Consider the following 112,380-nt stretch of genomic DNA (forward strand, 5'->3'; position numbering starts at 1 on the left):
ATGTATCGATAACTACGTAGTTTGTTTTTGTTTTTTTGTATCGCTCACGATTCACTTATCATCAAAAATCTGTAAAAAAATTTTCGCTGGAATAATGATTGGTCAAGCGACAACACTTCAACAATTTCATTAAATCATAGGTACATATCTTAAATTCTAAATTGGCAATATGGCCAATAACTAGCTCAAGACGCGTCCAAACTGGTCCGTCGACTCATTTCAATATCAATTAGATGTAAGTCTTAAGACTAGGTACTCGGAGCATGTAGAAATTTCATGGCTTGATAAACACTGCGAAGAAAAATTTGTAAAATTTCATAATCGTACTGTGTAACTCATTTTGCATATTTTTTACCCCCATTAGAATGAATATTTTTGTAAACTACTCTACCGAAATTCTTCGAAATTCTATTCGTATTCTATCAAAGATTGTAAAAGTAATTTTGAACAGCTGAGAAACTGACTTTTCGAAACAATAAATTGATACCTAATTTCCCTTTTTTTGTCAATAAAATATATCTGCGCGATATATTATTAACCCTAGTCATTTACATCTATGGAAACTTCCACACTAGTTACACGGGGGGTTACACAAATCCCAGTCAACTATGGAATGTTATTACTGTACGCAACATTACGTTACGACTTGAACAAAATTCTGAGAGTAACAATTCAGAAATAGAGTCCAATCTTAGTTTCAGCAAAAAACGATAAAGGATGTGGGAGAAATTTTGAAAGCAAAAAAGTAAAAAAATATGCAACACATGCGTGGGGTCTTTGAGACCCAAAATTTTTTTCAACCGTTCTTCATTTTACTTGCGCAAGCAACCCCGATTCAAGCACGCTGACTTTAAAATTGTACGTAAAAGTCGGTTCTGGGGTTAACTGGACTCCAAGCCAGTGACTAAGGTTAAATATCAACTTTTCAAGCCTCAGTTAATGAATTACGAACATTTAAGGCTAAGCTATAAGGTTGTTTTCAGTAAGTGAGAAATACGCGATCGAGTCCAAAAAATCGTTGATCTGTGACTCGCGAATTTAGTAAGCTGTAGTATTCAGAATCACAATTCGGTCATTATTTTATCTTCCATATATGTACTTTATTAAGGGGGTATATTATACGAGTAGTTGGCTGAAAAGTGAGTGAATTCTGAGAATTTATTTCTTAATGAGCAATAATTCAATGCCATTGATTTTTTTTTTGTTCAAAAGTATGCAAATTGAGTTTGGTTTCCCATTTTTTTTTTTTTTTTGTTTCTGCAATCTATTAATAGGAAGTATTGTTATTGACAATAACGTTAACCATTCCACTTACCGACATATTTTCTGATATCCAAGGTATCTCAAGAGCGACTCAAACGATTTACTTGGAATTACGGAACGGTACGTTGAAATAGCTAACCCTTTTTAATGCCCACATTACGTTCTTTTTTATTGCCAAAATGGTGATAGTTGGATGTTGAAATTCGATTTTCAGTCCAAAATTTACGATTTTTTTACTCGATTAATAGAAAAAATGTGATGATAAAAACAAATGGGCCGTAAAAAAAAGGATAAGCCATCCAAGAATACTGTCTTTAAAGAAGTAAATTGGTTCAGCGATTTTCGAGATATCGTGGGCATTGCCAAACATATCTAGGTTGGCGAAAGGGTTGAGGTCATAGTCAATATCAATGTTGCCTGTTTATTGATTTTACTCGGAAAAATTTCTAAGCGAAGCTTGGTCTAATAACTTTTGAATAAATCAAACCCCAATCCAATTGAACCGTTGCTTGTCGAGATATAAATGCCCAAAACTCTACCACTTTTTTCTTTCAAGTGTTGATGCATAATTTTCGACGCTGTTCTTGTTAGACGAACTTTCAATGCTTCATAACTTGGCATGAGATTTTTCAAATCTTGACTCATGATTTTAAAATTCCCGTTTTTGGCAACGTGGCGCTGCCGGCATTTCAAAAAGCACGCTTAATACGTGCGAGTGAAAATTTCTAACACACTAGGTTCAATCTAGCGTGTTAGTCGCCTATTTCACATAGTTTCTTGACTATTCACCGACTGACAGCTGCGTGATGTTTTCCTGCTAATTGGCTCTAAGTAGGCTGCTGGCGCCCAGCCTTCTAAGCCAGTGCTGATTAGCTTGACAAACCACCATCCTGCGCAACCGACCTTAAGCAGTTCCAAACTATCCCCTTCATGCATCGTCACCTCTGATTCACCAACCGCGCAGTAATCGGCTAGAGCTATGTATCTACCTCCCTAGAACAATTTTGAAACAGAAAATAATGAACCAATAAATAATGTCAAATAATGTTGAAAATCACCTATTTTATTTCAGAGCAGTTACTCAATACTCAATTATCCGCTGATAGCTTTTCACCGTTGTCACATAACATGAGGTGATATCTTTGTTTTTATCGACATTCTAAAAAAAAATTTTCATTGATTAATTTCAATTGTAACGAACAATTCATGTCGAAGTTTCATGAATTTTGGGAATTAGTTCGTTTACGAGTAAATTGAATACAAAACTCGCCGCAGTCCAAAAAGCTCCTCCATTATAAACATACATGTGGTATTCGAAAGATTCGTAACTTTGGCATAAGATTTTACAATACTCGTTACACATGCTGTGATATTCTCGAAAATTTTATCACCATTTTTAAGTCATTAATTTTTTTTGTCAGCCTGTTGGTTGAACAAGTTTTTTCGACTGTAAAATGATTTAACTTTTTGGTTAAAATCATTTCCTGTTGTGCTCAGATTGAATTTTACTGTTGAATCGTCCGAATTATAAAAGTAAATGTATTGCACAATGATATGAACCTTGTTAAAACGCATTGCTCTTGAATCCTTGAAATCTATATCTCATTCCTGTTTTGTCATTTATATATCGCTAATTCACAGAGACATTCTTAAGATGATAACTGTCTAAAATTAAACTCTGTAAAATGTAAAATTTAGCAATATAAACAGTTTCGCAACTCTTAACAACTCGTAGATTCAAACAAACAAATATTGTCTAGAGGAAAAAAAGGTAAAATGTTTCCCTGTCGAAACTATCCAACAATAAGTAATCTATTTGATTGTAGCTCACTTCCGTTCAACGGATTCGTAACAGGTTTGCTTAGAATTTTGATCGCAGACTGAATGTTGTAGTAATTTATAACTATCCTGCAAATGAACTGTTGAGAATCCGAAGTATTTCAATAGCAAATTGTTATATTAGAGGGCAATCTACTTACCGGAGTAAGCCCAGGATTTTCACTAAAAGTGTCTTCGTCATCCGTGTTACTGTTTTCTGAACTCCAACCGACATCGTCATCTGTGTTTTGGGGCAAATCCATCGGATGTGTAATCACGCTGTTGCCGTCGACTGACAATGTACGCAATGATCCAGACACGCTGCTTTGAGCTTCCCATGATATAGTTTGACGCAAAGGTCTAAATTATGGAATAACAGTGATTGAAACTATCGCACTCGCATAATGCCTTAAAATAGACTATATTTTCAGAAAAGGAAAACCAGAGCATCATCTGCGCATGATATAAAGTGGATTTTCCAAATCTCTGAGACAGGAATCGTTAAATTAAGAATTACCAAAAATAATCGATTTTCGATTAAATCGAATATTTTTTCCCGACTAATGGAGTATAATCGATTATTTTTCAAAATCGATTAATAGAACGACTCGATCATTTTTTCTCACAATCGGTTTTTGTTTTTTGTTCCCAATAATAATGCAATACAATATAAATTTATGCGATTAAAGTATCAATTATTATCATTTTCTTACTTACTAAGTATCTATTTGATATAATAAGTGAAAGATAAACAAATATTTTCACCCGAAATTGAAAAATACTTGCAATGAAACTATAAATTATCCAAAATCTTTTCTGCTATTAAGACTACATACTGAAATTTACGAAATTTTAGTTTGCCATGCTCCGTTTTAAAAAAAATACGAAATAATTTATTCATTTCTACCGATTCAATCGAGTCATCTTTGATTATTTTTTTGGACTTCATTAATGGATGAATCAATTATTTTTATCTTCATGGCCATTCCTATGTTGAATTATTGACTGAAAAATTAACTCTGTTCTAATCTAGAGTATTTCTTCATAAATCTATTCAAGCTATTTCCCATGTGACTTGCCAGAAATTTTTTTTTTTTGCCTTTAAATTCGAAAACATATTTTACAGACAACAAGGATATCAACGAGACCTGTTTTTTAGTGACTTTAAGCTAACTTATCATCAGACATTTTGTTACGTTTAACATGATTTCTATTTCCATTTTTTTATTGCAATAAAATTTTTTTCACTAAATTGAAAACTTTACGTAGCATCGAGAGCTATTCTTATTAGAAAATTGAATACTCACTTGTGATTGGATTTGCCAAGTGCTGTATTCTGCTTCCCCTTCAATTCTGCGAGTTGTGACATCAGGACGCCTTTTATCTGTCTCACCCAAGCTTGTTTGACATCGATACTTGGGGCTTGAATGGTGTGCACTTCGGCACGGCCTTGTAGCCAGATTTCAAACCTTCTCGCATCGCCTTTCACCGATTCTGTCAGACCGATCTGTGACATCTACGTTTTGAAGGACGAAAATAAATGAATCAAGCGTATAGATATCGCTGCAGCAAAATATTTAAGAACTTATGGGTCGTGTGAACCAAAACTGAGGAAAAGAGAAAAAACCGTTTTAATAATTTTCAGCAGTCTTATTTGCGCTAATGATAGTGAATACAAATAAAACAAGATCCTCCTTACCATGTGATAGAATTGAATCTTATTGTTAGCAAATTTAATGACCACAGGCTAAGAAATGCACATTGAAAAAAAAAATGCAGTTTTCTAAGTAGTGTTCAAAACGCTTCAACTTTGATGTTTTTAATATGATTTCAATAATTTCGAGCTCTTTTTTTTCGGTGACCAGATCTCCAGTAATTGTAGGAACACTTCTGAAGAAATGTAACATAATGTTGTGTGTTAACACATAACACATAATCTGTACAGTTTCAACGTGCAAATGTAATTGTTGACGAACATCTGTTGTGCCGTACTTACGCACAACTTTTTTTTTTTTCTTTCTTAAGCCATCAGGTATAGGTCTGAATGACCATGTCCCAAACACAGCTATTTTTACGCACTCTGGAAGTTATGTTTGTTACATTTTTTACATACAACCTCTAAAAGTCTCTGTGCTGAACATGATGAGCCCAAAGACCTTAAAATCGGATGACAAACACCAGAGTTTGATCATTTTAAACGTTCTAATTATAAAAGCGTTTCTAAAATTCCTAATATTTTACCTTGTGTTATTTAAACTTACTCAGATCCATTTTTGTAACGTATATTGAAGATGTTGTTTTACTTGTATTCACTATCGTACACGCACAAATTACATATAGTCCAAAATAGGGAACTTGCATGTTTTTTAATTTTAATTTTATTCGAAAGTAGAATGAAAAATAATGAATTCCCCAAGACTGTATTTTTTTACGAACCATATTAACGCCAGAAAATAATTTTTCTCTATATTCCTCTATTGGACTCGAAAGTAGGATGAAAAATAATAAATTTCCCAAGACAGTTTCTTTTTTCGAGCAACATTAACGCTGCAATAATTTTTTCTTTTACACTAATTTTTCTCGGCAAATTTGAATCGGCAGCCATTTTGCTGGACCCCTCTATCAGCGCCGCCAGGTGTCACCTTCGGGAACTATGCTCGGCTGTAAACACTGTCTTCTTCGAGCAAGCCGGTTCAAATTTACCAAGAAAAATTAGTGTAAAAGAAAAAATTATTGCAGCGTTAATGTTGCTCGAAAAAAGAAACTGTCTTCGGAAATTCATTATTTTTCATCCTACTTTCGAGTCCAATAGAGGAATATAGAGATTTCAGATGCTTGCAGGTTCCCTATCCTTCAGACAATTTTTTCCTTTTTTCCTAACTTTTTGATTAACAGTATGACCACTCATTCAAGCTCAGATAAGAAACCACTGTTAAAAAATACGAATTTGCAATAACTACCTTGAGATATCTTTTGAAGTGATATGTTGCCTTATTGTGGGCCTGAGGTTTACTGTGTTTGCAAAATATGAAAGCTTTTTCGTACAGAAAAATGTGCCTTTGAGAAGGTTTTAATCGGAGGAGTCGTTCTCTTTTGCTGCTACTCCACACGCTGAACGAACCTTGCATCAAAAGTTCACCCTGCACGCCCAAATCTCCCTGAAAAAATCAAGCCGTCAGACATACTCTAAGGCACACATTTTCAAGTCCTTGGTGTTTTGACGCCATTTGTCGCTTCACCATGGCTCACGAAAAGTAGTTAAAAAATTGTGATACACAGTTTGTACGTTTTTTTTATTTTTTTTGATATGTTCATTTGTTATGAAAGTTATTATTCTCCAACCCAAATATCACTGGTGATTTAATCATCTGATCATAAACTAGGATAGTAAATATGTTTTCAAGAGTTATACTTCCAAAATATCGAACTCAATCTTTTCCTCGTCAACATCGCTCTCAAAGAATACAATAATAAGAACAAAAAAACACTAGTAAAATTTTTCAACTATGGCATTACTTTTGGATTCACTTTTGTACCATTTGACTTGCAATTCAAAAACAGTTTCATACGGTAAACACCGTCCAAGAAAGTGGTTTTAAAATGATTTTAGCATATATGAATATCATTTTCTGGAGGTAGAAACATAACTGATACATCTGCTGAAGATAAAATTGTCTGAGAGATGATTGTGTAAGAAATTACTCAAAGTAAGTCGATTTGTTGATACGTACTCCAAACCCGGTGATTGCTATTTGGTGCATGCTATCATTGACGCATTTTAGAACAACGAGCATACAATCCAGAGCTTCTTGAAGTTGGGTGGAGCAGGATTGATCCTCTGTGTACTTCAGCAAATCCTTCAAAAGCAGTTGATATTTGGTAATGCGCTGAACAGGCTTGAGCAAGTACGCAGCCAAGGGTAGCTTGTGACCAAGTCTCTGTTGACAGGCGGCCAAAAATTGTGGCTCGCTTTGAATTTGTTCTCTTAGCCTCTCCGATCGGGGAATATTTTGGCAATAGTAGCTGTAGAGTCTGAAGAATATCTCACGCTGAACGGAAATAAATATGAATTGGCAAAAGAAAGTTCTGACTTAGAGACATAATTATCTAATAATGAAAAAATCTGCAGTTGAAATGATCATAGTATTTGAAAATTAAGTTTACTTTGAGATGAAACGGTTGGACAATCTAAATTAAAAGGTAGAAATAGATAAAATACTGTTTCAAAAATATCAAGTCACTTTGGTTGCACGAATGATAGTGAACACAAATGAAATGACACCCATGATATGGATGAAAAACGAATTTAAGCAAACTTTAATGACACAAGCTGAGATATCGATCATTTGAAAAAGTTTGTTTTACAATTATTACGTTAAAAATTATTAAACTCTGGGATTTAAAATCCAATTCTAAAGTTTCTAGCTTTATTTTGTTCTCCACAAACACCCCTAGAAGTTGCCAAAAACAAATTTCACAAACAGTTATCCCCAAAGTGGATACAAAACAGATTTGAGTATGAACCGTACAACAAATGCTCATCAACAATGACATTTACACTGCATAACTGCACTGCAATGTGAAATTTCTTGAAGATGATTCACACAATTTTTGAGGACCCTGTGATGGCGTGATTCGAGTACAAAATATTAAAACTAGAGAAGAAGAGTAGAATTCAATCATTTTGAACGTTCTAATTATGAAATCTTATCTCAAATTGTTGATATTTTACCTTGTGTTAATCAAATTTGCCTGGATTCACATCTGTTATACAGTAACGAACTTGTTTTACTTCTATTCACTGTCGTTTGCGTAAATAAAATTGTTGAATTTTTTATTTTCCGAACTGTTAATTCAGATTTCCCAACCAACTTATCCGTCAAGATAATTCCCAATCAGTATATCTGCCTTGCAGCTACTTAATTCAACTACATTCAACAATATCTTTACATCACACAGAAGAGTAACTGACCCTCTGCACAAAACAAAGTGCGACGAGTTCTGTGTTCGAAATACAGTTTTCGAGATCCTTGAGGAAAGTTTCTCCGTGAAAAAGGTAAATGTCTTCCAAATTTCCGAACAACACATCAGCTTTTCCAACCAGAGCGGCGGGGACCAGATGCTCCATTAATTCATTTGTCATTTCTATCTTGTATCCTTTAATTATCGAGCCAAGTTCCGCCACGTAAATGCGTTCCGTCTCGATTAGCTCGGCCAAAACGTGGCCTCGTTTCAATCGCAGAGCTTCAAAGTCACGGGGTTCCCCGTCCGGTGACACAGCTTCTCCTTCGATCGGGCTCATTTCCATCTGCGAAGACAATTATTACACACAATATGATCGTTTCTCTGTGAAATCGGTTACACAAATCTATTTGTCATACTTTCGGCATGGTGTTCGCTTTTTTCAGAACCCTGCTCGGCTTCACCATTTGAGGAGGAGGCTGAATTGGTCTAGCTGGCTCAGGCGTCACAGTTTGAATAGGTCTGGTCGGTTTTACGAGCTGTTGTTTCAGCGCGACAATCCTTTTATCGCACATCAACTGAACGTCGTCTATTCTTTGCAATACCTATAAATATTACAGTTCTCATATATTTTTATTTATGTTCATAAATCTTTATTATCGCTGATATAGAAAGTTAACTTGACTTTTATTTCTTTTAATTTCTTTCTTTCTACAATATCCTCCAAGATGCTGTCACTTCATGTTTGTCACTTCATGTGTTCGAGTTTTCCAATCAATGTTGTTTATCAAACTAATTTTTGCTACATATTCACATTTTATGTTTTATGTAGAACATAATAGTACAAAATGAATGTCGAAAACGATGGCTGTGTTCAATAAAAAAATTACTACAAATTAGTTTTTGGCAAAGTATCGCCAAAAAAGTCGACAATAAATTCAATATGATTAATCTTTGCAGAATAAAATGTATGCGCTAACTTTTTTGTATGATAATCATACGATTTCAACGTGTAAATATGTAAAAAAGAATTCTAGAAATATTCCTTTATTCCATCACGATCCTTTCTTGCACATTGCTTGAATGCAATTAAAATTTTCAGGAAGTAGAAACGTATTGAATCCTTTTTTGTGTAAACGGAATGAAACATATTCTCAATTTGTCGACCGCATTATAAACGACGAGTTGTGGTAGAATAATAAGAGCGAGTCTGTGTAAAATTATCGTTTATGTGAGACAAAAAACGGTAATATCAGTTTTTTACGCAACAAGGCATTTTCAGGAAATTCTAAAGATAGTGGTATTCTAATTCAAAACTTTTCTCACGTCTCTGGTCGGTTTTAAATTTTGTTATTCTATAAATACTCTGCATAGAACGGTGAATTTTTTTCGCTTTGCTCACTAACAATCAACCTTCTTCAGAAAAATATATCATTCACAATAATAGATGGGTATAAATGACATGACATAAGTCTAAAGAGGGGTTGCACTCTAAAATTGGCCCTACTTCATATTGGGCGTAGAAAGCTATCGATTTACTTTCTGGTTATGTTCTTTGATAGAAAGGACCACCTGAAACTGGTAATTAATTCGATCATATCTAGGCTGTTTGCAAAATGTGTATTTTTTCAAAAATAAAGACATCGAAAATGTAATGCGATTGATTGTTCGAAACCGTCTCTAAACATGTGAAATAATCTGTTACTCTTAATCTTCAAAATTGTAGGAGACGAATTGTTGAAGAATTTTTTTTTTTTTTGGAAAAAACTTCTTTCGGCCAACATAGCCAGAAAATAAATCTACAGTTCTCTAGAATCGTTATTGTATAGTATCAGTTTTAGTGTGCAGCCCCTTCAGAGATAAGTTCAGTTTTTCAAATCAACAGACGTGCGAACAACATCTTGACGTCATTTGAGGTGATGAAATCAAAAAAAAAAAAAAACCAACCTGTGTTACAAGTGCTTTGGTTTCCGGGGTTATAGAATCCTGAAATATGCATCGGGGATGTTGAAATTCTGCTGCTGAATCGATAAGCTGCTGTAGATTTTGTAGAGCCTCTTCGGGTGCAGTTGTTGCGTTGGTTTGAGACGCCAATAATTCTATGCCACGAGTGCACCATGTATTTGCCTGTCCAAGAAAATCAACTCATGCTTGGTATAAACTTATTTCACTGTAAGATACAGTAATTCATTTTTCAATTTCGGTCTTATTTTTCAGAATTCCGGGAATTTATATTTCGACAATCAATCATTCAATTCGATTATTGTCGGTTTTTTTTTAAGGTGTGTAGATCGAGATCCATTGCCAATTATATCCATTAGTATAAATAAATAGGAAATATTGTTATTAACAATAACATGAACAATTTTTATTCGGTGAAGTGTTTTGCAGTCTTCACGACATCTCAGAAATAACTGAACTAAGTCACCCCAAACTGCTAAACAGTGTCGATGGATATCCTATCCTATTTGCCAAAATTCAAGATTCTTTTTTTCCATTTCTAATCAAAATAGCGACCGTTACAAGTTAAATTACGATTTTTCGTCCAAGACTCGTTTTAAGCAGCGAAAAAATACGATAATTAATTAACTGGTACGAGTTTTTCCAGTTTTCGTGCCAAAATTGGTAGCCACAAACAACCGACCTAATTACACCAAAATTAGTGACCAGGGTTTTTTTGGGTACCTGATTGCATTTAAGAACTTATTTTTTGAATTTGCCACCTCCTAGGGATGCAAATAGGGGTGAGTCGGGATAAATTTTAATTCTTTTTTTTTTATGAATTTTCTGATTATATTCAAATTTGAAACTTGGTGTACCTGTAAAGGTTTTTGGGGTCGCCTATTCCATTGCGACAGGCATTTTTTAAATCTGCCACCACCTGAGGGTGAATAATGATCCTCAGCGTATCAAGACTGATCACATATTTACTGTACTCTTTATTTTATTTTGATATCAGGTTGGCATTGATGAGATAAGGCTGGTTAGTTAGCTAGTTTCATTGTTAGTTTTAATTATGGCCTTGGGTATCCAGTTTTATTTAGATTATAGCTGAGTTTTTATCAAGTTCTTCTCATTTTTCTTTTCTTTTATTCTCCAATCTTGGATTCGTAGTCAGCGACCCAAAAAATTCATATGTGATGATTTTCAGATTAACTACCTAATTTTACAAAAATTTCAACCATTGCCGTTCTTGGATCCTTCATTTTGCAATTCTTCAATTCTGATAATGGATTCGTTATCAAAAGCTCCGAAAACCCCCGAATGATTATTTCGAGATTAAATGCTTAGTTTTACAAAAATTTCAAGTATTGCCAGCGCCATTTGAATCCTCCATTTTGCAATTGTTCAATTCTGATAATGGATTCGTCATCACCGACCCTAAAAACCCCAGAGTAGACAAGTTTCAAAGGACTTATTCCACTTCTTGAGGTTTTGGTACAGTCATACTGAGGCCTAGTTGTAATTACCGATTATTCAAAGCTACCATTTTGAATCTCTTATATTGAATTTTTCAACTTTGCTTTCAAATTTGGATTTAGTGAGCCCCAAAACGGTAGTGTACGAATTTTTGTCCAAATTCAACGAAAGTTATCAGAAATATTAAAAAATGTACATATATGATCCATTACCAGTTGGGTACTTTTTTTCTGTACATATATGATCCATTACTGGTTGAATGAAAAACGAGATAGTCGTATGTAAAGTATCGTATGAAGTCGAATTGAATAATTGGTTGTCGAGATCCAATTCCCAAAATTTACATTGCAACATACCTTGTCTATCCTCTCCATAAGTTCCCTGCATTTTGTCAAAGTGTGCAACCTCCTTTCCAGTCTTTGACTAAGAATTGTACAAATCCTTTGAAGCTCTGCACATTTTGGCTCGACCACTTCGGCAGGGCATTGGTGCCGACCGGAAAGAAGTTGTTGACCTGCTGATATTACTTCTTCGGCGCGATCTATGTCTCCCTACAAAACAGAGGCTTGCAAGTTTCTTTTTGTTTCAAGAGATTTTGGTACAAAGATTATACTGACATTGACCGTATTTCTTCTTCGAAGTTCCCTAATTTGCAGATACTCTGCAAATTTTACACTCTTATTAGACACGAGTTGAACACTTCCTAAAGAAGAAACACGGTTTGTCGAGACGATACATTTTATTTTTTTTTCTCTATCGGTTCATGCAGTAGCAATACTGTGCAAAACAAATATCAATTGCATTCACGCTATTAACATGCTATTTGACAGGCCTCACGGTATTCAAGACAAGTATAAGCAAATAAATTACAGTGACGCAGAAAAATTTGAAGGGCTCAGTTTAACGCTAAAGAACTTTCATGTAATTGTACCGAATTTGCGGATAAACAATGCGGAAGTCGTAGGAATAATGAAAATACGTCCTCGTTAAGAAGTATAGAACACTCATTAATCGTCCGACAGATAAGAAAGTGGCAATATACATATAGTTTATATAGTTTACCAGACAAAATTTATTAATTGAATTCAAGAAGTTAGAGTGCAAAAAATTACAATGAGTATGCGGTATTTGGTTTTGTTATCAAACTCCCTTACATCGATTTGTTATATCATACTCGGAAGAATAATCATTACGTGTGTTAATTTTGTTAAAACTCTCTTTCGCACATGAATTCAGTAAAATACAGTAAAAGTTACACATTTTGGTCGGCAGACTAATTGTGCGCATCCCTCATGGAGATGTCACCCCCCCTACGATACTCAAGTTTCTCAAAAAAGGAAATAAAATAAAGGAAAGTAACAATCTGTTGAAAATAGGTTCACTTTCGGAGCAAAACATTTGATTTTCATGTTCTCTCGGGGTTAAGAAAATGAATGTAGGGTGCTTCTACGGAAACAGAAGGATCACCGTGAGGCCTGTTATAATTTATCGTGAATCGTTACATGATGAACAGAATTTTGTCATTATGTGCATAGATGCAACACAAAACTTTATCGTGTGCACCGTTCGGAATTTTTAATATTAATTACGGGAGGATCCTACTTCGATATGGAAGTAATCAATATTTCCTTTATCTTTCATCAATATTTTAATACTTTCGAAGCAAGACAAGTTCATGCAAATTCTTTACGCAAATTGAGAATTCATGGGTTATATTTTTACTTTCAGATACGCGTGTTTCTGAGAAATGTTTATATAATTTGATCTGATATAATTTACACGAGTCACATTTTGTCCTTCGGAGACAAACATCATGTATTCACCTTTGACTTTGGACTTAAACTTATATATCTGTAACAGCGATTGTATAAAAAACAAATATCTACTGTCTTGACCATGCACTTATTATTGACGAAGAATCTTTGATTCAAAATGTTGGAAGCTTGTTTAAAAATTTGAACGATTCCCGGGGATTTGTTTACTTTTTTTTACTGTTTATCATAAGTATCCCGAAGCAGAATCCCCTTGTTTTAGTAATAATTGAACTTTGAACAGAGTTGAAAATGATTTGTGCGATAAATTCTAAATGTGTGGATGATGAAGTTAAACTCGGGTAATGACAAGAAAAGGTAGAAGTATTTTTTTGGATAAAAGAGTTCGAAATACGTATTATATATTATATCCCTGTTCGAAAAATTTCGAAGCAAAACCGTTGAAATGCGCTGGACCAAATTATTTCTTACCGAACTACTCCATGTAAAACTGTCCATATTTACGTTAAGAAAATATACAGAACTACGCGAAAATAGTATATTAATTCTTTTAGTTGCAAAGTTATGTAAAATAAAGTCCATTAAGCTCTCCGTTAGAGGCCAGATTTCTACAGTTTTGTAACTAAAGGTATCATTAACACAGCCAGTTTGAGTACTTCAACATTTTTTTGCATTAATATCCAGAATTCTATGTTGTTTAATAGTAGCCTCCATAACCAGCTAATTTTGCATAGCACTTTCCAATAGTTTTACACGGAAATTTTTCCACCAGGATTTTACAAATAGTAGGAAATTATATTGACGGAAGAAAATCGCCCACGGACAGACAACCTGATATTCATTTTTATTTGGCTATCGCAGATCATCGATACGTAGTACAGTATCTATTTAATGGATCTATGAAAGTCTTCATATGATTTCAGGATATTTGCTTTCGATACTATGCCACAAACCACGAGAGATGCCTAAAAAGTTCAAGTTACTAAGTTAAGACTTATATTGCAAGAAGCGAAGAGTCTAAAGTCTGTAAAAACACTTTTAGGTTTTGTTCATATTTCATATCGTAAACGCTGTTATTTCAAGAAATTATTAGATGTATTGAAATCTAGAGTCTCAAACTATGAATCTGTCTGGTGAAAGGTGCATTGAACTGACAGGAATGAAATAAACAAAGTGCGTACTTATTGCAAACCTGGTAAGTAAGAGAATATTAAACGCGAATTCAATTCAGGGAAGAAAAAAATAAGTGTAGCGAATTGCTTTAAAACTTTGAAAATTTGGTACGTTGAATCGATTTGATTTTGTGACGTATCATTTCATCCAGGAGAATTTTTTACAATTATACTATGACCATATTTTTTCAACATGTTGATGGCGTTGGATACTCAATTTTTCGAGATTGCACTGATATTGATTTTAATCAGCAAATAGCAATATTGCATTGACTATTGATAGAAAAAAACGAAATCGACAAAACAGTTTTTAAACAAAATAAGCCATCTTTGCGTGAAATTCCATTAGACTCCTGAAGTTTCCATAGTTCTATTTGCAGCAGTTTGCTGTTTTTCGTAATTTCAGACTCTTTTTTTTTAATTTCCAGCAGCACAATCGTCACTTACAAATGTAATGATTTTATAAACACTCAACATGCGATCGTCTCGTAATGAAGTTACAAAGAAGGCAATCATTTTCAACTGTGCAACTTTCTTAAGTTAGTTTGAATCACCTCGTAACTCAAACGGATATGTGAATTATATTATTGTTCAGAAACTCTTACATTATTGGTTTTTTCTAGTTCCTGAAATTTCATTATCGTTGACTTAAATAAATACAAATTCACCTTGTGACAGATAAATCCATAGTTTGAGCTGTTAATCTCATTTCAAACCATCAGACAAAACTAAAGCAACTGTCTAATAGTTACAGAAAAAATGTAAATTTCCTAAACGTTGGGTTGCCCATTAGCGAGCAAATTTTTTCCTTCGGCTATAATTTCCCTGAACACAAGTAGATTTAATTTACATATTTAATTGTTATCTTTCAAACAGTATATATGAAGATTATATATTATGTATAAATTTTGTCAAGTGGATTGCTTACCAAGACCCAAATCCACATGGTATGCAACAAATAGGACTATCGACAAAATCAGGAAAGCGGTGCAACTTAACATCTGTGCATCTTGTGCAGATTATCCTGTGCAAGGTATCCAAATCAGCTATACTTAATTGAAACTTCAGCCACAAGTTGGATTTGTAAAATTTTCCCAACTCGATAATTGCCTTATTTACAATATTAAGCTCGAATGTTTGGACTATAATTTTTTCACAGTATTAACAATATCTAAACTGCTGATTTGGATTGTGCATTATGGTGCATTTATCAAGTTTGATTTCTATTACGCATTAAATTAAGTTGTATCAAGCGTTAGAACCATTTTTGTATTTCTTTATTCACCGACAGGCTCGCTGTTGATCGTGTAAGATATTATTCGTAATAATGAAAATATCACTCACTGTCTGGTATTTCTTTTTGAAAGAAAATAATATACTGAGTTCAATTTTTCTGCAATCCTTCACTTTCTTTCTTACGATCAATGGAATAAACCAAAGCACAGTTAAGTATAATACAAATTTAAGGCTATTCATTGATTGTAGAATGGCTCGGAAATCGTTCTCATACACATACCAAAATCACTTATACAAATATCATGTTTAAGACCTGTAAACCCATTAATTATTTAAGAAATTCATAATTGATGATAATAATCATAACAACTTACACAGCGAGCCTGTTGAGGAAGGGTATTCGAATAGTCAGTGTCATTTTACGTATGAATAATGGTTATAACGTTTCACATGATTATATGATTCATATCAAAGACACATTATGGCCAATTAAATATTTGTAAGATTGATGTGCTCTAGCTAATTGAAATGAAACCAAATCAATCTGTCCAAGTGAGAATAAAATTGAATAAACCGAGATGTATAATTGTTGTATCCTGGTCAACAATAGTTTTCATTAGACTTTGGCTTTACTTTTTCTTTGTCAATTTATCGTCGTAAAATTGATCAAAACCACAAGGAATAGGTCAAAAGTTTCCAGAATTGAGAAATTTGAATGAACTAATACGAAAATCTCTAAACTCTACGGGCATCTTCAAATTATCCTAAGTATAAAATATTTCCTGAAATGAAGTCTCGCAATCAAAGCCAAAATATACACAAGCCTGAATTACACTTGACAAAATGAAGTAGTTCGAATCTTGCGATTTTGTTACACCACTGAATTATTTAAAATTATTTCTGGACTGTGGAACTTTGAAAATGAACCCAAAACTACCAAATATTTTTAATTTTACAATAACAGAGTGTAAATATCTGTCAAATCGGCGGAGCTAAATCCAAAAAATTGACTATCTTCAACTAGACGCAATTGCTTATCTTTGAGAATAAAAATTCTTACGCAATTCTTCATCTCGCTTGGGAAAAAAGTCTATTTCCAATTTTACGTGATTGGGCTGATCATAGTTTACGCAAATCTCAATGGCTAGAGATACGAAAAAAATTACCAAATTTTTTGTGTGCCAACATAAATCGCTATTTCATAATTTGAGCATATGATTGAAAAAGCATCTTTGACGCATTTGATTGATTACATGTCGTATGTAGCGTAGAAAATTGATGAAAACTGAAACCATCATAGCTGCAAGTGTCGTGAAGTCTGAATATGAATCAACAATCATAAATCAAGAGTCAAGCAATCAAAGAGTACTACTTACTCTGCATATCCTCTGAAAAGTGGACGTATCGCGCAGTAGTTGGTTTACTCTCGACTGGGTCTCGCCAACCTCCGTCATGTCTCCGACTGTTTTCATGTGCTGATCCAAGTTCGCTTGAAGCTCCCTGAAATCCTGTTCGAATTGACGCAAGGCTAGGCAATGCCTCAGCCGGGAGCTGTGGTGGGACCAAAACAGATCAAATGTTCTTTCCGTTTCCTCTAACTGTACCAGTAACCTGCCAAAAACGTAAAGCAATTATTGTTGTTGGATATTCTGAAATAGAAATTATTTGACCTCATGAAATACGAACAGGGTTTGAATCCAAAGTTAAATAAAGTCAAAAAAATGTTCAATATATCTGTAGCGTCGTTATTTGCACCAATGAACAAATTCCAATGATACAAGCCAAGATATCAACGATTTGAGAAAAGATTTTGTAACGGAAATGTTCAAGACGATTAAAATCTGGATTTTTTGATAATTCTAACGTTTTTGGGCTTATTTAATAAAAGTATTCACAGATCTCCTAAGAACGAATTTCAAAAACAGTTATCTTCAGAGTGGATAGAAATAAATTTGTGAAAGATCTGGTCAGAGATGATGTGACCTCGAAAACATTAGAATTGGTTTATAAACACCAGAACTTACGCATTTCGAATACTTGAATTTAACCCATTTACAAGATTCTCAATCGTTCAGCGAAATAATTAAACTTTGGTGTTTTTGGTTCAATTCTAGTGCTTCTGGACTCATTTTCTTTACTGACCAGATCCCCACGAATTGTCCAAAAAACATTCAATAAATCTAATGATATAGCATGGTTGCAACGTGCAAAATTAATTATTGAACATTTGCTGTACCGTGCTTCCGCAAATCTATTTGTATCCACTCTGGAAATAACTAATTGCAAAATTTGTTACAAACGATCTCAGAAAATTTCTACGGTGAACAAAATAGTCCCAAAGACTTAACAATCGGATCAAAAACAACAGAGTTTAATCATTATGCACAATATGATTAAAAAACCTTTTCTTAAATTGACGATATTTCAATTTGTGACGTTCAAATTTGGTGAGATTCATTTGCATCAAACAGTCGAGACGTTGTTGTATTCGTGTTCACGATGATTGGCAGAATGAACATTGCCGGGAATTTTTTAAACTGTTTTCACTTTTTTCCTAACTTCTGATTCATTCTTGAACGACACTATAAAATAATGTACCTTTCTACAGCAGAAACGTTTCCCAACCGGTCAGCAGTGCTTTTACCAGTCAATTGTCGAACGCTATCCAACAGGGTTTCACCGTGTTTGGCTGCGCTGAGTATTTCTTCCTTGAGTTCGTTGTATTCTGTCTGCTGTTGATTCAGCAATGTCGTGGTCGCAATAGTGTTATTTGGAAACTCAACTTCGGCTAAACGTCGAGTGAAGGAATCCAGAGCGAGAGATACCTCCTGTGTTATTGAGGAGAATTTCTCCAGACTCTAGAAAAACAGTGATATGTCATTAATTTACAGATATTCATAAAGTAAATATGTAAGCAACAAAATCACTCAGTTTTTCTGTATCAATTTCCGAGTTTTTCCTGTTAAAGAGGACATAATTTGGTCACTTTTACAAATGTTGCAATATCCTATTTTTTTTTTTCACGTTTCACAAATAGTATCACTATTGCCTTTGTTGCGTAATCAGATGAGGTGCTCTACCTTATTTTCAAATTCTCATTTCTTTCCGTACTTTCTTAATCATGTTCGAATGTACTCACAATTCTATTTTGTATCCAGGTGTGATGACAGTAGGGCAAATCACCTCCCAGTTGCTCGGTGAGTTGATCTTTTTCAACGAAATCGGTCAACTCGAGAACGTTGGCCAAAACTATGACCCTGAATTTGAACTCTTCGCGAAACAATTTGTTCGAGACTTCAGAGATGGCTTTTTGAAGAAAACCGGCTGGACGAAGAACGTACGCTACGTGTACCAAACCGGGAAAGAATGCCTGAAAATATGTTCAAACGTGTGTAAGAAGAGCATAATATACATTTACGGAAACCGTTGTACTTTTTAATAATTTCATTACGAGATAGCGTTTATCTAATTAATATAGTCGCAGGCTACAACACTTGGTCTGAAATAAAAAATATAAAACTAGTGGAATTATCTTTTTAGAAGTCCAGATATCAATGTTTTAATGTGAATTGCTACAGAACGATGGGAATCCAATGGAATCCTTCAGTTTTACTCTACAACGGCTCCTTTTATTCAGAAGATTATTTGTTTATACAATCTTACCGAAACACTTTTTTTTATCGTGTTTGTATTTTTAAGTACTTACTTTTTAAATACTGCAACAAAATTGATTGCTATCATCAAGTGGTAGTATTCAATTGACCAATGAAAATAAAAAGATTATCCATTCTCAGAATGACTTTGAAGAAAATACTCTTTTGAATAAAACGAGCTCGCACAGAGTGAAATCGAACTAATTTACTAAACATTCAACAATCTTGAAGAGATTTTAAATGATGTATCGATATTTAAGCTTCCATTTATGATTCCTATGTTTACTGTTTGTGTATTTTTAAAGAGAACTTCATAGCTTACGAACACAACAATCTGATAAACGCTCAATATGCGACTGTTCTGTAACGAAGTCGATAAAACCTCGTTACAAATGCGCTCAAGTCCTCATTTTAAACTTACGGATATCTTGAGCAGCACGTTCTTCACAGAGTTCCATTTATCATTCCTGCGATCAATTATCAGATGAAATCCTAGATCAGCCTCTTGTAATCTGCAACAAGGTGAAAGTTTTCATCAATTCCAATAAAATACTTGCACTATTTTCCTTCTTTACACACTTTTTGCCAGAATTGAATTTCACTTCAAATTCATATTATTGCTAAATCAATAATTTCTTGAGTATTGATATTGGGAGAATTCTTTGGAGCTGCCCTTTCAAGCTATTCATTTGTCCGCTTACTCGTGTAAATTAATAGTCAATAATTACTGTGAATACGAGAGGTTTGCTCCAAGAGATCCTTATCATGTGTTTGAAAACTGTGCTCTTTGAAAATTTTATGAAGAGTAACTCTAACATGGCAGGAAAAATTGAAGCGAATTATTAGAACCATGATTTACTTACGTCGGAACTGAGGTGAGATATAGCATGAGCCGCTGATAATCCAAGTCACTCAAATTTAGAAAATTTCCGTTATCTGGGAATGTGATTATCGGACATCCTTCTCTTGTTTTTCCACCTAAGTTTGAATATCAGTTTGCAACATCAACACGAGCGTAATAGATTTAAATCGCTCTTTACATTGAGAATTGTTTCGAAATGATTGAAACTCTAATGGATTCGTTTGATTTCACACTACGATATCTAATGTTATTCAAGCAACTATTTTCGAAAAAATTACTCAAATTGATTACTTTTTTTTAACACGTCAAGTCAAAATATTGCACTGAATGAAGATGCGGCAGATACGCCGTGCAGATAAATCCACAAAAGCAAATTTCAAGGATGTTCTCTGTCGTATTTTCTGTTTCTACCTGTAATGATAGCGTACTGCGGTTGGAGAAGATCTGCGACGTCTTGTACTGCTAAGTCTCCGTTCTCAATCTCACCGGTCATACTCTCGACATCGTCTGCAACAAATATCAGATTTGAATGACCGAGTAAAATTGGCCCTCTGATAAGAAGCTAAATTATCCTTTTTTGTTCGTCAAAGTTGTCGGCACAATAAATGTGCAGATTTTGAATCAACATTGTACGAAGCATGGCGAACAGCAGGAATCTCACTCCGAGTCTTATTTGGCTCGTTTAATGTATTAACTTGACAACAATTTGACACACATCGTTTAGCGCATTACTTTTTTTATCCTTTTTTCATCACCAGACCGACGCTAGACGTTTGATTCAATAAATATCGGAACAAGTTGCCTGACACTGCACTAATATGACCTTATTGCTGATACAGACTGTCCGCCGCAGTTCTCTGTCTTACCATCGAGCCCTCAGCTGACGGCTGTAACTGTATATCAAGAGGCTCTCAATCCCGTCGCTTGGAAATCATCTTTCTCTACATTGTTGCCTATTTATTTTCTCTCTTCAAGCATGATGCTTTCGATTGAATAATAGACCATAAATAGATATAACAAAATCATTCTATCGATCGACTCATTATTTCTGCGTAACAAACTTTAGGACATAATTTTGATACGATGCAACAGATCGGGTAAGAATTTAACTACTTTTAAAAATTGCTACGGTTCTTTAAATTCAATCACGATTTCCAAGTCAAGGTATCGAATATATTCATATTTTATTTCATTACTTCAATTTAATTTGTCCATTTATTCGCTAGCGAATTCATCGTTTATCATATCTGCTTTGTATTTCTATTACACAATTTTCAATTTTAGTACAGTAAAATTCAAAGAGGATTCAATTTCTCGAAAATAATATACCGTTTAATTTCTGAACAAACTCTTCCTTGCCAAATATTTTTCAAATTTCAACAAAACTATCATATCAGTAAGATTGACAACTATCATGCGAACTTTAGTAATCTAATTATTGTACATCTGATTATTCACTAGATAGAATATTGAACAATAAATAATACCATAAATCTGTAATTTTCAAACATAAAATTATAGTAAGCTCATTTTATACGAAGATAGTGAAATTCGTTTGTCACCACGTTTTACCTTCAAATTTCTCTACCATCTTCTTCAGGTTTTCAATATAAATTTTTACAGAATAGTAAATTTAATTCAACAGTGTGAATCCATTGTTTCGGAAGAATTTTGTATAAATATAACATTTGTATTGCAAAATTTCCAAGTTTTTTAAATTCTGATCTTTCAAATGAATTTCATGTCATTATTTGAACCTGAAAAGTGTTTTATACTCCAGAATGCTTATATTTCCGCGACATTTAAATAAAAATAGTCACATTCTTAATCAATGTTTATGCACCCCAAGACATAAATGTAACAGTATATTCGTAATATTTTCAAAGAACAGGGCAGAGAGTTTGAGAACCTCTGTCGGCCAGTCAGGCGCGGGGATTGCATACCTTGGTTATAAGAATTTTAAAAATACAAGAAATCCCATGACTTTTTATAACTTGACCCCGACCTTTCTCTTTCCAGTTACGTATCATAATCAAGCCAAATACGTATGTGTATAAAGATGTGCACACACGTGTATAAGTTTCGTCGGATCAAAATGTTAATCTGCGGGTAGAGATGAGGAGGGAAAAAAAAAAAAGACAAAGAAAAAAAAGACCATGCTGCTTATATATATATATAATTAAGACGCCGTTAATCAAGAATTATTACGCGTCCCGGTATTTCGCTTCACGATTCTATAGAGAAGTTCATCAGACTAAATAAAAAACAACGAACGAATCGAAAAAACGAAAACAACAAAAAAAAAAAAAGAATCACGCGTCTACATATTCACGAGACCGTTTTTTAATCTATTTACGTGAATGCAAACTGTGTCAATGTGTGGGGTTTTACAGTTTTACATTTTATATTCATTGAAAACCTAGTACGGAATAATTCAGCAGATGTGTTGAGAAAAAAAAAAAAAAAAAATCGACTACAACTGTAACGTATACGATGTACGGTTTTTCAATCGAAATTCGAACGTCGTTACGTTTTTCGGGTCAATGATAATGACCCGTGGACTAAAAGCCGATGTCCGATAGAGTTGAAAACGAGGAATATTAGGTAACTGTTTATACTTGACTTGAGTCCATTTTTAAATCCATAAATGAATGCGTCGACTTTTTTTTACCGTTGTTATAGTAATCCCGCTGATACAACATTTAATTTTTTCAAGTTTGAACACACTCTACATTCCAACGAAAACAAATTAATCGGTAATTTTTATATCTAAGAATGCGTATTTTTGTTTCCTATTGTATTGAAATACAAATAAGCTTTAGCGGTGTTTCGGGTTTCCTTCAATTTCTTTTACGTTCGAGTTACAGCACAAGTTGTAAAAAGTTCTCCTTATTCGTATACTTAATACACAATGTATGATTTAATTACGCGTTGGTGAAAATTTCACTTATATTACTTTAGTTTCGTTCGAACTCTGTAATCATTTTAATCTCTCGTGTATCTTTAAGTAACACACGCTGTTGGATTTTTACAATTGCCGTACCGCACGGTAAATTTGGTTCAATATGTAACGAAGAATTTCAGATGTTTTTCGTTTTCTTTTTCTACCCCTGTTCGCTGATTATTCACAACTGATTGCAAATTCTGCAGTGAATACATATGTAAATTTGATAGGCATCGAATTATTTCGTAACGGGTTATGTGATCAGGGAAAATGGCCTAACGAAAATATTCAAGTACATACCGTGCTAATGAGTTGAAAGAAAGTGTTGAAAATTGTGTCATTCGAATTTACATAATCATGGTTTACATTTCGTTGTAATCGTTACTTACTCATAGTATAATAGAAACAGATTCAATTATAGTTGGCCGAAACGATTATTTAAAATTTTTATTTTGGGCTCGAAAAAACGAATGCAAGATTGAAAAGGTTGTTGGTAATTCTACCCGAACGCGATTTGATCCCAATTTCTGACGGAACTGAAATAATTACGATCTTTTTCAGAAAGGATAATACCAAACGGCGTTCAAGAATTTTTTTTTCACCAATAATATCAGGTCGAAAGTGACAGTATTCCGAATACATAGCGTACAATCCTGAATTATACCCCAGATCAATATGTTTGGATTAAGGATATTTCACCCAGACGACACTCGTTTGTGAATTCAACGCACACCGCGTGTTGTTACTTGTCACAATAGCATCCTTCAAAAAGATTATTCTATATTCTCGGATATTACCTACACGGACATGTTAACGAGGGATTCTCCGTCAACTCGGCCACTTTTTTTCGACCATCTTAGATCTGCCCCATAATTGGTTATATCAAAGTACTACTAAAAGGTACTCTATGTGAATTTTTTCAGATTTTTTGATTCATTATTTGAGAAATTGGCGTTTTTTTTTCAAATGAATATATCTCGGAAACTTGAAGTAACTGAAAAAAAATGACTCTACAGAAAAATTGTAGTTTGTTGTTAGCTTTCGAGAGGAATTTTTTAAAAAATTTTTACGTTCCGGTAACGCTGATTTTTTACCAAAAAAGGAAGAAATAATTTTTTTCATTCAAAAAGGACTCTTTTTTTTGCTGGAAAAGTTACAGAGTCTTCCAATATGTGTGACAATATTGCCAAAAAATCGCCAGAGTGGCACGGATCGAGGTTCTAGGGTAAAAAAAATCAAGCCACACAGATTAATTTTTTTATACCGGAACTTCGACCGAATTTGTGTGGTTTCATTTTTTTTTACCCTAGAACCTCAATTCGTGCCACTCTGGCGATTTTTTGGCGATATTGTCACACATATTGGAAGACTCTGTAATTTTTTCAGCAAAAAGGGTCCATCTCGAATAAAAAAAATAACTTCTTCCTTTTTTGGTAAAAAATCAGCGTTACCGCAACGTAAAGATTTTTTCAAAAATTCCTCTCAAAAGCTAACAAAAAACTACAACTTTTATGTAGAGTCATTTTTTTTCAGTTACTTCAACTTTCCGAGATATATTTATTTGAAAAAAAAACGGCAATTTCTCAAATAATGAATTAAAAAATCTGAAAAAATTCACATAGAGTACCTTTTAGTAGTACTTTGATTTAACCAATTATGGGGCAGATCTGAGATGGTCGAAAGAAAAGTGGCCGAGTTGACGGAGAATCCCTCAAATACAAGTATATATTTCATACATCTCTAGACTCGAACGTGATTCTTGAAATATTACAAAATATTCTTGCGTGGTAAAGAAAAACGACTCAATTAATATACCGTAAGGATCTCTGGAAGCAGGTGTTCCGAACCACTCGAGTAATGCCTGAGATGACTCTGTGTTTTATGAATTGATCTTTGTCATTTCGAGAGAGCAAAAATCGGCGATAGTGTTTTTTTGCCTGGCAAATCGGTAGAATTTATATATCGTAATCAATTAATTCTGCTTAAAAAATTGGATCTTTCGATTAATCGGTTGGTCGATAAAATAAATCAGCCGTTAGAGTTAATCGTTTAGTCGAACAACTGTTTTCTGCAGTTAATCGTTTTTAAAAATAATCGATTAATCGCACAGCTCCCATTTATAGGGACATTTTTTACTTGGACGGACTTACATACATACATGCCTTCAACTACACGGAATAATTTTTACGTTTGAAAATATTCAAAATGGCGACAATGGCGGGTGGTTAAATAAAAAGTAGTTTTCTTTTGGCATCGGACGGTTTTCTGGCGAAATGTGTGATCAGAAAAAACCGAACAAAAACATTAAATGTGATTTTAAAGCCAATAGATGCATCATAAAACTAGAACTTGACTAACGATAAGACACATTTTTAATACATTTCTAGAAGTAGAAACTTAAACAAAAGTGCTAAAAAGTGATAATCTTCAGCTTTTTCTGATTCAACGATAACTGTTTTTTCACTTCTGATTAAAAATTCGAATATGTACTCGATCCAAGATCTAGTTTCGTATCTTATCTTGAAATCTACTTTTATTTTTCTTTTTCGGACCAGCCATTTCGGGCTAAAGTTACGCAACGTGAAAAGAGGCCATTTTTTAAACCGACTTCTATGGCCGCCATTTTTATTATTTTAGAACGGAAAAATTATCCCGCATACTTGAATGTATACATTATTTTTCAATGAAAAAGGAAACGAGCGTGTAAATACAACAAATTTACCACACAAGAATTCCTTCAAGATACCCTTGAATGTAAAACAAACAGAATGACCTGCTCCAGGTGTTGACTGAGTACATAATGAAATTTGTTTGAATTGTTAATTACGAATCAACGTGTCCATGCATTACAAAGGTAGGACTCGATGTGAGAAATCTTGTATGCGTAATCACTTCATAATTATTATGTGTTCGACGACACGTTTCGTATTTAATTAATCCGGAATACACGCAGATTATTTCTAATAAATTTCAAAGTGGTTAATGCCTGAAGCAATTTATGGTCATCCATATTTAAATATGAATCGGCCGGACCGTCTGAGTCAAAAGTTGGGGTAGGAGAAAAAACCGTTTAAGAATGTCTCCACTAACGTTATTTGGGCCAATGATACTCACAGGTAAAAACACATTTCCAGTATGAGATGTAAATGAATGCGAGCAAATTCGACTAGCACTAAGCTATGACGTCAACAATTCTAGAAAAAGGTTTTGTAATTGGAACGGTCAAAATGACTGAATCTGCTGTATTTGGTCCGATTTGAACGCTTTTGTGCTCATCCTGTTTTTGAAACTGAGCAGTATTCTTGAAATATCATAAATTAATATCGTATTACATTAATCCGACGTTTTTGCATGTATTGTGTGCACGGAAAATAAAATTTGTTGATTTTACAAAAATGTGATCGTAGAAATGTGGTTTCACTTGATAGAATTCGTTCCTTTTAACCACTTTTTTGTTGAATCAAGTAACATTTCTTACGCAATGTTTGATCACCGTATTTGGTAAATTCAACAAATCCTTTCTCTGTGCAAATATAATATATTATAGTTTCGAACGGCTTCGAATGGTGTTGACGTAAGAGAAAAAAAGTCGTTGAACTTAGCAAACGTGGCGACCAAATACGACGAAAGAAATGTTTTGGTGATTCAAGTTATACGTAGATATAAATGTGGTTTCATTCGACAGCAAAAAATTATTGTACTGATCAATTTTTTCTTCAATTAAATTACATTTCTTTTGAATCCGATAAACATGTATTTTCGAGCTTCAATGTTTGGTAAATTGAAAAAATTCTTTCTCTGTGTTTAGATAAACAGTGTCTTATTATCAATTTGTACCAACTTCGTAAGTGCAAAATTTCAAGATTTTGTTTTATTCTTTAATATATTTCACAGTTACAGTTACAAGTTATTAAACGCCTCGCAACCGCTACACGGTAATGTTTAAATTCAGCTGATGTGCTTAAATGGTAGTAATATTATTCCATACAGCACGGAACATATCAATTAATAACCATTTTAATTGGAATATTTCAGAAAAAAATAATACTCGTGAATATTTTCTGATAATTCGGTATAAATACTTCTAGAAAACATTTTTTGTAATATTTCTAAAATAGGAATTTATGCTGTTTGAAAAATACTGAAACAATGCTCAAAGATGACCGATCCGTAGTAACGTACAGATATTGATTCAAACAAATTTCCAATAGATTCAGATCCAATGTAAAAATACGAGAGTAATGAAACCATTCTAAGAGACAGGTTCAGAACTTTGTATTATGGTTAAATTTTCGTTTGAACGATCATTAAATAATATTATACATTATGTATATAATATTCGGATGATTAACATATCTTTTTAAAGTTCGACTCCCGATTCTCTGAATCCGACAGCTCCAAATGTCAAAGGATTAGACTAGAGTACAAATATACAGATCAGTCACTCATTGACCAATAAGAGTTTACTTTTAATTTAAATAACTTATAATGAATTATATATTTAGATTCGAACTGATAATTCGTGTTTATTATTCAGCACCTAGCTGCATTGTGATAATAGATAAATAGTGGTTATATATATTATACATATTTATAATAGCGCTTAAAATTTGATCACAGTTAAAAAATAGAATAACTGGAATTATGTGCTAGATTGTTTGGGTGTTAAAATTGACTTGAGAATTAAGCTTCTTTGAAAAGAAAACACAATTTTCTGGACACAAATAAACAGCATACGACTTGAAGGATATGTTCGTAGAGTTCATATTGTCACATTCATAAAATTGATGAAATTAGAGTATCTTTAGTTAGCTCGAGTTTCAATCAAATCAAGATGCTTTTGAATTTTGATCCACCATATGGGATTTACTACTCACAATTCTGAAAATCTGACACCGAATTCCCCTTTCCCGAAAAAAGTTCATACACAGTTTTCCCTTGAATGCAGGGGATTTTGGATTTCATGCATTAGCATGATGAAAATTGAGCGAAACAGACAAATATGAACAATTACAGAGCACTTTTAGTTGACATTTTTCCACATATTCCAATAATGAATTTTTAATACAGGCAAACAAATGAAATATATGGTTCGTAATTTGCAATCTTAACATTACACAAGTTAGTTTGGTACGTCTTATATCTCTTATCATCAATAACTATTTTGTACAAATAGTAGGACTGCACGATCAACCAATAAATCGGCTTTAATTAACCAATTAAATCGGCTCTTCCAAATTATCAGTTTTCCAATAAATCGTCTTTAATTAATCAATTAAATCGGCTCTTCCAAATGATCAGTTTTCCAATAAATCGGCTTGGATTAATCAATTAAATCGGCTCTTCCAAATTATCAGTTTTCCAATTAATCGATCAATCGACCCTTTCGATTTATCGTTATTTCGATTAATTGGTTAACCAGCCCTCAATTTATCTATGTTTTAATTAATCGGTTATGCCCAATCTACGTGCTATGATTATGGTATGATTATGTTTACGTATACTTCCATATTGTTTCAGCTACACGTGCGTATTATCATTGATTGACATAATCATACCAACATAATCGTAGCGTGAAGACCAGGCGTGAAAGTTGAACACCCTTGCAATTTTATAATACATACCTAAGTGTTATCAAAGGCTGGGAATAAAATGTCTGAGTGTCTACTAAAATGTGAAATCATAATTCCTCTCTGAGAATTCCATGTTTTTAGAAGTTTAGCAAGTGCATCGCAGACATCACCTTAAAATGTGAATTTTCAAAACAGTTAAAAACAGTGTTCTGAAGATTTTGTATTTTGTTTAGAATTATCGAAACTAATGTAAATGTCGGATACGCGGCGTTCGTGTGGAGACGAAAAAAAAAATTAAGTGGAAAAACAAATTTTTTGCTGTCTTAAATTCGTTATTTCAAGAGTTGCATAAAAAAAAGTTTCCTGATTATTTCAATAATTTATTGAGAGCTCCATGTTTTCCATGATTTTCCAGAAAGTGATTACTCTGAATTTAATAGGCTGCTGAATAAATCTTCGAAGTCTATCACTCAGGACAACGATTATTGGCTACAGTAAATTGCGCGGCTGAACTCTTGACCAAAAATCCATCTGAAGTGAGCTGATAGCTGACTCCTTCTTGCAGTTTATTGACAGGAGTTAAAAGATATGCGCCATTTTGCTCAACTGTAGCATCAGCAATGACCAGCGGAAGAAGGTCGTTTTTCCCCACAGACTTATCCTTATTGTCTCTTTCCTCTGCGCCGCCTTTCGCGGAATTTTGATTGTGACTGACTTGTCCCTTGACTACAAATTCAACCTTGGCAAATTTCACTTGTGGAAACTGAACCTTCATGAATCTCCTGAACGTTGAATATCCCATAACTTTTATGCTGGGTGACAACTTTCTGCAGTACTTGCTGTACAAGTCATGGACCGTCTTCCGCGTCATGTCGGAGGCGAGGTGAAGCGGTCCTTGCTTTGCGCTGGCTTTCTGCTTCGCCTCCTGCTTCGCCTCCTGCTTGCTTATAAAGCTCTTCAGGAACTCCGTCGCTATTTTGTATATATCAAGCGAGAAAGTGTTGTGTGGAACTTTTCCATGGTTCCCGTGAACCCGAGGCGTCACTCCATGGGTGACAAGGTGCTTTCTGATCCTCTTTATCTGGTAGTGAGTGCAGTTTTCCAGGTACAAAAAGGCATCCAAACATACTCGGCGACCCTGATAAACATACTGCGCCCTCAGCCTTCGTCTTTCCGTGTGTCTCGCTGTCAGCGACGGGTTCGTTAGGCAGGCCATCGTCACTCCCATCAAGTACATGTCGTGCTCAGCTTTAGTCAGCTCCGCGATGTTCAATCTGTGACGGTAAACAAATTCTGGATTCAGTCCCTTGAAGCACTGGTCATCTTGGCACTCACAGCCGCGTTTAAACCGCTCCAATACTTGAACCGCGTTGTCCTCAAGGCGTGTCGGTTCGAAGCTAGGCTCCCCTTCCGATTTAACTCGTTTTTGTTTTCTCTTAGTCCCACACTTCTTCTTTGGGATTGTTTTTCTATGCTTTTCTGCTTCGTCACACGTCAACTGTAAATTTTTATAGCATATAAATATAATGTACAATATAACAATGATCAAGGAAAATTTACGGATTAAATTGCTTTTTTATTTTAAGGAGGTATAAACGGATAGACGGACAAAAGATGCGTGAATTTTTGAAATTTATATCTCAACAAACAATTTTGCAATTTGCTTGCGGTTAGACCACTACTGTCTATAATATTCTTGAAGGCAATTGTTAATGCGTTCAATATTCTATTATTTAAAAAGTTGGTTTCTTTCTTGGTTTCAATAATAAATCTCGAAGGTGTTTCAAAGCCTAGAATAAGCATGAGTTGTTTTCCAAATACCTCGTGCTCTTGTTCTGAGCTGTTGATAACAAGTGCATCATCAGCATTTAAATTCATTATCTCATCTGCTTCTTCATTTTTTAATGCAAAAGGTGGGTCCTCAATCGTTTTACCGGGCTCCTTTTGAGATTTGGTATTACTTTTTTTCAAGGTGTTGGAAGATTTCTTAACAATCCGATGTTGTTTCTTCTGGATTGTACTAGGAGACTGAAACAAAGAAATTACAATGGTTTGTTCAATGCAGACTTCATTCACATTCACCTGTAATTATAATATATGATGTACAATAAATTTTTGTTACAATATCGAACTTTGTATGTTATAATATAAATTGAGCAGTTGAACAATAAGTACATGCTAATTAACTACGTAAAATTATATTGATTCAACATCACTGTGTAGATAATTTAAAAATGAAACATTCGTAGCGTTTCCGACGAACTCCCCAGTAACGATACTTACGGCATTATCTTCCGTCTTTGAAGTTTCCTCGATACTTTTACCAGCATCTTTGATGCGTTCGACAGACAACAATGTATAGAGGACCTCGCTAGCCTCCGTCTCGCGATCGGTTGGAGAAATACCTGCCATCTGGTATCTAATATATTATTAGACTACAATTTGAGTACAAAATAAAATTATATTTTTTTATATATCTGTTTATTTTACTCTTAGTGAGCAGAAAATGGTCAAACAGATATATAACAATAATACAAATAGCAACTATAGTTTAAAAATTTTACTGCAGTTATTCTTGAGAAATTGAAATAAACATAAGCAGTTTTGAAAACAAGTGCGTTTTATGTGTAAAAGGTTTTCGAAAATTAAAGAACATGTAAAGCCACGTTATTGGTCAATATTGAAAGTCAACCAATCGACGGGTTTCACTCTCTTTTCGACAACCGGTAAATAAAACGCACTTAACGTGTACAAACGTATTCGAGTTAATGGTCGAGAATCGCTGGCACGCATCGCGAGACGCACAATTCTCGTCTCTATGGTCACAGATTGATCGGTCTTTGACTTACCTCTATTTTACCTTCAGAAGCGGATTTTTGGCCATTAAAACAAACGTGATCAATAACAAGCATTCAGTCCTTGCTTATACGCCTCGAACGCACTTGAACAAGCCCGGAAACGCGATTATTTTCATTAAATTCTGGATCCACAACTTGTTCGGAAATGGCGAACGCGATGCTCGCTGAGCTTGGCCGCCTCGATCGAAGTGGGGGGAATGTATCAGGGCCGTATGAAAATAAGGCGCAGAACGGGCGACACTGAGGTATCCAGTTACTTCATTTTTCCGCTTTTACTTGTTCTTATTCAAGAGTTACAAATTGTCACTGGCAGTTCATTGAAGTTCGTGAAACTTGAGGTGTAAAATATGTCTTAATACGTGAGTAATATAACGCGTAATACATGTAAAAGTTTTTATTAATCGTACATCACGCATTCTAGGATGGCAGCTGTCCGTGAAAATTCAAATCTTTCTTTTCGATGTTCAATAGTTTTTACACTTGAATATTTTAATCAATAACTTGATACTACAATATTGGAGCGAGGAAATTAATAAAGGGAATAACATAATTGACATGTTTTAATATTTTATAGTTTTACTGATATTTTTACGCGCATTGGCTGAAGAATATAACAATCCGAAACAATCCAGTGCTGAAATTTACAATAATTTGTTACTCAATTATTTAAATAATAATGTATGAGTCAAGTCAGTTCGTTTTAGAATAGATTCTATCACGTATGCATTTAATTACGTTGGCGGATTTTAGTGAAAAGGGCAAACGGGTTTGTAAAATGTAAACAACTTTTGTACTATCTGGTGATTGTAGAATTGTAGAGTTGCACACTGCTTGCAGATGCCATAGTTTTCAGCCAAAGGAAAGTCAGGGGAACTAGTAAAATTACACTCACAGCGCGCTCATTCTATAAGTCGAACTGCTATAAGAAGACAGTAGTATATAATATCGTCCAACAATAATGTAAACAAATTATATGATATCTCATTTATAGTCATTTTAATATTGCATTATGTAGTCACTAAAAAAAGTTCGGGAAATTACTGAAGAAATCATAATAAAAAAGAAAAAATATTGGAGTTAATTGGACAGTTAGTCGTGAGTAAGAACTTTGAGCTGCAAATATATTTATTGTTAGAGTGTTTTTATAAATTTTCCGAACTTTTCGTAATAACCACACAACCACAATAGAAATTCTATCTTTTTCCACAAGTTTGAAATCAATTCATTGCTCAGGTGATGATAGCAACCCAGCATGAAAGTTTGAAATACGATTTGGTTACTCCGTCGGTAACAATGTGCAGTATCTAACGGTTGCCAAATAAAAAATCATTGGTTCATAAGATTTCGGTGCGCAACTGGAGATACGTTTTGAATCAGCTATCAGTGCTATCAGCAATTTTGCATCTCTTGCACTGTCGAGTTGTCGACTATCTCTGTCGTTAAACTGCAAGAATTGTTCATCGCGCTGACATCTGGTTTCGAGCTATACGAAGCATATTACGTTTTCCTTACACTGAAGGAATTAGCATATGGTATATAGATTTAAAGCAGTATGGAAAGAAGAATCTCACGATGCTTGCATAGATGGGATTTTCAATTAATTGTGTTTCACGCCCTGTTCCTAATATTCCATGCAGAATAAAAGAATATGGAGTGATAATAGAAGAACGTACACTTAAGCTTACTACCTGAAAATAAGAGAAGAGAATAGAAGCCACTTGGGGCATGTTAAAACATAATCCAACGTATGTAGTGCAGTTTTAATCGACAGCGTTTTCAACTAGCTGCATTTTCAATGAATAGAACCAACGAAAGACTGATGTGCTAAGAAAATTGCAACCGTTGTCAGTGTGCACCGAATGCGGCCACTTAAATCTCATATTCCTACGTTTTTCACTTACTGCACTGAGTGATAAAAAATTACACTTGGATGAAAAAAATTATCATTTGCGTTTTCAAATAACTGTGCTCAATGCAATTTCGCAAATTTTCCACCTACGGCAAGCAAAATACTAGAGAAAACGCGCTCAGTGCGCACTGAAAGCATCGAGTTAAGAACAAGTTCATCTCACAAGGTTGAATTACTAGCAGTAAAATTAACGTAATGAAATGTTGGAAAAATTCACTAAATTGTAACTTTACAGATACTTCAAAGGTGTTCTGTTTTCAGAATGTGGGAGATATGTTTTGCTTTGTTAGGGTTCACTGAATTTTAGATCATCCAAAAATGGCAAAATCAGAATTTTTCCTAAAAAAGCATGATTAAATTAAAATTTAGAACTTCAATAAACATTTCACTTCAATATTCTCGCAATATTGATATGAAATAAAATATGGCGATCTTAATGTTACACATGTCAGATAAAAATCAAATGGTAAGCGCGCTATCTTCAGGAGCATTATTCAAACATGAAGAATTAGTAAACCTAAATTGTGGTAGACTTTGGTTTATTAACGTGTACTGTAGTGTAAAGTAGGGCTGTGCCATGTTTCGGTAAACCGAAATTTTTTGACAATCTTGTTTAAAAATATTTCGTCATAAAGATCGGTTTTCAATACCGACACCGAAATATCGATATCATCATTCCGAAAGTTGCAACTACCGATACCAAAATACCAAAATTCCGTAATACCGAATCACCTAAGTATCGAAATACCGCAACTCTCAATTATCGCGATCATAATATCGAAATGCAAATTCAAAAAAATCGCATATTACATGGTTTCACGGCACTATCCATGTTCCATTGCTTACTACGGACAATCGTCGTATAATGTTGTATTTTCAAATAATTCTACCACCTTCTTAAATTATAGACCGCGGAAGAGTTTGCGTTCTAAACAATGCACTTGGATGGGTCAGTGACACGAACATTCAGCTACTTGCTGCAATTAGATGCAACAGTTTGTAATTTTATACGCTCTTCAATCTTCACTTATTCGGTATTTCGTCTTTAGTTCAATATTTTATCGGTAATTTAGTATTTTGTTGGTTATGCACTATTTTGTCGGTACTTTAGTATTTCGATACTTACCGGCAGAGCAGTATTTCGGTAAACCGAATATACCGTGTACAAAATCGATACAGGAAATCGGTATAAAATTTTCGATTCCGCACAGCCCTAGTGTAGATCACTCTAGAAGCGTACAACCACGGTGAAGCGATAACATCACGTGTCATGTATTATCGATCACAGTGTTGATCACGGACATACTTTCGAAAAAACCTCAATGCCCGTCGAAAAATCTCTCGAAGCAATAAAAATTACGAATTGATAAAATAAAAGATACATAAGTAATTTCTAACCTGAAGACCTGGTACTACAGTGCTGATGACAGGGGCAGTTACAGCTGTGCGACGATTTCCCATGTAGAATCATTGTGACCCTAAGGTTTTCAGCTCCGCACTTATCGCACTGCATACATGCGTATGATGCGCGTAGGTGTGCGTATTTATTAGAATCCACACGAGCACTCTGCTAACATCTTCCCTATACTTCCGGTATGTCGTTTGTCTTTTTTCTATTCCGGCACTGATTTGTAGTTGCATAAGACAATCTGGTGGAGGTAGTTAATGTTGTCACGGCATAACATCGTACCTAACCTTTTTCTTCTTGGTCCTTTCTTGTATATATCCCCAACGGGTAAGTACCAATGTAGTCTAGCGATTTATATGACTCGATTTGATTATTACTTACGGCTGGTAATCGAATTCGTTATTAGTTCGTGTATGCGAATACTCACGAGTCAGCGATATTCTTTGATCGAATATATGATTTAAGCGAAATATATTTATTCATCAGTTTGTCGGTTTATTTGGGGCAGTATTTTATTCGACATCGTATATAATCTTGAAGTTTGCAGGATGATGGTAATAGGAAATACACGAAAACTTCACAAAACACAGGTTAGGCACACCTTCACCTGGAAGCACACTGTAATAATAAAATATCAGAGATTGATTACCCTGATGCTAAAATTTTCAAATACTAGTTTCGTTTTTCAGACCAAATTCACAAATAATTAATGCTACTTTAAGGGATTTAGAAACGATAATGTTAAGCGTGCTTTCGCCCATTCACAATATTACCTTTGGTAGAAAAGGAGATCAAGTCTTGTCGTAAGACGTGAGATCAAGTCATTACCGCGTAATGTGTTCAATAGTCTGAACGTTATTATCACAATCGTACATATTATCCATAATTAGTCTAATTCTATGAAGATGGGATTTGGTCAAACTGTGATTATATGCCATTCCATTTACTGAATAGCTAAATTCGCAGTCTTTACCTATCAACTCTCCTTTTTCCAGAATAAATCTATTCGTTTCAACTATAATTTTGTGGTTATATACATGTGTTGATAAGATCTTTCCGGACTGCCTTAAAACTTCCCCTTAGAACAATACTTCCTGTGCTAATTTGTCAGTCTTTTTATTCCCTCAAATGCCAATAAGTGCTGGAGTCTAAATAAATTTTAAGATCAGACCTTATTCGGCACACGCAAATATCTTGTGTTCGATATCGAAAATAACCGGATGCGTGTTTGGATTAAAGCTGCATCCTGATAACGCAGTGATCAAACTGAAAGGAATCTGAACGAATTAATAGTTCCATCCGTTTGAATTGAGTAAAGAATAGAACTATTTTGAGAATCGCTTCTGCTGCAAAAATCAAAGCATTATCATTGATTCTCATTGTATGTGAGATGCTAAATTTAGGAATAAATAACGCTGTGCCTGTTCTTTTTGCAATATTTAATTTAGATCCACCTGTAAAAGCTATTACAAAATCTTTCTAATATTTCTGTTATGAATGTTCAAAAAATTCTTTATCTGTTAAATACAGAAGCGCAATTGCATTATTTCTAAAGAAGATGTCAATTAAGGACATGCAACATCATAGAACATGGAATCCAAATGCAGTATAACTCTTATCAAGCCCTTATACATCATAAGCATGGTAACTTCTGCAATGGCTCTCAATATACTAACGAGCTTATTCGATTTAATTTTAATACTATTTATTTAATGTTTCCATAATAGCTTGGAGTCTAAAAACACTCCTGAAAACCTAACCGATCGTTGATTGTGAATAATTGTATCCTTGAATTTTATCGTCGCCGGGTTCAGATTCACATTTTTTTTTTTTTATAAAAATATGTAACTGTGTTCTTGTTTCTGGTACTTTTCAGCCTTTTAATCGCACCCAATTACCCAAGTTCTCTAAAGCTTCTTCCAACAGCAATAACGACGTCTCATTATCTAAATTGATATCGTAAATAACCACGTCATTTGCAAATGTTAAAGTTTGAATCTTATTGTCAGTAAAGTTGCCTATCCATATTATATAAATATTGCACAAAATAGGACTCAGGTTTGATCCCTGAGGAAGACCCATACGTCCATCTTTTTTTCATCAACTCTCGTCCAAAAGAGGTATAAAGGATAACGATGGAAGGAATGTCATTGACACATTCCCCTGGAAAACTGTGAAACAAGCAGCTGGCAACTTTTTTTTAGAGAATTTTAAAACATATATTCTGAACAGTTTGATTAGAAATCAAATCTAATCCCACAGAAGCTTTGATTTTTGATGTTCGACTAAAAAGTTTAATTTTATCGAGCACAAAGTGATACTTCTAAATCTTCGTAATAATAGAGAGAGACTCTTGAACCATAAGTGGAGAAATTGTATTGAACGCTTCTTGCACTTAAGGGAGGTGTCCCATTTTTCTGCTAAAGTGAGGGTTTTTGCAGGATTTAATAAAAACGAAACTATGCAATGAATTACTCTCAAATACATATTTAGCGTATTTCTATTGATATTCCAGGTGCTCAAAAACAAGAAATGGTCAGTCATTTTTATGAAAAATTCTGTATGCTGACCTTCCTTATTCGTGACTCCGTGCAAAGTTCCGCGACCGCGGGTGTGCAAGATTTATTCACTTCCGGTAGTCTGAATATCAAAAAAACGAAATGGCATTTTGGTTCGTACACATGTAACCATCATTCAATGAACAAGCACGAAAAAAAAAATTTTGGGACGGAATAGTCACGTGGCAAACTCAAATGGTCGGTTTTACACTAAAAATTGACTGAGTTTAATTTTTGTATAAAAAAAATATATATATATATATATATATATATATCAAAGGTATCGCTTTTTCCAGTCATTCAACGATAAGAAGATGTTTACTCTGTATGCTGGTATAACTTGAAGTCGGTTCTCTGGTTTTTCAAATATCGCGCACTCCCGTTGCAAAAAAGCTGTTTCGAGAAAAACGCGTTTAAACTTTCAAGTAAATTTTACAGGGATCTGGAGTACTTGCGGTGTTAACTAATTTTAAGTCAATTTTGCGAAGTTTTGCGATGAAATTTGGCACACATATTCTTAACACTTTGAAGAATGAAATAAGGCAAAAAAAGAAGTGGAACACCCCTCTCAAGGATCATCTTTAGAATATATCTGATTTATTATATATTGCCTTAAGAGATTCATTTCTATTTTGAAAGCTTTTTTTGACAGCTTCGTTTTAGGGCTAAGGGATATATAACATTTTTTAAACCCTCTAAATTTTTCGTTTTTGAAAGCTTATCGCATTCTTCACTGATATTTATGAATCTTTAATATATTTGGTTAGGTGAATTATCGCGATATAATTTAAAGGTTATTCTACGCTATCCAAGATATCTCGATTTTCTACTGTTTTGAATTGAAACTGTTTCTTAATAAAGATCGTGACTCTTCCTCCCATCAAATCACCTCCTCTGTCCTTTCTAATAACGTTGAAATTTTCATAATCAATTTTTTTTATTTTCTTCTAACCAAGTTTCCAGCAAGCAGATAATGTCACATTGTATTAAGAAATTTTGAAAACCACACCATCTGCTAAATATACTTCTACTACTCCATTCTTCCATTTTGACCTCTTTATTCATTAATTACTTTTTCTCCGAGTTTTGGAGTTTCACCTTAGCCTGCTCCAGAATTTTAACTCGTTTGAGAACTGTATCCGATTGCGAATCCAAAACCGGAATAAGTTTATCCATCACTAAATTAACGAAATGATCGAAACTTCGGACCATTGGTTTTATAATGAGATCTCTCTCTTCGATCCGCGGTATTCACCATTGTCTTGATCCGCTACCATAATATTATCAATATTACTCTCTTGAAAAGCACGACGACTTCTACCCTGAAATATCTGGTTAATGGGAGTGTTCAAAAGTTGTTCAGTGAATACAGAGCCATTATCAAATGAAATCTTTGTTTCGAGTATTTCTTTTCTCTCGCTTTAGGAACATTTACCTTGTGAGTTCTGAACACCCAACATTCTTTATCAATGGCAAAATGATTGTTCGAAAAATGAACACATTTGCAATCTCGGGCCTTATCTTTCACTAAGCATTCACCGTAGTCATTTCTTCCAGTACATCTCGCACATTTCCGTTTACCCTACATTGCGATGTAATATCAACGAATCCAACGCATTTTGTAGCATCGTTCAATTTATGAGATTCATTGTAATAAACAGAAATGTTTCGAACTAAGTATTAGATAACCACGTTTTTGAAATGAAATCCGTTCTGAAAAATATTTCAATCCTAGAAGAGTTAGTTTACGTGATAGCATTGTTTTGATCTGTATTTTTCCATGGTATTCTCTCCACATGCGAAAAAATTTCCAAAGTATTACCCAAGATTTGATTTCTTCTTCTAATTCCTCTGTTAACATATTTGTATCCACATCTTTGATTGAGTTCCTAATCTTACACAAACATCCATCAGGGATTAATGCTCCCCACTCTTTGTTGCTGTCCTCTACAGCAGATTCAACCGATCGGTTGGCACCTTTATAATTGTTAAACGCAATTTTCGCAAAATTAGAATCTGATGGTTTGATATACTTTATACCAGAATGGTATTTTCTAAATTTTCTACCAAAAGCCATATTGTGAATATTTTCCAAATTACTCCCCTTTTTATCATATAATCGTACAAGAAACGGACCTGAGTCCCTTTCTTCGTAAGTATTTATTAATATTCTCCAAGATGGAGAATTTCCGTGTCTAATAATTTTGAGACCTTCTCATCATTCCGTCTTTTCATAAACCCCACTGGGAGAAACGGACATATTAAAATGAATAATTGAAATGTCAACAGAAAAACACTTACGAAAGGATGCAAGCCATCAGACCCGAGCCAAGTCTCTACAGGATTGAAGGGTCTTCCAAGATTTTGATCTCCTTTTTCATTCGCTCTGTTTTGTTTCGTCAACCACAATTCACAGATCCTCCCCTTCGTTTCTCTGCGTATTGAGCACGTCTCGAAGTCGCTTCACCAGCAATAATAATAAAAAAGAAAAAAAAAAGGAACAACTTCACGTTGTAATTTTATTCGATCTTTAACCAAAGATCAATGTATTTGAATAAAACTAACAAAGATTTAACACACTGCAGATTTTATTCATAACTTAAACGGTTAGGTGGCAGAGAGACACCCGTCAGCAGCAACGTCTAGCTTTCGAATCGTGCCTAACCTTAGGGTAGGTTCAGATGGACGCGAACCACGAACGGGCATCGACCAATTGGAATTTGGCCCACTCGCAATTTCGAGGATTCTCATTGGCCGATGGTACTCGGAGCTCGGCGTCACTGTCTCCCTCTGAACCTACCCTTAATCAATAAATTTCGGTGTACCCTGTACGTACGCATATATGCCGTGCCAAAACGTGATACCCGGAGCATACTTCTTCCCGCTGCTGGTCACCGGCTGTTTGACAACGGCCATTGACCCCACCACAAGGGTCAAAAGCTGCGGGAGTGGTGGTATGTCGTTCGGAGTGGGGCAAGGCGCAGACCAATTAGAATACATTGCGCGACGCCGCAAGCCGGGGAAACATGTGACCGTCAAATTGCGCGCGGGTGTAGCCTTGTGGCTTGTCGAAAATCGCGCCACTCGTTTTTGATGCTCCCACGAGTCGTCTCGAACGTTTGAACGAGGACCCATTCGCTTGGAAATCGAAATGGAAATGATTTCAATCCATTGACATTCATTTACCTTGACTTCCAGTGATTTTCCAGTGTTTCAATCAATTTTTAGTGACTTCCGGATTGAATAGAAGAAGTAATCGCAACTAATCACCCAGAACGTTGGAAAGTAGTTGAAAATCAATGGAAATTACTCGATTCACTGGTGATCAAATAAATGATTTCAAATCACTAACATTGATTTTCATCTTGTCATATGATTTACATTGATTCCTAGTGTACCAACTGATTACCATTGGTTCCCAATGATTTTATATCCTACTGGGCGATTTCCAGTGATTTCCGGATTAGATCGAGTCACAGTTAATCATTGCAAAACGCCAGTAATCGACTGTCTAGAACATCACTGAGCATCGTTTGGTAAATTGCAAATCAACGAAAAGAAACAAACCAAGAGAAACCGCTTAATATCGGTGTTAAGATCAAGCGAAATCATTTTCCATTTACCGCAAGACTTAAACAGTGATTTCCATGATCTCCAATGCTCGTCCCGCGATTTCTTCAGCATTATCACGTAATGTCAAGTATAATTCTCAACTATTCTCACAATAAATGATTTGACCTTCTCACAATTGATTTCTCATCATTTCAAAAAAAGAAAAAAAATTCATTCGGGTCCTGTAATCTCCAACTCTATTGTCAACTTTTGAATTTATGACTGCTTTGAGCGGATGGCACCTCGCCCCGAGGTGCTTGCGAGAAATTGCATCAATTAATGCTTCGGCACTCGAATCGACCCAACTTTACCGCTGTAACTGAAGTGGGGATAATCGATTACCGCGGTTTGGCGTCGAGTAGTGGAAGCTTGAACAGTTTGATTTCAGTCAACGCTATTGTGGTCTACATTATATTATGGTCAGTCGCTTCTGCACATCTTATATTCGCCAATATCATGACCTGACCAATATCATGAACTGCAATGTTGCCGATGCGACCGTCCTGTAGATGCCATTCAAGAGGAACGACTGGACCGTTCGTCCAGAACTCGACAACAGCTTTTTCGAGCATAACGAACTCGGCCAGCCACTGATGCGGAAATAATTTATTTGCTGTTCGTCAGCCAGACGAAAGGCCAAAATGTTTCTGCGCAAAATATTGGATTGAGTACCCAGGGCATAGAATGGTAGAACATGTTACACTGAGTACATACAGTAACAATGGCTCAAGGTGATAATTAAATGTCATGTCCATTCGTCGTTGCGTAATCTACGCTCTTGTATTGTAACAATACACTGAATACACTGCATGCTAAACTGCTTATAGTCCGTTTATTCGGTTCAGGCCATTGGCGTATGCATTGAAAATTGGTGTAAAAAATTCTGGGATGAAAACATTGGGCTGTTTTTGGATTAAAGGAATCTCTTCGTTGGTTGAGCAAAACGGACGGTTGAATTCGAAATCCCGTGATGTCTTCTTTATGAATAATTAGTGCCAGGTGAATGAATATTTAATCGAGAAACAGTTGAGACATTGATTGTAACTACGTACAATCTGTATAATTTACAACGTGTCTACAAGGACACAATGAAAAGAAGAGGGTGACACCCTTGCTGAATAACTCGGCGCACAGCGCAACGAGCATGCGCGTTGATGCAGCTCGCATCAATTTTTAATAGTTCATACGGCATCAATTGTTATACTTCGCTTGACGAACTTGAAATATCCACATCACCTACAGCTAATGCATTATCCCTGTTTCAGAGAGTAGAGATAATTTAATGTTCAAACCCTAACACGAGTATCATGTATTTTCTAAGGCAATTCTTACCAGCCTCAAGAATTTCCAGATCGAAGTTCTCGATACTGCTGGCATTGTTGTTGCTCCGAACTGATCTGTCCTCCATTGCACGAGTAGCACTTCTTTTAAACTGTTCCAAGAAACTGTCAATTTGATTCTCAATGCTGGCTGCTGGTGAACTGGCCATTTTATAAATATATATATTATTATTAACGATGGTATTTCATCAAGTTTTATTCAAATTTGACGCGGTTTATGTTTGTCTATCGTGTCTGATAAGTGGGTGTACACATGTGTACATAATATGCATTTCCACTTTTTTGACGAACATACATGTATAATACATATGTATATATGCGGTGGATAGGCGCGTGTTGACTACATTTTAGCGTTACTGGATAATGTTGATGTTAACGAGTCACTCCATGATATTACTGCCGCCGCGTAACATCGGTTCATCGCACTGCATGGCCCCGGTACAATGTTACAAATATGTTTATATTTGAATGTCAAAAATTCTATACAACTGGCAGACCAGTTGCCAATTGTTCCACGACTTCCATGCGGCAGGTGTCGCGGCAGGTTCGCATTCCCTCGCTGGTACGCATGATTTGATAAAGATGGCGGCACAAGGAAGGAAATTCAACCTAGCACGGCTCACCAACCGAGCAAACCGCGGATCGTGGATACTTGTTCATGGCAAACAAACACACTTCTCGCCGAAGGCCCATTCGCCTAAGAAAGTCATAAATTCGACGTTGGGAAAACAAATTGTAAATCAAAGGAACTTGAACTCAACATTCACTCATATGCTTGTAATAGTTTTAAGATCACGAGGAAGCAATCGAGATATTTCACTGAAGCTGACTTGCAAGTCTTGTTGTAAAGGATAAATTGTTTCGATCGATCATCAATATCAATTTCTAGCGTTTTCCATTGGTTTCTATCTTATCATGGGATTTTGTCGATTGCCAGTTTACCAATTACCGATTTTCATTTATCTTGAACGATTTTACAACCTTTCAGCTGGATTTCCGTGGTTCTATTCAATCTAAAACTCGGTGGAGATCACCTAAAGCGTTGTATAATTATTTGGAATTAATAGAAATCATTTGATACATTGGGAACCAACGAAAATCACATGATAAAGTAGAATTCAGTCTATAAATCATTTGAAATGAATGTCAATGAATTGAAATCGTTCTATGATTTTCTATCGAATGACCCCTCGATTTTTTCTCTCGAAACAAAAAATACCTTTACAACTTTTGGACTCTAACGAAGCCCTTTGTTCTCCTCAAAAAATACTAATTTGACCACAAACCGTGGAATATGTTGTTACGATTTCACACTGACACGAGTCAAGAATTCATTCAGATGCTAAATGTGAAGCTTAATTTGTCCTTTTATCTTCCGTCATTCTTTAGTTCGCGGTACCAACTAAAATCACTCGGTCACAGATGGATAATTTTCAGCTGTTCTATTTCAAAGTAAGGAACGGAAAAAATTGTTGATCATTTATAACAGATTTTTTATGTTACTTTACAGTATAAAAATGTAAGTATCCCTCGACACAATGGAAAACTATGAGAATACCTTATAACGGCTTCAATTATATTTTTTCTCCAAATGACAACTCGATATGAACATTTGTAAAACAATTCTCAAGTATCCATTCATGCATATTTTTTACTTGGCTTTAATGTAATTGCATCGTTTTCGGAACCATAGAAAAGTGGATCATTCGTCTGATTTTGTCGAATAATTGATCGTTTTGTTCACGAATAACTCTACAAATTTTAAACATTCATTTTTTCTTGAGCTCGGCATTCAATAAAATAATCTGGTCTATACCTAAAATCGGTAAGAGTTTATATACATGATGACCTTGTAATTAAACAAAAAATAGATTATTGCCATCAACATTTATGGTTTCCAGACGTTTTCTTTACAAATAATCCACTTTGGACAAAGCTTTTTTGTCGAACAATTGAGTTCTCGTTAACCAAAATCATTTCAAAAAGCTTTACATTTCCAAAAATTTGTGGAACAATTTGATCTATATTCATGTAAATTTTGATAGTATGGTCCTTGCACTGATATTCATCGAATCATATTTTTTCCGTCAAAGCGACATTGTTTAAATCAAATTAAATGTATTCAACTTTATCGGTAATATGTTTTGACCTTGAGGAATTACAGGCGTGTGGGTGGAAATCGTTCTAGGTTAATAAAAATTATACAATTTATTCTTTCATTTATTTTGAACACTTGTGTAAAATTTGGAAACGGTTGTCTGAACCATACCGGAGTTATTGTACTTTCAATTTTTCACGAGTTTACATTGATCCTTATTGGAAACTGTCAGGCTTCATATAAAATCATATACAATCATGAAAAATGAAAAGCAAAGTAAATCCGTTATGATTGAGACAATCGCTTTCAAAATTTATGCAGGTCTTTAAAATCAAAGTACGAACAATTCGTGTAATTCTCATTAATCTAGCGCGATTTGAATACATCCTCAAGATTCACTAAAAAATTAAGTTCACTCGATGATGCGAGGATATTTTCTTTAAAATGTATATTCGCGTGAATTTTGAGCGAAAGAGATAATTGAAAAATTCGCCAATTCCATTCTCCTTGGGTTCATTTTTAAATCTTGCACTCGAAGCCGGATTGGCAGTGTCGGCGAGTTGGTCGGTCGGTAAGGCTTGCACACTTGCACGAGACTCGGTCGATAATGTAGAACATCACATCACGTCGCGGTTCGTCACTCGTGTCGTGGCGCTGACAGAGAGAACACTTCTGTCAGTTACACGGGGTCTCTCTGAGTCGTGGGTGTGTTCTGAGATAGATACTGGAAAGAATTTAAAATCGTTTGATTAACAAGACCAGCAACAATGGGCGGTAAGCTTCATATCGTACTAATTATCACCAGCCAACCGAGTCCGTCTGACATTATCGATTTCATTCACCACTTCCCTAACCAACTTTCGGAGAGGACCCGGCTAGTTTCGGTCACGGTCATGGACATGATTGGGGTTAGACCGATTCCCGCTGCGACCGAATGACCTTCAAACCGAGACGATTATTAGTGTCGACGCTCACAAACCCCGCCGGTCCCATGCTTGATTAAATAACGATTAGCAGACGGTTCCTCTATTTTATTTTATCAACAGCGTTTTTTTCCTTCATACTATGTACTCGCATTTCAGCTCGTGGTTTGATACATGCCTGGCTATGTTGCTCGGATCACACGTTATGATAATTATTCCTGATTAGCTGATCGCGTGGTGTTGCTTAGCGATTTTGGCATAATCGTGTCGCGTAAACTATAAAACATAGTTTATAAATCGAATTCTGCACTGCATACTTATTTTGTCTAACTTGTTGAGGAATTTGGATATATTAAGCACCCTCTCGAGCTATTTTTAACAATTGACACGAGATTGTCATCTACATGATTTATGCAACATAAGGCGGACGGTGAAATTATGCCATAAACAACCGACTGACGGGTACCGGTAAAACATATTCTACGTTCATGTTTGTAGGTTAATAGTATCTTTATAGGCCGATAATCTGTTAGGGGGGAAAAGGAAGAACATTAGTACGTGTATCGCGTATTTAGCATATGTATGCGTTATTATTTGTATGAATAAAATGGATACATAATTAATGATGGGAAATGTCGTACGTAAAGAGGTGATAGCATAACGGATTTCTATCAAGCAAATCATTATTTCGCAGTTATAGGATTTTATGAAATTCAATGAGCCGTAACAAAGTTAAATATTCACTCATAATATTCGACAAATTCAACTTGTTCGAAGTCATGCTAAACTTGCAAATTAATGAACGTTCTTCAATTTTTTATGAATTTAAAAGTACAGAAGAAAGATTTTGTTCGAGCAAAGTTTTATACCTCGAAAACAATCGAAACAAAACATTTGTCGATTAATTGTTATTGTTGTACGTAATATCTTCGTTCATCTCGTCTATGATAATGAATGAGGGAGAGTGTAAGAACAAAACTGAACATACGGTAACTTCAATATTTTTGTATTATTGTTTTAATAATAATAATCAAAATTCAACTGGAGATACAAGAAAATTTTGGATCTACAACGAATGCGAGTTTGATCTGTTCAAACACTGAAAATCTGTGTGCACGTTTTATACACATCGTTAAAGACGTCTCGAGGATCTCGTGAGGCCGTTGAATTAAGACATGGTCCTCTTAAAATCGTCTTAAAATCCTTAATTTTGCATTTTTATTACAGCTAAATGTGATTATCGAGACTGACAACAGACCCCATCCTTCGTTTCTAGTACGTGATCGAAATTGAAAAGCAATTATACCAAAGTAGCGAAAACATAAAATTACTGATACTAAATGATGTTGAATATAAAATCTTGGAAACGTCATTCTTATTTCAAATTGAAAAATACAACATACGTCTCACGAGAATTAAAATAGAAAAACCGAGAACGAATCAATCAGAAAAAAAACAAGACAGCTCCTATTACATATCATCTGCTGTGATTTATCTATCGCGTTAATTATCGTCTCGAATTAGTGCGGTGCTTCAGCTTGCAGTATGTTCCAATTTTATTCCTGGGAAGAGAGAAGCTCGCATTTCTTCCGATCTTAAGCCGGCAAGCGATGAACGTCGAGAAGTAGTAGATTTGACTCCAGGGTTTATTCCTGGCGTTCGCAGTGAAACGGCCCCCTGCCAAATGCCGGATATTTCGTTGTTGGGATATCTCGTATTTTTAAATGTTGTCTTCCCGTATTTTTTATCTTCTATCAGGCCAAAAACACCGCTGACGTATATTTCTTACGCGCGAATTAAGGGGGGAGCCTGCTTTAGAGGCTTCATAAAATCTATTTTTTTTTTTTGCATAAATGTCTTCCCAAACTATCCAAGAATGCGTCCCTAAAATTTCAGACGCAAATTCGAAATATTTTCGGAGTTACAGAAGAAATAGTGAGCAAGTGTCGAGCAGGTATACGAGCGGTTTTTTAAAGTTTTTTGAAGAGTCTGAACCAGTTTTTTGAAGTTTTGAACCAGTTTTTTGAAGAGTCTGAAGGGCAACTCTATGGACCAGGAATCGCTGATTAGCATATTAATGCGGTAAGTTCAAGAAAATTACGATTTTTTATGTACGAAAACTTTGACGCACGATTTCTCCGTTTTTCTATTTTTACGCTTTTTCCTAAATGGCGGGAAAGATAGAGAAAAAACTAAACGTCCTATCGAAACGAGACAAATTGCATTGTACTCGGGATGAAATTCTCTTCTAGTTGAACCTAAAAAACCTTAAGAAAGTTAAGATTAACCCACTTTTTAAACAATCTAAAGTGAATTCTTTTCCCAAGAAAAATGAATTTTTTTTTTAATTTGCGAAAAATTGTTGAATTTTTCACTTTTTGTGGAATTTTCTTGTTTTAGCTAGAAGCTATACTATTGAGAAGTAAAAATTTTTTTGATTTCTTTGTTTCAGATGGAAATTGCGACCTGCATCTTTCCCGCCGCACGACAAATGCATACTCGAGACGCCTCGGTGAAATGCTTGTACCGGGTATAATATGACATGTATCCTAATGAAAAAAATCGAGAAGACTGTTGAAATACATAACAATAAACCCTGAAAGTTTCGTTTTAAACGGATATTTCTTTCCTTCCCGAAAAAATCCTCGAAAAAACCGATTTTTTGAAGCCTCTAAAGCAGGCTCCCCCCTTAACACGTTCAACTATTATAAAAAAAAAAAAAAACGTGTCTGCTTTACGAGAATAAATTGATAATTCCAGCTGGTTTGCTGTGGCAGTTATAGAGAAAATCCAAACTGTATAAAACGAAATGCATGTCATGCGTGCGATATGTTCATTACATATTAATTTTCCTGCCTGTAACCTCATTTCTTTTTTTATATTTGTGTCATTTTCTGTGGGTAATTAGTAATTCTATTCTGGTGTCGAGTCCAATAATTTCCGGTTACAGCTATGCCGTTGCAGAGGTGTGGAAAATGTTTCACAGTATGAAATTCTACTTTTAGAAAAAACTTGAAAAATCTCGAGCGAAAGTTGACAATGTTTTGTTACGAGACAGCAAACTAATGTAAATTAATTCAGTTTTCTTTATCGACGAACTTTTTGAATGTGTGCAAAGAAAAGAAGTGAAGGGGCGAAAAAGTTTAAATAACATTTCATGATGCCCAAGGAGTAGGTCAAAACAGCGTGGAATAAACCATATGTTTGTTGAAAAATGACGTATATACATTTTGCTCTGAAATAGCTTCATCCTTTGGCAACTGAACAAATCAGAGTAGGTGTATAACCCATTCGAATTTTATTTTAACCTCTACGATCTAGTTTCTCACATTACATACCGTATGGATTTTCAACAACTGTCTTCAAATCAGATTTCTTAATCCCGAAATGGAAAAACAAAATTTTGGTCCAATTATCGGTGTTTTCGGTTTCTGTTTATCGTGTGTTCGATACAGAATCACTGTTTTTCTCGAAATTACTCAGATTTTTACAAAGAGAAAAGTAAGGCGAACGATAACATAACTGAATAGAAAGTACACGTCCAGCGATGCTCGAAAATTTCTGAACGAAAGTTCGATTTATGGGGAAGATAGTGAGAGCTAATTCTTTCATTGAAATTCGATCATAAACGATGAAAAAATAAACTTTATTATATTCTTATGCCTTCGTCACAAGCTAAAAATATATCGATGAGGTTTAAGGGAAAACCGTTTGTTGAGTTGACTACATGGGTGTGAATGAAGAATGAAGAAGAAAAGAATTTCGTCATCTGTTTATGCAACGTGAAACTTTATACAACTGAGCCAACCTTGCAGATATAAACAATTGTTTATGGTCGACGGATTGAACTGCCAAATAAGAAATGTTTATTATAAAAAAAAGTCTTAAATACCTCTTCTACGAATACTTGCTGGAATTCGAAACAATGCATACAGAGATAATTAATTTCATTGAAGCAAATGGAAAAATTATATCTTGAGTCGGTTATGAAAGTCTTTCGTCTATGAAAATTCCTGTGCCATCTCTCTTATAAAAATCCAAAAGTGTATTCTAGAAACTAGAAAAAGTGCCAGGTCTTTTTTTTCATAGTGTTTTCGAAAAACTTGTGATATCAATTTATTTCACCTATTTTTTCTTTACCGGGCTCAATTTTTTCACGGTTCGATAGATATCGTTTGAACTTAATTGAAACAATCTTTACAAATTTTTAGGCAATTCAATTCTCTATAAAAATGTCTGTAGAGCAAAGTCTCTACTTTCGCAGTCTACAAAATATTAGTCTTTGACATCAATATTCTGTAGAAATGCAGTTTCAATCGTCTTTAGTGGCTAAACCATTCACTTCGTAACATATACGCGCAAAGTAAAAATGCGTAGGCAATTCGATTCTCTCTAAAAATTTCTATGAAGCAGTCTGTGGCTTCAACGGTTTACCGATTATGCATCTTGAAAATCGTTTTTTCGTAATACTTTACCTTCAAACGTCTTTAGTGGCCAAACTGTTAATTTGACAGCAAAATTTCAAATTACGTTTTTGCAGAGAATTGTATTTTCTAAAAAATCGCTTTCAGAATCAAGCCCATATCGTTAAATGCGACTGAGCAGTGACAGTTTGAAGAAAAAAATTTATCCTCCCCCCCAAATGTTATTTAGGTTTATTCTTTTTTTTTCGTATGTACAATTTTCTCAGACGAGGGCGATAAAAAATGGCTGCTTCGGAACAAAACACTGAACAAAATCACTCGTTGCTAAAAATGGCCAATTTACAATTAAGCGCAGCTTGACCCAAGGCAAGGGATGCACTGCAAGCGAACGCGTACATAAATAAGTATATAAAGCGAATAAACGCGATGCATCGTCGCGCCTATTTTCTCGCAAATGCATATACGGCGCATCTATTATGGGCCCAAAGTCGTTGCGTGTAAATATAAACTGAGTCTATATATAATATACATACCCGGTCGTTGGGCACTGTCTAGTGTCTCTACGTCTCCCTGTATCAGGTTTCACCACGGGTATCATGTATAAAGTACCTTGCCTATCTACGACACGCGTTTTTACAGTCTCTCTTTTCACGTCAAGTACAGACTGCAGGTTCTGGCTCTTGGCTGCACGATGCACTTTCAGAGAATGGACGGCGAGTTGATTAATTATTATCAAGTCTCTCGGCATCTATACGGAGCTTTTATGTTGATTCTTTTTTTTCAATTTGTAATCTGAACTCTTTATCGGTCAGGCTTGATCGCAATTTCAAAATGTAACACTGATTGATAATAATTTTCTAAAATTAGCCAAAGGTGGCGAAGTTATTGCTTTAACCCTTTGACTCGTAGTGGTAAGTATTCTGACCACCTATTTTGTAATCATTTTTTATTTTTATTTTGTGTTCAGAAAACTTTTGAACATATTTCTTTCCGATTCTTTGCTATTTCTGACAGTACACTGATAGGTTTTCAACACTCGAGAGTAATTATTGAAATATAATGTAAATTATTATTATTGGAAACAAATTGATTGACAAAAATCGTGAAAATTGAAGCAATAATTCGGTTCAGAGAAAGTTACCCTTTTATATGTATGACATATTTTACATAAGTTACGTGATAAATTATAAATTTTTGCGATCGCTGGTTACGAATCTGAAATCGGATTTGAAAAATTCAAGATGGCGGGTCTAATCAGTGACCCTGCAAATTCGTGCGTAGAGTTTTTTAACCACATTCGATCAAATTTCAAATTTTCGTCCACCATGTTGGATCCACCGTCTTCAATTTTTGAAACCTGCTTTCAGATTCGTATTCAGCGACCCCAGAAATCGTGGAATACTATTTTGTTATAAAATTTGACTCAGCGCAATAATTTACGTATGACTCAAAGCGTTGAAAAATTGAGTGGAAGCTTTTTGCTTATTTTCTGCGAATATTTCATCGGTAACTTGAAGTGATCAAGCCTGATTGAAATCTAATTCCTATGATGAACATTTTTTATAATAATTTTGACGAATGAAACTTGAGTATGAATTATTGGAGAGTACAGAATTATTCAAATTACAGCTAAACTTCTTGAACTTTTCTCTATAAATTTTGTTAGATTCAATCTTCAGGTACATACATTTTTAATATTCTAACGTTGATAAAACCTAACGAGAATATCGATAGATAATTACAAGACATATTCGTATATCGTTACCTTTGTCAGGAAAAAAAATTTGTCAACTGTACTGAAACGTGTTTCAATTTTTTCACTTTGAAAGTATTTTCACATGCTATTTACGGTCGATTTTCATAAATCGGCTGATAATCATAATCAATTTGAATGAAACTTCCCAATAAACTTTGTGCAAAAATTTAATATACGTGTAACAATAAGTATAGATAAATATTACTTCTGGTATTTTCAACGTATAATTACGTAGAGATATATTCAATATATTTTGTACGTATATCAACGATGACATGCCGCATATTTAATTTATGTATTTATCCTAAGTATAACATCAAACATCTGGTTATGTATAAACGACTGCAACTGTGCAATGTGGAAGAGCAATGAGGGAGAAAGAGAGACAGTGGACTGACAACTTTTGCAAATACGAATCACTGCACTGTGTGCTTTGATATTTTTTTTCGCGTAACGTAATTACATTCATTCGCGCGTTGGTTCATTGATTAGTTTTATTGCTGGCGATATTGATTGTATAATTAATTATACAGTCCACTACAATGAGGCCAGTTATACATAGTATGATAATTTATCACTGCGATGTGCGTAATACAATGGATATATATATATTATATTGCTGCTGGTTTTTTTTCTTATCTCTGTATAAATTATTTATTTATTCAGACTTGGAAATCTTAGATATTAAGTTGGAAAATGAAATCTTAGAAGTGATAATTTGGAATTTTAATCTCGTCCCTGAAATTTATCAAGTTTTTTCAATTTTATGCTCCGATAAAATATTTGTGGGTAGTCAGAATTCATCGTTCAAAAGATGCAATGAATCAATTATTTGAAAAAGACACGGATAAAGTTTAAAAACGAACTTTTCATTCGAGTAATACTCGTACTTTATGGACAGAAAAGATTGGAATCATTCGATCTTCGCGTGAAGAATTGCTGTGATAAATGCGTATGATAAGCAGTGAAAGCTGAATCAATTTGGCCATAATTTTCCTTTATTTAGTTGAACAAAAATTGAATAGCAAAAACAACAGATTAAAAATCACGATTACAATTCCATACAAAATATTTTCATCACGAAGTTGACATTTTCAAATCCAACCACAAGTCATAAAAATTTAAGAAACACCGAAATATCCCTCACGTTATTTAAGTAAAAAAAAGTCGGATCTCGAGAGCAATTTATTAAAATTTGGTTTAACAGATACCCTTTTACAGCAAATTTTTCAAAGAGGAGTGAAAAAAAATGGTTCCTTCCAAGCTATAACGTATGAATCTTTGCATTCAATTAACGTGCGCCATGCGTCGAAAGAGTTTCGTCGTCGAGTCGAAGTTTCTTCTTTGTATAAAATATGAATGGCTACATAACTTCGTTTAGTTTATGTATGTAATGCGTCCGCAACGAGTTTCACAATGCCGAAGAAAAGGCAGAAATTCCAGGTAGGTATATAGAGTGGTCGAATGTCTGAATAGGTATATTTAGATTTGGACTAAAGCCAATTGCGTTCTCATGTATCACTTTTTTCTATCGAAGACTTCGTTTCTTATATATATATATATAATTATATGTGCGTAATTCACCTCGATTTTCTTACCTCCCCAGCTTAAATTCTTCGCAACGGTTTCGCATTCGGAAACATAATCACTCATACGCATCCTCAGAGTGATTATCTGTCGAAAGAATGTCCTTTCGTCTGCTGTAATGCGCATGCGTTAAAATTAAAGAGCAGTTGTTTGCCAGGGCGACCAATCGTCATGAACGTAACCTCAAAAACAACCGTCAGTTGCGTTCAACACCCGACAGCTGTCAAAATTTTTGAGGTTACGTACACGACGGTTGGTCACCCTGGCAAACAACTGATCCCTGATTGTAGCGCTTGCGCATTACACCACGGCAGACGATGGACCAATCTGTCGATGAATAATTAATCTGTACGCATATGTATTAGGGTGTTTCGGAAAAAAATAAATTGCGACTTTACAATGTGGCAACCCCAAATAGGTTTGTTTAGGTTAAAGGAAAGATTCTGGGAAGACATGAGCGTCTTGCGGAAGAGACCCTCTTCGTTTCATTTTTTTCTTTTTATTACATTTTTTTGAATTTATGAATAAAGGAATAGAAGTGATTAAAAAACATTGTTATTTCAATCGAAATATCATGTAACGTCGTATAGAAGACCCACGGTTGTAATACCAAGTCTCCAATTGATTATCGAATTATAAAAAAAAGTAATGTAAAATAAAAAGAGAGAAGTAAAATGAGCAAGTTGAAATATGTTGTAGCCCTTCAATTATTATTTCTTGCACAAATTTATACCCAAAAATCCAACCTAAAGATCACGATTGTAATATAAATATATATCGAACGGGAATTTGATTTTCCTAGGTTAAAAATTTATATTAAATTATAGCAATTTTATGAGTTAATTGAATTAATAATGAAAAACTCATGAGATACCTACAATTCTGAAACATCAATTGGAGACCTAATATCAAAAGTGTGGGTCTCCTTTACAACGTAAATTGATATTTTAATTAATATAAGAAACAAAAAAAAAAAATTATTTCATATTACTGATCATAAATTCGAAAAACTGTAAAACAAAAAATAAAAAATCAAATTCGGCCGATCTTCCACTTAACGTCAAATGCTTATCATTTCCTAGAATCTTTTCTTTGGCCTAAAAAATCGTTTTACGGATTGCCACGTTAGAAATTCGTAATTGTTTTTTCTGTAACACTCTAATATATACACGTATATTCGCTCATTTGTATAATCGTATAATTATCGTGATTACTATCAACATTGAGACATCATTGTTACGTTTGTCGTTATTTTTTGTTAAAGAGTTGATTATAATTCAGGCGTACAGACTAGGTCGAACTTCTCTTATCACTAATTCGACGAGCCTTGAACTCTGAATACCATTGGCATAACTTGAACAGTTCTAATCTTGCAAAGGTTGAGTATTATTTAAGTTGCACTGCAATATTTTACACATACAGCCGATTATACTTTATTCGATGTCGAATAACTCCGGATTTCGATAGGTGATTTACACATGTGAATATGTATATAACCTTAGGCACACTCGTATATATTGTATAAACGCGAATTCGAACGCTACACATCCGGTAAATTTTTGGCCTACCTCCAATCGTCACGGGCAATTTAATTGCGGAATCTATAAATTACCTGTCGTCTTTATCGGCAGGAAATGCCTTCGCCTGTCTGAACACGTGTCATTTATTGGTACACCGTAAAAACTTTTAAATCAACTGTTATATGTATGCGTTGAATATTAGACTAGGCCAAAAAAATTGACTATTTTTTTTTTTTGAAAAATATATTGAGAATATCATTCAGTATGGCAAAAAAAAAATTTCATGAAATTTTAAGCCCTTAATATTAACTTTAAGAGGTCTATCATCGCTATTTTTGATTTTTAGTAATAATTTGATGTTTTACGTCAGAACTGTCGAAATATTGAAGTGAAAAAATTTATGTTCACTTATCCCTTTATAGAATTAAATTCCCTACAAAAAAGGTCTGATTATAGATTTTTGTCAGACAAGCCGTTTCCGAGTAATTAAGCTTAATAAATTGATATAATTTCTCGATTAATTCTCGATTAATTCTCGATTAATTCTCGAGAAATTATATCAATTTATTAAGCTTAATTACTCGGAAACGGTTTGTCTGACAAAAATCTATAATCAGACCTTTTTTGTAAGGAATTTAATTTTATAAAGAGATAAGTGAACATAAATTTTTTCACTTCAATATTTCGACAGTTCTGACGTAAAACATCAAATTATTACTAAAAATCAAAAATAGCGATGATAGACCTCTTAAAGTTAATATTAAGGGCTTAAAATTTCATGAATTTTTTTTTTTTGCCATACTGAATGATATTCTCAATATATTTTTCGAAAAAAAAAATAGTCAATTTTTTTGGCCCAGTCTATTGAATATATGTACATACGGTGTATCCACATGCCCACCCGTATCTATATCAATACGTGAGGCAGAAAAATCGCAATTGCAATTTTTTGATTAATGTCTGTTAATATATAACTAATAATATATTACTATTAACAACCTCAAAGAAATCACATTATTGTATTCATTTTTTTTTTCTACCGTCAAATCCGTACAGTTCGTCTGATTGTAATGAAAAAGAGTTCGTTTTATTCATGAATGAATTCCCTACGAACTGTCTTACACAGATTTTTATCTTGAGCATATCGGGAGATGTGAAAAAAAAATTAGTTTTACAATCGTTACAACTATTATGTATGAAAAACTTATGATTCGCCAAGAAATATGATAATTGATGGTCAAAATTGACATAAAAATGTAATATAAGTGAAAAATTCACCTACAAATAAAATAAGTTTATTGTTTATCAGAATCGGTTGAACAACATGTTTTTTTGACTTAAATAAATAGTTATAAAACCAATCGTAAATTGTATAATGGGTTGTTTGCATGTAGAATTCAGCGTTTTTCAATTTTCTTATTGGTATTGCAGGGACTTTTTCTAATTGGATGTAAAGAGATTAGCTTCATTCAATCGTACGTTATATTGATTATACAAACGAAAGCAGAATGTGATGAAGCATGAACCTGAAAGTCAAAAAAATTTTATTTAAGCTCGCGATGCATTGAATTGGCTATTTTTCTATTTCTTCCAGCACTTTGGTATATTTCATCAATTACAATGTAGCTTAGCCTACACGACTTTTCCACAGTTACGGAAAAATAATTTCGAAACATCGACTTTCTCTTGTTTTCACGTAACTTGAACATATTTTTTTATAAATTAAAATTTGTTAAATAATGTTCGTAATGTTTTGAAAACGTTGAGGAATTTTTTTCTTTGAACAAAAATTTTCAAAATACCGAAATAACTAATAGAAAAAATATCTATGCATCATCGGACCAATCTTAAAATGATGGCTACCAAAAACCTAATTATTTGTAATTTTTTGAGAATTATCAAAAGCGTGGAACCTGAAGCAGGTTCAATTATTTAATAATTGAAAAGTGATCAAAAACCTTTTGTCACAAAATCCATAAATATATTGGTGGTTTTAGAGATGCCACCATCACCTACAAAAGTTTCCACAGATTTGGCATAGAACAGCCCATATAATTTTCACTCATTTGGCCGCTGTGATCAAATCTATTTTTTACTTGGCGGTCATTTTTGACACTTACAATGTTTTCCCCCTTTTACGCAACACAACGCGTCATAGAATTATTACAGCGTTTGAAATACGTCTTCAAGACGTAGCTATGGTATAATTTATATAGGTATACGTACTTATTGTTGACGTCCTTTTTAGATCAGTATTTTGGACACATATTTCCACGGTCTCGTGTTTATGCTATTTTAAAATAACTCCAAAGACTGTCATTTTCTCTCTCAGACTTTCGACCCTGCAGATTCATCTCTTTTCTATTTCCCTAGCAATATTAGAGGTATAGGTATACTATAAAAAATACCTTGCCAAATGTAATAAATATATGGCAACAGCAAAGTTGGCTCAATTCAAATAACTTATTCGGTTTCATTTGACAACCTAAACTATCCTTCTATGAACACTGTTTTGTTCAATCAAACGACAAGTTTTTTCAACCATAAGCGAAAATAAAAAAAATTTCACCCGCCATATTTGGTAAATCCCTAAAATCATTTTGTATGTATACGACTATCGAATTTCAAACGTGTGAAACAAACTCAATAATTGCTTGCACATTTTCGATTGTTCGATAATATTGTATTAAATCGTTTATTCTTTGCCACGTTTTTTCAGGTTTCGCATGGGTGACGTTGGCCACAAACGATTCTTACTCACTTGGAGCTTTGGTTTTGGCGCATTCTCTGCGCCGGGCCGGTACCAAGCATGATTTGGCAATTCTTATAACCCCGGGTGTCACTCAGGTTATGAGGTAAGTTTTACACTTGCATTTCTATGGGATCAATTTGGTGCACAAGTATTGTTTCTATAAGTAAAATCACATGGTTATCACCAATTCTGTGTGAAAATTGTAATTGAAAAGATCTCCAATTAATTACCTTTGTAATGCGTGAACTGAAAAAAATGCTGTTACAAATTACTCTTGCGATTCACGTTTTCTCAATTTTTGTATTACCATTATAATTGTAATATTAATTTATTCTGACAACAGGACTCCGACATTTATAATTATTGACGTTGAATGTCAATAACTATTCAGGAAAAAGCTCGCCGCTCGCGCTTGTCAATTTCAGATTTTTGCAACATCGACAAATATATGAACAATCAATTCGAAAAATAATTTTCGCGATACAATCACGTCAATTCTGAATAACAGTTCAACTGTACAGTCGACTGAAATGGAACTTTATCTGACACACCAATGTGCAAAATTTATTCGATGGGGATACAAGTAGATATAACGTTGTAAATTAATTTTCCTAATCAAGTATTTCGGTAATTATGATGCTAAAGTTAGTTTCCGTTTAAATACTAGATACATTAACTTTAACGACGAAGCCTTTTTTTTGATGACAAAAAGCATTTTTCTCAATCAAAATGTTTGAGAAATTACACTTTTTACAAATAGAGTTTCTCAATTTTCATGCCTAAATAGAAAGTTTTTCAAATTAAATTATCTAGTGAAAACTTTCTTTAGAGTGCGTTAGTATTTTTCAAATTATTTCAGGAATTTTAAATTGAAATTGAAGAAGATGTTCAAATAAATAGCTAATAATAATAAATAGCTGTCAAAGGGTTAATTCAACCACTTAATTTTCTCAGGCGATGTGTACTAGCTTTGATCATTCCTATCTATCACTTTGATCCGTAGTGGTGACAAAATTTAACGTATATGGAGAATTCCATGCCAATGAGACTAGGTTTGGAATCACCATTTTCCATTTGGTTTGAAACTTTTTCAGCTGATAGTATAAGCACTTTTCAAGTTCGATTTTCATTTATTTTTCTATATAAACGTGAATACTTAAAAACCTTTTCATAGTCCGAACTTTTTTAAAATTAGTTTATAATGAAGTCATTCATTTTCATTCTTTTTTTTTAGAAAATATTGGATTCGTAAAAATGGATGTTTGAAATTTTTGAGAAAAATTCTCTGCTGTCTTTCAATCTGTAAAAAACATGAATAATACTAAAGTTACTTACATATATAGAAGGTTAAATTAATTTGGTGACTGTATTTTATCGTGCTAGGTTCTTTTTGAAAATTACAGTGAATACATTATACTAACAATTAATACATCGCAAAGGTATTGATTCATTAATATTCAGTGAGACGAAGCTTGATTTGTACGTCATAGTGAATGCGGTCAATGATCATTGGCACCGATCCTATGTATTTAATTGTAAACACGGTTGGCTTAATTGTTTACAAACAAGTTCATTTGTCAACCACGTCTCGCTACAATTCTCTGGCGTTCTGCCCGTCTTGCACTGACGATGAAATCTGATTGTGTGACAATAGATGTAATGTATACAAGAGTGCATCCTATGACACTATACTTATAATAAAGCAAATAAATCGCAGTCCGCGTCATTTTAATTTTTAATCCCTGCCATTGTACGCTCATTTTGTATTCCAGAAATTTTATTTTTGATGTTATATTGGTACTTTTCTCATTTTGTTATTACGGGTAATGATGAACTGGAAAATACTGAAGTTTTATACGAGTAAAAACTACGGAAGTATATTTCATGTGTGCTAACTCGACCAAATTTGCACCTCGCACAATTTTTAATGTGCAGTAGGAATTTTTTCAGGTGATTTTAGCACCTGTTAAACCTGTATCATTTTTTTTTGCATTATTTATTTCGTTATGCTAAAATTTTCCAGTTATGAATATTTGAACATTTTTTTCTTTATAAAGCTCGGAAGAATAAATTCTCAAAAGTTAGCGTTCGTTGATTCCGAAATCATTGTGTAATGTAAAATTCCGGACTGTTTCATTTTCCCATTTGGTAAATGTTTGTCACGAATTCTCGAATCGCGATGAACGAACTTACAGTTTTTGGTTTGTGGAATCTTGAGAATCTGTAAACTGAGCAATTTACTATAACTGTTTTAATTCATTCTCGATATTCGTACGAATCTAGTACTTATCTGACATTATGAACGTTATTTTTTCAAATTTTACAGGGAAAAATTGGCCTCGGTATATTCTCTTGTCCAGGAAGTAAACGTCCTGGATTCAAAGGATGAGGCCAATCTCGCGCTCCTTGCACGACCCGAACTCGGAATCACATTCACCAAATTACACTGCTGGCGGTTGACTCAGTACGAAAAATGTGTTTTCGTGGATGCCGATGCTCTCGTAAGTTACCCAACAATTATTAAGAATTTTGGTTGACCGAAAGTCAATACTTTCTGTTACTTTTTATTACGAAAGTTTATTTACCAAAACGTCATATTCATAAGCTATGAAGATATCTTTGAAAAAATAAAAATAAACAAGTATTCGAATTGTGAAGAGAAGCTTAGATATCGACGCTTCATTTCGCATTGCTTCTAAATTGTTAATAATTTGGCAGATTACTTCGATTTTACTTCACAATGGCTCATTTTATTCAAAATACTATTTTTCACGAAGTCACTGAAATGGAATTTCTTTCTTTTCAACAGTTAATGCAATATTGCCATTTCTTGATCATAATCGATATCATGAAATCGAATCTATTCACTACACTTTTACCGACTAAACGATATGACATTAAAGCATCCATATTTACAGCGATTAGCTGACGGTTGAATGACCTAACGCGCATGCGCAAAATTTCTAGAGCAATAGCATTTGTTTCGTCAGGTCGACCAACCGTCATAAGTTCAGATGACAGGTCACCGCGATGTATGTAACCTTAAAAACGTTGGGAGTTGTGGACAGTTGAGGTTACGTACATCGCGGCGATCTGTCAACTGAACTTGGACGGTTGGTCAACCTGATAAAACAACTGATGGTGCTCTAGATTTTTAGCGCAAGCGCGTTAGAGCATTCGACTGTTGGCTAACGACTCTCTATAAGCTTTCGTTCATAATACTAGTTCTGTATCTTTAAAAAGATCTTCACATCTTACCAATACAAAAATTTGATGAATACTCAATGTACGACTGAATCGTAATAAAATCAATAAAAAGTATCGATTTTTGGTTTATCAACCTCCCTAAAGATACCTAAAGATAATTGATCCCTGTGAATTTCATAAGTAATTCTTCATCGATTTTACAATACATGGATTTATTTTTCATCCTTTTTCTTCTCGCTGTCCTATATATAACCTGACGTTCTCGCACATTTAACAGGTTGTCAGGAATTGCGACGAACTGTTTGAACGAGAAGAATTGACAGCAGCACCCGACGTCGGATGGCCGGACTGCTTCAACTCGGGAGTTTTCGTATTCAAGCCGTCGCAGCAGACCTTCGCCTCGATCACTTCATTCGCGGCGGAAAAAGGTTCGTTCGACGGTGGTGACCAAGGTCTCCTCAATTCGTACTTCAGTGATTGGGCCCACAAGGACATCTCCAAGCATCTACCGTTCATCTACAACATGTGCTCAACGGCAACTTACTCGTATCTGCCCGCCTACAAACAGTAAGACGCTCGCATTTATTTCAAGTGCAGTTATTTCATGCCTGGTTCCCACACCGTCACGTCATACTTACATGCGTTAAAAAGGCGATGCGAAACTCAGCAGGCTGAGTTATTGACTTCGCTTGCGCAAAATGCAAACCGATGATTGGTCAGCGATATTCTCGCCTACAAGACAGGGGAGCCAACTTACAGCTCGTTTAGTTATTTGGTTTAGTCATGGCTTACACCACGAAATGTGAGATTGTATCGAAAATGAATCCCTATCTACAAACATTGATCTTTGCTGCTTATTTGAATATGTATCGTAACTTATGAGTTATTTTAAAATAATGAGTTCTCCGATAAATAAAACAAGTGCAGCAAAACGCGGAAAATATAGAGCAAATTGTGTATTTTAGAAAGACGTGTTGTCGTATCAAAGTCTTGAGATTGACTGTTTTACAATAGTAGTGGTTGGCGCGGTAACCCAGTAATTCATCTATTTATGACTTGCATTCATCTTGAAATCCTTGATTTAATATACAGGGTGAGAAGATGTGCCAATGAATGTAAGATTTTTCGACCAATGCTACAAACTATGATTGAATAAGTTGGACAAAATTATTGCGATACTTTCATATCGTCTCTAGGTCCGCCATTTTTATCTTTAAGCACTTCTTACTTATAATTTCAGTTTTAAGAATCAGATTTAAGATCAAGATCCCAAATCGCACTGCACCATCTTTCAAAATTTTGTCTCCGAGTTAGTTTAACGTTTAAGTTTCCGAGAGAACAAAACTTGCTGTTTTATATGCCGGAAGCCGAAACAACAACCAAAAACAGCCCAAATTTCGTGGTTGAACATTTAGAAATTTTCGCTTATCTTGCAGATTTGGGGAAAATGTTCGTATTATACATTTCATCGGCGCCACAAAACCTTGGCTGCAATATTTCGACACTGAAACTTCAACCGTCCATCCGCCGTCAGGATGCAATCATTTGCAGCCACTTTTGCAACTCTGGTGGAACATTTTCTGCGAAAACGTTTACCCTAAGCTATCACCAGTGATGGTGAGTTTAATCTCTTGATACATGTGTTATTCTTGTTTCTTTTCCCCTTTTTTCCATTACATTACGTGAATATACGAGTAGATCCGCGTTTACTCTGAACAAAGTCAAATGTTTTTTATCATTCTAATTTATCCGCAGATCCAGAAAATTCAAATTGCATCATCTTAGCATCAGTTGTCCGCTTATTGATTGGACTATATTTTGATATATTATATGTATAACATTCTTGCAATTTCATATTACCCAAAGAGTTTTACTATAAATGAATCTCAATTTTCGGTTAGAAAGTGTCACTAGTTTGCTAGATCAGGCTTTGAAAAATGTCATTATCTTATGATTGGAGAGATATTCTTGAGATAAGAGTTCAAAAAATTTTGTATGTGCGTTTTGGCCACAGTTGAGAAAAAAATCCATCTCTGAGATATTGAGAAAACTTTTGAACTTTTCGAAACTTTCCGCAATTATTATGACACACATAATTTTCGATTTTTTATGTTTTTCTTTTCGTAAAGATTCAATTGAACCGTGAAAAGTTGATCTATAAAAACTGATGCAACGATTTAAAGCTTAACTAACAACCCTGTCTATGAATTGTACATACTTTGCTCGTGGGTTACATCCAGTTTGAGAAACTAAGATAAATAGTACAAATAAAAATTCTTCTATTGATTTTACAAGCCAAACAATGAGTACAGGAATACCGAGCCGTTTGTCGATCAGGTAAGGTGATAATTAATCGATTTTGAATGACATGTGACCATTTATGACTATGTGTATGCTATAACTATTTCTTCTATTCATTTTTAATTATCCTTATCACAATGTTATTATACATTTGGTTTGGTTTTTTTTTATAGGAGTATAGTTTCGACACCGTTATATTGACATCTTTGTTTCGATTTTTTTTTCTCTTACCAAATTACCAAAAAAGTTAGCCTTTATTCACACACGCACGCAGCTGGCTGTTACATCGAATTATCTATCACACCCACGGATTTGTATTATTAGAGACGTTATGTCGGGATTTCTCAGGCGCTCGCATTTACAAATAAATCAATCTAGGGGCCGGGTATTTCTGTCTCTATTCCAGATTCAATGTTCAACTCGATATCGAATTCTGCTTGAATTTGCAACTTGTTTTCATACAAGAGAATGAAATTATTTTTAAAAAAATTGAAAAATGTTGATTTTCCACCTGCTTAAATTTTTTGAAATACTAAATACAAAGTTCCGCTCACATTAATTAATTTGTTCATTCAGAAAGTAGTGTATTTTTTTCATTATTTTTATTCGCCTGTGCGCAAGATATTAAATACGATTGATAGTAATGCAATATTCACAGGTCCAATTTTTATATAATATCAGTATTGTTTCGAATTTTCAATTTCTAGGTATGAACTCTAAAATTGAATTTGCATTTATTAAAATATATATCTATAGGAATGTTGAAAAATTTGTTGGAATACTTCAAAAAACTCATTGAAAAAACATCTGATCTGTAATTCAATTTGGAGCTACAAATTTTGAATAATTTTTTCTGATTGATTGTATTATTTCATACTCGAAGACAAAAATTAAAAATGGAAGAGGGACCTAACATTTGATTCAAGTATCTGATGCAGTGCGTGTCACGTATGTAAATTGAAATCTGAGCCTAGGTATGCTTGGGGACAATGAATCTGAGACGGCGAATTTTTTCGATTAGACAGTTATGTTGGTAACACAGAGAAACCTACAGCGCCATAGTCGGCCGAGTGCGAAACTAACTCAATCTCAATAAACATAACATAACCCATGACCGTCGAATCTAACCTTAGAATACTGCGGGGATAATGACTTGTTGGATGGACACGTCAATTCTAAGGTTAAATTCGACGGTCATGGGTTATGTTACGTTTATTGAGATTGAGTTTGTTTCGCACTCGGCCGACTGTGGCGCTGTAGGTGTCTCTGTGTTGCCAACATAACTGTCTAGTGGAAAAAATTAGTCATCTCAAATTCATTGTCCTTAAGTGTACCTTTCATCCAAAAAAGGGTATAACGGCCCCATTTACATCCAGTCCCGAATAGGTAGATCACAAAACCTGTGCATTTCTCGTTGAAATGAACGAATGTGCACATGTTTTGGAATCTTCTTATGCGTCACTGAATGTAGAATGGGGCATTTATGCCCTTTTTTGGATGAAACGTGCATAGGTTCAGATTTTAATTGACATAAGTAACACGCCCGCATTTTACAATTCACATGGCGTGAAATTTTCTCGATTTTAAGTGACTTTATGCTTTCATCGGAATCTATTCCTCAAGAAACATTCAAAGCTGCGGTGAAACACGATTTGGATGCACCCTTTAGGAAATATTCGACAAAATTCAAGGGACGTGTGATTTCGAGCAGGGTATACCCGTAATTGATTAGGGCCTTTTCGAGTTTTATTTAATATGATATTCAATTGGAAAGGCGTTTTTATTTTGGTTTAGGAATGATTTTTTACCGTAAATATAGTGATTTAATAAACACCCGCGAAGTTATTTTCATTTCGTTTGATTTTTTCCTAATATTCATTGTGTCATATTATATTGTTTTCTAATCTAAAAATACATTGTAATTTTACCTTGTTCATTCACAGATTTAGGCTTAACGATTTAAGCTTCAGACTGTAGAATGTACTTTGAACCCTTGTCACGTCCTTGAAGTTTCCAATTTGGTTGAAAATTTAGTCGTGAATGTTGATATTGGGTCTCTAACTTATTTGCGCTTAACATCAGTCGTTGCATGGGGTTCAAGGTATATTTTTCTTTTGTTTTACCTAATCACACTATTTGTATAATTATACGTACAGCGTGAGTTCTTTTCGGAGTTCGAGGTTCAGTCAATCAAAGTAGTATATTCTGTTACAAGTGCAGAAAGTGGTTGATTTCCGACGAATGTGAAGTTTGGAGCATGAGCCAAGCGAGTGCTTTAAACCCACGAGCCAGATATCACCCATTCGCATGTGTGACACCCTATTTTTTCCAACACCTGCGACGGAAAGTTTGATTTGAGAAGCAAATCAAGATATCCGGAGACACGGCCTGACTTCATAAAACCTAATCTGAACACACCAATTTCAGGATGAACTTAGCCGAATGACGTAACCGGTAGTGCTTAAAGTCCGTGCATAAAATTAAGCTATCGGAAAGTGTGTATACGCTAAAACAGCCATAGTCTGTAAAACTGAGAATTCCAGTCAAGCATATGCGCCAGTGTCATTTTACCGCACTGTTCAGAAATGGGGCACTTTATGCACGCCCCACAGGCTTCGAAAATCTAACTTTCCAAGCATGTGTTGGAAACATAATATTTCCCAATCCACGACTATTGTTTATTCTTACATACGAGTAGATAGCTGAAGAGTGGATGAATTTCGGGAATTTATATCTCTACAAAACAATAGCTCAATTCAATTGGGATACGCTTTATTCGAACTCATGTAGATCGAGCTTCATTTAAAGATTTTTTTGAAATCAAGTGACACAAGCATTGTTATTGAAAATAATGTCAAATATTTCGCACGGCGACATGTTTTGCAGTTCCGACAATATCTCAAAAACGGCTTGACCGATTTACTTCGGATTTAATTATAGTATTCTTCGATAGTTTATCGAATATCCGCTGAAAAAAACTCAATCTGTACATGGATAATACAATTGTATTCTGTTCAACGGTATTAAAAGCTGTATTAAAAACTATTTTTATTTGTCCTTCGTCATATAATAATTATAATTATGAACATTATTTATCGTTTTCTTTTTTCTGTCTATATTTGTCATTTTTGTTGTATTGACCAAAATTACTCAATTTGTGTCAATGTTGTTCACGTACCGGGACAATCTTTTGAAACTTGAAAATCGACTGCGCATGCGCCAAATAAATCAATCTCATTGGTCGGCGAAATCTTCCCGCAGCGATATTCTTGTCTGCTATGCAGGCGAGCCAACGTACACAAAATGTGTACGTTTGAATTTTCAAAGAGCATAAGCATTAAATTCCGACTGTTCTTTGAAGAATCAACTTTCCGGCCCAATTAAAAATGCTTCCTAAATCTTTCCGAGTCAAATCTCAATTATTTGAGATTTCAATCTCGAAAATTCGTATCAATTACATCGCCGCCAGAAACAATTTGACAGCTGAAACTCGGGATGGCCAGCCTGCACGAAGAGCCGATAAAACTGGCGCATGCGCAGTTGGTTTTAAACTTTCAAGAGATTGTTCCGTTATAGAACATTCGTTGATATCTTACACCGCGATGTTTCAAATCTAATTAAAGAATTTTTATTCGAAAGTGCTTGAAAAACAAAGTCTCAGTATCGGGTTCAAAGAAGCAAACGGCAGTGAATATTTTCAGATCATATTCATAATGATATCAGGTAAACAGAGTTCAAAAAATCTAATAAAGATTAGGGGCTTACTTTTCGACAATTAATTTGACATAAAAAGTTTTATAACCAATCACAAATCATCTCAATGCACTTAATCATGGAATATCATAATTTCCGATCATCTATATAATTCACTCTGATATCGTATATTTTTAGAAAAATTATGTAAAAAGAAGAAAGATTATAAATATTGATGAATTTCGACTCACAGTCTCCACAAATTAATTTCTTCCAAATGACTAATTGCAAATAACATAGACCAGGGGCCTTTCAAATATCACAACAGACTATTGTTCGTTACTGCAAATACAGAATTATTGTTTTTCATATATCCGTTGAAAATTATCATTCGACGTGAATGCAGAAAAGAATTGCAGAAATATTTAAATATGTAAATCCAGAATATTTGATTTCCGGTCCACTTTTACTTTCATTTAAGTTCTTTTCTTTGCCAGTTTTGATCCATTAGTGTTTGGCTTCTTGACCTGTTTAATATTGTTAATTGACAAATGTAGATACTCGTTTGAAATTTGGCTTGTGGAAATTTTTCCAATGGCGTGACAAAATCAATGATAGATTCCTAAATCGTATTATTTTTTTCAATACAGCTTTTAGTATGAGTATTTAGATAATCAATACTGATAATCATTTTTTAGTTCGTTGCCAGTGTCTATTTTTAGGTGTGCGTCTTTCATTTCTTATTATTAATGCACAAGTGTGTCAAATATAATATACGAAATATTTTATGTTAATTATAGCATAACTGGTTTTTGAACTACCTGAATTTTGCCGATATTCTTTGCACGCCCAGCGTTGCATGAATTTTTTCTTACTCTTACTTTTGTATCCTGCTTGAATTTTTTTCTCTATGTATCACTTTAATGTCACCAATTTATCAAAATATTAATTTTAGTAGGATTTTTCATTACACGTGAAATTTTTCCAAGTTTGCACAATTTTAGTAAAAATATTAAAGTTCTGTACTAGACGATTGAACAAATAGTTTCGCACTGTTGTCTTCTTTGTTACATGTTTTATCACGTAAAGTAATGCTGCCGTAGACTAAAAAAAAAAATAAAAAATACTCACAAGAACGCAAAGCGGCAATTACAGTTAATCGTAAGAGATTTGCCAGACAATCTATAAAGTTTTTTATACTTATTCTATCTCTTCGACATTATGTTACAAATATACTTGTGCATGATTTACGTGCAAAGTAATGTACCAGAACTTCTTATAAGTTTGTGACACCAATGATATAAATTTTGGAATGTTCAACGCTAAGGAAGAACTTATATTATCATAAAATTTGAGACTCCAGTAGTTTTTACGCAGTAGTATAAAGTTGAAACAGTTTCATGGCAGACCAAGCAAAACCATAAGGTCAATTAGTTACGTAGTATAACTATTACTTATTGTTAGTATTCCATATTATGGTATATGTTTGGACATTACAAGCTGTTTATGGAAGCTGGACCCTAATAATAGCCTTTACCTTCCAATTAACCTCTGTTTAAAAGCTATTAGATTCTCGGTTTATTTTCTGACAGAAAAATTCCTTGGGATTTTTAACAAGACAAAAACCAGGTCTGCGCGATTGATCGATCGATTGTAGACTTCGATTAATCTTGAAACAATTCATTGAACGGTACGTTTAATCGATCAATCTAGAAGATGATTAATTGAAGGGACCGATTGATCGACCAATGGAAAAGGTGACTATTTGAACGGACAGAGTAACCTGTTAATCGATAAAACGATTAATTTAGAGGGCCGATTATTCATTTAATCGGAAAAATCTTGAATCGAGAGTATCGATTCATCTATTAATTGCAAAAACTATGGTTTGAACGGGTCAATTAGTCGGTTAATTGAAAAAATTGTAAATTGAACGGGACGATAATTCGATTAATCGAAAAAATCTCGAATTAACCTATGAATCGGACGGGGGGAGGGGGTGAGTGATCGATTGATCGGTTAATAGAATAAACGATTAATTGCGACGTTTGCTTAGTCGATTAACCGGAATTCCTGATCAATCGATTAATCGAAGTATACGATAGATCGATTAATCGCACAGCCACAATTGAACTTGAATGCAATAGATCGACGAAGAGTCTGGTACAGTACTGCTCGAAAATGGACACTGCATTTTATAGTGGACGACTAACAAGCTGAGTGTGTATTTTTTCTGTTTTGGCATGACATGACGCTTGCGTAGGCCAGGAGCACATTGGCATCAATTTGGCACAGATTCACTCCTCCTTTGCCCAGCACGTCCGTTCCTTGGTATCCAATCCTTAACGAATCGAATCAAAGTCACTCGTACAGATCAGAGTCACGAAAATCCAATTACAACTATGAAGACGACATCGCGAAACCGGCAGATTTTTCCGAATTCAACGACCCGTGGGAACAGTATATACCGAATTACACTCCGCCGGAAAATCTGGACTATCATCATCAAAGAGATCACACTCTGCAGTATTATAATACCGGTCCGCACGAGTTTAATGACAGTCAGAGTTCCCAGCAATTTCAAAATTACGCATTCGATAATCCTCCGCAGCAACTTGAGCTTCACGACAGACTATCGGTCGATAATCCCCAGCAACCGACTCCGTCGGTAAACCTTAACGCGTACAGTTTAACGTCGCAACATCGCGACTTTGACGAAAATCTGAACGAGAACCGGAATCAAAATTACCATAATCCTTGGCAGAGTGAGAATGATTATCAGCATGTTCAAAAACAATCGACAGAGGCGTATCACAGTCTTATCTTATGTAGGGAAACATTTGTTGATAATACCGGGGATTTTAGAGTACCGAAAAATTTTGAAGCCGTTAACAATGAAATATGGCGGGAGAGTCAGACTGAACATTCTGAGCATTTCAAAGAGCAAACAAGCCGCGAAAATATCGACGATCGGTTGCACGGAGATCATTATTTCAGGCACGATCCTGAAGAGCCAAATGACTCGATTAGGGAAGAGCAAACAAATGATAGGCTTGACGATTTTCACTCTGTACGAGAAGTTGAATCTATCCGATCTATCGATGCCACTCCACATTCCCAATCCGAATTTCCCTCTAATCATGAGCCTTGTACAGATCCTCCGCACAATGTAGCCCAGCACTATGAACAATCCGTAGACAATCAGGGGCAACCAGCGGTCGATGACGTAAGTAATTATTGTCATATAAAATGTTTTTCTATTACGTATGCCTACATGTTAGGGGGTTGCGTTTAGTAGGAAATTTTTATTTTTTGCTCTCACCCGATCAATCTTGTACTTAGCGAAAAAGAATCTTTAAGGAAGGATACCTCTGAAATTCAATTTCGAAAGGACACTTCCGGAATATGAAGACCGCTCAGTCTAATTTTTTCGATAATTACATTCTCTACAAAAGTTTCTATTAAGTACAATCCGTAACCCACGATCGGACAGTTCGAAAGTTATCATCGTCTTTGTTAGTTATTTATAGTTATTATCATCCTTGCCTCAAAAGTCAAATAATTATATGTAAAAAAATTAAAGATAAAGTTTATATCATTAAACGCGGCGGACAATGAGTGGTGAGAATTAAAAAAATGACATCTCTACCATGTTATCTTAATGAAGAAACTTTAGATTCTTATAGCTACCTTTCAAATCTAGAATTCAAAGATGACTTTTATACTATGTACAAGGTTTTTTTGGTAAAATGCAAAAGAATTTTGCTTCCAAACAAAACAATCTAATGTTTCGTAAGTATAATGTATCATTTACTGTAATTAGTATGACGAAACGACCTGTTGATATTAGGCATTTTGCGTATTTTTAGCACGAAAAATTCATTGATATCTCTGTTGAAAAAAAGCAGTAACTGGCAGAGTTTTGATCAGTTTAATTGGTCCTGAACTAGTAGTCAATGAAAACTGTTGACAAAGCTGTAGACGTCGGAGTCTCGCGTGCTACATCCGAATAATCTTACCACGTGTATTTTGTACGATAAACTATCATATTTTAAGTTTGAATCATAAATTGCATGAAAGAAATTGACTATAGCATGCTGTTCGTGAGAAATTCTTGTATGTGCAACATGCTACCGAATTTACGTTACAGTTATAATTGATATATTTCTTTCAACACTTTACATCAATAATATATTATCATATTCCTGTCTATGTATACGCAAATGAGCGTGAAAATCGAAATCATTTCTTGAGTTTAAATTTCCCACCTTGTAGAAAATGATGCCGTCTTATAAACAGATTCGGAGCAAATTGTGAGAACATTAGTGACCAAAATGGCTGACCAAAGACCAAAGACCGATGGTTTTGGTTTAATATTGAGAACTTCCAATCATCCATGATTCTGCTTAATTTTAACGAGCATGCTCCATCTGAATCGAAAATCTACAATGTAACATCAACATTTTGGTATTTATACCCTTCAGCCACCATTTGGGGATTCGTATTTCCCATTTTTCCTGCAAGATTGTTAATTTAAGAATACGTCTGCATTTGTGATCTTCTCTAGGCTGGAATTGCCGGAGCCTTGGCAAAGATGACTTTGGGAGAACCGAGGAGCGCCGAACAAGTGGCACTTGAGGAACACATGAGAAGGCAAGGTTGGGAACAGGGTCAAATCGATTATATGGGGCGTGACAGTTTCGACAACATCTGGAAGAAGATTCTCAGTACTATAAGTCAACCTCCGGAACACCATCCATCGCCCTCTATGGTATGCTGGCGGATATTAATTACTGCATTATGCCAAACCGTGAACATACTGTCTAAATTGCAATTCCATTTCAGCGCCACCTCCGTCAACTAATCTTCTAACACTTTCTAGTTTTTATGAGAACTAGTGCTTAAAAGTTGACATCAAAGTGATTTTAAAAGTTGACTTTTAAGCACTAGTGATTATAAAAACTAGTTAATATTCTCATTTTTTACAAGGGCTAGCGCAGAAAACAGGATTCCTGGCATGTGCGCATGTAGGGACTTTACACTCGTCAAGAAATCCCTATTCTATGCGCACTTGCCAGGAAAATAACTATTGTGGCTTATTATCGAGTATTCCAGCATTTTCATAACCCTAAAAGTTGGGAAAAGAGAAAAACCCGCTTGAATAATCTTGAAATGTTATTTACGCTAATGCTGGTGAGCACGGATAAGAGACCGTTCTTACTATGTCATAGGAATGAATTTGAGCAAATTCGAATGACAAGATAAGATATCGACAACTTCAGAAAGGTGTCATGATTAGTATGGTTAAAATTATTGAACTCTAGTGCTTTTATCTATTCTGATTCTGATGCTTTTGGGCTTATTTTGTTCGGCTCAAATATTTTCAGAGATCGCCTGAATGAAATTTTACAAATAGTCATCTCTAGAGGAGATAATAATAAATTTTGTGGAAGTACGATATAACAGATATTTAGCAATAATTACATTTTCACTTCACTACTGTATTATAACGTAAATTTTCTTTCGACACTTTGGGAACATCAGGTCAGTGGATGAAAAAAAAAAAACACTAGAGTTCAATCACTTTGAACATCTTAATTATAAAGCCTTTTCTCAAATTGTTGACATCCTAGCTTCAAGTGTTTGGATCTTCTCAGAATCATTTCTATTACACATCAGAGAACATTCATCATTACTTTTATAACATTCTTTGACGTTGCAAATTAAAATTTCATAAAAGTATGTCGAAAAATGTGCCTATGCAAAAGTTTTTGAATGCGGTTGAAGCTGTTCAAATATACAGTGGCTATGAAAGATGAAATTCTGAAAAATACAGGAATTTCGGACAAGTTTTAACCGGATAGAATGAAAATGAAAGGTTGAAGGAAATTTGGATGCGGTTTTGGAGCTTTTGAAAAAACGCACTGATAAATGTCATCGAGTGAACAAAACTCACCAAGCTTTGCCTGATTCATTTTTCTACTGTTTTAGGAGACACAAAATGTTGAAATCAGTTCTCCTGTTGTTCCATCCTCGCCTCTGGCAGCTACATCAAGTTCAATAGCCGGTAAGTCCAATTAGAGTGTTACAGATTCATGAAAGGAGAATTCATAATGAATGATGATGCAATCCTAAAAAACGCGTCAAGATTCAGTTCGTTACGATAAATCACTCATTTTTGTTCAATGCGGATTTAAGGGGATTCCAGATTGGCCCCGATCGCAATTTCGTTTGTACAGACTATTTAAAATTCTGTCGTTTCCGAAATTTTGTAGCGATCTTGTTATTCGGCAGGGACGAAAAGTGTGAAATATCGTTTGCTGTATTTTCGGCAAGCCAGTAGAGCTTGCTTCTGCTCTCTTTAAACGGTATTTACATTTTATAGGGATGAATGATTACCAGAAAACCATACCTGCAGGTATAAAATGATAGCGAAAATCGGATTGTGCTCAAGTATTCTCATAAGCTATATAATTAGTAACAAGGTTTTTTTTTCTTTTATATACAACTTGTTTATTATCTTGACTATTTATTTTCTAGTTTTTCCTGCGTTTCACAAGCTTATCGCATAATGTTTCGTGGAAAAGTTTTTTTATTGTTTATTCTGGTTGGTCTTTCATGCTGACATGGAGAATGCACGGCGTGTTTTCCTACAGATATATCAGAAATTGCAACCGCTTGTTTGTGGCCTGGTTGTGTGTTGAATGACAGTATAATTTCCTGACAATTCGCGTCTATTCTCATGACGCAAAGGCAAAAACACGCAAGCAGCTGCAATTGGTCCATTTTTGGGATTTTGGTTGGTTCTTCTGGTAGAATGTTAATACCTCAAGTTCCAGATCATTTCAACACTGACTTTGATGAAATTTATACAGTAATTTCTTTGCAAAAAGTTCAAATTTAAGTTGCACGGTATAGTGGTTGAAAAGATAGAAACTGTAGAAGCTCGGAAAATTTCCTGAATTATCTTCACCCAATACTTAATTTCTCTCCCGATTTTTAACCAAATCGATGAGACCGGTTTCCTGAAATTTAGGATACAGCATTTTCTGAGTACACTCAACGGAAAATGCTATAATTTTCTTGTCCAAGCAGCGTTCGACAAGAAACGAAAAGCCACTGATAAATGAAATCGAAAATCGTATAAAGCTTCATGGCCAAGTCGAAATGGTTTGGAACGTCTCCGTATATTTAAGTACAATACTACCGAATATAATACTAACAATAAGTGATGTGATATCCGCCATTGTTTGGTATTTATGATATTACTTTTATAATAACTTGAGTGTTTGACACAGGAGCAGAGGAGAGCAACTAACAGGCCGCGCCGCCATGCACTGCTGCGTCTTGTATTGTCGTTTTGCTTTGATGGGGTAAATATTTAAAGAAGACCAGACACTCACGACTCACACCAGACACTCGTATTCTAATTGGACCCAAATTATCGAGAATCGCAGGGCTGGTAGCGAGTCACTTTTTCTCTTATCGTTCCAGCCATTTTCAATTTTGATGCTGCTTAAAAATTCGACTGTCGTAGGGTTTACTGTTAAGAACATCGTCAAGTTTTCCCTCAAATTTAAACATTCTAATGTCTTTATGTAAAGCAATCAAACTGAAATTCATCAGCCACGTAATTTAACATTGCCACTAATTTTGAAATCAAAAATCGTTAAAAAGTCAGTCTTTAATTAAAATTAACATTAAAGTTAACCTATACTAAGTGGTAAAGTTGATGGGAAACAAAATATTTGGTTCCACAGTCCTGTGAACTGCATCTTAGAATCAACCTCTGCAAGGTCATTTCTGGATATAAAAAATGAATCATCAGATTTGTGAACCCTTCTGTTAGTATCGAAAGAAAATGATATTTAAGTTTTAGTTAATTGCCGGATTTTTCATCAGTGGACAAAAGAGTAAATGACTTATTTTTTTTTTTAAATTAAATATTCGCAGCTTCAAGACTGATTCATTTGAAACTACTTCCATTTATACTTGGATATCATTCTGGAAAGAAATTAGCGAAAATATATTTTGGTTGTCATCAACAAAGCATTGTATATAATTCGAAAAGTTGAAAAAAAGTTAGCAGTGTGGCGAATAAAATCAGCCATCACAAACACAGAATTTTATTCTTGAATGGCAGGTTAATCTATGCATGATTTACTTGAATGTACCACATGTCGATGAAGTTGGTCGGTATTAAAAGTCATCTTTTTAATATGCATCTATACGGTTAAAAAGATTCAAAACTATAGTAATACATTTTTTTTATAGCTCGTATGTTACAGCATAATTGTCAACTTTTATGACTTATGGAAAAAATAGTTACTACTCTTTATTCCGTTTTTATAGACGTAAACACCCAGAAAATACGATTTGTACCCCAGGTTCCAATAAAAACCCAATTTTCTGACCAGTGTAATTCAATAGCCGTCAACGCAAAATTTGTTATTGAGTGGCTGGTCTTGATTGACTGCTACCAGCACTGCTATTATCATTAAACCTGTTTACACTTCTGTTCTATGGCCAAAAAAAGTTTTTACAGGGTTCGGGTACTTCTGCTTCTAACTGGGATAAGTTCTTCGATAAAGTATTAGTTATCAAGAAAAAAAAAAAAAAAAATTCCGTATACACTGAAACTATCCTTAGATGCAGAAGACCTTAAATTCAACACTAACGTTTTGGCTCACTCTACATGTATTAACCTATTCATATTATAGTTAAAAAAATCACTGCAATGGGTCAAAGGTTCAGATTTTGAACCCTTGAATTGGTGGTCCTTTCAAGGGATCGTTTATTGTTATTGAACAGGCTTTCAGAATTGGAAAGACTGTCTGTTAATGTACTAATTGCTGATTATTCGCTGTGTGTATTGGAAAAAATTAGTGATTGGTAGTAATTGGAGGCAAGGAGCCAACGAGTCCTGGCTCTAGATTTGACATTTTTTCAATCTGGCACCAAATTGAACAAACTTATAGTTTATCGTCCGCCGTCAAGAATTGATTGAGAAAAGTAGATAAAACAAAGAATCGATGGTAGAGTGCTCAATAATCTGACTAAGTGTCGAAAACCAGAAATACTTGATGATGAAATACTGGCCTTCCTCAAGTTTATGGCAATAATAATTACAGAAAATTATTGTGGTCATCCAGATGAGTTTTATTCAATGCCACATAGCGAATAACAGCTCGATAGTTATAGCATGAGACTACATGCGGAATGTGGATATATCTATGGTCATAGGAATGTTTTTCTTTAACAACCATCAATTATTCATGCATAGATCGCTTGATTAACAATTTTCGAAGTATACAGTACAGCTGCAATTCAGCTATGTAGGTTTGAGAAATTCTGCTAACATACTGCTTTTAATGCTGATTGTCGATCCGGACCACAATTTTATATTTCTATTGCAAAAACTGTATTCCCATAGATACTGACTCTGATGCATACACAGATGTGGTTTGGTAACGTCAGAATAACACAGGAAATTTCTTTGCAATTTGTGATAGTTTAAAAAATTAATAAAGAAGTGAATGCTAATTACATGTGTATTTGGACTACACGGATTAAATGACCTGCACTTGTATTTAGAAAAACGAATTGAGGACTGTACGAAATTCTTCAACAACTCGGCTAGTTTTTTTCCAACATTCCTTACAATTAGGTGTATTATATACAGGGTGAGGAAAATGTATGAAAATACCTAAATAATTCACTATGGGTGCCAAAAAGAAAAATAACCGAGATCAAGTCATGTGTAATTTTCAACAAGGAACTCAATGATGACCTTGGATTCGACTTTGAGACACAATAGTCATTTCAAGGTCCACTTGTTTTATTTTTTATTGGAAAACATTTTAATTCTAGAATTAGAAAGATCGTACAATTTTATGTGCAGGTGTGTACCTCTGCTATGGATCTAAATAACCCCTAGGGGTTCCCATTCTGAGGTCAATAATAGGGGTTTCCATTTAAAAAAAAAATTGAGTTGACCTTGAAATGACCTTGAATTGTGCCTCAAAGTTAAATCCATTGTCATCGTTGAGTTTCTTGTTAAAAATTACACAAGACTTGACCTTGGTAATTTTTTTTTTTGCTACCCATTGCGAATTATGTAGGTAGTTCCCCATCCTGTATACTGCCAGTTTTTCTAATAAAACGTGAGAAAACATTCTGTGAGCATGTCACGGAGTAGTAGGAAAGAGACAACACTCAAACAGCGCTCGGCTCATAAGTTGGTCCAGTTTTTAGAGGCAACGTAAGAGGAATTGTCAAGATGCGATTTAAGCGCCTCTTGCGGTGTAAGCCGGTAAGCGCTCTCCTCCCTTCCCTCATGATCTTACGATTCGCCGTTTGCCACCTTTTCTTCATAATCAATGTCGATTGAGGTTGGAAAAGCAATCACTCAGTTTTGACTCGCGTCAAAAGCGTATTTCACGAGTTTACGGTGCATGTTTATAGCACGGTTAATAGGTTACGATAGCCGCCCTTTTTGGAACGAAGTTCCTTATCGCTCGTTCACCGTAGGGGCTAGGCGGAAAAAAACGACACCAAAAAACCGACACTTTTTGGCTATAGTGCTCGTTTGCTATAGTTCGCGCGATCTCCCTCTCTCTCTCTCTCTCTCTATTCCAGCGTGTGCGCGCGCTCTCTCTCTCTGTCTCAGCGCTTGGGGTGGGAGACGGCAGCAGCGGTCTCTCTCACTCACAGCGCACGACTATACTTCGCCCCTCTTTCTCTCTCCTACAGCGTACAACTATACTTTGGGCCGCAGCGCGCTCTCTCACAGCGTACGTCTATACTTTGCCTCTCTTTCTTTCTCATAGCTTTCCCACTTTCTCTCTCTCTCTCTCACACAGCGCTCGGAAAGAAAACAAGCGGCATCAGTATAGCGTCTCTTTGTAGCGTAAGGAACTTCGTTCGTACCGGCTGTCCCATGACAGCTCTCATTTTTTTCACCTCTTATAGTGAAAATTTCTCTTTTTGCCGTCAGAGGCGCTCGAATCGCATTCAGACAAGTATTCTTACGTTACCTCAAAACCGGCGACAAGTTTGATTGCAGAGTGTTATGTCCTTCCCACTAATCCGTGGAGCGTATAATTTCGAAAACTATCAACGTAACGAAACATTTGGGAACCATCATTATTTTCTAATTTTATGGTGTTTTTGGTCTTGAACAATGTTTTCATTTTTACTCTTCCAGGCTTTCAGTAAAGTAACTGAGATTTAACACAGAATCACGTGTTTGGCCACCAGACCTAGTCGAAAACTAAACAACGCCTTCACACTATTTAAATCTTATTATAGGGTTTCTGGCTGAATGTGCTTTATAATAAAGTTTCATTGCACTCGCAACATGAACAGACTTATTTATCATAATGTCTGCTAACTCTAACTTTCTACACTTTGTGTAGTAGCTTTTTATAAAAAAAAGTAGAAAATGTAGTCGACATAGAAACACCCTCGAGATTTCAAAGAAAATGTTCTTTGCTTCAGAGTATGATGTTATCAAACCTTTACTGTGCATGTATCTATTTTTGAGAAGCTATTCTATTACCAATTTAGTATTTTCAATAAAAACTCATTCATTCGTCCGATATTTACCGATTGAGTTTACAGTCAATTTTAGTGCATACACGGAGTTATCGTGTTATCATAACGGATGATGTTACATATTCACATAGAAAATTTCTACATACACATATTTGCATAATGTATTGTTTAAATTTTTCCGACACGTAGATCGTAAATATCACTTACTACTAATGAACATTTTGTGTGCAGAAATGGAATGGAAAATTTAAAATTATGCGCACGGAGAAAAAAAATTCTAGTTACTCTTACTATACATTCTAATTATTTTCATTTTTCACGACAACCGAAAAATATAATCCTGGGTATAACACGAAAATTAGTTTTTCAACTGTAATTCGAAAATCCAGTACGGGTCACTCTTCTTATTTAATCTGTATGGTCACTTTTACTATACCATTACAGAAAAAACCATCAACTTTCGGGTGAATTCGTACGCTCAACTTTTTTCTTATGGGGATTCAGCATTAACTATGTTGGCGGTACAAATTCACCTCCAAGTTGAGGTTTTTTTTCCGTCAAGGTATTTTTTTTTTTTGTTACCATTGCAATAATTTTCTGTTGGTCCAACAATAAAAGAATGTTATTACCTTATTTAACTGAAAAAAATGAGTCAACTAAACAGTCAAATTTAATGTTCCATTAACTAACTTTTCAATATATTTGACTAAAAACGTAGATTTGTATTCTAGAATAGTAAAACTTCAGGATAGTGTCTGATACACCCTGTATGTATTCGGAGGGTTAAAAATATAGATCTAGTTTTTCAATCTGTTAAATTCACTGCAATTGCTTGGGTGCTGTACCGAGAATTCTTCATATAAGCTGGCCACCTCAAGTTTCAACTTTCAAACGCGCCTTACGAAGGTTAACTAGACTTTTGATCGTTTTGAGCTTAAGCAGATCTAAAATAGTTCATGTATTGATTCGGGAAGGCCTTTCAAACTTTTATTGTTTACCGTTTACTCGTTATAATGACATAATTTCAATTCCTGACTTGACTCGGTAGATTTAACAGCTCATTTCTCGTACCGAGTAAATTGGCTCCCCTTCCTTGCAGATGGAAATATAGCTGCAGTACGATTTTGCCGATCAATGGATTTCAATTATTTTGCGTGTGCGCAGTCAGTCACTCAGTTGGGCAAGTTTCGTAATTTCCTGTCCCGGCGCTACGCGTAGTGAATTAACAATAGTAGACATAATAGTACAACCATTTCTTTCCTCCACGTGCATACATTTACATACATCTATTTCTGCACACAAAATATCAGTACTCTATCAGCACACTTTTATTGCACTCATTGCCTGTCTGTTTTGTACAAATACACAGTTTGCACAACACCGGACGTCTCTTCCCCTTCTATTCCATCCGGAGAATCAGTAGCGACGCTTCATAACAACGACGTAATTGAATTTTTGAAAAGCGAGCCCATCGTTGAACCCTTAACCGTACGAGACGAGCCAAAACTCCCAGAAGAACCAAAATCCGTTGAACCCGAACTCGAGGCAAAATCTGTCGTGGGCAAATCCCCACCGGAAGAAAAAATCCCAACGGAATTTGCTGCCGAAGAACCTAAAGTCACTACTCAAGCGGTTCAGTCATCTCCAGTTTCGACCAAAGTCCCGTTACCCGAAAGTGCAGAAACGGAACCACTAACAAAAAAAACTGTTGAAGTTCTTCAAACTTCTCCGGCTTTACCAAAAGTTGAGCCACCTGAAAATATTGAACCGGTATTATCGAAGCCAGAAACAGCTACCAGTGAAATCCTGATTCAACCTTCTTCAATTTTCTCCGAAGGCCAGTCACCTGCAGAAAAAATAATAGCTGGTCAAGTATCTTCTTCAGCTGCATCGGAAGTTGAGCCATTTGCAAATATTGAACCGGTACCACCATCAAATCCAGAAACAGCTACCAGTGAATCCCCTAAACCTTCTCCAATTTCACTACATGCAAAGGAAGAAACTGATCCTGTCAGTGAGACGAAGCTCGAGGAATTTGTCAGCACTTTTGAAGTGCCGAAAAGCGTTGTAAAAGAGTCATCAGCGGTCTTGGAGGCAGAAACAACTGAATCGAAAGCAAAACCATCCGCCGCATTAGCCGTTTCGGGTACAAGTTTAATATCTGGAACTGAACTCGGTACGGAAAGCGCCACGAGTGAGCTGACTGAACTTATTTTAGACAGCAGCTCAGTTCCGATTCAAGTCGCGGAGTCCGTGCTGCAATCCGAACCGAAGGAATCGGTGTCGGAAGATCAGAGGCCGGTAACCGAAGAGGCGATTTCATCTGTAGTTGCACCGGTGCTCGAAACGGCGACTGCTGTATCGGAAACTGTAGCGGAAGCAAAAGCCGCTGAAGAGTCGAAGGCGGCGGGAAATTCGTTTCGTAATGGCGTCGGCTCTGCGATAACTCCTCTGGAAATTCCTGCTCAGATACCTGAACCGGAAATTCCTGCTCATATACCAGAACCGGAAATTCCTGCTCATATACCACAACCGGAAATTCCTGCTCATATACCAGAACCGGAAATCCCTGCACCGGTAAAAATCGAACCCGTGGCTGCTGCTCCGCAGGAGGCTGAGATCTCCGGAGAAGAGTCTTCGAAATCCGCCTCACTCACGCCACCCGATTCGCCAGGCACAACGGTCCCTGTTCGACCGATCAGAACAAAGGACTCGAGGATCCCGACAACACCGATTGTGACCGAAGCCACGCCCCCAAACAGTCCACCAATTGGTGGTGTGGAAAGCCTGGAGGATCAGCCGCTGAAATCGGTTAAGAAGGTGGTGAAAAAAGTTGTCAAGAAGGTGCCTGCGGATGTTGAAGGCGCCGAAGGAGCGGCGGACAGCGAAACTGTGGGAAAGAAGGTAGTCAAGAAGGTGGTAAAGAAGATTGTGAAGAAACCGAAGGAGGAAACTGATGATGGTGCAGAAACTTCAAGCGCTGCAACTGAGAAACCGAAAAAGACGGTAAAGATGGTGAAGAAGGTCGTGAAACCGTCGGAATCCCTCGAGGTGGATGCTTCGATACCGGACACACCGCCTGTCGGCGAAGTTCCAGTCCCGCCGAGACGAAAAACCAAGACTACGACAACGACTACGACGAAAACGACAACGACGAGCGGCAAAAGCCCCGCGGCTGAAGAAGCAGCGAAACCCTCCGAGTCTAAGTCATAATACTACGAGGGCAGCGAATTGACAATAATCATTAATATTATAACTATTATTATTATTATTGTTATTATTATTATTATTATTATTGATATTATTAATATTATTATTGCTACTACTTTTCCTACTACTATTAGGTTGCTGCGCAGTGTTCGAAATTCGAATAATTTTACAACACAACAGATTCTTAGAGTACGCATATTTCACTTTATCAGTCATTTCTTTTCATGTTTTTTGATTTCGTATCTTGCATCTAGCGATTTTCTATCCCATATTGCGGTTATCAGATATTTGGTATAATGTATATTTCTCTAGCAATCGTTGCATTATCGTATTGCGGCCTTACACACCGCCGCGCGCCGTATCGTTATTTATAAATCATAATTATATCATTTTTCTTTCCTTCTCTCATTTTTTCGTTATTTAGACGAAACACTTTCACGTTTGTCATATTATCTATATTGAAGGTAGTGTTTGCTTTTCTGTATTACCAAACCTTTATCTGAGCATTTTTTAGGTATAGTATCTATTTGAGTTATATCAATTATTATTTTTTTATTAACTATGTATATTTATAATCTAGTGAATGTTTTTTGCATACCAGATTCAGTTTCTATTCAGATCTGCGTACAAGCCTTAAGATAGCAGCGTTGTTTGACATTTTCATTAACCCCTTATCATAGATGTATAGGTTTTGAAGACAGGACCGGCAGATGAGGTTCTTGCATGATTTTCAATTGCGGTATGTAAAAATTACGACGGTTGATAGATCCAATGCTGTCAGAAGAATTCATTTGAAAATTCGTATCTCAAAGACAGTTACTTACAAATGATCTATATATTTTTCAAATGTTATCGCCCACGTTATCTGACGTCGTAATTCTTCACACACCAATTTAAAAAACGTTGAGACCGAGGGTCATCATTTTGTATGTAAAAAAAAATTATAACTGATGCATTACATTTATTGAATACATGTATTTTGACGCAATTTCATCGTTTTTTTTCTTCTCGGCTTTGAATCGATGTTGCTATAGCGATTGTGTTTGCACGTCCACGATTGAAATGGCATATCAATCCTCTGAATGTTGTATTAGAAAGTAAAGAAGGTTTGGATTGACTTTCGTGAATGATAAAAACTTCAACATACAAGAATTTAAAAAAATAAAGTAAAAACTATATAGTGGTGAACAGTGTCGATCGATAATAATATAAATCAATTTATCAAGTGAGATGAGCTTTATAGTTGTGCCTAAACCAAAATTGAAGCTCGAGTGATATGGTTAATATAATATTATATTAATGTGAGTGTTCACTTACAGAGTATTTACATAAAAAGTCAACGTTACAAATTTGTGTGAGAATTAATTAATTTGTAAAATGAATGGCAATTATTTCTCACTTTATTGGCGGGTAATTCAATAAAAAGTGATATTTTCATTTTTCCATTGCTCAATTGCAAATTCAGAATATGCCTGCGTACCGTTGTAAACTGTGTTGATAGGATTCGTACAGAAGAATGCACTCGTTTTGAATGTAATAAAACAAGTATGTGAATATCTACAACGTTCGATGAGAAAGAAGGTTGTTAATATAATATAAATGACGTTATAAACAAAATTTGCAAAAAATTGGAATCAGGTGCAGCAATTGCTGCAGACTTTCCCTCTTGTGTTGCTTCAGTGTCGATTTTATTGTCTGGTTGAATTACGGTGTGTTTCTTTTTTTTTTTGTTTTTAATGAAACCGCAAAATTTTCGACATATTTCATTTCAGTTCTCAGAATGTGTAACCATGACGTTAGTTATAGCAGGCAATGCCTAATTAAAAGTCTCAAGTTGCGCGATTTATAACATACAGACTGTAATGAAACGCGTTGTTGTTAAACACTTGTCAAAATCAGAACCTGTAGCGTATTATTTTTATATCAATTTCCATCGTATCGTCAGCGGAAAATTTACAGAAAAATGGTACTGAGGCAAACAGCTTATAACGGGTCGAGCTGATTATTGTGATAACCTGTATACGAACCCGCAAAATTTTTAATAATCATCAATTCCTGGTTGGTTCAAAAAGCTCTATCTGTGTAATGTGATAAGTAATTTTTGGATATTTCTTCGTCTCCTAGGAAAATGTATGGTTTTGGATCTATTCTTAGACCACATAACGTCACGTAAGTTTGCAGAATATTAAGAAAAATTCGTTAAAATAAAAGCAGACCGCGTAACTAAGATAGATCATAAATCCCGAGGGTTCAGAACATCTTGAAGAATGAGGGTCCATATTCGTCAAACTCGGCGTAGATGGCGCCAATGGTTAGGATCTTGCTAGCGTAAAATCAAATTATCTATAATTTTTGCGACAGTAAATACAACAGTTTAGTAATTAAAAAATAACTTTAAAAAATGTTCCAATAAATATTTGTTCGACACATGCACGGAAAGAGGTATACGACAGGTTGCGATAAAATGAGGTTATGTTGGCCAGCTATGCATGTATATGATATCTTTTGACTGAAGATACGTAAAGAGTGCCAGCTTTATGGCAAGGATACGTTTTATAGGGCTTTTCGTAATCGAAAATGGCCGACATAAATTCATCGTCAAGCAGCGTCCTCTGCGTCCTTTGGCGTCCTCCCCTACATGCGCAACTCAATCCGGTAAGCGATCGGTAAGTAAATAGACTGAAATTTTCACATAACTCCTGCCCGGACGCCGTATACTTTTCAACTACGCTAATTCATTTCGGCCATATTCCGCAATGTCAATCTAACTCCATCGGATCGACAAACATAATGTTATCCTAATTAGATACACAATAATCATATGCACCTGGATTACCGTTAACAGAGTTAGAAACCTTTTCTTGATAAAAAAGATGGGTGTACTTCCGTTTAGAACATACCTCCGATCGATCTGAAATTTGGTATACTTATGTCTTTTGATGCGCTGATCAAGAATATCATACTCAAAACACCCGCAAATTCGATTTTCAATGTCAAATCGACAAAAAATCGATTTTTTAAATGTTTTTCACATTTATTGCAATAAATATAAGGAAAAACCCAAACCCAAACCTAAACAAACCCACACACACACACACACACACAAAAAAAAATTGATTTGACCTTGAAAATCGAATTTGCGGGTGTTTTGAGTATGATATTCTTGATCAGCGCATCAAAATACATAAGTATACCAAATTTCGCATTGATCGGAGGTATGTTCTAAACGGAAGTTTATGTTTAATACTTGACTTGTACTGTTAAGTGAAGATATTATAATAATATGTATGTTCAGTCAACGCTTATATAGATCTTCATTTCGAAGGAAGACGCAGCTGACATATAAAAATAATTTCTTAACTGACGTTAGATTTCCGTGGTTTTTTAAAAATGCAGTTTATTTGCAGCGGAAAACTCAAACCTTTCTACACAAAAATACTAATTTCAAATATTTTTGGAATTTAGGTAAGACTCGATTGTTACTAATGTTCGAGTCCATGCTGTAACAACCCCCGATGAACTTTAGGCAATCATTATCACAAAAGTAACTTTAAAAAACTTAAGATGATCAAGCTTCTTTTTTCAACTTCTACGCATATTACCTGGCTAGATTGCGACTCTGGCCACTGAGCCCCAAACACAAGATTCTACAGAACTTGATTATCAAGTGGCCCAGATTATAATTAGTCATATCTGTCCACTTTATTATACATTTATGGCTGTGCTCGTGTTGATTGTTAGGAATTTCGAGTTTGAGAATATGTATTTCCGACAAAGTCGATACTATTTTAGCACTTTCTCCGTAACCCCTAATAACAATATTACCCATAGGATACAATTGTGTAATAATACTATACATAGGATCTCAGAAACTAACGACTGATATTACCTATAGATGGATTTTCCGGATTCTTTATAATCAAATTCTCATCAATTACAAAACTCTACAAAAAAATTTGCTGTCTTCGTCCTAAAATTTAATTTATGATTTTTCTATTTATTATGCTCCAAAATAAAGGAAAAGTACCCACATTCCATATAAAGTTTGGTTTTGTAGTAGTTTTGATAATAATGCATTTTTTTGAGTTATCGGAGAAATTTTGAATAGTTCTGGTATATTTAAAAATACCGTAAAAACAAAGTTGGAATAGTTTTAAAGAAGTAGTCTCTGGATTTTTAGGGAGTAACAAAGTTGAAAATTAACAAGAGCTAGTTGGCAACGGCCATATCACGTTGAAAGCACCGGTTCTCGTCCGATCACCGAAGTTAAGCAACGTTGGGCGCGGTCAGTACTTGGATGGGGGGGTGAAGAGCTAGTTGAAAACATGTTAAAAAAATTTAAAACCATGGGTTGCAGAATATCTCTAAAAGTAAATTTGCTGCATGCTCATTTAGATAAATTTTAAAACAACATGGGGGCGCACTCAGAAGAACAAGGAAAACGTTTTCATCAAGATATTATGAACTTCGAACAACGTTATCAGGGCAAATACAACAAAAATATGATCGAGGACTACATTTGGGGTTTAGTGAGAGAAAGTACTTATGAACATGAAAGAAAAAGTAATAGGGTTCACCTTTAAACTTTTTTCCACTATTTTGTAATTCGATATGACAGTAAAAGTTGATAAAAATTCCATATAAATATATTTGTTTCGAGTTATCGATGAATAAAAATTTTAACTATGGATTTTCTAAAATACTATTCAACCGTTGTCCTAGATACAAAAGCAAACTTTTTCATTCAATTTCAAGATATATATATTTTTTTTCGTCTAACTATCGATAAATCTATCGAAATTTCATACCCTCTTATCAAAGTCAAAATTCGTCTTCACCTGTGTTACCCACGATAACTCTGCTAAAAAATACAAATGAAAGGTTGTAAGACTTTTGGGAAGCTTCAAGAGTACTCTGTTTTCAACAATCCATTGGTCTTTTTTGAGACAAGATTCTAATCTATCGAAGTATTTCTAAAGATTTCCGCAAAACAGACAAGAGGTTTGATTAGCCGAAACAGACGGTCTGGTTAGCACAATCACATAAGTACATACACTGACAAAAAATGGTTCGAGTCCAACATGATATTCGCCTTAACATTCATTGCTTCGATTATTAATGGTATTGATGAATAAAAAACATTCTTAATTTTTTCAATCGACAGCTGTTTTTGCTTTGAATTATTAAAGTGAATACCTATTTGGACTGAACATTCTATAGCTCTCAGTACATTTGTTAAAAAATTGGTTTTATTGCCCTGAAACAGAAAATAATACAATCAGTCAGTAGAGTATTTCTGTACATTTCAGATATATTTCATAAATACTTACGCCAAGATTCTCCACTATCAGTATACACTACCGAAATGATCGTTCCTGCGCGATGAGCGCCGAGTTCTAAATGCTACGCCTTTTCTCATAACTGAAAGGTATCAAGTCCACGCGCAAAAGGCGCCGTTGAACTTAAAAACTTTACTATTCGTAAAAAAATTGCCCGAAAAGCTGAAAGATCAGCACATCGAGTGCGTAACTCTTGTATATACTGTATCCAAATTCGACGTGCATAAATATGTGTCCGATTCCCGTTATTAATTTACGCGCCAAAAGCTGCGTCCAATTCTCTTGATTAATTTACGCGCAATAAGGCGCGACAGATTGAACTGTCAAAAATTTTATATTATCTGGGACTTGCCCCAACAATTCTGAAGAATCCCAATCCACATCTGTATCTTTCTGAATTAGATACATTGCTATGCGGATTCTTGTTCTCAGATTACAAAACGAATCGAAATCAGGAGGGAGGTTGGAGGGCATGCATTATTGTATAACGTGACGGTTGGTTGTCCTCTTTGACGCGAAATCTTCGAGCTCAGCATCTCTCCCCATCTAGCGTACCACGCAACGCGATAGATGATCCAGAGATGCGTTTTGCCCATTCAGACGGTCACAGAGCTCAATTGAATGGAATAATGATCGGTAATGACTAAATAATTGAATTGAATATCGATTGAAAAATGGTTGCAGAGTGACTTGTCATTTCTTGAAATGGGAAATTTAATGTCGTTAATATTTAAATGTTTACAAATGGTTCGAAGACTTGGATACGGAGTTATTTGGGAAAAACACTGGGGATTACAAAAGTTCGTAACATCACGGTACATCGCAACCTTCCTACCCTAGCCTGTTTCACAACGGAAAAGAGAAACTCACACACATGTATAAACCCTTCGACGGATCCTAAAACGTCCACCTACCTACCTAGTTATCTATATTCGATCTAAACGATTCTCCATTTTTTCCAACATCATTCTTCATCATTTTCACCGTGGTCACTGACTTACATTTTGTTGGTTACTTATTGGAAGCAAAATGTTTTTGTATCATAGTCTGCCTACTCAGAATCAAGTGTCGCAGTTGTTCCCGCCAACTTTAATATTTTATATATTATTTTAGTAAATGTTAGCATACTATCGGTATATTAACCTTTTATAAAATTGATTAGAAACATCCTGTATGCCAATTAGCATTTTCTAAGCGAGCTAAGCCTGCAGTCGATCATTACTTGTTGGCTGTTAAAAGATTGAAAATGATATATAATATAAGATGCAATTTGATTACGTTACGTTATGCCAGACTTTAGAATTTTATCGATTTAACAATAATGTGCATAATTGAATACGTTTAAACTTCAGGTAAACCCACCACTTAAACGACATCATCGATAAATTCAAACGTAGATTATTACATCGGTTACGATACATAATATAATCTCGCGAGTAAGCGTTGTTACCTGTCACGATGTTCATTCCACTTTTAGCAGCATGGAAAATTTCTAACTTTAAGTAAGTTACGGTAAATTAAATTGCGAAAAAAAAAAATTATCCGACTGAAAGTCAAGCACGTTGCAATCGCGAATGAGCCTATCCATGGCATGCAGCTAAGAAATCGAAGATTTGTGGAACAATTATTACCGCCACGCCACGTGACAGAGAAATCCTAATACCCGTAACCTAAATACGTGCAATCTCACTAACGTTGCTGAGAAATGAAAAAATGACTTGGAAGTCACTGCTTAAATCTGTAAAAAACAAAACAGAACACGAATTAATTTACCAAATTGGCTTTTCAGTTTGAAAACTAATTATTACTGTTTAGTTTCATATTCATTGCATGTTATGCAAGAGCAAAAGTTCGGCTTTATATGTACCACCTTGAATATCAATCAATAATCAAAATAAGCATTGTTACCTCGAGTCTGGGCTGCTCCACACTTTTACATGTAGTAGGTCTTGTAGCATCTCAGGTTTATTGGTGAAGCGACGCACTTTTTACACAATTCAGATCTTCACTAATCTCTTATAATCCGAAAATCCACACCGCAATAACACTCGATTCTATAAACAATTTTTGTGCTGTAGTTGTCTGTTTGAACCGACTGAATAAACTTGCTGATAATGCAACTGCGCATTTGCGGAAAATCAGCTAGAAAAATAATAATATTAACACTCGACGCACAGAGACAAAAATGTCCATCAGTGAAATCTGAAGTTACGCAAAATAATGAAAACTCGGGACACGAAATTCATCTTCAACTTTCGCAGGATGTTTTTATTTCCGAAGCTCCGTTTTTCTTGAGGCTTCACGCTGCTCCTCGTATATTATTCATAAATAAGTAATTGTGGAAATACACTGATGGAACAACGTGACATAACCTGTACAACGCGGTCTGAATGTTGAACTGATAGTGAGAGAGGACGTGAACGATCTCACTCCGATTACTCGAAGACGACTGATGCCGTCCGGCGCTCAAAAGAGATTTAAATCAGTTCTCTGAAGGACGGAAGATAATAATTCTCCTGCCTTCTCTGTCGCTCTTTCTATGGAGTGGGGCTAACAGCACGCACCTGCTTAGCTGCCCCCCCCCTCCCGTGACCGCCACTCGATGGGTACGACAGAAAGGGCGGGAAAATTATTATCTTCTGCCCTCTAGAAAACCGATTCGAATCCATTCACGGGACGCTTACACCGTTCAACGGCTTGCGTCACTCGTCAGACTCGAAACAGTTACCCTGGCCTCCAAAAGTTGATTGAAACTAGCTGTTGTAGATTATAAGTTAATGTTGCTTATGGAAATTATTGGAAGCGATATTATTAATTAAATGCAATAAAGTATGCTTCGGATTCGTGTTAGATAATCGGAGTCGGATTTATTCGGATTGAACTCGAAGTTGCACGGATTGAAATGGTTTGAAAACCTGCTTCGGATTAATTCGGATGATCTCGTATTGGGGCGAAGAGATATTTCGCATTTGCTCGGACAACTTCGGATTAAGCCGGATTGACTTATTTACCCGAAATCTTCACCAACAAGAACCAACAGCACAGACATTACAAAAGAAATCTTTCATTATTCGGCTGTAACTCTCGGTACGTTGCTCGCAGCGTATTCGAGCTGCGTCCAATCAATTCTTCTCGCAAAGTTACGTCGTCATAGTGATATATCGATATGAAAAAAAAAACAGATAAATTCATGTAAGTATTACACATTTTATCACAGGTTACGTACAATAGTAACAATACAATATTACACATTTTGTATCTTGCATAGGTGATTTGCACCTGTACACAGGCCGGAACTTAAACTGCGCCTATTAAACTACAATAATAATCAACTCTTCCAAAATTGTTTATATTCTGCTTAGTTCAATGTATATCGCAGTTTTGTTTCCCGTATACATATAGTAGTCAGATTTCCTATTACAATGTTTATCATTGTGTTACATTTTTTTTTCCTAAACTCCAATTCTGTTGGAAATATTATATTCATTACATGAGTTGATATAATAATATAATATATGTATATTGGTATAATATATCATTATTAGTCAAATGTATCAGTATAGCATACTATACTATTCGGAAACTTGGTAAAGTAGTATACACTGACTCCTGAACACTTGTACTAGGACTAAGGCATATTTAATAAACTGGAACTGAAACTTTGTAGATACGAGTTTGTGCTTTTTTTCCCCACCTCTTTAAAATCCGGGCGTAAATTGACGTTTTTCAGCTGTGAGTTTCGATTGGTTGCTCGCAACGCGTCCAGACTATGCGCAATGGATTCTCTGGCAAAATTACATCGATATAGGGTATGAATGAATCGATTCCAGCACTTTTCAAAATCCGCCAAGAATGGACCGAAAAAATCCAAAGGGGCGAGCCTTACTTTTTTCTGATTTTTGGAGGTCGGAAACTTTTCGCCTCAGATTCGTTTTGCTCGACCCTTTTCCTACTAATTATAACCTCAAGAATGCAACATCAAAAAGAGCGTATCGTAAGAAATTACGAGACCTTTACTCTTCTGGTACATGGTGTTTAGTAAAAAAATCTGTACCAAATTCAAGGACATGTCCACGACATGTTCAGAGGTTGTCCAGGACATTCAGGAAAAATAATAATACAGGACTGTAGAGAGCAGAAAGCACTGTATATAATCGGCGCGACGTACGAGATATTCGTTATTTTTAATAGAACCTGTTACTAGGGAAAAACGAAAAACGCGATTCGAGGTGGGAATCCACTCAAATTTTTTTTTAAATAGTTACTCAGTGAACGCAAATAAATATATCGTTCGCAGTCAAGCTTAAAAATAAGTATATTTTCGGGTCTTTTTCAGAACCTCCAGGATTTCTAGGACCACCTTACATTATGCAGTAAAGCTATGCGCGAGAGTCGTTTGATATCCTGTTCGAGGGAAGCAAGATCTTCGTTTTGTCCATGTTTTCTGGTCTGTCGTTGAGTCATGTACAGTTTTGTCAAATGATTGTCTCCGTATCTCAATTTAATCGCAGAACTAAGCTGATTATAGTCAGAAAATTCATCTTTAGACAGAAAAGATAAAACATCTATTACTCTCGGCTTACTAAGGGGGGGTAGTTTCTACTCCTGTAATAGAGGAACAGACTTTATGTCCTCTAATCGGGGCACTAGGTCATCATAAACTTTGGGCGGGGGGGGGGTCCGTTCTTGGACCCGGAACAGGAGAGGTGCGAGACGTCGGCACAGGGGAAACTCGAGGAGTGTAGGTAGGTTCTCCGGAATCGTTCGATGGTTTCGCTAGCTGAAGGGTTGTCACGGTGCGGTGGTCCAGAACACATCCTACAATTGTTTCCGAGCGCATCTGAGCCTCGCGGTCCGGACTGTGCTATTCCTGCTGGGCTTGAAGCAGTTGGAGGGGCTGTTGTTGGTGTTAGAGCGGCAGCTTTTTATTGCCCCTCAGCAGCCTCTGAAAGCCACAGTTGTTGATTTGCAGCTTCTTGTTATTGTTCAATCAGGGTGTCCAGCGATATCAGAATTCAAAATTCCCGTACATTCCCGGTTCTTTTTTTTAAAACTCCCGTATATCCAAGTATGATGGTTTCTATGAAGTTTGTGCGTTATCATGACATAATTAACATTGAACATCGTCATATTCGACGATCTGTAGAATAGATGAATTCGGGCAGAGTCAAAGATGTAGTAAAACCGGCAAATAAGAGCGTCACGATAGCGAATTTGCAAATAAATGAAAATATATTTCTTAGAATTCCGAAGCACAGAAAAGTCAAAACGAAAGGTAAAGTATAGAAAATCAGATTGTAGAACCCTCACAATCCTGATGTATTCTTATTTGTTATAACAATTTTATATTATAACTCTCTATACTGTAACCTTCCTACATTTCGACTTTATGTTACAAACAACAGCCTGCAATTTTTCGTAACAAAAAAACGAAAGGAGGTTTGCTATCAAGTAATATTCATAGATGTATGAAGTGGTACGACGAAACAAAATTTTAAGTGCCACCTTTTCTTCAAGATCGGCAGTTAGTTTGTATGAAAACGAGTTTATTGCTTTGCCAGACTCAAAATTCCAGTCTTATTTTGGAAATTCCCTGATTTTCCCTTGTAAGAAATTCCCCGAGTTTTCTCGGTTTTCCTTGTGGTACGAGCATCAATTTCCGAAGTAGTTCTCCATTGACTAGGTTTCCTTATTTTCGAGCCAAAAACTTTTGGTCTCAGGATCCATTCAAATGATCCTTTCTAGACTATCTGGACCGCAAAAATGCAAAATCGACAACTCGTGCATCGCAGGATTAAAAACTGAGAAAGTAGGGCAAAAATACTAAGAAATCTTCTTGGTTCGCTTCTTCGTCTTCCAATCCACTGCCAAGATACTACAGGACAAGTCGATTGTCAAATGAAAACACCGATTAAATTCATCACTTCATAAAGTGTTGAAATATTACTTATTGAGAAAAGAAGTTTCTAAATTCTCAATTAAGAGGTCAGTTGTTTGAGAAGTTCAAACTCTAACCAGTCGAAACAAAGATCTGGTTAATGTGGTAGAGAAATAATTTTTTTTAGATCGCCTTACGCACTGAAATTCGGGCACACTTTATACGTGCAGTTTTTTAAATCGTAGTGTTATAAGGAAATACTGGGATGAACAGATTTTTAATATTATTATGATTGGAAAGCATGAAACGCGTGTGTATTTTCATTTTCATCTTATAACATTATTAGTTGAAAAGAGAAAAATTAGCATACAGAATCGTAGAAATGTTATCAGTATACATACGAATTCTAACACATACCTATATTCAATCGATACGTTGAGTTAACGATATTTCATTCTACGAGGTATAGTATATCACAAAATCATATTTTCATCATGTACTTAGTCTGGAAGATTGTGAAATGAAGTATGTAGATAAAAACTTATCGATGGTTTTGATATACATCTTATAAACAAATCGTTTGACATGCTCACATTCAACAATAGACACATGCCCTCTCACTTATTATCAATATTTATGCTTATGCCTGTGCTTCCTCGGCACCGGAGATGGCGGACTGCTTCCTCTGTGTTTGGAAGATGTCCTGGGGGGTGGTGGCGGCGACATGCTCGGTGATCTTACTCGCTTTTTTCTATCGCCACGCTCGCTGCCTGGAGATCGGCGGGACAGTCTTGACGAGGAAAATGACGGGGAAGGCGAACGCCGGATTCGCGGAGGCGACGGTGTCGCTGGTGCTGGTGCTTGTACCCTCTTCTTGTGCGGAGAGCGAGATCTACGCTTTCCGCGAGGCGACCTGCTCCTTGATCTAAAATTGAAAAATTCTCGAGCACTGAATATACAAATTTTCATTCATTCAAGTACAAAATGCGTAGTTATTTCATAAAAATGCCGAATTTCAATAACAGTTTACGAATTTTTCTGTATAATTCGAATACCCCGATTTATTACCATTACTCAAAATAGTTTAAATTTCAAATACTTCGTTTTCTTTCCCCTGTTATAAAAGTACTTGGTCGAATGAAAGGTATGACCATCGGCATTTTTTTTGACAGAGAATTGAGAGTAATTATATAATTCTAGTGAATCAATTTCAAGTCACAAGGTGATTAACTTCATACGATCGCCATATTTCAGAACTTGGAGAAACCGAAAATGTAGAAACCGCATATTTTGTCATAGGTATGTAAAATATAAATCCAAAATTCCGGGTTTGACCGAACGATACGAGAAATTGGAATTATTCGAACTCGAATCGAATTACGTGAAAAATTGGGATTATTCGATTTGATTCAATTCGACCATAATTGGCACACGGCTAGTTTCTGATTGATAATAGAAGAAAAACTAGACTTATTCGAGCCACGAAAAATGTTGCTAATTAAACATTAACTACTGTCATTGTGGCTTGATCAGAATTTCGTTATATTTTCAAGTTTTGGGACATTGACCTGAGAAGTAAAAATTTCTTTACCTGTATCGGTTGCTGGATTTCGATGAAGGACTGGGAGAGCCGCGTCTTCTGTCTCTCTGATGACTAGGTGATTCCGGTGTGGAACTTCGCCTCTTTTCTTTTCTACGCTCTTCATCCCTGTCCTCCGTCTTCATATCTTTCATTTCTCGTTCGCTCTGCAAATTGAAATTAACGAGCGCTAGCTTGTTACCTTGTCAAACTAACTTAAAACCAATGATACTCTATCTACGTGATTAATCAAGTAATCTTTTTCAGATGCAGCAACATGAGAAAAAAAAAACGAAACATCTGAAATATGACGACTAAATTTGATACTGATAAAAATTGCTCACTTTTCGAATAAGTTTTTTTCTGTAGTGTTCGACCTGCGCTTGTATCGTCATTCCAGGTTTCAGAGATCTTCTCCCACTTTCCAGTTCATCCTGGTACTGCATAGTCTTCACTTCAATTTCTCTTAGCCTGTTCCGTCTTTCCTCGTTATAATCGCGCCCACTGGAACATAGTTATTTATTTGCATTATCTTTGCGGTTTTCTATACTTGAATAAGATATGCCGTATATTTTCCATCGTGTTCGTTTCGCAAGTAATTTTATTCGGAAGATAAATTTTTTCTTTAATCAAAGTGTTACCCTGAGTCCATGCTAGCGTCCTGAGAATTAGAATCATCGTTTTGTTCTAATTCTTCCCATTTGCTCGTCGTCATTGCTTGCGCTTCTACCTATAATGACCGGAAAATCGAAGCACTTCATTAATCAGGATATATTAGCAATGATAGCAATATGCTTTTGTGAAATGTGAATCCGCACTGTCAAACATTGAAATTGACGAACCTGATCTGGATCCACAGTTTCCCATCTGGATGGTACAAAGCCTGCAGGCATGGATGCTTTGTTCTCATCATCTCTGGCTTTCGCGGAGATAGCATCTTCGTCCTCCATCGGTACTCCATCAATGTCCTCATCCACTGCATTAAAATAATGATTGGATTAAGCAGTTTTGGAACTGCATGCATATGCATGTAGTATTTTCATACAAAGATGATGAAAGCAAGAATTTACTAACAAGCGCATCATAAATAACGCCAACATTTCCGACAGGATAATTTTTCTGTATGAACGTTTAATCGACATTAGACTGTTGTTTTTATTCGCCAAATACAAAATCAAAAAAACTCTTGTTAGAAAACCATGTAAATATATTAATTTCAATTATTCGTTAAAACCAACCATAAATAATTAAGATTTCATCAATTTTTATGACCATTGTAATGGCTTATTTTTGTTTTGTTGTTATCATAATATTACAACTTCTATATACAAGCGATTATTCATGTGTTTTGAAAAATCGGAAAACCAATCCACTATTCCAAGGATTAGGAGACATCAAAGGATATTACCTATTTGACCTTGGTAATAAATAATTGAAGATTCGTAACAAATCACCAAAATATCAGTCAGATCGTAAATTTATAAATAAAAACTTGGAATATCGCATTTCTGTTGTGAATTTACAAAAAAACGCATAATGCACACAGTATTTATTCAAACTTACTTGGCACTCCGTCAATATCATCGTAATTAGTAACTGGTTGAGGCGTGAGACCGTGCTTCAAGGCGCCTTTGAGAAGTGCAGCTCCGTCAAGCGGGACTCCATCTAAATCCTCACCAGGATCACCTTCCAAGTCTGATAATGGCGCTCCGTCGATATCCTCATCATTCTCTTGCTCGGGTTCATCGGCCTATCGAAAATAAATGATAAACGTTACTTTATATGATGATGTATGCTCATATCAATGCAGGAGTTTTTCATCTTCAGAAATTAATGCAGACTGTGTTCCTTTATTGATTTTGGTGTTAGCTTCACTTCGCTTCATTAAAGTTTCAGAATTGAGCTGTAAGAATAGACAGCTGAAAAATTGGGTAAATTTTGGGAATTTTTACCTCGGCAACGAATTATTTAATTCGATCGGGATTTGTTTCATTCTCATATTATCTTTATGAGAAAGATTAATGGGAAGCATCGTTATTGACAATTAATCAATTCCCTCATTGACTTTTTTTGGCTAAAATACCGTCGAAAATGGCTCAATCGGATTACTTCAAATTGGAAGATACTATTCTCGAATAGTCTTATCTTCTTTTCCATGATCCGAGTTTGTCGTAAATTCTTTTTTCAACAAAATTGCGACCATTTGTAGTTGAAATTTGATTTTTCGTATAAATTATCGTATATTTATTTCGCTGGATAAGAAATATGACGACTAAAATGAAAATGGGATCGTTACAAAGAAGGTCGACTATCCAGAAATACTGTCCCCAAGTTGTCAAACGGAGTAATTGATTGTCTGGATATAAATTCCCATGTAATACCTCCTCAATCGTAGAAATATCACTTACCGAAATGTAAAAAATGAACTTACCATAACTAAACCCAGAAAGGCATTTTGCAACTTGACTAAAAAGTCTCGCGGGTAAACCGCCCACTCTTCCCACGCTCGAAACATCCTCATCACACGAACTTTGAATCCCTCAGCTTTGAGTCTGCTGTCTAGCTGCTTGTACGCTAGATGAATTTCGTTGAAAATATCGAGCAGCCTGACTTCAAATCTTGTCGAAAATACCAAAAAACGTTTTAAAATGTACGCTAGATGATTCTCAGGTAGTAATTTCAGACGATTTATACTGAATACTCACGCTTTCCTGTATATTGTAGCATTTGTCACTTTGACACCACAGTTGTGAAGTATATCCGATATCAAATACAGTCTAGCAATTTTTTTGTTCACTGGCGTTTGAAGTATTGACAAGGACTCCATTATGCAGTCACATATTTCGTCGGCTGCTTCTGCGTGCTCAATGCAGAAAACCATCGTCTCAGCTACCTTTATTCGCTCCGGTAATATGTTGCGCAACAAATCCTCTAGACGGTCTCTCTGGCTGCAGGCATGAAAGAAATCGTCAATCGATGTATTAACAAATTTATACAGCAATCTGGTTGACAGTGGAATACAAACAAGAATACACTGAATACCTGTTTGACAGACTTCCTCTACGTGGTTCTTGTCTCTCCTCCATTTCAATCAATTCGTCCGGCATACCCTGAGTCCATGGATTTATTGGCGGTGGTCTCCAAACGCTGCCCCCTTTGAACATCCTGAAGTCGTCTACGTGCCATTCCTTCTGCGCGTCACCTTGCAATATTGAATACAATTTCCATCGGTAATAAGTATGTGCGGGAGAATAATTCTCGAACAGAAACCTGAAACAAGATGTGATTTTTTAAAAATAATTTCAGGGTATCTAACGTCAATGGCGTTTCTCTCCCAACAAAAAATTGATTTTTTCAAGTGGAAATAGTCAGACTTGCTCAAATTTCATTCAATTTTTCCTAATTTTAATTTCTAAAAATTTCAATGTGTATTCGTCGATCATACTTGAAGGAAATATATCATGGTATGCGTATCATTTCCACAAAAGAAAATCGGATTTAGACTTTAGTTCGATTCGGGAATATGGATCGCATGGTGTAAGTTAGTTTCAATACCTGGTATTATTGGTGAAATTTAATTGTTTAAGTAAATGACTATTTTGTAGAACTTACCTGAACATCGGGTTATTCAATTCCCTATTCATGATCATGGCTTCAAACATCGGTCCTTCACGAATGACAAACTCGACCATTCTATGTATCAACATGACTAAGTTCCTACAATGAATAATGTTTATTAATAATTCCAATTGTTTGAGACATACTGTGAACGAACGAAGAGAAAAAAAAAAAAAGAAGAAGTAGAGCTGAAAAATGAAGAGAGCATCAAATTTGCGTACACTGAGTTTATAGCTACCAGTTTTTCCACATGTTTATACTTACAAATTCTTGAAAGGCAACTAAAATTGAGAAATACCTTTCGGTCGGGATAACCACTTTGACAACCGCATTCTGCAAAATCTGTCAAGCCCAGGATCACAGTGCAAGAGTGATAGATGGTTGACAGTGGAGCGTGCCACCCAAAATGCCAAAATGCGCCCCCAAGGACGAACGCCAACAAGTCAACACAACACAATTTTTAAACTTTTATTAGAGGGGCCAACATATTATTGTGGTAGTCAGTTTTGCACTTGATTGTGTCACATACTTATTAAGCACACATGTGTAATGCGAATCAGTCTCAGCATTTGATTTTTTTTTTGTTTTATTTTTTTTATTGTATTCATTAACGAAAAGTGAAAGTCTTTTGCCAGAAGTTGATCAAACTTCGAACCTTCGACCCATTTACACTCCCTACTTTTATGACTCGTCTAATTAGGGAGGCACTAGAGGCTTGACTTAAGGTTGTGGCTTTTTCTAGCTGAATATAGTGGCGTTACCTTTTCAATGTTTTCCTTCTCCTCTGGGTCTGCGCTCTGGATGTTGCGAATACGTGGTATCTGAGATTATGTTTCAAAAACATGATTATACTGGTTCTTAGCAAAGCCGGGCAATTTTCATTAAACAAATTTCACAAAAATCGTCACTTTTTTTCTATCATTCTTAGCTCCGTTTCACGAACTATCAGTCACCATACTCTAATGAAAATAAACATTTCAATTCAGAACACGAATTCATCTATAGTTGTTCTCTGCACAGGCTGCGAGAAGAGTGCTGTTTTAAGGGGGGATCGTACTCTGCGAATATTTCTTTACAATCTCTCAGGGTTGCCAAGTCACCAATTTTTTATGGTAAAATTCCATGATCCGTTTTGCCGTGTCAATGATTTCTCAAAAACAAATCGATCGATTTACTTCAAATTTTGAGACAGTATCTTCGAATAGTTTATCTTCTTTGCTACAATCCCACTTTTATAAAATTATCATACAATTTTTTGAATAAACGAAAACGTCGTCAATTTCAATTTAAACTGGCCGCCGTTTTGTTTAGGATACAAGAAAAAAAAACATTTAGGTCGTGACAAAGAGAATAAACTATCCAAGAATACTGTCTCTAAATTAAAAGTGAATCAGTTGGGCCGTTCTTGACATATTGTAGACACTGGAAAACATGTCACCAGGCGAAATGGTTGACGTTACTCTTAGTAATAATCCTTCTTATCGATTGATTCTAATAAAACTAATACTTGAACAAAGCTCGATCTACATATTTTTGAACAAAATAAACCTCAATGGAATTGAATAATTGGTTGTCAAGATAAGAATTCTTAAATTTCATCCACTTTTTCAGATGTCTGATGGCAGTACCCCCACAACTTCTTTGGGTCGATTAAACATCATGTAATTTGATCAGCGACATTTAAGCATTTTGGTAACATTTTTTGGATGTCAGCTATATGCCGTACACTGTTTAAAACCATTCAGAGTTCAGGCTCACACTTATTGCATTGTAAAGATAGCTAATGCTAATCTGTTGTGCTGTTCCCGCGCCTTCCAAGTTTATTTCTGTCAACGCTCGGAAGTGAAGTTATAATCCCAATATGTTCTGAGTTTTTCTCAACAAGAGCGATATTTCCTCAGGGTTGAGCATTATATAAATGGCTCAGAGTAAGATCACCCCTTATAAATTTAAGTTCTTCACTTCCATAAGTTTATAACTAAAAGTCAACCACACCCGTTTCTTTTTATAACGCAAGTACACACGTATCGGTGATTTTCGCGCGATAGATTCGTGAAAATTAAAAGACTTGTATCAAATATTTGACGTGAAAGAACGTGCAATTTTAGGTCCGTATATTATCAAGGAAAACAATGTTTTTCTTAGGTGGATACGAATTTGGGCCCAGAATCAAAATGGCTGCTGTCAGACACACTTGAAATTTTATTTCGATTCTCAACTGATTTTCGGACCTCGTTGGTTATCAAACGTTATTTCACGCCAAACAAAATGATAGCAAGAGCTCCTGAAGTATAATTTCACCTACAATGAAATTTCAATAACCGAGAATTTATCCCGCGAAACTCACTTGTGAACATGTATTGCAAAAAGATACGAATACGGTGGCTTTTAATAATAGCATCAAATACAATTTACCTGCCTAAAATTTACCTGTACCTTGTATTACATGAATTTTTGCTCTTTTGTGATAATAATTTAGCTCCTAAAACCCCTTACATTGCACAGGAAATGAAGGGGACGAGTATGTTGCGGAAACTAATTATTATAGGATGCAAAAATATACATTTTTTTTTTCGAATAGTGCAAGTTGTGAATTTTTTGAAAATTATGGTCAATGTTTATTTACTGCCTCAATATGAAAAACCACATTTTACACATGTTCGTCTATTAAGCTGGCACAACCAAATGAACACAATCACAAAAAACAAGTATAGTAATTTAGTGCTCTCTCTTTTCTAATTAGTTGCGCTATTGCAGATTTTATTACTGTACACATTTCATTGAAAATAGTGGATGTGTTGATGTGATACTTAAGCTAGCTCAACCACTAAAATTTTACATTTTTATTTCATCTACGGTGGCCAAACTTAGTGCCATTTCCTTGCTAATTTGTTGTTTTATTTTAATTTTATTGTGCCACCCAATTTTGTAAAAATTAATATTTTACTGAATTAACACAACTATATTCTTTTAATTTTGTTTTTACGTTTGCGATTGCTCTTGCTTTCATGATTGTGTTTGCACATGTGTTTGCGTTCGCTCTAGACCAGCAAATTTTTAGTGTTAATGGGGTCACGACAAGAAATTCAGCTGTAGAACCAAGAGTTTGACCGCAGTGCAAAGTTTTCCCGTTGGCAATTATAGCCAAGTGGAGTTCACATGTAACAAATCCCGTTCGTTAACCGGTTGAGTGGTAATGAAGCATATATCAACAAAAAAAAGTCGTGCCAAAAGTGGCGTTGAAGCATATATCAACATTTTGCAATCATTCCAGCAAAAGACCCTAGAGTTGCATGAAAATCGGTATGCCGGGGTTTTTTAGACCGCTGAATCCGAATCTGTACTCAGAATTCATGTCCAGACCATAGGGGGCACCCTATCAACACTCTAAAATGGCGGGAAAATGGAAGACAGTTTGTCCTTTTAGTCACACAGTATCGTTTACATACAGTGGACGTGAGAATGGTTTCTCGAGGGTTCTCGGGCTCTGTAAATCTGCCCACTGTGTCAGAATTGACAACTCCCCAAAATCAAGATGGCGCAGCCAAGATGGCGGACATCGAATTCCAAGAAAAACGAGATTTGATATGAATTTTGTTACTCGGGGGTTTTTGCGGTCGCTGAAACCGAATCGTGTGTCAGAATTGACAAATTCCTAAATCCAAGATGGCGGAGCCAAGATGGCGGACATGGAATGCCAAAAAAAAAAAAAAAAAAAAAACAGACTTTGTCATGAAATTTGTCACTCGGGGGTTTTTGGGGTCGCTGAATCCGAATCCGTTGTCAGAATTGGCCCCATAAAACCGGATAATGTCCCGTATTTTTTCTGTGAGAGCGACAGTAGTGAAGGTACGCCATCTAGCGGGCGTGAAAATAACCAGCTTCCTCGAAAACACCCGGGTAAAAAGACTGTTGGGAACAACTTCGTGTTTCAGTTTCGGTTCTGAAATTTCGTGTGCGCCTTTGTCAGGCGCTCCATCTTGAATCTACCACCTTGGATTTGGGCTTTGATCAATCGTGACACCCGATTCGGTTTCAGCGACCGCGAAAACCGGCCAAGTAACCAAATTCATGTCAAAATCTTTTTTTTTTTGCATTCCATGTCCGCCATCTTGAATTTAGGAATTGGCCAATTCTGAGACCGGATTCGGTTTCAGAGACCCCAAAAACCCCCGTGTAATGAAATTCAGTTCAAAATCGTTTTTTTTGGCATTCCATCTACGCCATCTTGAATCTGCCTCCTTGGATTTGGGCTTTGACCAATTGTGACACCGAGTTCGGTTTCAGCGACCGTGAAAACCGGCCAAGTAACCAAATTCATGTCAAAATCTTTTTTTTTTTTTGGCATTCCATGTCCGCCATCTTGGCTCCGCCATCTTGAATTTAAGAATTGGCCGATTCTGAGACCGGATTCGGTTTCAGAGACCCAAAAAACCTCCGGGTAATGAAATTCATTTCAAAATCGTTTTTTTTTGGCATTCCATCTCCGCCATCTTGGCTCCGCCTCCTTGGATTTAGGAATTGGCCAATTCTGACAACGGATTCGGTTTCAGCGACCCCAAAAACCCCCGAGTGATGAAATTCGTTTCAAAATCGTTTTTTGCATTCCATCTCCGCCATCTTGGCTCCGTCATTTTGGATTTAGGAATTGGCCAATTCTGACACTCGATTCGGTCTTAGCGACCCCAAAAACCCCCGACTAATGAAATTCAGCCATTTATTCGCAAACCTGTGTCGTACCACTTTTGGAGCTGCTGCTCGTCAAAAGCTTTACCACTCAACCAGTTAAATTTGTGAAAATTTGGCTACTGCAGTACATGTCTTGAAGTGGCTTTAATGACACTAAAATTGGCTGGGCCAACAAATTGAAGTATTAAAATAGAGACAGCAAGAAAATTTTCTGCAACAGCTAGAATTTTGTAAGTTTAATTGTCGGGTTCGCTACATTGGAAAGCTCACTTCGCTACGCTTGTAAAACCTTTGTTATTTCAGTGTTCATTTTTGCTGTCTCTGTATCAATACTAAAACACGCTAATCCAGTGAATAATTTATTCCCGTACGCGTTGGTAATCGCGTCTGTATTTATGCGTAGTGTTTACGCATTTTCTTTTGCTTAGTGAGTGTAGCGCAGTTCCTTTTGCACGATAATCTTCGATTATGTGTGTTTGCTTTCTTTCCCAAAGCATTAGTGGAATTCGGAGTAGTATTCTTGTGCAAAAAAGTAAGTACTGAAATTACTGAAAAGACTAATGAACTTAATATTCATACAATCTTAAAAGATTTGAGAAGAAAAACCGAAAAGTACGGTTGTGCCAAGTTTAGTCTTTAGTCGGCAAGATAGTGATTTTTTCAAATATGGATGGTACAACGAAATTGAAAGTAAGGCAACAACTTAGCAACAAGAAGAGCATTTAATTATACCACCTATGGTTTAGTTTATCAAAAAATTCGAGTAGTTGTGTTAGCTTGAGTATTAAGTCAGCACAACTGCAATTTTCAAAAGAATATATGCAGTAACAAAATATCACTAAAATTCCATACTTATTTAGTTGTGTCATCTTAACAGCTGTGCGGAAAATGTGGTTTTTGACATTGAGGCAGCAAACATCAATCGCGAATTTTTGGAATCGTCAAAATTCGGAGTATGCAAGAAAAAAAAGGGCATTTACATCTTGTAGTAATCAGTTTCCGCGACACAGAGTTGACAAATGGAATGTAAAAAACCTCTACACAAATATCGAAGGTTTCAAGTTGATCCTTGTAAACAATTTATCTTAGAAAAAGGCGAAGAAGTGATTTGAAATTCATGGTTTCAAAGGATCAACGATCAGAGTTTCTAGCAGACTTGATCGACACAAAATTTTCTAGATCTTAAACCGAAATCGTGTCTCTCTCAATTATTCAGCACCTTCTATTATGAGTATCGAGAAATTGAAAACACAGCGAGGGTGGTAAGTCGAACACAAAAATGAATGAAACAAAGCAATTATCGGTATAATTGGGCGTTTTATTATGCACGCTTCTTCGAGCTGTTTGATTTGTGTGTACCTTGTGTCTGTCGCGGCGGTGTGGCTGTGCATTGAACGGAAGGCCAGACGGAGGCGGAGGCTGTGTTATCTCCATCAGAGCTGGCGGAATGTATATCGGGTATGGAGGGATGGGCACGCTTTTACCCCAACCCAGTTTCATTTCATATTGCATTATATCACGTCCTGAAATTTGGAAACAGTTGTTTTTCATTGGAGTTCAAAACATGGTTCAAAAAAAGAATTCCACCATTAAATTTTCGCAAAGGAGAGATTGCCGGGGGGAAATCGTGACGAAAACAACACTTGCTTTATCATTTTTAAAATTAATAAAAAGGATGCAGTCAGAAAACTTTTCCTACAAGATGCACATTAGGGTGGTCTTTATTCAGAGTGTCGACGTATTTTTGCCAGACCATCCCCCAAATCAACTTCAAATAATTCGAAAACAATCGCCTAATTTTTTCAGATTTTTACATCGAATCTAAGATAGTCTGCATTGTGGTCGAAGTTTCTTAAGGAAATTAACATGGGTAAAACTTTTTTTCTCAGTATATATTTTATTGCAAGAGTAATATTGTTCCAAATGATCTTTAACTGCGAGGTTTTGGTGAGAACTAGTGCTACTATCTGGGAAAAAATACACATCATTGTACCAGGCAATCTAGACGAATTGCACAACCTCGAAACCTGACTTCTTTTTTATTTAGAGGAAGTGCAATTCGTTTAGATTACCTCGTACGATGATGTGTATTTTTTTTTCATATAGCATCACTAATGCCGACGAAAACCTCGCAGTTACAAATTTTTTGAAACATTATTACTTTCACGATAAAATATATAGTGCGAAAAAAAGTTCTTCTGATGTCACTTCCATAAGAAACTTCGATCACAATGCGGGCTATCTCAGACTTGCTGTAAGAATCAGAAAAAACTTGGCGACTCTTTTTAAATGATTTGAAATTGATTTCAGTGATGGGGTGGTAAAAATTCGTCAACACCCTAAACAAGGACCACCCTAATGTACATTACAGTAGTATGTGCGGCGAAAAAAATGTTAATCTTCTGTGATGAAAGTTTCAATGCAAGAAGAAACCTTTCGCAAAAGATTTTCTGTACACTGTTGGACAAAGTTTGTTGCTAGTGGGAAGTGAGAGACTTACCGTTTAGATTTTTCAATGCTCGTTCGCCATCCTTGCGACTCATGAATGCAACGAAACCGCAATTCCTTTGTCTGGCTTTTTCTTCATCGCTGCGAGGCCACATGATTTTTATACTGGCCAGCGGTCCATATTTGCCAAATATTTCCATTAACTGCTGTTCTGTGATCTGTCAGAGAGTCAATGTCAATTTTGAGGGACACAGATGGAAATTAATTGATACACAAAGTACTGTGAAAAGCTTAAAGAGGGCGAATGCATACCTTTGGATTCAAATTACCAAGGTACAAGTTTGTCGTGTTTGGATCTCCGTTGTCAAAGGAACCATCTGTAAAGCCAAATTGATGTGTTTGAAAATCCTTTTAATTATTTTTCAATGAAGAGTAATTCCGTTCTAGAATTCCCATCACAGCCACAAGGCGATTACGGTCGTTTCTTAATATTCAAAAAACGTTGCTCAAATTGAGAGGACATGAAGCGGTGCATTTTAGAAACGTTTGTTTCTGAAATAACGACGTTTTATAATATATTGTACCTTACATTTACTGTTACCTTACATTATTCTCCATAAATTCAATGATAATATGGCTAATTATCTCTTTCCATATGTTTGCAATGTGCGTTAAATCGAAAACTTTTTTGAAGATATCCAAAAGAAAGTTATTAGATTTTGCTAATCAAACAATTTCGTTAGTTTCGATGCTGGCATTTTGAGATAAATCTGTATTATACAAACATAGATTAGTATTGGCTCAGTAAAAATTGTGGAACAGATAATGAAATGTAGTCGCTGGCAATCAAATATTGAGCGTTTTAAAGAGAATTTGAAATATTCGAAATTTAGTCTCTTCAATTTATTCCAAACGATTTTTTTTACAAGATTTGGTATAAAAATATAGCTAATGAATCAAGGTCAAGATATTATAATTACTACGCTGTAGATACGAATGTTTTCCTGTTAGTAAAAGTTTGTAGCTGACACACAAAACATTTTTGAATTTAGGGAAAAATAATTGAATTTTGAGTGTTTCTATCAAGAGCAACGTTTCTTCAATTCACAAAAAAATTGACAATGAACTCCATGGGTGAATTCTGTGTAAAGTACGAAGAAAATTACTCTGAAAGTGCGGACAAATAAATTGTAGGATGGGATTGGGAATTACCCGAGTAGATCAGGGCTAGGAGACTAGGATCGTCAATGAAGTTACGCAGATTAGCCTTTCGCGGGTCTGGATAGAAGCACGTACCTAGCAAAATTGCAATTCGACTCAATGAGACTACCAGGAACGAATAATTTGAAGTTGAAACCATAGACTGTTCAATAACTATGACTAAAGTGTGAATTTGGGCTATAATAATTCAATGAAGAAATCGAACTTTGGATTGACTAGGATTTTGAGAGATGGGTTGAAAATAAAAAAAAAAATTTAAGTAATGGTTAAATATCTACCACCTTCGACGCATTTGAGAGCGGCGAGCATCGGGTCCTCAGTTTGGGCTGAAATTACTGTTTTCACTACTCCCTTGTACTTGTGTCTTTCCTCCCGCTCTTCCTGTATCATTTTAAGTTCTTCCTTGAAGAGCTCCAGGTTGCTTTTCTTCTTTTCACCCTCCTTCTTCTTTTTACCCAATCTGTCGAGTTTCCTCTCATTGCTACCAAGCAGTCGTGCGTATTCCTGTGCTTGCTCAGCCGAGGATTTGTTGTCCACGAGCTCAGAGATTTTTGACTGTGGTTTGTAAAGTTTACCCTTCTCCCTTGTGTCCTCCTCTGAGTAAACGAGATTTCAAACATTACAATTAGATTTGGCACAATTTGGTTCCAACGAATTTTGAGATATGTGTAAAAGATTACATCCTAAGTCTGAGAAATTACGAACGCAGGGTAACCGATAACAATAACGTATAAAATTCCAGGACAGTTCCAAAATTATAATAAAATAATTAGCAAACAGCAATCATCGATGTAATTCGAGACTTCTTTTGCTTAGGAATTGTGTTAATGTTTTTAGGAGTGTTTATTAAATTTAATTGAAACTACCTGTGAAAAACTCTCTGTGCAAATAGTTCGAACATACCGGTGCTTCAAAAATTTAATTCTAATTATTCAATACAATTTTGTTCCAAAGGTATATATGACAGCAAGAATAATTGAAAATTGATGACGTATCACAATGTGCAATTTTTTTTACATTGAATTCTCAGACTTTGATTGAAGCTGCATTTTCAGCGTTATAAGATTAATTTTCAAATTTGAATAACTAAAGCTTACGTCGTTTTCCTGCATCGTAAGTTCCGGCCTTCACCCAGATTTTATTACTTGTTTTGTTGGGAGTTTCTTGAAATGTTGCGACAAACTCTTCAAAAGCCTAAGGTAAGAAAAATCGTTAACTTTTTCTCGAGCTAGAAATACTTTTAAAAATAGGTAAAATCTGAGATAGTGACTCCGCTGATGTTGGCACTAGTTACTAGCCACACTAATTTCGCAAAAAATTAAAATGAATTTAGTCACTATTAGAATAAATCAGAAATTACGAAAAGTGAAAAACCATCTAAACAATCTCCAGCAATATTTTTTGCGCACTAATCTTGGTGTACACAAATCAAAAAATATCGCTATTATGTAATAGAAATGATTTTATGTAAATTTGGAAAACACTAGTAAGGATATCGACAATTTGAGGTGGTGTAATTACAATATTTGAAATTATTAAACTGTGGTGTTTTTGATTCTATTCTAATGTTTCTTGGCTTATTTTGTTTACTACAGAGATCAAAAGAGGTAGCCTGACAAATGTTTAGCAAATAGTTGTCTCAAAAAAAAAATGACGATAGATTTTTGCAAATACGGTACAATAATCTTTGGAAAACTTTTATGCAAAAAATAAGTCTAAGAACATTAAAATCGAATTAAAAACACCAGAACTCAAGTATTTTAAATTCTGAAATTGTTGATATCGGACATGTGACTTGAATTTACTCGGATCCATTTCCATTACTCAGTAAAGATATTATGTCATTCAAATTCACCACCATTGACGCAAATAATATGGCTGAAGATTGTTTGTACAGTTTTTTTCTATTCTCTTAGCTTTTGTTTTATACAGCACGTCCACTTCATTCTTTAATCATCACAAAAGTTTTCAGTAATAATGATATTCTTTTTCTACTATAATACTACAATTTAAAGTGGCGTTGCTTCAGAGTTGCTAACGTATGTAATCATCGATGTTGAAATCGTAAAATTTAATGACATTGCAATGCCTAGTGTTTATAGGTGACTCTAGCAGAGTCCCTCTTCCATGCGAAAGACAGCATTGAATTTCTTTATCCATTTGTGAAACTTTATCTACCTGAGCCGCTGCCTGCTCTTGTTCCTTTTTTCGTTGTTCTTCAAGTTCCTTTTTGCTGAGAGGCCGCTTTCCCATCGTGCCTATGGAGAACGCTTTCAACTTCTGTTCAGCAATTTGCTGCAACGTTAAAATCGCAAGGGCTGAATGTACGTGTTGTGCCGATATAATTCACTGTCAAATTTAAAACAATTAGGTGGGCGTACCTTCATCATTGCCTTGTCCGCCATCTCGTCTGTTTTTGTGATGTAGACTGATGTGGAAGTATGAATATAAGGGCTATACAATCGGGTAATCCGACGCGATAAGCTTAACCTAAAAATTCATCTTTCGCGACGCGATATTTGCGGGCAGGGATGAAAATCGATGGAAGTGTCTCAACTGCATAAATTCTCGCCGAACGAAATAGACAAATAATTCCGCACGGACTTTATAATGTTACATTACATTTGTCAGTCACTGAGTAAACTTTATTCAGCAGTTTTCGCAGACACACAACGATTCGAAAAACCCGAAGCATCGAATGCAAAAAGTTTTATGTCATGGTTTATGCAAAGAGAATTAGATAGAGTGAACGCTGAGCCCCCGAACACATGCTGCTAACAGTGGTTCGCAAAATGTCCCTCGATTCTGCCGCCAATTTCCACCACTAGTGGCGCTAGTAGTTGTCTGACAAGTTTGCGCGCGGTCAGCGAGGGCAGCGAACGTGTCTAAAGTCTACTAGCACCACATGGAAGAACTAAAAAACGGGAACAAAACGCGTACAATTTTTTAGTATACGAGCAGTGGTGAGTGTCAGGGGGCTGCCATAAGGCCGCAATGTAATTTTGTGATGTTCACGGCGTTCAGCGCCTCTTTCAATTCAGCCTTTTAAACGGCCAATCCTTAGCGCCAATTTCAAACTCACAATCAGACACGGTGAATTGAGAGGAGTGTGCGTTGGAAGATTTTAATTAATTTTCATTCCAAATAGGCAAGAAATATTTTTATGGTATTTAGGACACCGTTACCAGATATTATAATAATATTACGGTATCCAATCGTAAGATGTAATTATTATTAATCAAATATCACAATGTCAATTATTATGTATTAATCAATAATTAATGTCAACTTAAATTTATTATGTATAATTAGTTGGATTGATACCAGTAACAGAATCAAACATGCTTACTTTGTAGCTAAGGTTTGATTTGATTTTTGTACGTTCTGATGTGTAACTACTGGGTTTCTTGGGTCATTGATAATATTTACAATTGCTTTTCCGTCCTCACCTGAGATCACTATCTGAGATACGTTATTGGAATGAATATTGATTGTCTGTGTTTGAGCGGGTGATACTCTGTTCTGTTCTGCTGTTTTTAGCAAACCCGACTCTGTATGTTTATTTGTAATTCGAAATTCCACATTGACACATGAAATTACGAAAAATATATCGATCAAGGTATAGAATCCAATATTTATATACCTTCAACAGATTTCTGGCTGTGTGATTTTAGGGACTATTTTGCCTCAGGAAGCTTACGAATGGTTAGTACAGCATTTGATACTAACAACGGCCTTGGGAATTTCTTTGTAATCAGGTTATTGTCAAAATGGTCTGTAGAAATTCGAATATGACAAAAATCATTGTTTTGTTCAACGAATTTCAACCATTTATCACTCCTGTAAACAAAAGATGTATATAACTTGTAGATAGCGCATACTGATATTTATACTATAGTAATTGAATACGTGCAGCAAATAACGATTCTTAACTTTAAGAATAAATATATAATTATGAATTAGCTACATCATTTATTTTTACTTTTAACACAGAAATGGTTATGCAGGGTGTCTCAGCTCCAAGTGACCAAACTGACAGGGGTTATAGAAAATATCAAACTGAGTAAATACACCCAAAGAATACGTGGTCTCCGAAGTCACGTTCGCGAGATACGACCGGTTAAAAAAGTCCCGCTAAGCGCCGGCATGTAGGCAACCGAGTATACAGCAGGCAGTGATTAGTGGTCTTGTTGATCGCTCGAAACGCACATTGAATTTGCGCCAGATACAATAACGAAGCTGCGTGATGGAAATGGAGAACGTTTTCGAGTTTAAGAATTCCCTACAACAGTGTTTTCGATATCAAATTTTATTATCCACATTTGGCGCTTGATACCAAGTGCAACATTCTCCAAGAATTCCGGTAGGACTTCTTTCAGACGAATTAGGTAGATTCGGTCATTCAAGCGTGACGGTAGGAAACAAACTCCAATTAGCTGGTTGTCAAGAACCCCTGCCTACGCGTTCACTCTGAATTTTACCTGATGTGCATGTTTGAAAGTAGCATGAGGGTTCACTTGAACCCAGACATGATTGTTACGTGAATTAAACATCCCCTCTCGCGTAAATGAGGACTCATCAGAGAACTACTTTGTTGAGGAACTCTGGGTCATTCGCGTCGCGTTCCAACAACCACCAACACAAATCGACCCGAGCAGGATAATCCTCAGGAAAGAGACCATGCACTTTCTGCCGTTGGAATGGATTTTTCCCATCGTCGTGCAAAGCTCGAAAAATCGTTGAACGGCTGAGATGTCAAGTGAAGATGCAGCCGTACGGAAACTCGTTGACTGGTTGTTTTCGAAATGCTGCAGCTCTTCTTCTACCCGCTCCGGGCTACGAATAGGTCGCGGACGCCTTGGTTTACGCGTGGCCTAATGATAATAAATAATTCGAAAAATGTTTCGTATTTCAACTGTTTGACAGATTTGGAAAATGACTTGAAACATATCTAAAACGAACCTGTCTTACGGAACCTCCGATGCACTGCTGTAAACGTACGGTAGTGCGGAAGTACTCGATCAGGAAAGCGGTACTCATAAATCCGTTGGGCTAACAGCAAATTTCTTTCTGCAGCTCCGTATGCAAGTTGCATGTCAGCTTGTTCATTGAACGTCAATCGCGGCATGCTGGTCAACAAAAAAAGAAGCAATATACCACTCAGAATACTAAACGAGAACGATGCAAAACCGAATGAGACCGATTATACAGCTCAACGTGAATGAATGTTAAGGCTATTTCCATCGCACGTCCTCTTTATTGTGTTTGGGGGAAATTCAATGTCAAGAGTGTTTTCGTTTGAAATTCGTGAATTTGAAACCATTTTGTTTTGCATCAATAGTCAAGCACGCAATGAGCGCGCATCAGTCAAGCACGCAGACCGCTAACCAGTGGCTGCTGTATGCTCGGTTGCCTACATGCCGGCGCTTAGCGGGACTTCTTTAACCGGTCGTATCTCGCGAACGCGACTTCGGAGACGGCATGTTTTTTGGGTTAAGGGGGGGGTACACCATGCAAGCAAAAAAAAATACTGCAACTTTGCGATTTTTTTTTGAAAAATCGGATTTATTTATGAACATGCGGTCTTGAATACATTAATATATAAGTCTTTGAGAACTTAAAAAAATTTTTTTATTGTCGAAAAATTTCAAAATGGCGTCGTGACAGTTGGATCCCCAAAGCCGCTCGGAAAAATGGGGTGCGAGATTTGGTGGAGTCGTGGATAGTCCTAGAACACACAAATTACAAAAAATTAGTTGTATATTATGTTTTCTTGTCCACTACGTACCACTTTTTTGATATCTAGTCTGAAAAATTTTTTTTGACCGTTTGAAGTCGCAAAAACGTGGTCGAAAAATTGAAAAAAAAAAATCGTCACTTAAACAATCATAAAAAATTTTTGAGACTAGATATCAAAAAAGTGGTACGTAGTGGACAAGAAAACATAATATACAACTAATTTTTTGTAATTTGTGTGTTCTAGGACTATCCACGACTCCACCAAATCTCGCACCCCATTTTTCCGAGCGGCTTTGGGGATCCAACTGTCACGACGCCATTTTGAAATTTTTCGACAATAAAAAAATTTTTTAAAGTTCTCAAAGACTTATATATTAATGTATTCAAGACCGCATGTTCATAAATAAATCCGTTTTTTCAAAAAAAAATCGCAAAGTTGCAGTATTTTTTTTTGCTTGCATGGTGTACCCCCCCCTTAATTT

The 112,380-nt window shown here is 35.4% G+C and overlaps 4 protein-coding genes and 1 long non-coding RNA gene across 12 annotated transcripts in view; 1 reads left to right on the plus strand and 4 right to left on the minus strand.

Moving 5' to 3' along the window:
• Positions 1-436: 436 nt before the first annotated feature.
• On the minus strand, positions 437-42,876 carry LOC124182688 (guanine nucleotide exchange factor DBS-like). 5 transcript variants are annotated; one of them, XM_046570258.1, is made up of 19 exons: positions 39,710-39,869; positions 35,278-35,468; positions 34,841-35,153; positions 20,570-20,665; positions 20,160-20,274; positions 19,718-19,808; positions 18,783-19,013; positions 18,242-18,501; positions 17,020-17,254; positions 15,336-15,371; positions 11,820-12,014; positions 9,991-10,170; positions 8,463-8,648; positions 8,054-8,389; positions 6,813-7,130; positions 6,042-6,239; positions 4,389-4,597; positions 3,243-3,441; positions 437-2,256 (listed from the first exon to the last, which is right to left on the minus strand). In XM_046570258.1, the coding sequence occupies exons 3-19, from the start codon at positions 34,953-34,955 to the stop codon at positions 2,029-2,031; spliced, it is 3,228 nt and encodes a 1,075-aa protein (XP_046426214.1). In that variant the 5' UTR covers positions 34,956-35,153; positions 35,278-35,468; positions 39,710-39,869; the 3' UTR covers positions 437-2,028. The 5 variants fall into 5 exon arrangements, with proteins under 5 accessions (XP_046426214.1, XP_046426212.1, XP_046426213.1 ...); XM_046570256.1 differs by having other exon boundaries at positions 34,841-35,194; XM_046570257.1 differs by having other exon boundaries at positions 34,841-35,457.
• LOC124182703 lies at positions 27,804-32,167 on the minus strand. The gene is made up of 4 exons (XM_046570289.1): positions 31,525-32,167; positions 30,959-31,094; positions 30,497-30,703; positions 27,804-30,173 (listed from the first exon to the last, which is right to left on the minus strand). Exons 2-4 carry the CDS (start codon positions 31,085-31,087, stop codon positions 29,142-29,144), a joined length of 1,368 nt encoding a protein of 455 aa, XP_046426245.1. The 5' UTR covers positions 31,088-31,094; positions 31,525-32,167; the 3' UTR covers positions 27,804-29,141.
• A 2,181-nt stretch (positions 42,877-45,057) lies between the features above and the next one.
• On the plus strand, positions 45,058-82,375 carry LOC124182686 (cell surface glycoprotein 1). Of its 3 annotated transcripts, XR_006870836.1 has the most exons (10): positions 45,058-45,232; positions 57,388-57,523; positions 59,747-59,921; positions 60,905-61,194; positions 62,064-62,244; positions 68,885-69,847; positions 71,189-71,392; positions 72,613-72,688; positions 73,920-73,994; positions 79,547-79,682. XR_006870836.1 is itself a non-coding variant. In XM_046570250.1 (9 exons), exons 1-9 carry the CDS (start codon positions 45,226-45,228, stop codon positions 81,388-81,390), a joined length of 3,876 nt encoding a protein of 1,291 aa, XP_046426206.1. In that variant the 5' UTR covers positions 45,071-45,225; the 3' UTR covers positions 81,391-82,375. The 3 variants fall into 3 exon arrangements, 2 of the variants coding, with proteins under 2 accessions (XP_046426206.1, XP_046426207.1); XM_046570250.1 differs by lacking the exon at positions 73,920-73,994 and having other exon boundaries at positions 45,071-45,232; positions 79,547-82,375; XM_046570251.1 differs by lacking the exons at positions 68,885-69,847; positions 73,920-73,994 and having other exon boundaries at positions 45,079-45,232; positions 79,547-82,375.
• Positions 82,376-92,884: 10,509 nt separating this feature from the next.
• Positions 92,885-108,863, minus strand: LOC124182690 (U2 snRNP-associated SURP motif-containing protein). 2 transcript variants are annotated; one of them, XM_046570262.1, is made up of 19 exons: positions 108,541-108,863; positions 108,338-108,454; positions 107,257-107,353; positions 106,441-106,755; positions 105,251-105,315; positions 104,991-105,156; positions 103,850-104,013; positions 98,563-98,622; positions 98,100-98,143; positions 97,796-97,900; positions 97,226-97,453; positions 96,889-97,131; positions 96,615-96,801; positions 95,747-95,933; positions 95,026-95,159; positions 94,825-94,913; positions 94,528-94,687; positions 94,196-94,350; positions 92,885-93,529 (listed from the first exon to the last, which is right to left on the minus strand). In XM_046570262.1, exons 1-19 carry the CDS (start codon positions 108,562-108,564, stop codon positions 93,232-93,234), a joined length of 2,838 nt encoding a protein of 945 aa, XP_046426218.1. In that variant the 5' UTR covers positions 108,565-108,863; the 3' UTR covers positions 92,885-93,231. The 2 variants fall into 2 exon arrangements, with proteins under 2 accessions (XP_046426218.1, XP_046426217.1); XM_046570261.1 differs by having other exon boundaries at positions 106,438-106,755.
• A 199-nt stretch (positions 108,864-109,062) lies between these two features.
• LOC124182720 overlaps positions 109,063-112,380 on the minus strand; it is a 4,886-nt gene continuing 1,568 nt past the window's right edge. The window contains exon 4 of the long non-coding RNA XR_006870843.1: positions 109,063-109,073. This is a non-coding gene — a long non-coding RNA (uncharacterized LOC124182720). The remainder of the gene's footprint in view (positions 109,074-112,380) is intronic.

The sequence above is a fragment of the Neodiprion fabricii genome, chromosome 5, assembly GCF_021155785.1.
Source record: "Neodiprion fabricii isolate iyNeoFabr1 chromosome 5, iyNeoFabr1.1, whole genome shotgun sequence".
NCBI lineage: Eukaryota > Metazoa > Arthropoda > Insecta > Hymenoptera > Diprionidae > Neodiprion > Neodiprion fabricii.

Bases quoted from the DNA above. Each gene is read 5' to 3' on its own strand.
- LOC124182703 (XM_046570289.1), bottom strand. From the start codon at position 31,087: ATGGCAGGTATTTCTCCAACCGATCGCGAGACGGAGGCTAGCGAGGTC. The intron at 30,704-30,958 runs GTAAGTATCGTT...TCTTTGTTTCAG, and splicing joins CAAAGACGGAAGATAATGCC to TCTCCTAGTACAATCCAGAA. The intron at 30,174-30,496 runs GTATTTGGAAAA...AAAAATTTACAG, and splicing joins GCTCAGAACAAGAGCACGAG to TTGACGTGTGACGAAGCAGA.
- LOC124182688 (XM_046570254.1), bottom strand. From the start codon at position 42,509: ATGGCCAGTTCACCAGCAGCCAGCATTGAGAATCAAATTGACAGTTTC. The intron at 18,502-18,782 runs GTGAGTACATTC...CTGTTTTTCTAG, and splicing joins CCTGGATACAAAATAGAATT to AGTCTGGAGAAATTCTCCTC. The intron at 12,015-15,335 runs GTAAGCAATCCA...TCTGTTTTGTAG, and splicing joins CCATGTGGATTTGGGTCTTG to GGAGACATAGATCGCGCCGA.
- LOC124182686 (XM_046570250.1), top strand. The intron at 57,524-59,746 runs GTAAGTTTTACA...CAAATTTTACAG, and splicing joins GGTGTCACTCAGGTTATGAG to GGAAAAATTGGCCTCGGTAT. The intron at 59,922-60,904 runs GTAAGTTACCCA...CACATTTAACAG, and splicing joins TCGTGGATGCCGATGCTCTC to GTTGTCAGGAATTGCGACGA.
- LOC124182690 (XM_046570261.1), bottom strand. From the start codon at position 108,564: ATGGCGGACAAGGCAATGATGAAG. The intron at 97,901-98,099 runs GTATTTCTCAAT...TATTCATTGTAG, and splicing joins GTGGTTATCCCGACCGAAAG to GAACTTAGTCATGTTGATAC. The intron at 95,934-96,614 runs GTAAGTTCATTT...TATTTTCGATAG, and splicing joins CCTTTCTGGGTTTAGTTATG to GCCGATGAACCCGAGCAAGA.